The sequence below is a fragment of the Hylobates moloch genome, unplaced genomic scaffold (genome assembly GCF_009828535.3).
Source record: "Hylobates moloch isolate HMO894 unplaced genomic scaffold, HMol_V3 SCAFFOLD_5, whole genome shotgun sequence".
Lineage (NCBI taxonomy): Eukaryota > Metazoa > Chordata > Mammalia > Primates > Hylobatidae > Hylobates > Hylobates moloch.
In genome coordinates this window covers 136,829,604-136,967,532 of record NW_026652280.1, presented here as the reverse complement: position 1 = coordinate 136,967,532, position 137,929 = coordinate 136,829,604, and the positions used below count along the sequence as shown (strand labels likewise).

At 39.6% G+C, this 137,929-nt stretch overlaps 2 protein-coding genes across 10 annotated transcripts; one reads left to right on the top strand and one right to left on the bottom strand.

Annotated features, from left to right (window-relative positions):
- Positions 1 to 27,537: 27,537 nt before the first annotated feature.
- Positions 27,538 to 125,717, top strand: LRRC8C (leucine rich repeat containing 8 VRAC subunit C). Of its 9 annotated transcripts, XM_058439599.1 has the most exons (4): positions 37,372 to 37,515; positions 92,529 to 92,670; positions 118,885 to 119,111; positions 119,202 to 125,591. In XM_058439599.1, the coding sequence occupies exons 2-4, from the start codon at positions 92,533 to 92,535 to the stop codon at positions 121,156 to 121,158; spliced, it is 2,322 nt and encodes a 773-aa protein (XP_058295582.1). In that variant the 5' UTR covers positions 37,372 to 37,515; positions 92,529 to 92,532; the 3' UTR covers positions 121,159 to 125,591. The 9 variants fall into 9 exon arrangements, with proteins under 9 accessions (XP_058295580.1, XP_058295582.1, XP_032011310.1 ...); XM_058439597.1 differs by lacking the exon at positions 37,372 to 37,515 and adding an exon at positions 27,538 to 27,548 and having other exon boundaries at positions 118,885 to 125,591; XM_032155419.2 differs by having other exon boundaries at positions 118,885 to 125,717.
- Positions 67,951 to 68,199, bottom strand: LOC116469796 (cytochrome c oxidase subunit NDUFA4-like). The gene has a single exon (XM_032155421.2). The coding sequence runs from the start codon at positions 68,197 to 68,199 to the stop codon at positions 67,951 to 67,953; it is 249 nt and encodes an 82-aa protein (XP_032011312.1).
- Positions 125,718 to 137,929: the final 12,212 nt, after the last annotated feature.

Here is a 137,929-nt window from a genome sequence, read left to right as displayed (position 1 = left end):
CTTAATTTCTTTCCCCTGTATGTCACTGTATTTTATGTCACTCCACATTATGTTAAATAGGGTAAATAGAGATCCTCAGTATCTCAGTGCTGTGGCATAGCTCCAGTAGGTGTGCTGTGGTGCACTGCAGTGATGTATTTGCATAACATTGTTTGATAGTGAAAAATTTTTTTTCGGTTCAAGTGTTTTGTGATTAAAATTTTATGTTTAATTAAAATATTGCATAATATTGATGGGTTCAAAAACCATTAAAATAATCAAACAATTATTCTGTGGCCTTAATATTATTTTCTTGTGTTTTCAATAAAATTTTCTTTTCATCTTTCCATCTTCACATTCTCTTAGCATCATCCTATGCACATAAGATATGTTGTTTTTCTTCTCCACTCACCTACCGCACTAAATTTGATCAGCACTTGTACAGTAACAGAATATATTTGTGCCAGAAGATTTGCAATGATATTTGAGCATGTATTTATTTAGGAGGAAGCCAGTGCCTGTAATTATGTCTCATTGAGTAGTTTTACTTTGCCCATCCTGCAGTATTTAGAGCTGATCTCTACCCAAAGCAGGACAATGTAACTGTAGATCCACTTTGTTTTCAGTAACCATACATTGCATCAGAATCTGTTTATTTCTATCTGGAAACAGACAGAATGATGGGGGAGGGAAGGAGTTATTTTGCATCCTAGTTTGTATTATGAAGTCATCATATATATATTTGAAATAGTATAAACTAATTACTGTTGCAGAATTTCCTCGATATAATTATTTCTTTTCAGCTGGATGTGAAAAGCTGAAGCAGTGAAAACCTGCAGTCCTATTTCATTGGTTTCCTTCTGTTTCTTGTCCATCACTTCTGTATCCACAGGGAGCTATCTACTACATACCTTTGGTAACAGGCTACATTCTCTTCAGATTTTTTATATGAATAATTTCGTCAGCACTAAAGCATTAACATAGAATAATGAGCCAAAGTACTGAGTCGAGATGGCTTTCAGTTGAGTTTAATTTCATATTTAACTTTTGCATTTGACTTGTATGATACACTACTGCTGAGAAAAACAATTATGAATGCCTTCTGCATGTTGTACATTATCTCTAACAGAGATAGTGCAATTTTAAGAATACAAAGGGGTATAGAGTTAGAATGGATGTGTTCGTGCAAATATGTGTTGTGTTTAAAGATTAACGTTTACAAGAAGATTTTTTAAAAATTCTTCAAATACTTCACTTAGTGAAATAATGGGCCAATCTGGAATAGAGACATTTTCTTTGGTTAGTGCAAGAGTGAAAGCTAGCATTTGTTAACCTTCACATACTTATCTGTGTACAATTGTTTTTGCTTCTGGTAATGAATTATTAGAAAATGGAAGATTTTGTTCAATGTTTTTGTCCCTCAGGTTTACCGTGTAAATCTGCATTTTTGGTGGTAAATCCCTTTGCCACAGATTCAGTAGCTTTTGGTAAACTTCACTGTTTTTAAAGTACCTTTTGTGTAAAATAAAGATCCAATTTTTATAACAAATGGCAAATAAAAACAGTAAATGCTGGAAGAAGTTGACTGTACTAATTTTAACCAAGTTCCAAAAGTGATTCCCTCTCTCTTCTCATGCTTTCTTGTACCGTCGTACTGTTATTCACCAAATGATAGATTTCAGATTTACATGTGAATCTTACAACAGCGGTATGAGTTTTCAAAATATGCTACCATGGCCACAAAATAACAAGCACCTAAAAAGAGCTGCATGGATCCTAGAATACATGGGTTGGGGGGGTTAGTAGATCTCTCATGAGTGGGCCCGTCTTTCCTTGGAATTCATCAGGGACAGATGTTCATAGAACACCTCATCTCTCTCCTTTCTTCTTGGTGTCTGTTTCTCCATTTCCTGTTAGTTTAACATTAACACTGAATTGTGAACCAGATAAGCAAAAGCTAAAGAACTGCGAGATAGGCAATTCTGAGATGGTTTAGTCAAAGGTGAAAAAATTGAATTACTGGATAAAATATGTACATGATAGTTTGAACTTTTCGATAGAAAACAGCCTCTCTTGGTCTCTTACACGCGCACACACACACAGTTTCAGGACCACATTAGAAAGCTGATAGCCAGAATTTTGCTGGAATATATGTAGACTGAATCAGATTATGAAGGAAAGTAACTTAGTTGTTCCCTGGCCATATTCTCTGAAAATGCAGTAAGTCATTCAAGAAAGGCTTCCCCCATCTCTAAGTGGTTCAGGAATGGGAAGTCTATTGAAATGAAGTGAGTGCCTGCCTCCAGGCATTAGCAGCCTTTCGGGGACTGCTAGGTGCTTTGAGATGCTGACATATGCTAACAGTCTGCCCGGCAGTGACATGCCCCGCTAAACACAGCAATAATTATGGCTTCATGTACTTCAGTATTCCTTTCCACATTTCAAAATGTCCTTTTGAAAAAGTGGTAAAGGGCTCAACTGGAAGGGAGAGACTCCGGTGCTGTTGAGGGCAGGGTTCCATTCTCTGGAGCTGCAACTTTTGTTATGGTTTGTTTCCTTCTCCTCTGTTCCCACCTGGTGTTCTTTGTCACCCTCATTCCTGAGGTCTAGGGAAAAGCAGTTTATCCAAAATGCACAAAGCCAGACCTCAAACTCAAGTCCAGTATTTACATAAGATCCTACATTGACATGCTAAAGAAGGATCAGAAAAGGCCACTTTAATATGCGTAGTCTTTTTAAAATGCAAATCTCTTTCTTTATCCCATGTTATCTCATCTTCCCCTAGACTCGAGTTATGTCTTTCTGCCTCCTAAATAGCAGAGATTCTATAGAGCTGCCTGTTAGCTCGTGAGATTTTCAAATTATTTCCTTACGATAAATACCTTCCATTTTGGATCCCTTTGTATTCCTATAGGGCTGAATCCACATCATTTTTTTTACTCTCTACCTCCCTCTGCTGCTGAGAGGAGAAAATGTCAAATAGAAGCATGCCACCAGCACCCATCTGTAGGTTAATATAACTCTAGCTTCTTTCTTTTGGAAAAAGATTCATGCCTATCTTACTTACCTGCGAAGCCATCACAGATTCTCTCTGCTTTCCTTTAACACCAAACCTTCTGGTCAGCCCTATTTCCTCACTGAGTATTCACTTTTCAACCCACTTCTGTCCAGCTCTCTACATGTCCCAGTTTCTGCCCCTCCTGGTAATTTCTCTTACACAGATTACCAATCACTTATTTGCCAAGAGCAGTGACTTCTCAGTCCTAGCCTCTGTAGGTACAGTGGAAATGCTTTTTTAGGTTTATCAACATTTGTAAATCTTGGCCAACCTTCTTCCTCATGGAGTGTGAGCCTCACAATTGCAGGTGTAAAAGATTTACAAAGTTATGAATCAGCACTGACCCTGCAATTACTGTTTTGGAGCCTAGCCTCTCCTTCCTGATATGGTCCTTAAACCACAGCATCCAGTTTCTTGCTCCTATACTCAGTTTCTCCTTGCCTTGCCTTGCCTTGCCTCTATCAAATGCAGCCCCCAAGGTAAGACCTTGAGGATTCATTGGCCCTCACTTAATATCAGTAACTCTACCTCAAATGAGATGCACATAGCCCCATGCGGTTCCTGGCACCAAGATCAGACCATACTGTGTGGGCACCCTGGGCAGGTAAGTGTGTGGTGCCCCTTTAAAAGAACATGCTTAGAATGTTTATTCAACATGTTTTTGGTAGAAATGGGAAAACTGGCGTTCTGTTGGAAAAAATCGTGAACCTTTTAACTATCTTTGTATTCCTTTTTCCAAAACTGAAACTCTATCTAGCAAGAATGAGATAGAGTTTAAAGATAATTTAGCAGAAAGATAAGTGGGCCTAGGGGCTGTAGGGAATATGAGGTTTTGCAGCTCACAGCATTTCTGTCGAATATCCCCAATCGACAATCAGACTCCCAGGCTTTGTGAGCAGGCCTGTCAGCTGCTAAGTCTCCCTTCTTGTTCCCTTTCAAAGCATCCTACTCTCTTTGTCCCCCACCCTTATCCCTCCCAGATCTCACTCCCTCCAATCACTCTTATGGGCTCTCACTCTCTTTCGCTTGCTGTAGGATTGTGCTGCTCAGCATTGCCCCAACCACCATACTCCAAGCTTACGTATCCTCACCTATTACTAACTCCCATCTTCAAGAATATGAAATACCTATTATTCCAAGGATGATGCTTTAGCTTGTTCTCACCAAAATACATGTCTCCCAGTTATCAAGATTCTCTCTTTCTAGAAGGTAGTTTCTTGCCACAGTTTCAGATTTAAAATAAGAGACTTACTCCATATGTTGAATGGGCAAAGGGCCAAGTTTCATTTGTTAGGCTGCTAACATAAGGAATTACATGTGGAAACCTGAGTTAACTGGCACCAAATTTCCAATTACTCCAATGACGTGTGGTTACTTCTTGTAAATTAATATCCCAGGCACCTGTTTAAGTGCACTTAGTTCAGCACAGCCTAGCATGTGAGTACCTTGGATACGGCCATGACTATTTTCTTCTCAACAGGAATCAATGAGTTACCATTGTGGTGTGAAAAACTGTTTCTCCCTTGAAATGCTTCTCAGTCATTAAGAAGTAGGTGGGAAGGTTTCCCTTCTGGAGTTTCTGAAACTGCACCACTAGTGGGGACTAAACACCACCTGTGTGAAGGGAGTTTCCTTCTAGTCTTTCCCTGAGCTTGGGTTGGATTCACACCCTTGTCTATAGTAATGCATAGAGAAACTTTTCAGATCCTCAAGGGGAGAAAAGAACAGTTCTCTTTTTCAAGTGGATCAAACCACCCTTTTCATAATAGATTGAGCCTTTCTCTGGCAGTTGTTCTGTGAAAAGGGAAAGCCTAAAGAAGTAGCCACGTGAAGAATTGATGCAACGCGCATTAAGTGGCCTGAGGAAAATCTGCTTGGCTTGTGGTATCAGAGCAGCACAATGCACGTCAGGAACCTCACTGATGGCTTCAAATTGAGAAAAGAGAATAATCTAACTAGTTCCTGCTCCTTGAGTTTGGAGAGCATCACTGTAGGAAGAAGTATTGAGGTGGTATGTGACAATAACTTTATTTTGCAAGTCCTGTGTGCCAGGCCGTCTACTAGGTTTTCCATGTGTACTCTCTCAATCCAGCCAACAACCCTATTTGGTATGTTGTTCTGATTTTACAGGTGAGAAAGAAGACTTCCAAATTACTACCATCCCAAGGTCTCATGACTGTTGAGAAGAGGAACCATATTCAACCTACAGGTCTGCATAGCCTGTTTCTACAGAGATTTAGCTGAACATTAAACATCAACTTTATCCTCCCATAACCACCTTGGTGTTTTGAAAACTCTGGTTTTCAGAGCTCAGTGGTCTCGTCCAGTCTGCTTTGATCCTAGTGCTTCCTCCTGCTCCATATCTATCCTACTTTCTATCTCCTTCTCAGCCATAGTCACTTCCTATATGTTTTATTTTCCTCCTCATCCTCTAATGTAATTCTAGATTCAGAGAACTTCCCAATGAGAAGAAGCCCTGGAGAATTTGCTGAGAAGGAAGGGTTAAGTGGCTTGTTGGAGATCACAGCCCCAGTGATTCAGGAAGATGGTACCAAGATCTGTGCATGCCCCTGTTGAGTGCTCTTTTCACTCTGCTGGGCTGGCTCTGAAGAGCACAGATAATCTGCATTTCACCAAAGCCTAGTGGAAGAGCCAGATCAGCACCCATGTCTCCCACCTAACTCTGGAATCTGTGTATTCTCTAACAAGCTGCATTCCTTTTAGTTGCAGCTCACAACCCTACCACTTACTAGCCATATGACCATGGCAGTGCATAGTATATAAAAAGTAGAGTCTATGGTGCTATGGAGTCCCCAGTTTAAAACCTGACTCTTCCATGTGCTATGCTAGCTATATAATCTAGTATGTTAGTTGTAATCTGCATCTTAATGATAATCCCTTCCCATGCACAGCGCATCACTGTACCAGAGAACTTTAGGCCATTTTCCCCATTTCACATATAAACAAACTGGGCTCCGAAAGAGACACCTTCAGTAGTTACCATTATTGGGAACTACTAAAGCACCTGCCATGAGCTTTATAAATATCATTAATCCTTAAAGCATATCAAGTAGGCATTACCTCTATTTTACAGTGCATAGTTTATATTTTAATGTTTTAACCTAAATCTATGAGTATATTTGCTCTCATTAGAAGAATGGAGTGTCATGCTGGATTTCTGTCCCCATGGGTGATGTTGGATAATGACCCCAACCTCTTAAAAAGAGTTGTTAACATTTAGTGTTTTTTGTTTCAATTTGCAAATGAGGCTCACATCAGTTTGGGTTTTATTAGAGAATGGAAGTTCCAGTTTAACTCCCTGAGAGTGCTGATTTATTATAGGAAAATGCTGGCAAACATTTTAGACTTGCAAAATGACTTCTAATCACAGTTCAGGCTAAATTCGTTCTTCTGCTGATTTAGAATGTTGGAGAGTGAGAAGAGTGAGGAGGAGGGACAAGTTATGCTGTCCTTATTGAATTCATGCCGTGTTCCAGATAAGAAGCTGCCTTCTTTGCCTTGGAAGATGCTGTGACCCTGGCTTTGCCTTCTGGCTGAATGCACTATGAAGCAGGAAGAAAGCTTCAACCCCAGCTCTAACAATCCACTGCCATTTAGCACTGGTTCACTTGGCATTTCCCCTGAGGTTCTTCAAAACGCTAGCCCTTTGAAATGTTTGTCATGTCAGGTCCACGTGAGTCACCTGCTCAGGTGTCCCCAAGGCCCATTATACAGTGGGACTGTGGCTCTAAGGGGTCCCAGGCCCTCTCCACTGAGCTCTTCTATGAAAGGAAGATGACTTAGCAAACGACCTTACTGGGACTTTGCACTATTTTTAAATTTTCTTCTAGAAGATGAAAGAAATTAGCCCTTCTCCCTTTTTCTTTCTTTCTGTTGTGAGTATAATAATTTCTCCTGATGAACAGAGTGTCCACAGAGAATTTTCTCATGCTGGAAATAAGGCAGATGGCTTGGGTGTTGTCTCAGATCATCAGTAAAGGCCCCAGCTAAGTTAATGACTAGAAGGGCCTGGAAGAAATTAACATGCTTCTCAGGGTAAGCTGTGGCTTGGGGAAGTTGGCGATGGCGAGGATGCAGGAGGCTGTCTGATAGAGGGAGAGAAAATAGGGTTCTTGTGACTTCTGGGCTTCAGCACCAGCCCTCATGATCCTGCCATTTCCAGTGTGATCTGCCTTATGTCAGCATGCACAGGGTCCCAGCCTAACTGAGCCTTGTGAGTGGGTGGGCTTGGATGCTTGCTAGCCGGCCTTCCAACTCCAATATTCTGATCTACATAAAATGCTGAGTGAGTGGGAAGTGTTGATCATGTTTAATACTGAGTAATTTTCTTAAGAACTTGAGTATGTCATACATTTCTTTTTTCAGCTTTGGAAATGATTCACTTTTATGACACATGAATAAGACTTTTATTCACTAAAGAACCTCAAGCATAATAGCAAGTGAAGGAGGTTGGAATTATCTTAAAGGGCTGTTCTGCAGCGCCTCCCCATCAGGAGAGCCAAGTAGACAGTGAAGAGAAGCTATTTAGGGCAGGACAGATAGAAACATTCCCAGCAGGGCCTTCACAATGCTTAGGTTACAATTCCCAGTTAAGAGAAATGTCCTGAGGTTGCACAGGTATAAAGGTGACCTGTGAGGTACTTGGCTGTCTTGGGCTTTAATACCAAAATTTGAAAGCTGAGGCTGACCCTTTACCACTGGCTTTCCTCCCAGAGGCTGACCTGGGGCAAACAGATGCCTGACAGTTTTAAGTTCTCCAGTTTCTGTTCAACTGAGACCTGAGTGTCAGGTCAGCTAACAGGCTCCCCGTTGGAGAAACATGGCTCTAGGTTTCAGTGCACTCAGAGATGTTAACTTCTGCCTGGTCTTAGGGTACAGCCCCACCTGGGTGCCAGCTCCAAGGGCAGACTATGTGCTCACCAGGCTCATCTGATATGCAGTGGGCAGACATAGCTATGTGCTGTTCACCTGCTCTGTGCCCTCATGCCCAGTCTAAGACTGTCCAAGGCCCGGCCTAGTCTCTGCTTTATCTGGAAGAAGACAAGACCATTGTCCTGGACTGACAGCCCAGAAGGTACTCATCTCCAGCCTGGATCAGAGCCCTATTTTCACCAGTAACTCTTGAGTCATCTTGTATCTCTGAGCCTCAGCTTCCTCGTCTGTAAAATGTAAGCTTTATTCTATAAATATTGAGTGTCTGCTACTTACCCAGATGCTGCCTAAGGTATTGTGAATACAGTGGGGGACAGCAGGGACAAATAAGACCCGCTCCTCATAGAAACAAACCTCATAAGATCTTAAGAGGATTCCACGAGATAATGTGTGTAAAATGTTAGCATCTTGTCTGACCCTAGTGGGTGCTTTCTACGTTAGCTTTAATGAGTTTTCCTCCAAAGATGATAGAAAATATTTCAAAGCATGGCCTTTCCTGCCTTGGTCTGTGCACATGCATTTCTGCCAAAAAGGCTCTTCCTTAATTCCTATGCCTAGCTAACTTCTGTTCATCCAGTTCTCAGTATAAATGGTCACTTCTTCAAGGTGGCACTTTTCTGACCAGTCCATCCTTAGATCCCCCTGTTGTTTGTTCCCAGGGCAACTGGTACTATACTTTGAGGTATGCATCCTCTTGATAACTGTGACTTGTTTAGGGTCTGTTTCCCTGACTAGACTGTAAAGCTAGTGTAAACAGCATCCATGTTCACCAGAAATCTTGATGCCGAGCTTTGAGATTCTGCATAAACATCTGACCATCTTGCTGATATTTGAAGGGAATGTTCCCCTTCACATGAGAAAATTACATTGGACCAGAAAAGAAGAATCTGGCCCACCAGGAGCACATGGGTCCTTTCTTCCCTCTTTTCTCTCTCCTACCATGAAGAGGAGGGACAGCCAAGAAATGGCTGAAGAAAGGCCATTCCCAGGGCTGTACCCACATCTCCTAGAAGCAGCAGGTAGTCAGGGAACATAGGATGGAGAGTTGGGTTCCCCATTGTTCACAGGAACTTACCCAGCACCCATTCAAGGACCTACGGGGAATGGGGCAGTAAGGGTCTTCTTTGATACCATCTGCCACAGCCACACCCTTGTCCGTTCTCACCACAGCCAGGCAGCATGACTTAAAGGAGGTCTTGTTTCTTGTAACTATAGATAGTAGAAGCTTGATAAAATGAAATCTAAGGGCATAAGACTGGAATGGTGTCAGCCGCAGAAATGTCTCTGTCACCTTGTGTGAAAGATGCCCCCAGGCTCAGTACCTTTTGGAAGAGACCTTGGCAAAAATACAGCCATTTACATGTGACTCACCAGAAATGTGAATGTTCTTGCCCTTTTGTGCCCTGTGGGATTTAACAAAGCAGCAATGTGACCTGACCCCAGTGGTTTTCTTTTGACCAGAATCCAAGTCCTCCAGGCAGTGCTGGACTTCCCACATGCATTCCTGCCAGCCCACTATATGGAACTACAGGGCAGTCCTCTCTGCCAAGGCTTTCTAACCTCTATGCCTTTGTCCAGGCTGTTCCCTCAACCAGAAGTTCCTTTTTTCCATACATACACATATGAATAAATCTCAATTAATTCTTAAGACTAAGATGATATCACTCTATAACTCCTGTGACCACCCTCTTTCCCCAAATTGGAGTTAGTTATTCTGAACCCTTATACCAATGTAGTGAGGTTATTTATGGATTTCCCGCTCAGTCATCTGAAGGCAGAAACCATATCTTGTTCATATTTGTGTCCCCTTCCACTAATATAGTATCTGCACCTATAATTTGTTATAGTATTCTACACTGTAGGTGCATAATGAATAAATAGCTGAAAGCTGGGCATTTGCAAGGTGTGTGCTGGCCAGTGGGTCAGCCAGGATGCCTACGGGCAAAGGCACATGCCAGAAACCACTAGTGGAGACTTTTGTGGACAAATTGTTGAAACAGTGAGAAGTTGTTAAATCCTTGTGGGTAAGGAAATGGCATAAGGAAGTAGTACTTTGGATACACTCTTTGAGGGCATGGGTACAATGATGTTAAAGGAAGAAAACTTACATTTATTCTATAGGTGGAGGAACGGAGGCTTGGGGAAGTGATTTGCCAAAGGACACACAGCTATAAGCAAAGGAAACTGGTTTAGAATCTAGATCTGGTTTCAAAGTTTGTGTTCTTAAACAGTATGCGAAAACTCAACCACATCTGCGTACGCTACCTTGAACTAGTGTCCTTTAGGTCGTCAGGGTATTCCCCTCCCAACTGTGTGAAGTTTGATGCCAGCATATCACTAGCCCTCATGGGGCCTCAGTTTCCTCTTCAGTAAATGAGGAGAGTTGGGCTAAGTGACTCTAAGGCCACTTTTAGGCTCTGAGATGCTATGATTCTCTGTAGAATACAAATGTACTTTCTAACCTGGAAGTCAGCTTGGTCAAAACATAAGCGTACTTGTGTATTGGGCCTGAAAATCCTTCTCAGGTGTTGCAGTCATGATTCCAATACACACAAAAAGCTGTGAACCATTATCTTAGAGGTCTAATCATTCGTCCCAAATGAGTATTCAAAATACACTCAGGCATCTAAGTTTTCTGAACTCATAGAAAGTTCCTGTTTATCCGAAGTCTAATTAAGTCACAGCAAAGTTTCCACTCATTCTCCTGGCTTTCCATGTTATTCCAAATCACACTGAAATAAAGTTCAGTATTGCATTACCCACACCTGTGGCACCCAACCACCAGGCCCTCGCCACCTCACTCAATCACACAAGTCTCAATCAAGCATACATGCACTGCTCTGACATTAGGCTAAATTTTAGGGTGGAACACATCTGAAAATGTCTGTGTGGTTCAGAATGAACTCTGAAAAAATTTCCACCCATACCATTGAATAACATCCTGTTGTTTTGGCTTTTTTTTTTCTATCAAATCTGTGCAATAATGCCTTTGATTTGGCTTTCATTTGAAATGATCTGCCTGATACCATTTTTCTGAAACATTCAGAACCAGATACAATCTTATTGTAGCCAGCTACATAAAGTGGACCTTTCAGAGCATAAAGAAACATCTGTCCTCCATCTGTCTTGCCTGAAAAATAGGACTTTCAATAGAGCACTTTGTAGGACACTAGGGCTTTTAATGGGCAAGAAATCCATTTCTGACTAAAATCTCAATAAATATATCTAAAAGAATATTTTCATCTTACAAACTGTCTTTCAAAGAGCACTTCAAAGGCCACTCTAGCAAAGTGGCATATTAAGAACATCGCCTCTAGACTCAGCCAAACCTGGTTCAAATACTTGATCTGTGGATATACTGGTTGTGTGATCTTGGAAAGTTATTTAACCCTGATAATTTTAAGTTTTCTCGGGGATGTAAAATAGAATGCTAGCATCTACCCTGAGAGATAATATTTTTAAAGAGACTGGCACATGGTACAGCACCAAATAAACATCAGCTGCTGTTCCTGTTTTGTTATTGCTGCTGTTAATACTAGGAGCAGAATGGCCTGATTCCTGATGCAGCTGAATGAACATGGGATTTGGAATCAGAAAACCTGATTTTGCACTCTACCATTGCCACTGACTAGTCAGATGACCCTGGGGAAATCACTGAATGCTTCTCAACTTAGCTTCCTCATCTGTAAAACAGGGAAAATAAAAATAGCTATCTCACAGATAACAACTGTGAGGTTCAAATAAGGTGATTTATGTGAATTTCCTTTGCCAACTTCTAAACTCTGTACATGTGAGTTCTTTGGTGATTGTTAGTGTTATGGGCTGAATGTTTGTGTCTTCCCCCAGAAGTTATACATTGAATCTCTAACCCACAATGTGATGGTATTAGCAGGTGGGGTTTTGAGGGGTAGTTAGGTTTAGATGAGGTCACGAGGGTGGAGCCCCATGTTAGAATTAGTATCCTTACAAGAAGTGACTAACAGCTCGCTCTTTGTCTGTGTGTGTCATGTGAGGACACAGCAAAAAGTCAGCCGCCTACAAGCCAGGAAGAGGGCCCCCACCAAGAACTGAATCTGCCAACACCTTGATCTTGGACTTCCTAGCCTCTAGAACTGTGAGAAACAAAGTGTCTGTTACTTAAGGCACTCAGTCTAGGATACTTGTTATCACAGCTCGAACTGACTAAGACCATTAGTAACAACACCAGAACTGAAGAATGTATCAAATTTTCTTATTCAGAAATTTTTATTTACAAAAACCTTAGTGACGAGCTCAAGTAATTGTAGCTGCTTTCCACTTAGTCACGGAAGTGAGGACTCTGTATGGACTAAGCATCAGGTGAAGAACGTCTGGCTTTCCCAACAAAACTTTGTCATCACTGTGTACTCACCTTAGACCTGGTCTCTGTGAATGTTTAAAATGTGTCCTTTCTGTTGGTGATGGGTCAGGAAAAAATAAGAAATTAAGAGAAAAATTTTAAAAACGTGTCCTGGTCAATTGCCAATGGATCTGAAGAGGTAGTGTTACGGGATCTTTGGGGTGTCACTTTTCTGGCCGGAAACCTCTGTGGCTGGTGGTGCCTTTGTCTGAGTTTTGCTCGGCCCGCTAGTCTTGTTCCACCCACTCAGCCTGGCAGGCTGCACTCAGCTCGCAATACTGGTCTGGATCCCACGCCTCTAAGGGAGACTGCGAGTCAGGCGTGGAGTGGCAAGGGGTGTGTAAGCGAGCGTGGGGTCTGGCCACTGCGCACGCAGTCAGACATGCCGGCTGCTACCACAGGGCGGGTAGCTCCACGTGCCAGCACAGGCACTGGTTCTCTGTGAGGTTGCAGCTGGACCAGGCGCACCACAAGCAGCTTTCTCGGCTGGCACCAAGGAATGTAGCGGCACCCAGAAACTTGGAAACATCAGGAACCGCAGAGCCCCAAAGAGGGAGTCAAAGCCCTGGCTCTGGGAGCTCCCAGGTCTGGGCTTCCCGAAGGGCCACAGCTCTTCTCTCCTTTTCACCCACAACGTGGCAAGCAAGGGGCACGTTTCAGCCCTCTTTGGGTTATAGATCTTTGAGCTTCGCCATTTGGCAGGCCCTGAGTTCTTGACCTGCGACCAGGAAGAATGAGGTGCACAGACAAGTGGAGGGTGAGCAAGACAAAGAGGAGCTTTTTTGAGCGATAGAACAGCTCAGAGGAGACCTGCAGTGGGCATCTCAGCCAGTGCTCAGCTCCCATCAGAGAGGGTAGCTCCTCTCTGCTAGGCAGGTCATCCTGATGAGTATCTAGCTGTCAGCAGAGAGGGTAGTTCCTCTCTGCAGGTGGTCATCCCATCCTCTTCTCAGCTCTCAGCAGATGAGAGACCCTGAGGTGGGCAGCTCCTCTCTGTAGCAGGTCATCCCACCATTTCCCCGTCCTCTCTCTATCCTCTCTCTGTCCTCTGCTGGAGTCTAGCTGAATCCAGGGTATTTATGGGCCTCAGAGGGGAGGGAGTGTGTGCTGATTGGTCCATGGGTGGCCATGGGCGGGCCCAGGAAAAGCACTACAAGTCCTCCCTCTGGTCCTTGGGACTGGCAGCCCGATCCTCAGGCTTCGAGTCCTCCCTGGTTTGAGGGTGGGGCTTCACTAGGGACCAGTCCCCTTCCACCCAGGAGCCAGTCGGCCTCCTGCTACTGTTCATGACACCCAGGCTGTTCATGCCAAGGGACACCTGCAGGCCAGCACTGGGCTGTGCTCAGCACCCCCCTCGGCATCCCTCCCCACTGTGCTTGGCAGTGCCCAAAGTCCAGAGGGGGCTGAGGCGGCAGGGGCCTGGCACGTCAGCACTGCCCTGTGTGTGTACACCCAGCTGGGCTGTGACAGTGCCCACACTTGGCCTCAACTCCACTCTGTGATTGGAGCCAACAGCAGGGAGAGGCCAGGCAGTGGGAGCAGACACCTTCAAGCCTACGGGGGCTAACAGTGGGGATTCCCAGGTCCCCTGAGAGTGCAGAGATGCCCAGGTCTGCAGCTGCAACCTGGGCTGCGGTAGAGGCGCCTGGGAGGGTGGGGCTCCTGCCTGCTCCTTGCTCCTGCCGGCTCCGTGGAACACTGTACCACTCCTGGCCCAGCTCCACCTCGGGGCTCCTTTCTGCATGCCCTTCTGTGCCCAACCATGCTGCCCCCACACCAGGGGGCAATTCAGCCTGGCCCCATCGTGGAGGCTCCCAGGGCAGCAGGCTCCAGGGGACTCCCAGGGGCAGGCTCCTCCGGGAACAATCCACCTCCTCCCCACACCTCCCCACAGGGGCGGTAGGCAAGAGCTATGACACGGGGCCAGGGTACAAAGTGGCAGAGGCTCTGGGCCTGGGAGTGGGTCCCGCCTGGCTGCAGCCAGTGCAATGGCAGCGGCTGCTCTGGATGGCCCACCAGTGCCATCAGCGGTAAGATAGAAAAGGGCTGTCAACTTGCCTACTGGGTGTTGTTTTGATGTGGTAAATGTGAGTTTTTCAGATTGTATCTCCCTTCCCTTCCTAGTGCATTCAAAACAACTAGCAATTCAGCTACTTTCTGCCCTTCTGGGTACCTGATCTCTTTTGTCCATTTTGTAGTATACAAGTCACTGGGCTGGAGTTTTTTTTGTTTGTTTGTTTGTTTGTTTTTTGAGACGGAGTCTCACTCTGTCGCCCAGGCTGGAGTGCAGTGGTGCAATCTCGGCTCACTGCAAGCTCCGCCTCCCGGGTTCAAGCCATTCTCCTGCCTCAGCCTCTCCGAGTAGCTGGGACTACAGGCGCCCGCCACCATGCCTGGCTAATTTTTTGTATTTTTAGTAGAGACGGGGTTTCACTGTGTTAGCCAGGATGGTCTCGATCTCCTGACCTCGTGATCCGCCCGCCTCAGCCTCCCAAAGTGCTGGGATTACAGGCGTGAGCCACCGTGCCCGGCCTGGGCTGGAGTTTTTGATACCAGTCAGACCTGCCTCCTCAACTTCCCAGCTGTGTTATCTTAGACAAGTCAGGCAACCTTTCTACAGCTCAGTTTTCTCATCTGCAAAATGGGGAAGAATAATAACCATGTTTCAAGGTGATTAAGAAAATTGAAATAACATATATAAAATTCTTAGTCATATCTGACACCCAATAGGTACGTATCACCTTATCTTCCTTCCCTTGAACCTTCTTACCCACTTCTCACTCCCTATGCCTGATTATTGAGCCCTCTCTGGGGCCCTTGCTGAGATGATCACTAACAGAATCAATGGCTAATGGAGCCTGTAAGAAAGTGTCCCTGAGGAAACCATATTTCTAAACTAAAATTCTTGTTCCAGGTCTTATAAACACTTGGGGTTTTGGGGATATTTCAGTAAAAACAATAGACTCCTACTAGATATATTTGCTAATTTAATATCTTAAGGTGCGTGTATGTGAGCTTGGATAGTCACAGAAAGTCTCCAGTAGATGCACAAAAAAAAAAAAAAAAAAAAAAAAAAACACCTGGTAACAACGTGTATATTTTCTCTGCATATCTTTTTGTATTTTTTCGAATTCTGTACCATGTGCATGTATTCCTATTCAAAATTCAATTACTTTAAAAATGCTAGTGATGTTGGAGTACGTTTTTGCTAGGCACTGTAGTAGGAGCTCCCTAATGACCTGGAACCTGTTGATATAGGCTCCAAAACTTTCTAGTATACAGAGAAGAAAAGCTGTAGTTCTTCAAGCTAAAAACCACTGTCTGAGCTAGGAGAGGAGGTTCTTACATCGTGGCTTCCTTGCCATAGAATGTTTGTAACCTCATCCCTCAAGATTTGCTAAGTAAATCTTGTTATTTGTCATCAATAACAGTAGTAATCTATACTGAGAGCTTACTGTGTGTCAAGCACTGTTCTGTGTAGCTTCACAATTACCTCAAGTTAATTATCACACCAGCCTTGTGAGGTGAGTTGTATTTTTATTCTATATTTTATATTTTTAAACGTTGAGTCTCAGAGAGTCTCCTAACTGGCAGGTGACAGAGCTGAGATTAAGAGCTGTTACTGTATAGGTTTGTTATAACAGACATGGGCTGTTATTAAAGCTAAATAAATTCATATCTATGAAGTGCTTAGAAAAGCATTGGCTGTGGTGCCCTCCCTATTAAGGGCCAGTATTAACATTTCTGGAGTCAGGAAGGGACTTTGTAAATTAGAAACATAATTGAGTCAGTGAAAGTACCAAGAGGTAATTTTAATCAACTAAAATGTACATTAAGGTTCCATGTATTCTGTGATAAAGGCTAGACATTTTTCAAGACAGTTTTCTCCTTGTTTGTATTTTCTATGTGTGCTATTTCCTAGAAGACATCCTGCCACCAATTCCAAGTTGTCTGTGTCCTACTCTCAGCTTTTTTATGCTTTTTCATCACAGAGAGATTTTTAACACAAAAATCAGAGAAAGATAACATTTTTGGCCAGGCACGGTGGCTCACGGCCTGTAATCCTACCACTTTGGGAGGCCAAGACGGGTGGATCATGAGGTCAGGAGTTCAAAACCAGCCTGGCCAAGATGCTGAAACCCTGTCTCTACTAAAAATACAAAAATTAGCTGGGCGTGGTGGCACACCCCTGTAATCCCAGCTACTCAGGAGGCTGAGGCAGGAGAATCACTTGAACCCAGGCAGCAGAAGTTCCAATGAGCCAAGATCACACCACTGCAAGCCAGCCTGGGCAACAGAGCAAGACTCCATCTCAGAAAAAAATAATAAAATAAAATGACATTTTTTAAATGTAGCCATTTAATGACTACCCATTCAAGCAAACGTTTGTAAGTACAATATTGTTGGTATTATTAAATCTTTCGTTGGTGGTTTTTACTGCGTGATGTTTCTACCTGTGGGAGGTAAGAGCAAGTGAAGCTCGAAAAAACTTTTTGATCCTCTGTCTCCAACATGCTCAGGACTAGTAGCCACATAATGGCTCGCTATATAAAGCAAAAGAACAAGTGATATCTGAACCTGATTGACAGAAAACACACCATGTGTCAGCAGTCAAATATCAGACTCAAAAATATAAAGCAAGAAAGAAAAATACCCCCCAACTGCCTGTAGAACTGCCCTGTCCAATGTGATCACCGCTAGCCACATGTGGCTATTCAGGTCTTGGAATGTGGTTTGTTTGAATGAAGATGTTCTATAAGCAGAAAATACACACTAGACTTCAAAAATTGGTTAAAAACAAAATAAAATAGATCAATATTTTTATTTTGATTACATGTTAAAAGGATATTTTGGCTATATTAGGTTAAATAATATATATTATTAAAATTAATTTCATTGATTTCTTTTTACTTTTTAAAACATGGATAGTAGAAAATTTTAAATTACCTCTGTGGCTTGCATCTTATTTCTACCAGGCAGTACTGCTCTAGAAGAAGGTCTAAACTTTACCTTGACCTGACCCTTAAGTCTTCAGTACCTTAGAAATATTAAGACATAAAGTCACTAAATTCAAGTCTGGAAATAGGGACATTTATTATGTACCTACTAAGAGTATAAAGATTAATAATGCAGAGTTCTTGTCTTTAAGAAAAAGAAAGTGAACTGCGATTCATTGAACTCTACTTTGAGCCAGGATCTGAGCATCGCTGCAGGTTAATATTATAATTTCCATACAACTCACCTCTAGCCTTCAATGCCTCCTCCATTCAGGACCCAGCAATCTTCCTGAAACTGATATGAGCATAAGCATTCTCTTCCCCATTACCCCTTTTCCAACTCCAGCCTGTAACTACCGTAAAAAAAAAAAAAAAAAAAAAAAAAGTGGGACGAGGGGTGAGGGATGTGTACTTTCTATATTATTCATTCCAGTGCCAGGACTTTTTTTTATCTTTAAATTTAAATTTGTGAACCTTTGAAATTCCATTAGATCGACTGCAAGGAAATAATAGTGTCCATGCTAGAAAAGCACAGAAACTGAGTTATTTACTTCTCAATCAGCTCAGCTTCTCACCATAAAGCATCAGGAGAGATTACTTTTATTTTTCTCAAAGACAAAAGCAGAGTCTCACTCCTGTCACCCAGGCTGTAGTGGCATGATCACAGCTCACTCCAGCCTCAGCTTCCCAGGCTCAGGTGATTCTCCCACCTCAGCCCCTGGGACTACAGGCATGTGCCACCACACCTGGCTAATTTTTCGTATATTTAGGAAAGGCAGGGTTTTGCCATGTTGCCCCGCTGCTCTCCAACTCCTGAGCTCAAGCATTCCGCCTGCCTCGGCCTCCCAAAGTGTTGGGATCACAGGCATGAGCCATTGCACCCAGTCTGGATTTCTAATTGGCACCTCAAACTTAACATGTTCAAAGCAGAATTCCAGATTTTCCATCCCTTCCACCTGTCCCTCTTAAACTATTTTGCATCCTAGAAAATTAACATTCCTTTCTTCCCAGTAACCAGGCTAAAAGCTTTGGAGTTATTTCTGACTCCTCTCCCTCTCTTAACCCACATTCAATCTGTCACATATTCTTAAAGCTCTACTTTCAAAAGAATATGTTGACCAGAATTCGGCCACTTCTCACCACCTGACATCAATTACCCTGGTGCAAACCATTATGGAGTCTCCCTTTGATGACTTATAACATCCTAACTTTATCCCATGCAGTCTGCTCTCACCACAGCAGCCAGAGTAACCCTGACACAACTTAGATCACGTCACCTCTGCTCAAAACTTTCCAGCATGAGAGTGACAGTGACTACAGCCAAATTCTCTTTGGTGTTGCCCAAAGCTCTGCGCTCATTGACTCCAGCCATACCGGACTCCTTGCTGTTCCTCAAAAACACGAGGGAGTCTCCCAACCTTAGGGCCTCTCCCAAAATGTTCTTTCTCCAGTAGCCACAGGCCCACCCTCACACCTCCTTCAGGTCTTTCTTCGACTGCCTCTTCACAGCGAGGACACTTCCCTGCTCAGCCTTTTAAAAATTTGTCATTGCCTTGTCCAAATACTCCCTTTCTCTGCATTATTATTCTTTATAGCACTTATCACCAGCTGACATATTATGTCTTCTACTCATTTTTTATTATTTGTGTCCTCTGAAATAGAATATAAACCCCACAAAGGTGAGGATTTTATTTATTTATTGTTGTCTTTCTGGTTCCTAAAATAGTACCTGGCCCAAAATATATGCTCAATAAATATTTGTTAAATGAATGAATGAAATTTTCAGATGAGGAAAAATGGGCAGGGCCTGGTGGCTTATGCCTGTAATCCCAGCACTTTGGGAGACCAAGATGGGCAGATCACTTGAGATTAGGAGTTCGAGACCAGCCTGGCCAACACAGGAAAACCTTGTCTCTACTAAAAATACAAATATTAGCCAGGCATGATGGCATGCACCTGTAATCCCAGCTACTCAAGAGGCTGAGGCAGGAGAATCGTTTGAACCCGGGAGGCGGAGGTTGCAGTGAGCTGAGATCACGACACTGAACTCCAGCCTGGGTGACAGAGTGAGACCCTGTCTCAAAAAAAAAAAAAAAATGACATAGGGAAGTTCAGTTTTAACCCAACACCAATGGACTAGTAAGGTCAGATTGACTCCTGAGGATTAGAACTCAGGTCTGACTGACTCCTGAGCCTGTGCTCATTCCAACTCTCTGTCTGGTTCAGGAGATAATAGGGGGGCTCCAATATCCAACTACGAGAGCTGACAGGCTGTAAAGGGCCATGGGGGAAGCACACACCAAGGTTCAAGTGTAAATCCTGCTAGAAATACTGAGCTAAAACAGAACAACACTTTTGGCAGCATTGTTGACAGTCCCTGAGATGAAGGAAAGTAATTTGAGGGCATCTGCTGAAACTTTCCAGTTTTAAGACTGGCTTTCACTATTTTTCTTTCAGCTGTAGCTTTCTCAGATAATGAATGTACCATATGTCTCTATCTCCAGGTTCCCATACAAATTAGGAAACTAAAAATGCCAGATGATTAAAACAGATTTCTGCTTGTTTCCATGGGAAATCAACTGCTGGGAGCCCTCAGGAAATGAGAGGAAGAGTGTGTTCAGCTGAAGGTGTTTGCTAGCGAGAACATGCACTCTGCTTGCAACCCAGGTACCAGTCCACAGACTGTTCAAAATTTTGGCCCAGGTGAGACACCATCCTGAGCTGCCCGCCCTGCTGGTGGCCAAGTGAGACTGTGGAGATCATTGTGCCCTGTCCTACTCCCTTGTGCCTCCACCACCAGGGGGCTGGGCAATATACGCCAGGTCCTTCATGTTAGGTCCCAGCCAGTGGTGCCAGGAAGATTTACTAATGACAAATAGACAGTAATGCAGGGGCCCCAGCCTCAACAACCCAGTGTGAGTTCAGCATATTTTGAGCCCTCTAGCAGGTCTTCTGGAAGACAGGGGGGGATGTACTATCAAGGATTCTTGCTAGAAGGGTCACTTCTGGCCATCTACAACTACACAGAGTTAATTCAGGGGCATGGGAACAGCGTTCTGTAAAACACAGCCAAGTGTGCCCCAGGCAACTGTGCCAAGGATATCTCTAGGAGGCTTTGATGATTACTTGTTCCTGCTTGCCCCAGGATTAGCTCCAGTTTGCCTGAAAACATTGAGGGAGGAGGTTGCAAAGAGATTTCATTATTGTCTTGACAGTGAAAATCTCTGATTTGTCTGGGGAAAATTGGTTCAGGAGCTGACTCTAGTCTAACTTGAGTGTCGATAAATCTCATCCCACCTCTTGCAAATTTAGGGGGAAAAGACAACCTTTCTTGGCTTTATTAAACCAGAGTGTGACTTAGGCATGCCATAAGGAGGCTCAAAGATGGAAACTAGGCAGTAAAGGAGAGCATAAAGTTTAAATTTGGATTCAGACAACTCTGAATGCTAATGCTTGTTCTTTAACTTACTATGAGATCTCAGGGAATTCTGGGCCACTATGAGTGCCTACAAAGTGAGGATATGAATACCTACTCCTCAGGGAGGCTATGTCTTCATAACTTATGTTATATGTGTCTTCATAAGCTTATGTTAAATAAGCTAACATAAGTAAAAGCATTAGTTCTGAGCCTGCTAGGCAGTGGATACTCAATGCCTTGTGCCTTCTCTTTTCTTTCCCTCTGTTGCTATGTTTTACTGCCAAAATTGGAAACAGATAGCTTAGTGAGCAATAAATAGGCAGGGCCCTCCCTCTCCCATACACCACTATCACCAGTACCAGCAACTTGATTTTTCTCAGAATTACTATCTAGGATATAGACAGAGCAGAGAAATCCAAATCTTCACACATAACATACCCACTTACTTATAACTTATCATCTAGGCTTGGGTTTTTTTGGCTAGGTAGAATATTTTTCAGAGAAACTAAGTGATGAAGGACACTCATGTTGTCTTCTGCCTAAATAAACCATTAGCAGGACCCTGTGAAATTAAAAGCATGGTTCACAATTCAGTCCAAATGCCTTGCCCTAAGCTAGTCAAAAATATGTTGACTCTTCCTGTCTTCAGATGATTCATGGGCATGATTCCTTAGCATGAGGCTAACCTAACATGTTCTAGGTAAGCCAGATTACAGGAAGCAGTTTAATCATTCTGTGGTCCTGGGCAGGCCATTAGTAAATCAGTTTTTCCATTGCAGCTATGCTATAGAATCATGCTCCAGTGGCTTGATCTACTTCTATGGATTCCAGTAATAGCTATTTAATACTGTCTGTGTTCTGTTTCCACCTCAACTGAATTCTGACACTAACTACCAGAATTGGCACAGATTAAGGGGCAGTGTCCTTCATGAGACTGCCCTCACTTAGGATGCCAGTCATGAGTCTCAGGAGGTCCCAAAGCCACTCACACTTCTGCCCAACTGGATTCAAATTTAGTGACTCCTATGACCCTCTCAGCTTCAGTCACTCACTAGAACAACTCACAGAACTCAAGAAAGCACAGATTTGATTACAGACTTTTTATAAAGACTATATCTCAAGAGGAGCCAAATGAAGACATACATAGGCAAGGTCAGGGAGAGACCATACAGCTTCCACACTCTCACCCCATGGACTCAACACACACACTCTCTTGGTGTAACTATATGTTCACCAATCAGAAAGCTCCCCTGAGCCTTAGAGTCCACAGTTTTTATTGGGCTTTCATTATATATATTTGACTGATTAAATTATTGGTCAAATGATTAAACTCAGTCTCCAGCCCCCTTCCCCTCCTGACTAGTTGAGTTTTTAACTCAGGTTAGGCTGGCCCAAAGTTTGAGCACACTAATCCCATGGTTTGTCTTTCTGGTAACCAGCCTCCGTCCTGAAACTACATAGGAGGCTATGGTCAGCCACTTCATTTGCATAACAAACAGACCTCTATCACTTAGGGAATGCAGAGGGTTTTAAAAGCTCTGGAGTAGGAACCAGGGAAAAAGACCAGTATAATCTTTATTATACCACAGTCTCCTACTGAGATTTACAAACCATGCAGGATTCGAATTTAAGTTTTTCCCTTTGGACAGTGGGGAGTTATTTAAAGCAAGGGGAAATTGTTACTGAGCTGCTACTCTGGGCCAGCCATTCATTATATATGTGTTGAAAGCAGCACTTTGGGAAGATAAATCAGATGATTTCATGGAGATTGAGCTGGATAAAACTAAAATGGGAAGACTGGGAAGGAGACAGTGGCCACTAGGTAGGCATAAAGTGATGAAAGCAAAACTAGAGGAGAGACATGGAAATGCAAAGGGAGGAAAGGAAGGGTTTGAGAGGTATTTTGAAGTAAGATTTCATCTTATCTAAAGTTTTGTCACCATTACAAAATACTACACAATGGTTAGAGTAGTTAAAACTTCTTGAAGAGTTGAAACTACTTTCTAAAGATAGCCAAGTAATATAGATAAAATGGCTCCTCTGTGATTTACGAGACCTTAGTATTTTATCTCTTGAACAAACTTCAGGACCCGTGTTTTAATTTTTTGTGGCATACTCCCATTGGTTTCTGGACAGAAATATTGACACCTCTTGTTTTCAAATGGCTGAACTGTTTCTGTTTTAAAATTAATATTGCCCAATTTTACATTTCAAACAGCCTTTTGAAGTTTGTTTGCTTTAGAGTACGAGACCCTCCTCCCTACTCTGTAGATCACAAATTTATGAGGGATTTGAAGAGATCTTGAGATGTATCCCTGTATAGATCATGTGAAAAAGAACACATAACACTGGTGTGTTAAAACTAGCTATTTCTTCCTGCATGCGATTTCAGTAAACAATGGAAGTCTTTTTTCAAAATTATTGGTGTGTAGCCATTTTTCTATATCAGTAACTAGGACATTGACTCATTCATATCCACAGAAGTTCTACAATATGACAGATACTTTAGATAAGAATTTCTCAAAAACACAATTTCCTGTGTTTAAATTTGGGGTGGGGGAAAGAAATGATGATTTTAGTGTATCGTGGATGATATATTAATTTGAAATTAAAATGTAGAAACATTTTAAGTTATATTAGTTTTATATTTATATAAAATTTATCAATTTTATTTAATAAATAAAAATAACTATTTACATAAATGAATACAAATTTAAATAATCAAATAAACTTTTTATATAATAAATATATAATTATATGTATATTATATATAATATTAATTCAGGTAATAAGTATTCATTATGTTTACTTTTTAAACATTTTATTATAATTAAGCTGACATGAGAAAACTGTCAATTAGTAACTCTTTACAATATAATTAAAAATTTGAAGAAAGATTCCCTTTGGCATTATACTATACATAATTAAATCAAATCAACAAATTTTAACCTCTACCATGTGGAAAATAGAAAAAAATGGAAAACTTTAAAATAAGGATGCAATTAGCTGTTAAATATTAATAAAAATTAATGTTTGTCACATGCTTACAATGTGTCAGGCTCTGTTCTAATATTTTATATGTATTAAATAATCTAACCCTCACAACCAGACCATAAAGTAGACACTATAATTACCCCCATTTATTTCTCTAGAAACCAAGGCTCAGAGAAGTTAAGCAACTTATTTAAGTTCTCAAAGGTATGGAAGGTAAGAGTGATGATTAATGACTATAGACTGTTTTAGTCCCTTCGGACTGCTGTGAAAAAATATCTTAGACTGAATAATTTATAAACATTTATTGCTCATAGTTTTGGAGGCTGAGAAGTTTAGGTCAAGTCGCCAGCAGATTTGGTGGCTGGTAAGGGCTTATTCTCTGCTTCATAGATGGTACCTTTTTGCTGTCTCTTTGCTGCATCTTCATATGGCAAAAGGGATAAGCTCCCTAAAGCCTCTATCACGAGGGCATTAATCCCATTCATGACGCTGGAAATCTCATAGCCTAATCACTTCCCAAAGGCCCCACTTCTTAATACTATCACACTGGGAATTAGGTTTCAACATATGAATTTTGAGGGGACACAAACATTCAAACCATAGGAAAGCATTTACAGAAAAGAAAGTGCGAGAAAAACTTTATGAAGATAGAATTTGAAGTGAACATTTAAAGACCGATGGAATTTGGAGAGAAAGAGAGTATAGTGATAAGGAGAAAAAGGAAGTAAGAAATTAGAAGGTGGTATAAAGACACATGCAAAATCAGGGAGGCAGTAAAGAACTATAAACCCACCAGAGCCATGTGCAAATTTGATTAAAGAACTGCAAAGTTCAGGAAGATGATTTTTCAAAAAGAAAAAAATAGGCTATTTCTTACTGGGTCTACAGAAATTCAGTCATCATATATGTTATAAAAAATGCCAATGCAGGTTTAAATCCAGGTAAATTTAAATACTTCCAGTTAAAAAATGTCAATACTTCCTTTTACCTACTTGAGATTTCACAAGATCAGGAGATTCATACTTGCTTCTCTTAAACTTCTTAATTCGCTCTAGATAACAGAAATAGAAAGTAATTTCCACTCAACTCTGTTCTTCAGGGTCTTAACAGAAAGACAGAAAAATATCCACCAATCTTCACAAAAGTTTTTCAGCAAAGACCATGACAACTCCTCATTTTCTTGTGAAAATGGTAGCATGGCATGCTAGAAGTGAAACTTGCTTTTGCATCTGAAATGTGTATCATACTATTTGTCTTCAGTAGCCAGGACACTGAGTAGATCTAACGTTGCAGAGAATTTTGCATGAAGCCTTTTTATTGCTATTTTTTAGAAATCATTTTGGAGTTTGAGAGGCTAGGCAGCAATCTATAAAGGTTGCATATTAAATCAGTTCCTCATCATCCTAAGGAATAATCATACAAGAGTTTAAAAATTCCTTTCAGCCAGGAACAGTGGCTCACGCCTGTAATCCCAGCACTTTGGGGAGGCCAAGGAAGGCAGATCACGAGGTCGGGAGATCGAGACCATCCTGGCTAACACAGTGAAACCCCGTCTCTACTTAAAAAAAAAAAAAAAATTAGCCAGGTGTGGTGGCGGGCACCTGTAGTCCCAGCTACTCAGGAGGCTGAGGCAGGAGAATGGTGTGAACCCAGGAGGCGGAGCTGGAAGTGAGCTGAGATCACGCCACTGCACTCCAGCCTGGGCAACAGAGCAAGACTCTGTCTCAAAAAAAAAAAAAAAAAAAAGCAAAACAAAAAAAATTCCTTTCCCCTTAAAGCACTCAGAAGTCTTGCACCACTCCCCACCTCACCCTTCTTGGGAAACTGGAGAGGCTGAGCTGCCAGTCTGATCTGAGGAAAAGTATTGTGATGTGACTTATAGCCTAGGCAGCATCACAATGTGCCCATCTGGGGAACCTGGAAATTGGGCAATTTGGGGCTGGCAGTAATAGCCTTTATAATCATGAAAAATGGAAACATCTCCAGGTGGAGAATTAGTAACTTTTAAAATATTGTTGCTCTTTCCTCCCTCTTTGGATATAGACTTAAAGACACTCAGCATCTCTTGGTATTTGTTTTAGGTTACTAAATGATTTTACAAATGCATCTACGTTAGGAGTCTGGGATACACCAAAACCTTATGTGAAACATTTCCAAGTGGCATAACTAGAATGTCTCCCTACTCAAAATGTGCTATACAGTATCTTTTTTTCTCAGTCAACATGGGCTGATGCATACCAATTCACCCTTAATGATCCTGAAATATATTCACTGTAGAGAAATGAAGATCAAAAACATTGTATATGTGAAGACAATTAGGTATGAAACTCCAGATAAGCAAGATTGTTTATTTTTGTTTAGCACTCTAGGGGGAAAAATGACATTTTCCAGCAGTTTAAAATACTGTGATGTTTTAAGATTAAGAGTGTGGGCTTTCAAGTCAAGCTGTTTGGATTATACTCCTGGCTGTGCCACTTACTAGCAGCATGAGGCTGGGCAAGTGACATTACCTGTATGTGCCTCAGACTCCCTATCTGTGAAATGGGAATAGTCAGATTACCTCTGTTATCCTGTTGTTACATGGATGAAATGAAATCATACATGTAAAACCTTTTTTTTTTTTGAGACGGAGTCTCGCTCTGTCGCCCAGGCTGGAGTGCAGTGGTGCTATCTCGGCTTGCTGCAAGCTCCGCCTCCTGGGTTCACGCCATTCTCCTGCCTCAGCCTCCCCAGTAGCTGGGACTACAGGCGTCCACCACCACGCCCGGCTAATTTTTTGTATTTTTAGTAGAGATGGGGTTTCACCGTGTTAGCCAGGATAGTCTTGATCTCCTGACCTTGCGATCCGCCAGCCTCAGCCTCCCAAAGTGCTGGGATTACAGGCGTGAGCCCCCGTGCCTGGCCTACATGTAAAATCTTTAACATCATGCCTGACATAGAGTAAATCCTCAACAAATGTTAATCAGCTACCTTGTCTGTATCATTCAAATCACTGCAGCAAGTTGTCAGCCTACCTCTTATAAATGTGCGGACCTGGTTGCTCTCAAATCAATACTGTTATACTTTAAAGTCTCTGACAATTTTTCAATCAGAAAGTGTTTGTTTCAAAGCAAATGATCAGATATATTATAGAAGGTATAATTTTGAATTTTGGTTAAGCCAATAAAATGAACAATTAATATAAAATGATATCAGATCAGATGTAAATAGCTATTATCTGGAGCATTTTACAAGCTAAAGAATATTTGAGACACTTAAGAGATAAGAGATGTTTTCAGTCTCCTAAATGAGACCATAAGCTGTTTTCACGTTGTGGTTAAATGCTCCTCCTTTTGGTCACTGGAAGCAGTTCATCTTATCTGAACCCTAGTGTTTTCGTCTATTTTTCTTTTGGAAGCTATCAATGCAACTAACTCAGACACACACACACACACACACACACGCACACACACACACACACATATTCTTTAATGTAACATGGTAATTCCTTTTCACTGAGAAATTGATTTTTAAATAATTTTTCAAAATAAAATAGAATATAAAATATTGTCTCATCATTGTAATGAAATGTTATCATGCTGGACTTTAAATTAATGGTGCCTTTTCTTTGAAATTCCTTAATCAGAGTATATCACTTCTAATAGCTCTCTATTGAATCTTCCTCAGAAACAAGGATAGAAGGCTATCACAAATGCCACAAGAGAGGCCGGGCACAGTGGCTCATGCCTGTAATCCCAGCACTTTGGGAGGCTGAAGCGGGCAGATCACAAGGTCAGGAGATCGAGACCATCCTGGCTAACACGGTGAAACCCCACCTCTACTAAAAATACAAAAAATTAGCCGGGCATGGTGGCATGTGCCTGTAGTCCCAGCTACCAGGAAGGCTGAGGCAAGAGAATTGCTTGAACCTAGGAGGCAGAGGTTACAGTGAGCCGAGATCGTGCCACTGCACTCCTGCCTGGGCAACAGAGCTAGACTCCATCTCGAAAAAAAAAAAAATGCCACAATAGGCCTAGAAAAGCATTCATAGGAGAGAATATTCATTAGGCCAGGAATGATTCAGAGAGGGAGGGCAGATAAGTAAATCAAGTTATCCCATCAATTTCCACCTGGTAGAGAGGAACAAGCTAGTTGTTGTAAAGAAATGTGGAGGGTCTGAAATTTTCTTATCCTTGGAAACTAAAATATTAGCTTGCTACACTTTCTTGGATGGTGGCATAAGACATGAAAAGTCCTGGGTCAGAGACAAAAGAAAGTTTACTACTCACTTCAATAGCAGTATCCAAAGTATCAGCATTTTTATATCAGTTCCTGGAGACCCCCTTCCCACAGGGAGATGCAAAAGGAGTGAGAAAGCACCTAACTCCACAGTGGATTGTGTTATAGAAGAGAAATCCTGAGCTTAGGGAATATCAACCTTTTATGAGCAGTAAGTATGCTTCCCATTTGCTTTGGAGAAAAACATTATCTTTATTATACTGGACAGTAAACATGTCTGGCTTTTGCTCCAGAGAAGGACATTATCTCTATCTTTCAAGGCCGTTCACTGTACAAATATCCTTGAACATTTATTTTGGAAGAAAGAGTACAAAAACACTAGAGACCCATAGAGAACTGTCTTCCAACAGTCACCAATAATAGACTATTCTGTGTCATGTTTTTTGTGCTCGGAATATGTGCATGTTCTATATCAGTTTCAGCTATCTCTGAAAGGATGTCATGGAACCCAGAGGCTAACAAGAGTATGTAACAGCCACAGAACTATTCCTCAGTGTAAAGGAACAAAGCTGCACTATTACCAATGAGAATGGATACTCTTTGTCCTATTAAAGATGACAGGCACTCTATTATGGCTGATGTTTGTAAGGAAAATAGCTGAAGAAAACATCTACCAAGAGGGCTTATCTTGACAGATATTCATTAAATGAGTTATAGAGCCCACAATTCTCTTCTCTTTCCAACAAGAAAAGTCTTATGAAGGCTCTGCAGTCTTTAACTCAAAAATAACAAAATATTCTATTCTAAGGAATTTTATTCTTTTGGAATGTTGATAGGTGTAATAAAGGAAATAGCTCCATGGCCAAGTGAAGTTAAAGAAATGCTAGGTTCAGCAAAGTTTAACAAGAATTTTTAATACAGGACTTCTCAGAGCCCTAAGCATATTAATATGCATTGTGAATCTTCAAGGAGGATATACTACTTTCCAAACAAATTTGACCGTAGATTCCTATTTCTCAGGATATCTCAAGGGGTAGAGTTCAATGGACAGCTGCTTAGAAATGCCTCACTAGAGGAACGGCTCTCTCAGTGGGAATGGATGGTGGAAGACCAAGGTACTTTGGGAAGATACTAACTGACTGGTCTGCCCTGCCTGTAGACAGAATTCCTGTAGATAGCAGCTAGCAGTGATGGATCACTTCTGGCTTCCTTGATTAAACGCTGGTGGTAATATCCATTACTGACTGAAATCTAAGGAGGATAAACATGTATAATTTTAATATCTATGTATAAAATTCTCACACCAAACAAGCCCTAAGAAGACATCTTTCCTAATCCTCTCATTTTCAGATGAGGACTGAGGATGCAAAGATATTAAGAGATTTGTCCCAAGTCACAAAGTTAGTCAATGACAGAAATATGACTGGAATCCAGGTCTCATCAATTCCAGCTTATGTTCTTTTCACTAACAGCAAAAGTGCCATTAATACTATCACTGACACTGAGAAGGGAAATCAGGCTTTGTTGTTGCTGATGTTGTTTCATAAAGAGACAAAAATATGAGTGGATTCAGGAAACTAAGAAATAAGCTCCAAAAACGCTCAAAAAAAAAATGCATCATACCTCAGGATGGGTGGTGGCTTTCACGGAGAGAGCATGTGGGCATGGCTACGGCATTTCCTAAACATACATAGCACCGTCTACAATAATTTTCCAAAGAGAGAATCATGTTTATGTGAGTAACAAGAGCATCTTCAATTTCACTACCGTGATAATGTTTCCTGAGCCATGGATCTTCATGCCTCAAAGAGAGGACAGCTTCTCATTCAAAACAAAGCAACAATTGCTTAGGCTTAAAATTAGATGCTTTGTCAGGGCTGATGCCACTGAAATTTGAGGCAATTCAATGTTAAGTTGTGATCTGACAGGCTCTGTGGCATATTGTGTATGCATAATAAAATATGGTGTTATGAAAAGACTGAAAAATTAAGCCCTGGAAAAAAAATCAGTCACATTCTTTAGGAGATATTATTAATGTATTTTTAATCAAAAAATTTCTAAGCCATTTAAATGATCCATTGTCTTTAGAATAACTCACTTCATGGGTACAGCCAGTCATTTGTAGATTTAATTAGTAGGTTAACACATGCAAACTTTTTAGAACAGTAGCTGCAGGTGCCGAATACATAAAAGCAAGCAACTATTCCTTAGTAACATAGTTATAGCAGTGATATTTACGTGCAAAGAAGTCACTCCTGACAATACAAAACTTTCTACTTTAAACTTACACTACATACGTATATAGGAAAAAACTCCTATATGCTACTACTCACATCAATACTTTTAGCCGCCAAATGTGTGGGGTTTTCCTCACAATAATTCAGTTCTCCAGTGGACACTGACTGACTGGTATCCTATAATTTAACTCAGTTCTGATATTACCTGAAGATAGCATTAGACCCCACAGGCTAAGGGCTCAGTCCCACAAGACTGCTTCCCCATCCCCCAATTTCACACACCAATCATAAGTGGCAGGTTCCCATGTTATATTAGGATATATACCACTTCTGTCCAACTTGTCTACAAATCAAAGGTTCCCATAACTCCTCCTCAAGTTTAATCATTTACTAGAATGGCCTACAGAGCTCAGGAAAAGTTTACTTTCTAGATTACTAGTCTCTGTCTAGTTTTCTCCTGCCCTCTTGTCTCTCACTCTCTTATTCTCCCTTGAAGCAAGCCATAGAAACTGGAATCCTTCTTCCCCGAGGTGGGTCATGTAAACCAGAACCTTTTCCCCAAAACCAGCCTTAAAGTCTAAAAATTTCACTCTAATCTTCTCCTTCCCTTCCCTTTCTCTTTCTTGCTAACTGCTGGCAATAAAGAAATTAAGACTCTCATTCCAGTGGGGTCCTACCCCATACCTGGAAGGAAGGAATGTCATCCCGAAAGGCCAAGAAGAAATGTGAACAGACAGGCCTTGCTGGGTTTCCCCATTCAGCCTATTAGCACTGGATCATACCCCTTTTGTCCAATCATATTTCTATACAGCTTTCCATACTTCATTGAATCCAAGCATAAAAATGGGCCAAGAGCAGGTGGCTCATACCTATAACCTCAGCATTTTGGGAGGCCAAGGTGGAACATCACTTGAGCCCAGAAGTTACAGGTTACAGTGAGTCATGATCAGGACATTGCACTCCAGCCTGAGCTACAGAGTGAGACCCTAAATCAAAAATAAAAATAATAATAAAGGAATAGTTGCCCCATATCTTGGGGTCTTCATTCTGAAGTCTCCTGTGTCACATAAAACTATGATCAAATAAATTTGTTATGCTTTTCTCTTGTTAATTTGCCTTTGTTAGAGAGGTGTCAGCTGTTACTCTTATGATAGGAACGAAAGGAATCACCCCTTTTTGCTCCCTACAGCACCAAGGACCTAAAAATAGGATTCTATAAAACTTTGAATCAGATTCTTCTAAAACCAACCTTATTTATTTTACCATCCCAAGACAGAATTGTTTGCTCCCACTAACTTGTGAAACTTTCTTTGGAAATAGTAAAGAATAAACACTTATGAGGTACACACTATGTGCTAAATGCAGGTTGAATATCGGTTATCGAAAATGCTTGGGACCAGAAGTGTTCTGGATTTCAGATTTTGAATATTTGCACTACACTTACTTACCAGTTGAGCATACCAAATTCAAAAGTCTAAAATGCTCCAATGAGAATTTCCTATAAGCCTCATGTCAGTGTTCAGAAAATTTGGAGCACCTCAGATTTGGGATACTCAATATGTAATAGCTTTATATGCATGGTCTCATTTATTCACCATAGCTATCCATTACATAGGCAGTATTATTTTCTCATATTGACAGATGAGAAAACAGAGGCCCATTGTAATCCAGTAGCTAGCCAAAGGTCACATAATCAGTGAGTAGAAGAGTTGGGATTTGGGCCTAGGCAAGTCTATTTCAGGGTTGTCATGCTTACTCACTACTTAATCCTATAGGAAAGGAGTATTTATTTTTAAATGGAACCCATCAGTTATTTCAGTAAGGTTAATAATGTACTTTTTCAGTATTTCAAAATTGCATTCATTTGTGCTTTTTCCACTAGTGTACTCATATCCCATATGTGCCTTCATAAGCTGGTTTTACAGCTTACTCTTTAATTGAAAAGCACTTTATGACTGAAAGCAAGCTTCTTAATGAAAGATCATAATGTGTCCGTGGCTCCGAGTTAACGCAACATGAATTATAACCAGACAGAGAGTCTCATTCTTAGAATTATTGTTCAGATGGGTCAAGGATAGATAAGTAACTTTGACATGAGAAATATTATTATATTGTGATATAATAAGAAATATATATATTGGTCATTATCTATGGTTCCTGGCTTACAGCTTCTAAAACTCTTGTAATTTCCTCAGTGATTAGAGCTATAGGATCATTTCTGATTATATTTGGGTTTTGTCCTTAGTTCCTGAAATAGCTCCAGATAAAAGTGAAAAAAGTGTCTTTTGTTACTCATAAGATGTCTCCTTCAACCACACCTGGGTTTATGTTAATGAAGCAATTTTTGGAAAGCCCCTAGATAACTGCAGGATGGGAGCTGGTTGCTATGGAAACTTAAACGTGTGTGTGTGTGTGTGTGTGTGTGTGTGTGTGTGTGTGTGTGTGTATGTGTGTCTAGACTAGAGGGTTGGAAGTTTCAGCCCCACCTGAACCTTTGACCTTTTGGGAGTGGAGAGGAACTGGAAACTGACTTAATTACCAATGCTGATGATTTAATCAATCAGGCCTATGTAATGATGCCTTTATAGAAACCCAAAAGGATGGAGTTCAGAGACCTTCCAGGTTGATGAACAAGAACACATTCACCTGCTGTAGGGGTGGGTGTACCCCAAAACTCCACTGATACGGAAGCTTCTATACTCAAGACCCTTCTGGATCTTACCCTATGTATCTCTTCATCTGGCTATTTATTTGCATCTTTTAATATGTCCTTTGTAATAAACTAGTAATCTAGAAAGTAAACTTTTCCTGAGCTCTGTAGGCCATTCTAGTAAATGATTAAACTTGAGGAGGAGTTATGGGAACCTTTGATTTGTAGACAAGTTGGACAGAAGTGGTATATATCCTAATATAACATGGGAACCTGCCACTTATGATTGGTGTGTGAAATTGGGGGATGGGGAAGCAGTCTTGTGGGACTGAGCCCTTAGCCTGTGGGGTCTAATGCTATCTTCAGGTAATATCAGAACTGAGTTAAATTATAGGATACCAGTCAGTCAGTGTCCACTGGAGAACTGAATTATTGTGAGGAAAACCCCACACATTTGGCGGCTAAAAGTATTGATGTGAGTAGTAGCATATAGGAGTTTTTTCCTATATACGTATGTAGTGTAAGTTTAAAGTAGAAAGTTTTGTATTGTCAGGAGTGACTTCTTTGCACGTAAATATCACTGCTATAACTATGTTACTAAGGAATAGTTGCTTGCTTTTATGTATTCGGCACCTGCAGCTACTGTTCTAAAAAGTTTGCATGTGTTAACCTACTAATTAAATCCTGCTGATGATTTTGGTTTAGAATGTAGATTTTACCTGCACTCTTACCAGGCAAGATCAACTGAAATCAAATGTAAAACAAAACAAGAATAGCAGGTTGGTCTGAAAGAACAATCCCAGCATTGACATCATCAAGGTTTAAGCAGATACATATACATAATACATAAATTTAGTACGAATTATTTATGAGCTAAAGGGTTCAGGTTTTAGAGCCTGTAGTATAATGAGTTATACTGAAAGTCAGAACCAATACAAGAAATTGAAACATTTAAAAACTCATTATTTCAATATTTAGTATCAGGTCCTGTGCAGGGTGTTGATAATGGGACATAAGAGTGAATCAAGATACAGCCCTGCCCTGGAGAGGCTCCCAGCTGTAGTGAAGAGGCATGTAAAGAGACAAATGAGAGCACACCATGGTAAGTGCTGTGGTCACACAAGGAAGGAAGAGTTACACTTGCCTAGAACCTATGGAGGCTTCATAGAGAAGGTGACTTTTAAATTATGCCTTCAGGCCAGGCATGGCGGCTCATGCCTATAATCCAGCACCTGAGGTCAGGAGTTTGACACCAGCCTGGCCAACATGGTGAAAACCCATCTCTACTAAAAAAATAATAATAATACAAAAATTAGCTGGGCATAGTGGCGGGCGCCTATAATCCCAGCTAGTCAGGAGGATGAGGCAAGGAGAATTGCTTGAACCTGGAAGGCGGAGGTTGTAGTCAGCGGAGATCACACAGAGTGAGACTCCGTCTCAGAAACAATTAATTAATTAATTAATTATGCCTTCAAGGAACAACTTAGCCCAGCCTGAGTTTTCTGACAGCTAACAACAAAACAACAATGTAACATAATTGCTGTTACCATACAACCCACTAGAGGGGTTACAGATATTCTAAGTCTCACCATAACCCTAAAAGGTAGCTATATTCCAATAGACGGATGAGGAAACTGAAGTTCATAGCTAGAGATAGAAGATTTAAGCCCAGACCTATTTCATTCCAAATCCCTTACCACAGCCCTGCACAGCCCAGAAATATCTACTTTTGCTTCTATCACCAACCTGTACATGGCTAACTTGTAATTACGTAGTCTTTAGTGTGGGAACTACTAACTCTGGAAGTCCAATTAGAATGTCAAAATTTAGCCTAAGGAATTTGGTATAAAGTGGAAGGTCAAGATGGAGACTGTGCACCCAGTTCATCTAGCTCACAGTACCGTCTCCTTTCTGGAGATGTGCTGAACTTCAAGCACATTTGCTTCAAAATGGTTTATTCTGGTTTGTGTGTATGCATGACTCCCTCTCCCATGAACTATGAACACCCTGAAGTCGGAAAATAAGCCTTGTACTTCTTTAAGACCCTCACTCAAGCTGACTGATTGCTAATTCTACCAGTCCTTTACAGAGAGCTTGCTAAGTGTGGATGTTAATGTGAATTAGGTGGACTGAGGAGAGATCACTAGATTTAAGGTTTACATGCTACAAAATAAGAAAAGGTGAACTAAGCAGTGTAGCATAGTTTTTAGACTAGTGGCTTTCAAGCATTAATGTGCATGTGAATCACCTGCCTATACGTGAAGAACTACCCAGTTGATCCAGTTAGAAGGCAGACACAGAGGAGCCAAAAGTATTGCAATAAAGCAACTTGGGGTGGACTCAACTTGCAGGGGATTCGGATCCCAGGTTTCCAAACCTTTTTGCTATTCCTGGTTCTTTTGCTTTCAATGGAGAGTAGTTAAGTACAATAGTAGCTCTCATTTACTGACTACTTACAAAGTGATTGGCACTGTTCTTGGTGCTTTGAGCATATTAGCTAATTCTCACAGCATCCTGTAGTGCTATACCTATAGGGATGATAAGGGGATGTGGGTGGTGGGGGAGGGGGCAGATTAAAAAGAACAGCAAATTTCCTAAGTTTACACTGGAAGAGTAGGGATTTAATCCTGGTTCACCTGAGTACAAAGTCTAAGGTCCAATGGTTCCTTGACACTGGGTAGCAAGGGAGCATTTCAGGGATGCCTAAGCTTGTGGTCAGGTGCCAACGGTACAAAGATAGAAGAGTATCAGAGAGCCCGTGCAAAATAAGATCCTCCACAGGAGGGCTGTGACCTTGGTACTTGCCTCACTGTGTTTAAATTCAGGTGAGGTAAGAGAATTGAAGAGGTAAAAGCTACCTTAGAGAGTATTGCTGCATCTACCCTGTGGTGACTTACAAGGTACTTGAATTTTTTTTTTTCTTTAGCAAACTGCTAAAGTTAGCCTTTGCCTTTTTCCCAGAGACTCTCTAGGAATTTTTCCCATCTGCTGACTAGGAGGTAAGCCCCGACCTAAATTTTTGTCTTCTTGTAGGTTAAGACTGGTGTTAGATTCAGCTCCTAAGGCCTAAGAGAATTTAAGGTTGTCTTCTGGGAAGGACACCCAACAGCAGCACTGGAATTGGAAAAAAGTGTAGGATTTTGCTGAGTGAGCAGGGGAAAAGCAATGTAAAGCCCAAGAGAATATCTTTTGAACAAACGTCCTTTTCATTTTGGTTTAGAAATAGAAACGTGGTAAAAGGAGGCGACTGCTTTCTGAAGGCTTGTAGTATGAAAACAGGCCAACTGGCCAGCGACTAGTTGTCTATCAGTTTCTCTACTCACATATATCTGTCTTTTCCAGACTGCCAGCGCGGAGCACTAGTTTGACTTTGGGTGCTCTTCAAATAGCTGGCATTGATAAGGCATTCCCAGAAGACTGTGTTACTTAGTAATCTTGTCGGTACATTTTTAAACTGGGCAGAGATTTCCCATACAGAGAGCTGCCAGCTTTCAAGGCGTCAGAGTTTGCTTTTTCATCCTGAAATTGGGTGGGAAAACGGGGAGAAGAAAAGCCCGGTTCAGATCAGTCAATGAGGGAGAACCCCTCCCCCCATACTCGTTAAACAACAGGTGGTTTTACTGTGCACCGTCAACTCCTTTATGCGGGAGCTGTAGGCGGGGCATTCCAACCGAGTCTCCCTGGAATCTGCCGCTTAGCCCGTCTTGCAGGGGCGGTGTAGTTGGGGATTCCGGCCCGAAAGGAGACTTGGTTGTCAAGGGGCTCAAGGGCTTCATGATCCAAGGATATTGGGTTTTGCTTTTCTCCTTCTCCATCGTCCTTATTGTATCCCGCCGTCCCCTCCCCACCCTTCTCTTAGGACGCCTTCGCTTCTCCTGTGGAGGGGTTATCTTCATCCTGACCCCGGCCTTCGGAGGAGTTCCCAGAAGGGCTATTTTTAGTGGTGGCTGCTCCCCTCTAACTTACCCAGGGGAGGAGCTGCGGTGGCTGAGCCGACGCTGCGCGCACAGCCGCCTGGGGTTTTCCGCGCATTGTGAGGGATGAGGGGTGGAGGTGGTATTAGACGCAGCCGAATCTCCCCCGCAGAGCCCGCCAGGTGGGCGTCTCAGGGGTGGGAGTGGCCGCGTCGTGAAGCGGAGAGAGGATTTCTCTCCTGGTCCTGGAGAAAGTCCCCGGCGGCCGGCGGCATCCCTCGTTGGCGAGTCTCGGGAGCGAGGTGGTCTCTGCAGGGGAGGAAGTTCCCGGGCAGCGCGGCCTGCGTCACAGCGGGGCTGGCATCGCGGAGCCGACTCGGCGGGCGGTGGCGACCCCGGGGCCGGGCGCTGGGCGGCGCTGGCTGCCGCTGGCCGGGCTGCGCGCGGGGCGGCGCTGGAGGCGGCTCCGTCCGCGGCCGAGGAGGCGGAGGGGAGGAGGGCTTGCGGGGCTGGGGCGTTAGCTGCGTCCCGGCTGGAAGCCCGCGAAGAGAACGAGGAGGAGGGCGCCGCCGTGGCCGCGGCCGCAGTGCTCGGGCGCGACAAGCCATGAGCAGCGACCTCGCGGGCGACCCCGCCGTCCCTGGCAGCCGCTGAGCCCGACCCCCAGGCAGCTCGCCGCTCCCTAGCACCTTCTCCGGTCGACACCCTCGCGCCCGGAGGTAAGGGCGGGGGGTCCGCGGAGGGATGGAGAGGGGCAGCCCGAAGAGGGCCACCCGCTCGGTCCGCTGGGCGCGCCGGACCGGGACTCGCCCCGCCTCACTCGCGTCCCTGCCTCCCCCAGGCTCTCACACAGGCAGAATGTGGTTGCCCGCCCGGCGTGTGGTGCCGGGAACCTTCCGCTACTGCAGCTCAGGAGCCCGCCAACCCCTACCCCACCCAATCCACGCTAGCCCCGGCGGCCGCGCGAGGACCTCAGCCTGGCGCCCAACGCCGCGCGGCCGCGGCAGGTCCTGCGGACTGGGCGCGGGGGTGGGGGGGCCGGTCCGCGAGGGAAAATGCGTCCGTGGCTGGGGCGATCGTTGTTCTTTCCTACCTCGAAAATCCCTGAGACCCCGGGGCCTGTCCTTTCCGGTCTATCACCCCTCTGCCACCTCCGAACCCTTGAAGTTAGCACTTTTGGGGCGGGAGAGGAATTGGAAGGTTTCTCGAAGAAACGTGAGAGCACCGTGTGCTCACCTGCAGGACCGGAGGGGAGGGGGTTCAGCTTGATCGGGCGGGTGCCAGAAGCCAGGTGTGTAGGCCAGCGGCTGAGGCCAAAACCGCTGCCTTCATCCCACGCCGAGGCTCGCTGATCTTTCCATTTCCAGCTGGTTCCCAACAACGAGGTGATTAGGGATGGAGTTAGCAATTCAGGAGCCTTAGGATGTGTTCTGTGGACACGAATGCCTTTCTTTTCTTCCTCAGCTCGTTCTTCCCTCCCCAACCCCCACGCCTGCCCGGTATACAGCAAAGTCCAAACAGTTTCTTCCAAACCTCGCATCCTCCGTAGTTTTGCAATAGCCGAACACCTAGCCCGCATCCTAATGCGGATATTTCAGTGTTACGGCCAAACTTCCCTTGGTTTCAAATTCCTTAAGCATGTTAAAGCTTCAGCAAACGTTAGGAAACATTTTCAGGTTCCCATCCTCCTTAAAGTAAAAAATAAGAACCAATCCATCTTTGTGGGAATGCCGGCGTTTGGCACGGGGAGGCTTGAATTACCTCCATTTAAAGCAGCCTTTGAGGGAAGGAATAGGTAAAGGAAATCGCAGCCCTGTTTAAGTCACATACTTCTTTCGCGGTAGTGTGAGAAATGTAGCCTTAACCAACAGTCACATTTCCCGACAGGTATGTGATGGTTTCCCAAAGCATGGATCAGGCTTCAGCGTAGGCAGGTCATTAAGATGCCATTTAGATGAAAAAGGAGTAAAAGTGGAGTAGTCCTCTTGGTTAGCACAACGCTGCAAAATCGCCAGAGCCAATCATTTTTATACATTTATACATTCTGTTTATTTTTAAATAATGTGTTGAAAACCCAAAACGTAATCTGAGCTGCACTAAACTCGCTCAATTCATAAACAATGTGTCGAGTGTGTAAACAAACATTAAATGTATACAGCTCTAGTCTAGGATATTTGTATTTCTTGTGACTTGCTTTAATAGGGAAGGCCAAGGCTATAATTGGTTTGCTTTACTATGGAGTGATTAACTTAAATTCTCTCTTGGGGTCAGTTTGTTTCCTTTGAGGGGGATGTAGGGCAGTTTTGCAAAGATGGGTATTTGCCGTGGTTCACATAATAGACTGGCCACAGACGGGACCCATCAACCCAACAATTGTATCAGAGATACCAAGCATATTTAACAATTTTCTTATTAATAAAATCAAGACTTTATTAATAGTACTAATCTATTATTTCTCAGATTAAGCACTTTAATGAAATGTGTTTTTAAAAGGGAATGCTTTTAGTGAAAATAATGCATTAGGAGCTGTAAGATAAATGAATGAAAATGTTGCACTTTATTTCCTTGAAGTTTATCTTTTAAAAAACAATACAACCTTAGAAATAAATATGTTTAATTCCCAAGTGTTCAGTTTTTACCAAATTGTTATGATTTTTTAATACTCACTATAGTATTATTAAGTTATAGTCACCTATGACATTATAATAGAGCGAGCCTAAGTTTAAAATGAAATGAGGTGGAAACTATATTTATTTTGCCAAGAATTGTGTTAGTGATCTAATATGGTACATTTCTATAACATAATCTAGCTGCATGCTAGATACCTAATACACATTATCTCAGGTTCTTACAATGAACCTCTAAGGTAGATGGTGCCATCCACATTTTACGTAAGAAGGAAGATCAGAGTTTCTGACTTGGCCAAAGACTATACAGCTAAGTTAGTGCCTGAATGAAGCCAAGCCTCCTTAGTCTTAATGATATACTTTTTTTAATTATCCAAAGCTGCTTATTTATTTTTTCTATATAAATTTGTTGTTAACTCACCATAATGACTATATGAGGAAACAGAGATTATAAAGTTTTCTGCCCAGCGTTTTCCATATAACAGAATTCCAACTTTGAATCAAGGCCATCTGTTTCTAAAACCCATGTTCTTGCCACTGATTTCTCTTAAACGACGGATCCAGAGCTTAACCTTATGGACAATTTACTCCTGCCCATCAGTTATTATCACTGACATGACAATGATGGTCTCATGGGCTGTAACACACTCCCAAGATTTTATACTTCATTTCTGGAGTGTTGGCTGTATCTCCAGTTCCAGATCACTCATGAAAGCATATTACAACTGATGAGGGTTACATAACCATGGAGGTATCCTTGAATCTACTTGATTCCTTTTGAACTATAAATCATTCTGGTTTGGCATGGGGTAAAGAGAATGGCCTCCAGAAAAAGCTGCTGTCAAATTCGGACTCTACTGCACAGTAGGAGTGCAAATGAGCTCAGATTATTCAACTTCTTTGAACCCTGGTTTCCTCTTGTATAATGGGGTTAATAAAGCCTCCCTAGCTGGATCACTGTGCAGATTACTTGTAATAGTACGTGTAAAGGACAGCTCTTGTCACCTAGTAGGTGCTCAGTAAGGATTAACACCAGTGTATCCTAGCACTGGTAGAAATTTCTGCTGTATTTCACTTTATGGATATTTTACATGCAAGTAGTGATTAGTCATTGCTATCAGTGATTCACTCTTTATGTAATTATACAAAGGTCTAATCTGATTCTTAGCATCTTTAACTTTTGAATCACATCCTTTTTTGTTGTCTTGAGTCAGAAACATGTACTCACATTCTATAGTTTTTCCTTTGCTCTTACTCTTTTATTTTATTTTATTTTTACTTTACTAACAATATGTCGATGGATCAGAATTTGTATTTTTTCGCAAACATACTTTCCTGTTTTCTGCCTCTTGATCTCTTAGCCTTGTGTATCACTCAGGGTACCATGACAATGCCAGTCTCTCCCCACCACACACCTCACCCTTGACCAAGCCTCCACCAGCTGAAATTCTGCATCTCCTACAAGGCTCAGCATAAAAGCTACCTCCTTCATGAGCCTGCCTGTTTCCCTCCAGATCTTTGTCAGTTCACTTATAATTCAGACAATACGTACCCCTCCAAAAGTGCTGGGATTACAGGCGTGAGCCATAGCACCCGGCCCACTCCTAATGCTATTTTAAAATTTTTAAAAAAATTGTTATTTTTCCAGGTAATATATTTGAAAGACTATAAACTCTTTGACGTCAGGGATTTTTTAAAAATTTCTTTATATTTTTGCTTGGGATAATACACAGATGGTTTCTATTTCCTGAATGAGAGACAAATCGGATATTCTGAGATCCTTACAATAATTAGGAAAGACACCCAAATTGTTGGTGGCACCTTCTTTGTTATCTTGAGACTTGTTCAACCCAGGCTTCTCCACTAGTTTAACTGGTATTGCCTTTGCTGGAAAGCTATCATTCTTAAACAAAGCCTTGGACATTAGGTACCATGTAAGATAGCTATGTTTCATTAATAAATTGCTTCCATGGTGATATAATAACCTCATTAGGTTGCAAATATACCGAGCATGTCAACTGTATTTGAGTAGTTTGGTAGTTTAGATGGGTAATGGTCCAAATGTATTTCTTTAAGAATAGAATTTACTTGAGAGGAAGGAGCATCTACCTCAGAGAAGAGGTCGAGATAATGAGCAAGGAGGATTTCAGACCACTTTCATTGAAAATGAAACTCATCATGGCACATTGTGGAGGCTACAACCAGAAGTGGCCTTCAGAGAGAGAATTACCACAAGCAGAAGACCCACTACAAATATGACTCACTACAAATGTAAGGGGTAGAAAAATAAAGTGGAAGAGGTAAAATAAAGGAAGCATAACTGTAATACTTTATGACTGAGGCCTGCTAGATATTGGTCATTCTTGGACTGTAAAAGTAGGAAAGAGACTCTGGGGTCAATATAGGCAAGAAAGAGAAACTAATGTCGCCTTGGACATCTAGCACAGCAGTAGACTCCCACTTGCTCCAGGGTCAGCACAGAGCGACAAGAGTGTAATCTCAGGACTTTGTTTGAAATACATAGTTTGGCAGGAATATATTGAAAATTTCTTAATGATTACAAGACAGAGAATGTCTAAGCTCTTTTCCAATATCAGGTATAAAACAAACAAAACCTTAGACTATCTACTTAGGAGTGTAACATACCATCACAAATTTGAGGAGTGAATTTAGGATCATTTTCTGGTATTGGATGGGTGTTCTTTTAAAATATGGTTCTAAGTCTAAGTCTAACATTCGGTGTATCTAACCGAATGTTAATTGATAGAGACAAGGTGATATGGGTTCAGAAAATAGAATTCAGAAAAGAAAAGGAAGAATTGGCAAAATTCAAAAATCAATTTTAAGAAAAATATGTTAAAGCTTAGGGAAGTAACTGAAAATGTTCCAGATGACCAAAGTATTTTGAGTCAAAGAAATCCAGGAGAGCTATATGTTCTTTAAAGAACCTTTCTAAGGACTCAGAAGAATAAATCTCTTTCCACACCAGAAGAGGTTGTGAAGGTAAAACAAGAAGGAAATTAGTTTGTGTAAAACAAAAATCCATCCAAAGGCTGGAAACACTAGAGAGAACATAGTGGAGCTAATTTCATTTCTCAGCCTTTTTTTGATTATTAACGTCAGTCTGTGAACCTTTTTTCCATAAGTTGTAATAACACGGATACACTGTGTATCTGTTTATGTACTGTGACTCTTCAGTGGATCACAAACCATTATTTAAGGTTTTGTTACCCTGCCTTCACCTCAATCAATTTTTCCTAGGGGCAAGATTGTCCCCTGCATTGAGAACACATGGTGTAGCATGATTCTATATCATGTTTAAAATCACGAAAGAGCCATATAAAACTTAAAGACATGAAAAATAGTCAACATATCTATATATTTTTGTATGAATATATACAATACCTTAATTTACACATCCTCTGGAATTAGATTACTTTTTTTGCAAATAAAGCATACTTTATTGACCCTTCAACTGCAATTTATATGTAAAAATGTAAGGTTTCTAGTCCCAATTTTACGTTGACAAAATTATTAAATTCATAAAGTTGTCTCTCAAAGCCTCCCCTACCTGCATCCTTTTATTTCCTGGAAGTGAAGCCCTCCCCAGACTTCAGACATTCAACATGCTTTATATATTTCTGTTATGCTGGAATGCTGTGGTATTATTCATTCTTTTCACTAATCAATTGTATGAGTATAAATTGGTTTGTCTCTATTAGAGAATTTATGTTTTAAACTATAATTTTTTTATTTTACTTATTATTATTTATTTATTTATTTATTTATTTATTTATTTATTTATTTTTTGAGACAGAGTCTTACTCTTTCTCTGTCTCCAGGCTGGACTCTAGTGACGCGATCTTGGCTCACTGCAACCTCTGCCTCCTGGGTCCAAGTGATTCTCCTGTCTCAGCCTCCAGAGTAGTTGGGACTACAGGCACGCGCCACCACGTCTGGTTAATTATTTTGTCTTTTTAGTAGAGATAGGGTTTCACCATGTTGGCCAGGATGGTCTCGATCTCTTGACATCATGATCCGCCTGCCTCAGCCTCCCAAAGTGCTGGGATTACAGGCGTGAGCCACCGCGCCTGGCCTACTTATTTATAATTATGAAACACTGTGTTCCGTAACTAAGATTTCAGTTCACAACAAGTAGATCTGGGGGGAGGAGAGGGCCTCTGAAGAAATTCTTGGCTTTCTCATGTTTAGTGCCTTGCTCAGGTTCTTTAGGTAGCATGAGCCTATCATCATGGCGGCTGTGAGGACTAGAGGAGCTTGTCTCCTTTATATATTGGCTGCTTTCAGCATCTGGAGCCTGGCATGCTCCCTTCCCCCAAAACAATTCATCCCTCATCTCCTCCAGCTTTTATTTAAACCATATTCTTTTCCTTTACCCTCAAACCTCCAGAAATATATTTGTTTTTCCACATATTTTCTCTGTTTGATTTTTGGAGCTACACTGAAACTGCCACAAGGGCAGAGGCCGTATCTGTCTTGTTCACTGCCGTATCTACAGCACTTGCAAAGTGTCTGGGGCATAGCTGCTCAATAAATAATCATGTTATAAATATTTAATGACATAATTTACAGTAACATTTCTTACCTATTTGGAGTATATCCATTGTCTTTTCTACTATTTTAGATTCTGATGATGAAATTTGAAAGTATACTTAGAAGTCATACTTCTTAATAGGAACATTAAGAGACATGTAAATATTTCTGTCTGTGATTGAAAAGCAGGAGAAAGTATATAAATAATTATAAATTAGGAGTAAGCATATAAAACATGAGTTAAGACATCAAAGTAAATCCTAGGTAACAGTCACTAAATAAACTAAAAATATGAAAACTCATGCATCTTGTCAGTTCTCCTTATGTTTTTGTTTTTTTTTTGCGATGGAATCTTGCTCTGTTTCCCAGGCTAAAGTGCAGTGGCGCAATCTTAGCTCACTGCAACCTCTACCTCCTGGGTTCAAGTGATTCTCCTGCCTCAGCCTCCTGAGTAGCTGGGATTACAGGTGCTTGCCACCGCACCCAGCCAATTTTTGTATTTTTAGTAGAGACACGGTTTCACCATCTTGGCCAGGCTGATCTTGAACTCCTGACCCCGTGATCCACCCACCTCAGCTTCCCAAAGTGCTGAGATTACAGGCATGAGCCACCGCACCCAGCCTCTCCTTATGTATTTTAAAAACTTATCAAAATCAACAAAAATTACTAACTAGTCCTTTTCAGATATCTTAGAGATTTATGAAAACTAGAAACTGGCTCAAATATCTTTTTAATATGAAGGATATACCCTATAAATCTAACTTCTGGGAAAATACTGTAGAGAAATTACTATGAGAATGGTTTCATTAGCAAAACATTGTCAGGCTAATTTATGTTATCTCTTGATATTAGCAAGGTTCAGTATAATATACTTATCAGTAAAGTTAGGAGATACTGTCCAGCACACATGACTTTCTAGTTAGTGCACTGCTATGTGGATAACTGTGACCAGAAAGTGATTATCAACTGAGGAAGTAGCAGCTGGAGGTATGTCCAGGGTTTGGATCTGAGTTGGGTGTTTTCGAATTTTATTTGAGGATCTGGATGGCATAATAGAAAACATGCAGGTGACATTTATATAAGTGACTTTGTGGTGTATAGAGTGCCTTGATTTTGAAGCAAGAATTTGAAATGAGTTTGGCAAAATAAAATATATAAAATTAAAGTGAAAGGAAATAATCGAAGATAAGCAACTAAATTCATTTAAGGAAAGTACAGGGTGGTACATTGAATAAAACCAAGCAAATGACGTAAATATACTACATTTGTATTTGTTTTGTTAAATTTGTTACTGTAGTTTCCAGTATTTAGAATAGTGTATGACATGAAGCAAACGTTTTATAAATATTTGCTGAATAAATATATGAATAAAATATAAGATGGAGGAAGACAATGTGCGATTAGAGCAAAATTAAGATTATTCCTAAGGGGATGGAAATGCGTAACTACTAAACTGTTAGGAAAACTTTTTGGACAAATAATTTCTGAGCATGGGTTAAAATTTTATTTGTCTTATATGTAAAATGTTTCTGGTAGATGGATTCAAAAATTCATTCTTAGGGACATTTGATAAGAAAAGTGAATGGTCAGATATAGCTAACCTAGATTAAAAAAATGTGGGTTCAAGGTCACTAGACTTTTCACTGACACCTAACAATTTAACTGGATGGCTAGGTAGCTGGTTTCTAAGAACAAGTGTTTCCCTATTAAACTTAATCAGAAAATTGCTTAATTATTAGGAATATGTGTTTCTTCATAGAAGGAGATTGTGAATTCTATTTCACAAATAGGTTCTGTTCCTGATCAAGTTAGAAACTTTTTTTTTAATAGTCTCTCAATTTAGACAGTCTTTGCAGATCTGTCTTAGTCAAGGAAAAGTCTATCCATCTCATTGCATTTTTGCATTAGGGTCATTGAATTTGTTACCTACTCATTAACTTTTAGGTTTCTTTATTTACACTTTACATCCAGAGTCACAGTTACAAGCACTATTTATATAAACACTGATAATACTTTGAACTGGTTTTCTATACCAGGGAAGATTTTCGAAGCATAATCTAAACTAACGTAGTTTCAGTGTTATCTACTTTATATAATTTATGGTCCTGGGCTTCTATATTTCTGTGTTCTGTTCTACTTAGCATGCTTTGTTTTAAAAGGTACCACAAGAGGAGCTTATTAATCCCTTTAAACGATCTTTTTGTGTGATCAAGGCATTCGCTGCCATATGATATTACACAGCCAGTAAGGCCAATAAGTTAACATCTTTGTGGAAGCTTTGTGAAATCCTTGAAGCTATGTTTTTTATTGCTTCTTTCACACTAGAAGTAATTTTTATAGTACTTTCCTCTCAGCTTGTCTACTCCAAGGCCAGAACTCAGAGAGTATCTAATTTATCTCCATCAGATTTTGCCTCTAGTACTTGTAACTGTGGTAACCCTATTTTCTTGAGGATGCTTTTTTCCCTCCTCAGATTCTTATCCTGCTAGATAGTTATATTCCGTACTGCCTAAAAAGTTGAGATTCTTTTGACCATAGAGTAGATACCAGACTAGTATCCAGGGAGGATGTTCTGTGCATTGCTACAATTTATGTAGTGTAGCATTAGTACCTTAATAGGATTTTCATGTCAAACTAAATTTATCTCTAAATGTGACACTTTGGGCACAGCATGTTAGAAATTAGGTTTATTGATGGCTGGGTGCAGTGGCTCCTGCCTGTAATCCCAGCACTTTGGGAGGCCTAGGCAAGCGGATCACCTGAGGTCAGGAGTTCGAGACCAGCCTGGCCAACATGGTGAAATCCCACCTCTACTAAAAATACAAAAATTGGCCCGGCACAGTGGCTCACACCTGTAATCCCAGCACTTTGAGAGGCTGAGGTGGGTGGATCACGAGGTCAGGAGTTCAAGACCAGCCTGGCCAAGATAGTGAAACCCCATCTCTACTAAAAATACAAAAATTAGCCAGGCATAGTGGCACACACCTGTAATCCCAGCTACGCAGGAGGCTGAGGCAGAGAACTGCTTAAACCCGGGAGGTGGAGGTTGCAGTGAGCTGAGATCGCGCCACTGCACTCCAGCCTGGACGACAGAGCAAGACTCCATCTCTGATTGTTGGTGTACCCTGTAACCACTACTCAAAAGTCTCAATAATCGAAGGAAATTGATTTTTTTTTTTTTTTTTTTTTGCAAGACCTAGCTGGGAGCACAGGCACACACCACCACACCTAGCTATTTTTTGTGGAGACAGGGTTTCTTCATGTTGCCCAAGCTGTTCTCAAACTCCAGAGCTCAAGTGATCCACCTGCCCTGCCTCACAAAGTGCTGGATTTATAGGCATAAGCCACCATGTCCAGCTGGGAGGACATATTCTTAATGAACCTATACAAATAGCTACATTACCAGGAGCAGTAAAGTGTCCCAATGTGTATAGTAATGACTGCTGTTCTGCATAGTTTTGTGGACTAGGCAAACCTGTTTATGTCCCATTTTATAGAGAATTGTAGATTCCATGATAGTGGAGTTATATACAAAAAGTTGTGTTGCTTTTAAGTATGGTAAGAATAAGTAAGGTTTATGTAAATGATCATTAACAAAAATGAGTTGTGTTTTTATAAGTTTACCTCTTTAAAATTCAATTTTGAAAGGATTTTTAGGTTCTCCTGGGTATTCACTAGTTTATTGTCACAGCTTTTCCTGTTATTTCATACAGGATGTTTTCCTTCATAGTGATAGAATACTAGAAATTTTGTGAGTTCCGGAATTCTAAAGCATGTGCTCATGCTGCGTAGTATTCTAAGGAATATAGTCCCTCACCCTCTAAAACTGGGCTTCTGACATATACGGTACTATTTGATAACATACCAATCAAACATTTGAATTTTGATATAGCTGTAGGCATAATCAATAATCAGAGATGTTTAAGTTATAATTTTTTTGTTTCAAGTTTTTAAAAAAGATAACCTACAAATGCACTGAAATAACCTACTAAATTAAGGGTTAGAGATCATAATCTAAGAAGAAAAATGGGCTTATCAAATACCTTTCAAAAAATAAAACATCAATGGTAGGATAGCTTTGTATCAATTAACTCTTGAGTTTATAACAATTATAAACTGACCAAAATATAAAACCCCACTATTTTTTATTTAGTTTATTTATTTTGTTGAGACAGGGTCTCGCTCTATTGCCCAGGCTGGAGTGCAGGGGCATGATCTCGGCCCACTGCAACCTTCACCTCCCAGGCTCAGGCAGTTCTCCCACCTCAGCTTCCTGAGCAGCTGGGACTACAGGCACGTGCCACCGCACCTGGCTAATGTTTGTATATTTAGTAGAGACAGGGTTTTACCATGTTGCCTACACCTGCTGCCTGCTGTGGCCTCCCAAAGTGCTGAGATTACAGGCATCAGCCACAGTGCCCAGACAAAACCCCACTATTTAAAGGCATGGGAATGCAACCAAATCAAGTAGAAATGGAGGGGAACTGATTCCTTGACAGAAAGAGACTCCACTGGGTGAGATTTGAGTTCTGACTTTTCTCCTGAAACCAGTACCCAGTCCATATGGTCTACAGCTACTAACTGTCATACCTGACACTGCAGTCATACTGACTTGAAAATTCCGAAGGTGGAGTTTGAGCCTTGCTCTGTGGTTGGAAAGTGAAGGGGAAATCCTAGGGGGAAAAAGTCACATAAAAGAGATTGCCCCCAAATCTGCATATAAACTCTTACCAAATCTTTACCTGACCCCAGAAGTGCTCAAGAGGAGTTAGGCTCCATGTAAGTCTAAACCCCTGAGCAGCAGGAAGCCTAAAATGCTTGAGCAGACATTTTAGCTGCTGCCCACCTTAGAGAAGACAGTTTAGTTTCAGTATAACCGAGTCAATGGCCTGCTACCGCTAAAAATCAGTACTTTTCAAAGGGAAATAATAGACTACAGAGCTTCCATACTGTGTCATCCAGAATATCCAGGATAAAATCAGACTAGTAGGCATGAAAATGCACAGGAAATATAACTCATTATCAAGACAAAATACAGTCAATAGAAATTAACTTCAAGATGATCCAAATGTTAAAGTTAGCAAATAATAAATTTTAAAACTATTATAGTATTGTGAAAAGAAAATACAGTCATAACGAATTAACAGATGAGAACTCTCAGCAAAGAAATGGAAATTATAAAAAACAGTAAAATAGAAATTCCAGAATGAAAAATCCACTGGATGAGCTTAACAGCAATTGGAGGTAGCGAAGTAAGGAGTAGAGAATTTAAACATGTATCGATAGAAATAATATAATCTGAACAATAGAGAGAAAAATGATTGAAAAAATTGCACAGAGCCATAATGGCATGTGGGGAAAATGTCAAGATAAGAATGTCCTGGAAAGAGAAGAGAGGAAAAAATGGAGGAAAAAAAGAGAGAAAAAAAAGGAAGAAAGAATGGCCTTACACTTCGCAATTGTGGTGAAAACACATCAACTTACCAATCCGAAAAGCACATTATACCACAAGCAGGTTAAGTACAACAATACCATTCCTGGGTATATTACCACAGTCTAACTACTGAAAACCAAAGATAAGGAGAAAACTATAGAAGCACCTAGAGAAAATTAAAATACATGTCATACAGTATAACAATATGGATGATGAGTGAGTTTTTTTCTCAAAAAAGGACAAAACATTATTATTGAAATGTTAGAGTGTTTTCTCTGAACCCAATAGAATTAAATTAGGAAATAGGAACAATAAGATGTTTAGAAGAGCCTCAAATATTTGTAAATAAAATAAGAAACTTCTACATATCTTATGGGCCAAAGAAAAATTCAGAAAGGTTAAAAATATTTCAAACTGAATGATAAAAATATAACATTGAAATTAATGGGAAAAATAATGAGACATAGCTAAAGCAGGGCATAGGTAGTTTGGTAGGAAGATGATTAGATAGATAGATAGATAGATAGATAGATAGATAGATAGATAGATAGATAGATAGATATGGTTCCTTAGAACTTGATATTCTGTATTATGAAACATTTAATATCAATCATCTTAATTTCCACCACAAGAAGCTGGATTAAATTCCCAAAAACATAGAAAGAAATACTAGATTTAAGAACAGAATAAATGAAATCGAAATCAGATGAGTGACAGAAAAATATTAAATAAGACAAATGTTAGTACTTTGAAAAAGATTAATGAATCTAGCCAAACCATTAAAGAGGTGAGGGGGGAGTGGGAGATGGAGAACCCAGATTACCAATATCAGGAATGAAAGAGGGGTATCACTACAGACCCTACTGACATTAAAAGGATAGCAAGGAAATGTGAAAACTATATGCCAGTACATTTGACAACTTAAGTGGGAAAGTTTCTTGAAAAGCACAATTACAAAGCCTGACAGAAATTTTATTTATAACCAAAAACTTTCCCATAAGGAAAACTTCAAAGGGGATTTAATCCCAAGAATGCAAGGTTGGTTTAACATTCACAAATCAATCACTATAATTCATCATATTAAATGATCATATGGTTTTTCTCCTTTATTATTTCAGTAGTTGCATTCAATATTTTCAGCATCTATTAATGATAAAGATTTTCAAAGATTTTCTATCAATCTCATACACATTTTATTTTAAAATAACCTGTAGCTAGCATCACACTTAATGGTGAAGTTTTGAATGCCTTCCCCTTGAGATCAGAACTAAGCAATTATATCTTCTCTCATCACTTCCGTTCATCATTATACAGGAGGCTGGCCAGTGCGATAAGGATGAAAAAAATTAAAGATTAAAAGAAAAAAGTAAAACTACCTTTCTTTATAAGCTTTGTGGTTAGAAATTGGGATTCCAGATTCTAAGGAATCTACAAAGCAACAACTAAAAATAGTAAGTGCCACACTAACTTGTAATCGACATGCAGATATGTAAAATTTACCAAAAAATCTTACCAGTAAATCTGTTGACAATCACCATATCAGTCAGCCCTTGTATGTGAACATGAATATGATTTTACTTACTCTGAAAGGATATTTAATAACATGATAACATTAATAATATTTTACCTGTTAATTTATCTTTACCTGACAGCTTTCCCCATAATGTGAGTGCAATAAACAGAACTGCCTACTGTTGACCTAATTAAGGATTAAGGAACAAATCAATTAAAACTGATTATTTCTAGCCTCTCTTTCTTGTAAGTACCATATGCTGGATTATAGGAGACAAAGCAAATCTTTGGTGCTACCTAGATGCTATTATGTATCAAACATGGATTGGGGTATCAAAGCGTCTCCTCCTTTTTATATAGTTCCAAATTAGGAACATGATCTTAAAGGAAGGCAGCATTTTAAAATGTTGTCAGATAAGAATGCAGATGCCCAGGGAATTGAGAAGGTCATGGTGTTGCCTAACTTATTTACTAATAACTATATCAGAAAGTACATAAGAAATGTTAGAATTTTAATTTCTCTAGAGGTCAGGAATCTTTATTATTCTTGTTTCATTTCGGTATTTTGAAATACTAAAAAGCAGCACAAAAGCATGAAATCGACTTGCCACTTCTGAAAGAACACATTTGGGTTGGGTGAGAAAAAATATATAACTTTTACTCTCTGGGTACAATATACGGTAAGTAAATAACTTCACAGATTTATTTCTAGAAAAGGTCATCTCGAAAATAATTTTTCTTTTTGAGTTATCAGTTATCTATCCTACTTAGCTACTTCAAAAAAATTAATTTTATCTCAAGATGTGTTATTTTTCATACAAATCACACAGGCCAAACAATGGTGTGTGACGATTTTTAGTGTTAAACGTCAGTTTTTAAAATAAAATTACTAAAGTGGGAGGATCACTTGAGCCCAGGAGTTCAAAACCAGCCTGGGCAACATGGTGAGACCCATCTCTACAAAAAATAAAAATTAAAAAAATTAGCCGGGCATGGTGGCTCATGCCTGTGGTTCCAGCTACTCTGGAAGTTGAGGCAGGAGGATGGCTTGAGCCCAGGAGACTGAGGCTGCGGTGAACTATGTTTGCAACACTGCACTCCAATCTGGGTGACAGAGCAAGACCCTGTCTCAAAAATAAATAAAATTAATTTTATAAAGCATGTTATGAAATAAGATTATAGTCTTATTTGAATATTATGAACAAAATATGTTTATAGATCTAACACATAGGTTAAAACTATTGTATAAGTATTTTGCCAAAGATTATTCATTGAATTCCTAATTTTAATGTTAGCCCCTGTCTTAAAATTATCTTAAATTATAATTTAAATTACCATTTAAAATAATACAATTACTGTTCGTATTCAAAGCCTGTAAGAGAAATACAACATCCCATGATTTAACATTACTGCCACATTGCCTAAAATTTACAACCATTAAAGAACAGACACTAGTTATAATTCATTGTTGTTGGGTACATCTACAGTCTTAAATTTTTAGTATAAATAATAACCAACCATCTGACCTATGAGACAAATATAGGGAAGTTAATATCTTGTAGTTTAATACACATTGTATCAGAGAACAGACAGGTGAACCAAAATACATGAATGAATTGCACAAACTAAAATACATTTTTGACAGCTTTATTGAGATATAATATACAAACCACATATTTGTTTACAGTATACAATTCAATAGCTTTTAGCATAATTATAGAATTGTGTAACTATCACCATAATCTAATTTTAAAACATTTTTATCACGCCGAAAAGTAACATCTATGCATTAGCTATTACCCCTGCTCCCCATCCTCTACTTCTCCCAACCTCTAAACAGCCATTACTGTGTTTTTGTCACAATAGATTTGCCTGTTCTGGACAGCTCACGTAAGGATATCAAAAATACGTGTTTTTTGTGACTAGCTTCTTTCACTTAGCATACATTTAAGGTTCATTAATGTTGTGGCATATATCAATGCCCCACTGCTTTGTCAAATAATATTTCATAGTCTCAACATACCACATTTTGTTTATCCATCCATCAGTTAATGGGCATTTTGGTTGTTTTCACCTTTTAGCTTTTGTAAATCATTCTTTTATGAACGTTCATGTATATATATTTGAGTACCTGTTTTAAATTCCTGGGGTATTCCCCTAGGAATAGAATTTCTGGGTAATATGATAAGTCTGTGTTTGACATTGTGATGTAAATGAGGTATAATTTTTGCCTCCTATCCCTAACTAAAATAAAATCGATGCTAAGGCATTTAACTGTCTTTTTAATGACGTTTAACAAACTAATTTGTCTAAGCATTAATCACTACTGGAATATCAATTGAACTTCAAATTTTATATAATTCATAGTTGTTTGCAAAGTACTATTAAAGCACTAGTAAATCTCTTTACATTTTGGATTAAAAGTTCTAGTTAAATATAGAAAGAGCTGCTGAAAGCTGACAGGGTAGCTAGTTGCATTTTTGTTGTTCTTGTTCCTTATCCTTAGTGACCTGTACACCATCCATTAACTCCAAACATTCCTTCTGTGCATTTTTCCCCTCTTTTTGTTGTGTGTCCAGGAAAATATTTTTTTAAGTTTTTCTTATTCTAGATATAAATAACTGCTATTAGTTTCTGTCTAGAAAATGTGAACTCCATCTATTTGAAAAACTTCACAGTCATGCTAATTTCTCTCTGAAAGGAAGTAAAGTTATTTTACCTCCTGGAGGTAAATAAAACACCTTTCCTTGAAACATTCTTTCAGGCACTACTATTTTTTTTATTATTATTATACTTTAAGTTTTAGGGTACATGTGCACAATGTGCAGGTTTGTTACATATGTATCCATGTGCCATGTTGGTGTGCTGCCCCCATTAACTCGTCATTTAGCATTAGGTGTATCTCCTAATGCTGTCCCTCCCCCCTCCCCCCACCCCACAACAGTCCCCGGAGTGTGATGTTCCCCTTCCTGTGTCCATGAGTTCTCATTGTTCAATTCCCACCTATCAGTGAGAACATGCAGTGTTTGGTTTTTTGTCCTTGCGATAGTTTACTGAGAATGATGTTTTCCAGTTTCATCCATGTCCCTACAAAGGACACGAACTCATCATTTTTTATGGCTGCATAGTATTCCATGGTGTATATGTGCCACATTTTCTTAATCCAGTCTATCGTTGTTGGACATTTGGGTTGGTTCCAAGCCTTTGCTATTGTGAATAGTGCCGCAATAAACATACGTGTGCACGTGTCTTTATAGCAGCATGATTTATAGTCCTTTGGGTATATACCCAGTAATAGGATGGCTGGGTCAAATGGTATTTCTAGTTCTAGGTCCTTGAGGAATCGCCACACTGACTTCCACAATGGTTGAACTAGTTTACAGTCCCACCAACAGTGTAAAAGTGTTCCTATTTCTCCACATCCTCTCCAGCACCTGTTGTTTCCTGACTTTTTAATGATCGCCATTCTAACTGGTGTGAGATGGTATCTCATTGTGGTTTTGATTTGCATTTCTCTGATGGCCAGTGATGATGAGCATTTTTTCATGTGTTTTTTGGCTGCATAAATGTCTTCTTTTGAGAAGTGTCTGTTCATGTCCTCTGCCCACTTTTTGATGGGGTTGTTTGTTTTTTTCTTGTAAATTTGTTTGAGTTCATTGTAGATTCTGGATATTAGCCCTTTGTCAGATGAGTAGGTTGCGAAAATTTTCTCCCATTTTGTAGGTTGCCTGTTCACTCTGATGGTAGTTTCTTTTGCTGTGCAGAAGCTCTTTAATTTAATTAGATTCCATTTGTCAATTTTGGCTTTTGTTACCATTGCTTTTGGTGTTTTAGACATGAAGTCCTTGCCCATGCCTATGTCCTGAATGGTATTGCCTACGTTTTCTTCTAGGGTTTTTATGGTTTTAGGTCTAACATGTAAGTCTTTAATCCATCTTGAATTAATTTTTGTATAAGGTGTAAGGAAGGGATCCAGTTTCAGCTGTCTACATATGGCTAGCCAGTTTTCCCAGCACCATTTATTAAATACAGAATCCTTTTCCCATTTCTTGTTTTTGTCAGGTTTGTCAAAGATCAGATAGTTGTAGATATGCGGCATTATTTCTGAGGGCTCTGTTCTGATCCATTGATCTATGTCTCTGTTGTGGTACCAGTACCATGCTGTTTTGGTTACTGTAGCCTTGTAGTATAGTTTGAAGTCAGGTAGCGTGATGCCTCCAGCTTTGTTCTTTTGGCTTAGGATTGACTTGGTGATGTGGGCTCTTTTTTGGTTCCATGTGAACTTTCAAGTAGTTTTTTCCAATTCTGTGAAGAAAGTCATTGGTAGCTTGATGGGGATGGCATTGAATCTATAAATTACCTTGGGCAGTATGGCCATTTTCACGATATTGATTCTTCCAACCCATGAGCATGGAATGTTCTTCCATTTGTTTGTATCCTCTTTTATTTCATTGAGCAGTGGTTTGTAGTTCTCCTTGAAGAGGTCCTTCACATCCCTTGTAAGTTGGATTCCTAGGTATTTTATTCTCTTTGAAGGAATTGTGAATGGGAATTCACTCATGATTTGGCTCTCTGTTTGTCTGTGATTGGTGTACAAGAATGCTTGTGATTTTTGTACATTGATTTTGTATCCTGAGACTTTGCTGAAGTTGCTTCTCTGAATAGACCAATAACAGGCTCTGGAATTGTGGCAATAATCAATAGCTTACCAACCAAAAAGAGTCCAGGACCTGATGGATTCACAGCCGAATTCTACCAGAGGTACAAGGAGGAACTGGTACCATTCCTTCTGAAACTATTCCAATCGATAGAAAAAGAGGGAATCCTCCCTAACACATTTTATGAGGCCAGCATCATCCTGATACCAAAGCCCGGCAGAGACACAACCAAAAAAGAGAATTTCAGACCAATATCCTTGATGAACATTGATGCAAAAATCCTCAATAAAATACTGGCAAACCGAATCCAGCAGCACATCAAAAAGCTTATCCACCATGATCAAGTGGGCTTCATCCCTGGGATGCAAGGCTGGTTCAACATACGCAAATCAATAAATGTAATCCAGCATATAAACAGAACCAAAGACAAAAACCACATGATTATCTCAATAGATGCAGAAAAGGCCTTTGACAAAATTCAACAATGCTTCATGCTAAAAACTCTCAATAAATTAGGTATTGATGGGATGTATCTCAAAATCATAAGAGCTATCTATGACAAGCCCACAGCCAATATCATACTGAATGGGCAAAAACTGGAACCATTCCCTTTGAAAACTGGCACAAGACAGGGATGCCCTCTCTCACCACTCCTATTCAACATAGTTCTGGAAGTTCTGGCCAGGGCAATCAGGCAGGAGAAGGAAATAAAGGGTATTCAATTAGGAAAAGAGGAAGTCAAATTGTCCCTGTTTGCAGATGACATGATTGTATATCTAGAAAACCCCATTGTCTCAGCCCAAAATCTCCTTAAGCTGATAAGCAACTTCAGGCACTACTCTTTTGCCCAGGATGGTGGAGGAACTATCTTGACAGGCTGTAGATTCTATCTGTTTTGGTCTATTTAGAGATGTTCTTTTAATTCACTGTCACCCAGACTTGGCAGAAATTTCCTTTAACTCTTTCTTGTCACACACCTGTGAAATCCCCCAGGCAGATTTCCCCTCCTCTCTTTGTTTCAAAGTGAATTCATTTGTTTAATGAGATGTTCTTCAAAACACAGGACAAACTTTTGTGACCCCTTTAACTTTCATTCTTAAAGGCATTCTAAGCAAATGAGAAGCTCGCATTCTAGTAGTTGAGTCCTAGGTACTCAAAGGACTCACTGACCAAAAATACAGAACACTATAAATAACTGTTTTCAGACACAGAGAATTGTGCAGGAAACCTCTGAACCCATTCCTATAGGATATAATTTTAACTGTTCAACAAATGTAAATACTGATACAATATATACAAAAACCCACTGCAGGCAAAACACAAAATAACTTAAGATTTCTGTGAATGTTGTCATAGGATAATTTTCAAAAAGTTAAACATGACTCTTAAATATAGAATGAACAGTCAAAGATTTATTTAACTCATAAATGAGGGAGCCAGCAGGATGGCAAAACTGGTACAAAGAGTGTTCAAGGAATTATTTTTGAAAGGAATGTTAGAATAACATTGCTAGATATAAAACTAGTAATGTCCTTCAGGGAAATAAAACCCATAATGTTTGGAGTTTTCTTTTCTACCAGCCAAAAATCTGTAAGACTGGAATTTAATCAGTAGAAATTAGCAAGTAAAAAAAAAAAAAAAAGGTATATTTCCCCAAGTAATCCATGGGTGGGCCAATTAAATAATTATTCAGTATTACATTGAAAGGATATATTGCTTTACCTTTCCCTCATTTCCAAGTTTTGAATACTTTTTGAAACAATGTACACTTGCTCATCCTAAATGTTCTTTTTAAGGGCTTTGGTTGTTTCTTAGTAATATAATAACATTAAGCCGTAGAATGTGTCAAATACAAAACACTGGTGGTGGAAATCTTCAAACTTAGAACATGGGTTCTAGGAACAGAAGTTTTGGGTTCTACAGTTCCACACTTACATCCCTCCAATATCAAATACTGCTCTGATTTCACCCTGGGGAAGGAGTCCTGTTTTAACTCCAACCCCAAGTTCAACCACTTCTTAGACCTCAAACAGCTCTCCAAGCTCTCAGCTTAGATGGCAAGTCATTTTAAGCCCAGTAGAATGGGAGTGCTTTCAGATGGCCGTTAGACATTGACATTCAAGTGCTCAAATTGCCATATAAAAAAAAAAATCCAGCGATCAAGAAGCATAACACAATGGGTAACAATAGCATATATGCCATGAAGTACCTTGATCCAGAGGCTGACAATAACTCTGTTTCTCTTGAGGTGAGCAGGTCTCCAAGGGACTTCTGAGAACCATTGCAACAGGAATTGACAAGCTGTGGCCCATGCAGTTTGAGTTAGTGCAACCTGTTTTGGTATGGCCCACTCGCTGAGATTGCTTTTCTATTTTTAAAGGATTGTTTAAATTTTTTAAAAAGAATATGCAACATAGGCCAGGCGTAGTGGCTCATGCCTGTAATCCCAACACTTTGGGAGGCCGAGGTGGGCAGATCATGAGGTCAGGAGATCGAGACCATCCTGGCTAAAACGGTGAAACCCTGTCTCTGCTGAAAGTACAAAAAATTAGCCGGGCATGGTGGCGGGCGCCTCTAGTCCCAGCTACTAGGGAGGCTGAGGCAGGAGAATGGCATGAACCCGGGAGGTGGAGCTTGCAGTGAGCTGAGATCGCGCCACTGCACTCCAGTCTGGGTGACAGAGTGAGACTCTGTCTCAAAAAAAAAAAAAAGCAACGTAGACCACATATGATTTATAAACCCTAAGTATTTGCTTTCCCTCCCTTTATAGGAAAAAGTTTATGGATCCTTGCATTTTAAAAAAGATTGACAATTTACTTGTTAGTGTGTGTTAAAGCTTTATAATAAACTTGCTGTAAGGGAAGAGTTTGTTAGTAGGCTAATTCAGAGATTTGCTCTTGATAGGGACATTTTGTAGCAAAAGAGAATGGTTAGAAAAATTACTAGATTTGACATCAAAATAAAACAATATTTTGTTAAAGGTCACTAAATTCTTGGTTGACAGCTGGTCAACTGCATGGGTCATATCTAATTTCCTAAAATAAGTCCTAGTGTCATTAAAGTTCATGAGAATCAATTACAGAAGCATTTTGTCAGGAACACTCATTTCTTTCTGAGAGGAGGTTGTAAGCAATATCACACAAACAGGTTTGGGACTATTTTTCTTTTTCAAGGCAATGTAGTATATTTTTAAAAGCATACACTGGAGTGCTGGGGTGCAGTAAAAGAAAAGTAAAACTGTAGGAATCTTTTGATGCCACACTAACTCATACCTTGTTGGAATTTAGATACACAATAAAATATGAAGATAAAACACTGGGAGAAGAATCAGAAGACCATCACAGAGTGGGTTATAGCATTGAAAACAGGATCTATGTGGGAAAGATGAAAGGAATTGAGATACTGCTGCTAAGATGGGGTCCAGGAAAAAGTTAGTAATTATTTCCAGGGGTATGAAAAGGTCTCTGAATCTGAGGAGAAATTTTGCATCTCTTCTGAAAAGAGATAAGAGTTTAACCTGCTGCACAAAGATTTTGGTGGTTAAGAATAATAATTTTCAAGCTTCAAGTAATCAACCTTTTCACAAATTTTCATAGTGGCTGGGTCTCTGGGATATCTTAAAAATAGAACAGAGTTGGGGCTCTCTGTCATGGGTTTAGCGTGGTCTTGCCTGAAGGTTTAGTCAGATAACCCCTTATGATCAGTCTTGCATTATCATTTAAGACCACACTAGGTACAAGGCTCTCAGCGGTGGATCAAAGGGAAAATAAAAGAGGACCACACTGGGTGCAGATTACCAGATCCACTGGCTTTCTAGGGGATTAAAAAGAAAGCCACTGTCCCAGAGGACTTACTGTATGACAGAAGGATAGGGTAAACAAATATATAAGTGGCAAGTTATGGGGTCGCAGTATCACAGGAGAAGGGGGAAGTCGTTGCAATATATAAACATCTGAAAAGGGACACAATTAAAAATACAGCTCATAAGGCAAAGATCTGGAGGAGGTGGGGAGACACAGATATCTGCGGAGGAGAGGTCTGAGAAGAGGGGACAGCAAATATAAATATATTCCCCTGGCATGATGGAGGAACAGCAAAAAGGCCAGCGTGGGTGCACAGCTCTGAGCAATGGGGAGAGTGTTCATTAAGAGAGGGTGCTGTAGGCTTATGAAGCGTCTTGTCCACCTCTACTCTGAATGAGATGAGGAACCATTAGAGAGTTCTTAATCTGACTTGAGTTTTCAAAGGATCACTCTGGCTGTGGTATAGAGCAATCATTAGCCAACCTTTTGGTCTCAGGGCATTTGTACTCAAATTCCAAAGAGCTCTAACCCCTCAGAGCTCAGAAATGTAAATCTGATTATTTATTTATTTATTTTAAAATAACAATAATGCCACTGAATGTTAACACAAGTAACATATGTTTTGAAATTATATTTTCCAAAACAAAAGAACAAAAAGATGTCAGTGTTTAAGTTTTTGCAAATGTCTTTAATGTCTGGCATTCAGTCTGTTCACTGTCGTGTATCATGTAGCCTCTAGAAAGCTTCACTGTGCATTCACCAGACAATGAATTTAAAAGGCCAATAATGTTTAGTATTCTTGTGAAAATAGTTTTGACCTCACTGATTCCCCAAAAAGGCACACTGTGAGAAACAATGGTAAAGAGTGGACTAACTGTAAGAGACAAGGATGGAACCTATTGTAATAAACCAAATGAGACATGCTGGTGCCTTGGATTATAGCACGAGAGGTAGGGAGAACTGGTTAGATTCTAGATAGATTTTAAAGATTGAGCCTACAGGTTTTGCTAACAGAATAGACCTGAATGTAAGAGAAAAAAATTAAAAATTGACTCCAAGGTTTTGACCCAGAGGAACTGCAAAGATGGATTTCCTATGTACTGAAATATGGATGGTTGTGGAAATAGCAGATTTGGGGTGAAATGAAGAATTATTTTGGGCTTGTTAATTTCAATCCAGCAGTATCACTACTAGGTATCTACCCAAAGGAAAATAAATCATTATATCAAAAAGCTACCTGCACTTGTATGTTTATCGCAGCATCATTCATAACAGCAAAGATATGGAATCAATCTAAGTGTCCATCAATGGATGACTGGATAAAGAAAATGTGGTATATATACACAATGGAATATTATTCAGCCGTAGAAAAGGATGAAATCATGTCTTTTGATGGATAGACATGATAGAACATGGATAAAACTGGAGGCCATTTTCTTAAGTGAAACAACTCAGAAACAAATAGTGCATGTTTTCATTGAGAAGTAGGAGCTAAATAATGTGAACACATGGACGTAGAGTGGAATAATAGACATTGGAGACTTGGAAGGATAGAAATGAGGAGGCAGGTAAGGGATGAGAAATTACTTAATCAGCACAATGAACATTATTCAGGTGATGGTTATGCTAAAATCCCAGACTTCACCACTACCCAGTATAGCCATGTAGCAAAATTGCACTTGTACCTTTAAATTCATACAAAAAAAGAGAAATGTCTACTAAACATCCAGTTGGAAATGTCAAGTCAGCAGCTGGATATTTAAGTCTCAATTCGGGAGATGGATGTCTTACTCCCTTTATATTCCTCAATACTTTTTAAGGAGAGAATACATAAAAATAAATGTTCTGTGTCCTTCTATGTCTGAAATACACTATTTATTCTACTCTCAAATTTGAAAGTTAGTTTGGTTGGGTACTAAACTCTACATTGACAACCACTTTCACTAAGAATTTGAAGGCTTTTTACAACTATTTTCTGGCATACAATATTGTTGGTGAAAAGTGTAATACTGATCTGATTTTTGTTTCTTTGTATGCACGCTTTTACCCTCTATTTGCTGCCTCCTCCAAGCTTTTAGCATCTTCTCATTATCCCCAATGTTCATGACAGTATGGGTCTTTATTAATTCATTGTGTGCTAGCACTTTAGTAAGCCTTTTTTTTTTTTTTTTTTTTTTTTGAGACAAGGTCTTGCTATGTTGCCCAGACTGGATTTGAACTCCTAGGCCCAAGTGATCCTCCTTCCTCAGCCTTTCGAGTAGCTGGGATTACAGGCATGAGCCACCATGCCCAGCTAGTCAGCCTTTTTAATATGAAGTCTCATGTCCTACAGTTTGGGAAAATTTCCTTGCACTCTCTTCTTGATACCTCTGTGTCATTTTCTCCTTTCACTCTTTAGTTAATTTCCATTATTCAAACATTGAATCTGATGTCTGTATATTATTTTTCCCCATCTGTTTTTTCTACTTTAAGATGAATTTCATCAACATTATCTAACCTTATGCTGATTTTTTCATTATCTTATTTTTAATTTCCAAGTTTTTTCAGTGTGTTTATAAATACAATATCTCCTGCTAGCTCTCTGAGAATATCAATTATAGTTAGGGAGTTTTTAAATGTGAACTCCTGCTCTCTGCTTTACTTTTGGTTTTAATGTGTCTTTATTTGTTCCTTTGATTGTGTATTTGTCTTATTTATATCTGTCTTTCAGTTGGAGGCATTCCTCAAATGACTGATGATCTGTATCTGTATCTTCAAATGTCTTAGTTTGTTTTGTGCTGCTATAACAGAATACCAAGACTGGATAATTTATAATGAATATAAAATTTTGGGCTTACAGTTCTGAAGGCTGGAATCCCAGTATCAAGGTGCAGGCATCTGGTGAGGGCCTTCTTGTAGCATTATCATATGGCAGAAGGCATCACATGGTGGAATGGCAAAGAGCTAAAGAGAGCAAGAGCCAGAGGGGGCAAATCCACTCCCAAGATAACACTAATGCATGCATGAGGGCAGAGCCCTCATGACCTAAACAACTCTTAAAGATCTCCTTACTACCCTTGCTAACATGTATCCCTTACTTGTTTGTTGAAGATGATCAGTACTAAGCCTGCATCCCATCTCAGAGGTGGGGAGGAAGGTATATGGAGGGCTCCTTTAAGGACACAACTCCAAGTTGAGTTCATCTTTTCTGTTTATATGCCATTGGCTAGGACTAAGTCCCACACCATACCTGCCTTCAAGGGGGCTGGAACATGTACTTTATTATTACGTAAAAAGGAGAGGCTAAATACTGGAAAACAAGCAGCTGTGTCTCTGACTGTGATGCTGCCATCTTACAGCTAGAGGTACAAAGAGCACAGGGACATTGTAGTAGCTCACAACAAAGATTCAACATGAGGGCTTTTTCAGTGACCTTTCCTGAATATTGTATGACTCACCTTCCAAGAACTCTCCCTTGAGGGGACATGTTGATCCCACAGATTGCAGCTAGTTTCCTCAGCCTCAGCTGCTCACCATCCTGTAGACCCTATAAAGGCAGCTGTGTTTCTGGATGGCAGCGGTCAAAGGAACAGCCCTTCCATAAGCTGGCGATCTCCACATCATCGGGTCTAACTGCCTGTCAGGTGTGGGGTGGGGACGGGCCCTTGCTCTTAAACACCTGTTCATTAACTTTATCATTATTGGTCTTAGCTATAGAGGCTTTCTTAAAACTTCGGGTCATGCTCCAGAGATGCTAGATACTGAGTAAGCTCAAAGAGTCACATAGTCAGTGGAGAATCTAGTAGAAATGCACATTTGAGACCTCTGGGTTTCCAGGCATGTAATTCAAGCATTGGGGCAGGTTGGCATTTCACAGAGTTTGGTTTCTATATATCCATGCAACAAGCATAGGTAACACATGGAGTTAGAGATAATTGATTGGGAGGAATTGGCCTGTCTTGAGGCAATGGAAAAAATAGCAAATGTTTTCAAGAGGACACCACAATTTGGGGGTCCTGTTCAGCACTTTCCGTGAACAGCAGATATAGTGGAACATACAGTAAATTGGATTTTTTAGAATCCAGAAGATTCCCAAGAGAAAAGCCTAGCTAATTTTTTATTCAAAGTTTATTAAACAATACAACATTGTTCTAAAAAGCAAGAAGTCAGGAAATATTTTCTTTGAGTTTGTTATCACCAGGTGAGTGCAGTGGCCTGATCTGGTCATGCAAGTCGGCCTCCTGATCCAGCCTTCTCCTTAGCGTGAGCCACCGCGCCCGGCCAATATTTTCTTAATTAAATAATGTAGTTGACAGTTTTCACATTTACTGCCAGCTACTTATCCAAGTGTGCATGATTCAAAGGGGTTAAATAACCTGCCCAAAGTCACTAGCTAATAGCCATAGAGCTAGATTTCCAACCCAGGTCTTTCTGGCTATAAAACATACATTGTAACTGTTTCATTATATTATACTAAATGGTGAGTAGAGATGGCTTCCTTTTATTTTTATTTTTTAGATTAATGTGGCCGCTTATGACTAAACTCAGAATTCTGAAAATGCAGATGTCCAATGAGGTAATATTATATACATCTAAGGCAATAACAGTAGTCTTTTTTGTTTGTTTTACTGTTGACATATATTGCCTTGGACTAAGGATCTCATATCATCCTAAGTGTACAAAACTGTAATCAGTTCACAGGAAAAGAATTTGTACAAAATTAAAATTTTGTATTAAAGTGCTATTACTATATTGTTGGTATCCTAAACAGGAACATATCCTGTCTTTATGAATGGTTTGCCTAACGTGGTAGTGAGCCCAGGAAGTAGTGACCATTGTGGTTTAGAAGATGCTTAGTATGGCTGGACATGGTGTCTCACACCTGTATACCCAACACTTTGGGCGGCTGAAGCAGGCGGATCACAAGGTCAGGAGTTCGAGACCAGCCTGGCCAGTATGGTGAAACCCCGTCTCTACTAAAAATACAAAAATTATCTGGGCGTGGTAGCACACGCCTGTAGTCCCAGCTACTTGGGAGACTGAGGCAAGGGGATCGCTTGAACCCGGGAGGCAGAGGTTGCAGTGAGCTCAGATCGCGCCACTTACTCCAGCCTGGGTGACAGAGTGAGACTCCGTGTCAAAAAAAAAAAAAAGATGATGCTTAGTATAATGAAAAATTACTAAGAATTTCTGAAAAATTTTCAGGGGACCTATTCTTCAAAGGAAGGGAAAAAATTTTAAACCTGAACTGGAGTCGTGTACATATTAGAATATTTTGTAAACAAAAACATAGTTGATCAGATGTGTCATTAATGTTAAGCAGCAGATTGACTTCCAGAGGATCTCAGGAATGAAGTGTATGACTGTGTGTAACTTTACATTTACTCAGCTGGACTAAGATTTTTTTTTTAATTGAAATATACCATGCTTTCAAAAAGCCCCCTTGTGTCACATCCAAGAGCAGAATAGGTTCCTTATGTAAGGAAACCACAAATCTTGAAAACAGCAGTTTTCCTTGATGTTCTTTGGCCACACTACTGTTTGGTTTAACTAGCGTTTCTGGTATTGGAGTTATTTGAGTCTCAGAATGACTTTGCTTAGAATTTTTATATTTCTGCCCGACCTCTTCCTGTTGACATATTTGAACTGAATCAAAATTATTTGAGTGATCATCATAAGCATTGTTAAATATAGCATTTGAAAACAGTCTAAGGGTCTGAAATATTAACCTGTTCGGGTGTGTTTGCTTGGAAACCTGGAATGAAGACTGTTTGAAAATATATTTGTTTTTAGAATATAATCTGAAAAAGGCTTTAAAAATTCTGAGGCTCAGTAAAGTTTTAAAATAGTAATTATTCATATCTCAACATCTCAGATGCCAAGGCATTTTATGTAGTGGAAATGGGTGAGGTGGTAGAATCACTACATTTTAAAAATATGCAGCTATGTCCTCATTTTAAGGAAGATTATACCTAAATACTATTTCTATTTTTATATCAGGATCACCTATGAACAGGATTAAGGAAATCCTCATTATCTTTCCAAAACTATACAATTGATATAAAACTTAACATTTGTGTCATTATTTTTCATTCTGAGTGATAAACTATAAAGTGTTTCTTGAAAATATGTATGTACCATATGCTGAAAACGGGCACATTTCTGACAGGGAAATGAACTACCTGTACTCTCATTTAGCTATTGGGTGAAGTGTAGATTCCACTGTTTAAATTCTTTAAAGTTTATAAGTGCCTGACCAAGAGGCTATAGAGCTAAAAGATTTATAGCCAAAGAATTAGGAGCCACTGCTAATGGAAAAGCAAACAAATTTAAAAGAAAACGTATCTGAGTATGTGCATATTACACTCTAAGTATGATAGATATTTAAAAGTGTCTCTGATGTTATAATGAGAGTTAATAGGAAATTTTAGGTTGTGTCTTCTCCAGTTTGTGTGTGTGTGTGTGTGTGTGTGTGTGTGTGTGTCTGTGATGAAGTCTTACTATGTTGCCCAGGCTGGTCTCAAACTCTGGGGCTCAAGCAGTCCTCCCGCCTTAGCCTCCCAAGTAGCTAGACTGTGTCAGCCCAGCTATCCCAGTTTTTATGAAACACTTCTGTAAAGGAAAATACCCTTTCCTGTTAACTAATTCCTATATTCACTCAAGAAGGAATTCAACTCAGTTTTCAATTGTTTTGTTCTGTTGTCTACAGAATCTTAGGTTTAGTGACTTAGATTGACCAACTCTAAAAACAGATTACCTGGGTTGTACGCAGGCCCCTCTGCTTACTGCTCTGTAACCCCAGGCAAGATATTGACCTTCCTAAGCCTCCATTTCTTGAGTGAGAGTAGGCTTATAGTACCTGGAGCCCAGAGATAATTTGGGTGTTAAGTAATGTAATATGTATGATGTGCCTGACACTTCTAAGTACACAGTAAACCTTAGCTCGTGTTATGATGGAGGTGGGCTTTTCCTTTATACATAAAGAGAACTTCATTTTACAGTAACAGTAATTAACTTACTGTTAATAAAACTGTCAATAAAATGGTAATGAACTGTTACTATAAAATAAAACACTTATAAACATGGACCCCATCAGAACTACAGTTTTAATGTTCAAAGCATCATCTACATTGAGAAACTGTTTTGAGAGGTAAATCATTGCTGTACATGTGGACTAGCTCTGTGTCATGCAAAAGTGTTACTGCCCAGACAACTAGGTCAGGGGCTGGGCATGCCAAAATGAGCAACCTGGTCTCTGCCCTTACAGAATTTACAGTGTGGGAGTGGAGATAGTTGAGAATATAAATAACCCAGGGGAGTGAATGGGTGAACAGAGCAAGTAGGAAAGTGTTGATCTTGGACTGCTTATGAAAATACTCAGCCACGGGCTTCCAAAATAGGACACTGCAGCTGTGGTCTGAGACCCCTTCAAATATTATCCAAGCAGCGTGCTCTTCTTGAGAGAGGGTGGACTATGTAGGGAAGCCTGACAGTCCTGATGTAGTGATCTGGGAATGGGTGGTGTCCAGGTAAGTATTAACCAAAGATGTGATATTAAAATATAAATTCATGGAGTACTGAAATCATTTTAAGTGAGTAAACCCTGCCTTTGGTAGGCCCAGATAAAGCTCTGGTTTTTCCCTAAGACCTCACTTAGTGTGTAGCTGTACTTTTTATCACAAACAGAAGAAACAGATGTTTTGGGGAGAATAGTTCTCAACCTCACCTACATGTTGGACTCACTTGAGGACCTTTAAAACAAAACAAAACAAAAACCTCATGCCTGGGCCCCACCCCAGGGGTTCTGATTTAACTGCACCCAGGCATCAGTGTTTTTAAAACTCTCCAGATGATTCCAACGTGCAGCCAACGTTGCGAGCCACTCTTCCTCCCTGTCCTAGGTTTTATTTCCCACCAGATGTTCCCTAATAAATTTCAGGAGACTAGCTCAGCCAAATTCTGTCAACAGGTTTTCCAATCAGAAGTTGTTAATTTAATCCCAGTCCATGTGTTTTCCCTTTGAAAACGTGCACTTTCTGCATTTCAGTAAGTAATGTTGGCTCCTGGAGAAATACTCATCTTAAGCTCCTAGTGGAGCAAAAGAACCTTCCTCACCCAGCACCCTGCCTCCAGACAGCAAGCTCACCATCAAAACATGATTCACTGTCCTATTTTTCACATCTCCTTGGCATGACCAACCCTCAGATTTCGTCCTGTAACTGTTTATTTGGTCATTTAACAATGGGTTGTTTCTTCCTAAATCTCTCATGCAGCAGTTTAAAGCCTGTAATGTGCAACGTTGAAGCATTTTGTATTTGGCACTGAAGTCTACCCATGGACATCCAGGCTCTGGAATCCTCTGGTAGCCTTTTGTATTCCTTTGCTTGTCTCAATTTACATAGTGTTTCTTTTTCTTTTGTTTTGTTTTCCAAGTTTCAGTTATTTACTAATCAGTGTAATCGCCAATAGATTACATCAACATGATTTCATGCCTTTAGAGGAGAAGTATTTCCTGGTTAAGCGGAAAATTGTGTGGATGGCTTCTGGAAGACCTTCATTCTAAAGCAGCTTTATAGTGAAACATTTGTTAGAAATCTAGACCTTCTTTCTTCAGTTTGCTGTAATCCACATTTACTGAGTAGAACTTGTATTGATTATTGGGAGCCAGTTTGTTCCAGGGCTCTGGAATATTCTTTCTGTCCCAACTAACATCTGGATTGAACAATGCCAGACACAAGAGATACAGTGCTGCTCCAGTACCTCCAGCTCCAATGAATACAAAGAGGGAGATCAAGCTTAGGTGCTTCTTGGACCGAGTGATGATCTGGTGGAGCATGTTTGCTGAAGAGGCCTCCGATTGGAAAGGAGAGAACCAGCCTAGCCACCAGGCTCTGGGCTAAGTAGTATCTCCCTAGTGTTTCTTTATAGGTTCTGTTTCTACCACTTCACTATTTTAATTAACAGATATCTAGTGAATGACAAATATGGGCTAGACACTCTTCTGGGCGTTAGGGACAAAACATTTTGCAAATTGGGCAAAAATTTCTGCCCTCCTGGGACTTGCATTCAAGTGGGAAGAGAGAGAAAAGGAAATGCATAATTAGCTAAAATATATATAGTATGTTCAAAGGTGTTAAGTGCTATGGAGAAAAATAAGGCAGGGCAGGAGGAAAGGGAGTGTTATGGCTGAGATATGGTGTGATATTAAATCGGCTTTGCAGTATTATCTAAACAAGAGGAGGGTAAAGGCTTGGACCAGAGGCGTAGTAATAGAAATGGTGAAAAGTGGTTGCAATCTGGGTAAGTTTCAGCAAGACCTAAAGAAGGTGAAGGATTGAGCCCTGCAGATACCAGGAAGATGAGAATTCCAGACAGAGCTGTTGCAAATGCAAAAGCAGGAGTGAACCTGGGGTGCCAAGAAACCACTATAACAGGGGCATCCGATCTTTTGGCCTCCTTGGGACACATTGGAAGAAGAAGAATTGTCTTGGGCCACACATAAAATACACTAATGATAGCTGATGAGCTAAAAGAAAAAAAAATCACAAAATCTCATAATGTTTTAGGAAAGCTTGCAAATTTCTGTTGGGTCATATTCAAAGCCATCCTGGACCACAAGTGGTCTGCAGGCCACAGATTGGACAAGCTTGTGCTAGAAGGCCCAGTGTGGCCAGAGCAAAGCGGATGTGCAGGAGAGGGCTGTGAGACTGGTGTGGGGTGGGAGTGAGATTGCAGAGGGCCTTTTAAGACTTTTGTAAAGATTTTGGCTTTTTCACTGAGTGAGATGGAGAATTATTAGAGGATTTTGAATGGAGAAGAAACCCAGGATCATTCTGGTTTCTCACTTGAGACAACTCTCTAGGGGTCATTGGTAGAAGTGGAGAGACTAATCAGGAAGATATTGCAAGAATCTAATTGAGAGATAATGGTGGCTTGGATCGGAGTAGTAGCTAAGATGGGTCAGAAATCGTTGGAATCTGAATATATTTTTGTAGGTAAAATTTTTTGCCCTCATGTCTATGTAATATTTTTCAATATTCTTCTTAAAATAGAGCCCTAAACTCCAGTAAGGGACCTGAATAATGCTAGTTATAGTAAAAGGTTAACTGTCTGACTCTTGAATGCCACAAATTTAGTATTGTGTTTTCTGCCCCTGTCATGGGGTAGATATTATTTTCCTATGTTTCTTTTTTTTATTATTATACTTTAAGTTCTGGGATACGTGTGCAGAACCTGCAGGTTTGTTACATAGGTATACACGTGCCATGGTGGTTTGCTGTGCCCATCAACCCGTTGTCTACATTAGGTATTTCTCCTAATGCTATCCCTCCCCCAGCCTCTCACCCCCCGACAGGCCCCAGTGTGTGATGTTCCCCTCCCTGTGTCCATGTGTTCTCATTGTTCAACTCCCACTTATGAGTGAGAACATGCAGTGTTTGGTTTTCTGTTCTTGTGTTAGTTTGCTGAGAATTATGGTTTCTAGCTTCATCCATGTCCCTGCAAAGGACATGAACTCATCCTTTTTTATGGCTACATAGTATTCCATGGTGTATATGTGCCACATTTTCTTTATCCAGTCTATCATTGATGGGCATTTGGGTTGGTTCTAAGTCTTTGCTATTGTGAAGAGTGCTGCAATAAACATACATGTGCATGTGTCTTTATAGGAGAATGATTTATAATCCTTTGGGCATAGACCCAGTAATGGGATTGCTGGGTCTAATGGTGTTTCCGGTTCTAGATCCCTGAGGAATTGCCACACTGTCTTCCACAATGGTTGAACTAATTTACACTCCCACCAACAGTGTAAAAGCGTTCCTATTTCTCCACATCCTCTCCAGCATCTGTTGTTTCCTGACTTTTTAATGATTGCCATTCTAGCTGGTGTGAGATGGTATCTCATTGTGGTTTTTATTTGCATTTCTCTGATGACCAGTGATGATGAGCTTTTTTTCATGTTTGTTGGCTGCATAAATGTCTTCTTTTGAGAAGTGTCTGTTCATATCCTTCGCCCACTTTTTGATGGTGTTGATTTTTTTCTTGTAAACTTGTTTAAGTTCTTTGTAGATTCTGGATATTAGCCCTTTGTCAGATGAATAGATTGCAAAAAATTTCTCCCATTCTGTAGGTTGCCTGTTCACCCTGATAACGGTTTTTTGTTTGTTTGTTTGTTTGTTTGTTTTTTGCTGTGCAAGAGCTCTTTAGTTTAATTAGGTCCCATTTGTCAATTTTGGCTTTTGTTGCCATTGCTTTTGGTGTTTTAATCATGAAGTCTTTGCCCATGCTTATGTCCTGAATGGTATTGTCTAGATTTTCTTCTAGGGTTTTTATGGTTTTAGGTCTCACATTTAAGTCTTTAATCCATCTTGAGTTAATTTTTGTATAAGGTTTAAGGAAGGGGTGCAGTTTCAGTTTTCTACATATGGCTAGCCAGTTTTCCCAACACCATCTACTAAATAGGGAACCCTTTCCCCATTTCTTGTTTTTGTCAGGTTTGTCAAAGATCAGATGGTTGTAGAGGTGTGGTGGTATTTCTGAGGCCTCTGTTCTGTTCCATTGGTCTATATATCTGTTTTGGTACCAGTACCATGCTGTTTTGATTACTGTAGCCTTGTATTATAGTTTGAAGTCAGGTAGCGTGATGCCTCCAGCTTTGTTCTTTTTGCTTAGGATTGTCTTGGCTATGTGAGCTCTTTTTTGGTTCCATATGAAATTTAAAGTAGTTTTTTCTAATTATGTGAAGAGAGTCAATGGTAGCTTGACGGTGATAGCATTGAATCTATAAATTACTTTGGGCAGTATGGCCATTTTCACGATATTGATTCTTTCTATTCATGAGCATGGAATGTTTTTCCATTTGTTTGTGTTCTGTCTTATTTCCTTGAGCAGTGGTTTGTAGTTCTCCTTGAAGAGGTCCTTCACATCCCTTGCAAGTTGTGTTCCTAGGTATTTTATTCTCTTTGTAGTAATTGTGAATGGGAGTTCACTCATGATTTGGCTGTTTGTCTATTATTGCTGTATAGGAATGCTTGTGATTTTTACACATTGATTTTGTATTCTGAGACTTTGCCGAAGTTGCTTATCAGCTTAAGGAGATGACGATGGGGTTTTCTAAATATACAATCATGTCATCTGCAAACAGAGACAATTTGACTTCCTTTCTTCCTATTTGAATATCCTTTATTTCTTTCTCTTGCCTGATTGCCCTGGCCAGAACTTCCAATACCACGTTGAATAGGAGTGGTGAGAGAGGGCATCCTTGTCTTGTGCCGGTTTTCAAAGGGAATGCGTCCAGCTTTTGCCCATTCATTATGATATTGGCTGTGGGTTTGTCATAAATAGCTCTTATTATTTTGAGATACATTCCATTAATACCTCGTTTATTGAGAGTTTTTCGCATGAAAGGGTGTTGAATTTTGTTGAAGGCCTTTTCTGCATCTATTGAGATAATCGTGGTTTTTGTCATTGGTTCTGTTTATGTGATGGATTATGTTTATTGATTTGTGTATGTGTAGGCCTAGGTTAATATACATGTTGGTGTCTTCGTTTTTAGTTAAAAAGTTTAAAAAGCAAAATATAATAATTTAATAGCAAACAACTTATTGAATAAGGAATAAAATATATTTTTGCGCAGCTATAAAATGTGTTTGTGTTTTAAGCCAAATGTTATGAAAGTGTCAAAAAGTTAAAAAGAATATTTAAAGTTTAAAAAGTAAAAGAGTTGCAGTAACCTACAGCTTATTGTTGAAGAAAGAAAAATTTTTTTTATAAATTTAGTGTAGCCTAGGTGTACAGTGTTCATTATAAAGTCTACGGCAGTGCAAAGTAACATCCTAGACCCTCACATTCACTCACCACTCACTTGCTGACCCATCCAGAGCAACTTCCAGTCCTGCAAACTCCATTCACGGTAAGTACCCTATACAGGTGTACTATTTTTAATCTTTTATACATTTTTTATTGTACCTTTCCTATGTTTCGATACACAAATACTTACTATTGTGTTACAGTTACCTACAGGATTCAGTACAGGAAAATGCTGTACAGATTTATAGCCTAGGAGCAAGAGGCCAAACCCTATAGCCAAAGTGTGTAGTAGGCTATACCGTCTAGAATTGTATAAGTACACTCTATGACATCCACACGACAGAATTGCCTAATGATGCGTTTCTCAGAACGTATCCCTATTGTTAAGCAACATATGACTGCATTTTGACCCAAATGATCAATGATTGCTGTTGCACTGCTGTTGCTTAATAAACATGTACATTCCCTTCTTGCAGTCTTTACTTTATTCCGTGGTAGTTCCCTGGAAGTTGACAGAGGCCGGCAATGTGAGTAGAGGAAAAAACATGATACTGTTAATAATATAAAGGAGATGAGTTAACGGGTGCAGCACACCAACATGGCACACGTATACATATGGAACAAACCTGCACGTTGTGCACATGTACCCTAGAACTTTAAGTATAACAAAAATATATATATATAAAGAAGCCCATGATTCAAAACAAATGAGGCCCAGGACAGTTACTGTCTCACTCCTCTCCTTTGTTCCTTCTCCCAACTCTCTAAATAAGATAGAATTGTCCTTTTCCAGCTCCATGCAGATCTCTCAGGTGGCCTCTTAGGACTTCTTTGCTTCCTCTTTGCCCCTAAACAGGGTGCAGGTATCATGAGAAAATGCAGAGTAGTACAAAAGAAATCTGGTGTTCTCTTCCCCAAAACCAAGTGCACCTTACTCTAATTTCTGGTAGTCACATAAACATTTCTGTTATTCATTTTAATAACAGGAAGAATTTCAGATTAAGTAGATGCCCATTTCTCATTTCATTGGTTCAGCAATTACTTATTGAGTACTTTTTATGTGCCAGATACTGTTCTATGCTCTGGGAGACAGGAGTGAACAAAACAAAGTCCCCATTTCTTAGGGAGCTTACCTTATGATGCAACAGAGAGACAGAAGTACAACTAAATGAGTAATACCTGTATAGTACATCTGATAAAGATAATGCTATTGAGGAAAGCAACTTAGGGAATGAAAAAGGGAGTGCTGGGATGGCATGCCCTTGCTTTTGGTGAGTTGGTATTAATCTTTTCAATAGGGTAGCCCGAAAAGGTGTCTCCAATAATGATGTGTGTGCAGAGACCCTAAGGAAGTGAGAAAACAACATTCATGCCAATATCTGGTGGCAGAACGCTCCTTGCTGCAGGAAGTCCTTAGATAGTTTTCCCCTCTCCATATGCTCCTAGGTGGTTTCATCCTATCACCTTTTATAACCCTAATGACTCCCAAACTTCTGTCTCTATCCCAGATCTTTCCTATCTCTAGTCCAGTGTATCCAGCTGTTTGTGGAGCCCCTCCACTAGGGTGTCTAGTAGACATCTCAGATTTCAGATGTCTCTATCCAAACTCCTTATTCACCACTCCCTACACCTACTTTCTGTAGCCTCTCACTCCCTTTATAAAATGGCAACTCCATTATTTCAGCTTCTCAACTTAAAAATATTGGACTCATAATGATTCTTCTCTCTCAAACCTCACACCCAATCCATCAGCGAGAGCATGAGTTACTTATATTGGGAAAAACTAAAAAAGGAGTAAACCTGGGGCAGTGGGAGGAAGAAATTAAGGTAAAATACAAAGCAGAGCAGTAATAGAGCTACTTGCTGGGCAGTGTTTGATGGGATGAGGAAAATCTAAGCTGAGGGCATTTGAGCCTTGGAACTCAGGTTGCTGGGAAATCACATCCTAAGCCACATTCCCTAAAAGAGCTAAAACTTTAAAGTGGTTTGCTATGTTTTGATATGTCTTAACATCAAGAGTGAGTTAGTTGGCAAAACTCAAGCTGTCAACCCATGGGTTAGAAAGAGACTTTAGGTACCCATGAGAATATTCTACATAAAGTTTACCTAAAGTGTTTTCCATTTCCTGCTTCTGGAAACATTGTGGGACCTGAATGGAGAAGCCAGAAGTGCAAAGTCATAATAATAATTTTAAAAAACAGTGAGCATTTGAACCAGTCGTAGAAAAATGAATGTTCTTTGTTGGCATATCTACAATAAAGCAAAACACTTAGCTGAAACATCAGGGAAGGGAAATGATAAATTTCATGGGGTAAAAGTTGGTTAAATACTTAAGTATCTTGATTATATTAATTTGAACAATGAAAAGGAAGTAAGTAGTCACTGTCCTTCTGTTTTGATTTGGTATACATTTCCCAGTATTCAAATTCTCCGCACAGAAAGTTCTTGCTGTTTTGCTGCACGAAGTTCTTGGAAATCACATACAGATCCCCCTAAAGGAGATCGGAACAATGCAATATTTGGGGACTGCATTCTCCACCCAAGGATTTAGCATCAAATGAAAAACAGATATAACCAAGAGCATAACACAAAAGAGCTTCAGTGGCTCTGGTAAAATTTTATTTTTTTAGCTATTTATTATAGAAGGGTAAGTTTCACCCTAGTGACCCCTTCATGGACAGAAGCGGAATCCTTTATAACTTCTAAAAAGATCATTCCTCAGACTGGATTGCTCTCAGTGTCAGATTTTAGGTTACAGTGTTCAAGTCACAAATATGACTGCCCTGAATGCAATCCTAAAAGAGATGAATTCCCAAATAGGTCCTTTTGCCAATGGATATCAAGTCTGAATTTCCCGTAAAGGAGATTGTTAGAGACTAAAATAATTTCCCTCTTTAAATGAAATGAGCTTGGACATTGGAATCTGAAAGCCCTGAGTTGGAATTTTTGCTATGCCCTTCACATGCTTTCCAATCTTGGAGAAATTATTTAATCTCTCTTTGTATGTTTCCTCTTCTGTACAGCAAAGATAATACCTACCTTGTGGATTTAATATGGAGGTTCAACAGATAACATTTTTAATGTCTGGCAATTAGTAAGCATGACAACATTATATGTCAATTATATACCTTTTGTTTCCTATTTAACCAACACAAATTTTCAAGTTTGTTTCTTCTGTTTTTATAAATAATTCTATTTTAGTGTGGTACCTCAAATTAGGACAGAAGTCTCCAAACACCGATAAATTCTTATTCTCAGAAGTAAACTTCATCATTCACAATAACCAAGATGTAAAAATAACCAAAATGTCCATTGGCAGATGAATAGAAAAAGAAAATGTAGTATATACCCACAATGGACTACTACTCAGCCTTTAAAAAACAGGAAATTCTGCAATATGTGACAACATGGATGAATGAGGACGTTCTGATAAGTGAAATAAGCCAGCCACAGAAAGATATGATTCCATATATGAAGTATCTAAAATAGTCAAATTAATAAAATCAAAGAGAACACAGGTGGTTGCCAGGGGCTGGGGGGAGGGGGAAATGGGGAGCTATTAATACTAATCAATGGGCATAAAGTTTCTGTTTGCAACATGAGTAAGCTTTAAAGATCTGCTGTACAACATTGTACCTATAGTTACCCAAACTGTATGGTATGCTTAAAATTTTAAGCGGGTAGATCTTATGTTGTGCTCTTACCAAAATAACATGTTTAAAAATCATGAAGTCATTATCATAATTATCAAATTTGATTGTCATCTCTATTGCTAATATTAGTAGCTGTCATCTATTGAGTGCTAATTCCTGCCCAGTACCATGATTAGTGTTTGCCACTCTTACATGCTTCCCCAGCAATCCTGTGAAGCAAGATACTATTCTTTTCCCCATTCTCAAGATAAGAAAACAGAAGGATTAAGTAAGTTTCTTGTGGTCACCCAGCTTACAAGTGACAGAGCCAGGATACAGACTCAGGCACCCTGACTTCAGTGCCATGCTCCCAACCACTATGATTCTAAAGTATTATTTTTATATTCTAGTACTATATTAATATGATTGTCTGCCCTTGAGCGGAGTCGTTTATTGCCTTAATAACCAATGACAAATCTCTTCCAAAAAAGTAGAGATTGGACATGGAAAATGTAACCTAGGAGGATGTTTCTATTTCTTATGTTTGTTTCTTTTTTCTTTTCCCTTTTCCTATAATAAAACCAGATCTTTGAGGGGAGATTCTATGTCATTTGCAGAAAAGTGAGTGGGTGGAAATAATCCATAATGTTTAACTTTTTTAATTATTTAAGATTATATATCACTGAAGAAAATCTCATTTGATCCCTGCAAACCCTTTCCCATTCCCCTTATTTAATTCTGTGAGTCAAAGAAAAGAAAGGTCCAGAATAGTTATTAGATCAGCTTAGTTCTTATTATTAATACCATGCTTTCACTCTCTTGGATATTTTCTGTATTTAATCCGTTTACATGTTTTTTGCATGTTGCCATGGTAAAGCTCATTCCATGATGTGAGGGACCCTAGTGCTGAAGAAGGTTTTCTTAGCGTTAAACCTCACATTTTCATTTCTGCATTTTATCTTGGTGTTACCAGGGCAACCCAAATAATTTCATTTTCTCTTCGAAGTTGATGCCCTTAGCCTGTTATACCCTCATGCTGACTCATTCGTGTTCTTGCCGTTTTTTTTCTAGTGTAATTCTGGTAACTACTTTCTTTACAACATATGTTTTCTGCTTTTCTTTCTATAATCATAACAGCTAATGCATTGTTGGTGTAGTGGTTAAATATTTGGAGGGATTACAAATCCCACTGAAGATTGGAAAAGAGCTGTGGACTTTCTCTTCAGAAAAATGTCAGTTTAAAAAATAATGAATGAAAATATTGAATATATAGAAGTTTATTCAAGTGTCTCTTTACAAATCTATTTGGTTCTTAGCTTTTGAATAGCAAGTTGCAAGAGTTTATACAGCAAGGAATTTATCAAAAAATTCTATCTGAATCTATTCCATCTTTAAATTTAGATTGTGAAAGTAAAGGTACCTGTTTATTTCTGTTTTCGTATCTTCATTCCAGGGCAGTCCCATACTTGGTTTTATACCCTGTTTGGCATGTATCTTGGCAAACCACCTGCAGGAGTTAAAAAGCTAGTTGGTATGCATCTTTTCCAGTGCTGGCCTGGCTTATGCAAGCCCCTTGGGTTTGAATCATTATAAAGAGCTGAGGAGCAAAGAAAGAGGATAATACATTTTTTGGTTTCCTTGTTTATAGATCTGTTACTCACATATGCTTTTTTTTTTCTTTCTTTTTATTTTTTTGAGATGGGATCTGGCTGTGTCACCCAGGCTGGAGTGCAGTGGCTATTGAAGGGTACCATCATAGCTCACCGCATCCTTAAACTCCTGGTCTCAAATGATTCTCCTACCTCAGCCACCCCAGTAGTCACATATTCTACTATAGCTTTTTATTTATCTTCTATCCCCAGTGCTTGGCACTTAGTAGTTAGGTAAAATGTGTTGAAAAAGTTTAGGGAGGGAAGAAGGTTAGAGAGGAGGAAGGGAGAAAAGGAAAGAGGAAGGGTATACTCAAGGAAGGGAAGAAAAAGAGAAAAGTAAAAAACAGATCAAAGGAGACTATCCTCTGAGCAAAGACAATCTCTGTATATAGCTCAGAAATCAGCTCCTAAGGAGAAATTCTAGGTAGATTTCGAGTGAGGGGCCTTCATGGCAGGCTGGCACACATTTGGATAAATGCAGGAGAGTAAAGACATGGTTGACCCACATGTTGCTGCGTGTGTTCAGTCTCAGGAGATTGTTGAGCAGCCCATGACTCATGATGACCAGTCCACTGAGATTCTAACGGCCTTCAGTGCCTGTCATGAGAATTTTGTGAACTTGGTACAAACATAGGCTACTGAGCCAGATTTTAACATGGAATTGATGTTTACACTGAATTAATGTTGACGCATTGTGTGGAGGATGACCAAATATAGGTCAGAGTCAGTTTGCATGTTCTGGAAGGCAGTTTTCTCCATTTAACAGCCAGATGCAAGGTGAAGCTGTGAAGCTTTACATGAATCTACAGAAAGCATGGGTAGATTTTCACACATACCATACAAAATAACTTTTGGTAAATGAGTCTTGTGACTTTTTGCCAGTTCCATCTAAGAGCATGTCATGTGTTGCCCTTCTTGTCTCAGATCATCTGGACTGGCTCAGGCTACCCCTATCCTTATGTCTCTACAGATAGAAAATGACAGGGTCCAACCTTATTCAAAATAAACAGAAACAAAACATTTATGAATAACGGATAGCAAAATGAAACATTTTAAGAGGGGGAAAACAAACAACAAAAAAAGCCATTACATTGCAGGCCCTTCACTCTGTCTGGAATGTTCTCCTGGCCCTGGCCTCCAATTTTACCTAGCTAACTGTTACTACTTATACTATACTTCATACTTCCATGCAAGCATCACTTCCTAAACCCCCAGTAGTTCAGGTCCTAATGTATACTGTCAGAGTGTCCTACACTTCTACTTCATCATGCTTGTCACAATTGTGATTAAATGGTTGTATGTCATTGTTTACTGTCTGTCTTTCCACCATAATGCATGGTTCATGAAGACAGGGATTGTGTCTGCCTTACTCATCACTTTATTCACATTAATGAGCTCAATACCTTGCAGATAGAGCTATTCTAATACTTATAGAAAGAATAAATAAAGTTCCAGGCATTGTGGTAAGTGCTAGGAATACAAAGCTTTCAAAGACACTGCATCTGTCCTTTGGAAGCTTTGTACTCCAGTAGCTATCTCCATTGATAATCTATTCAGCCTCTAGAAACAGACCAAGGATACATTAAGATCCTAGAACTTTCTCCACCCCCATTCCCCAACATCCCATGTCTTTCTCACAATAATCCCAAGACTGGCCGTGCTTGTATCCAAGGATGTTGAATAGAAATGAACCAACTTATCTTTCCACCAATTTCCATTTCTCTGTTGACTGGATATTTATTTATTTATTTATTTATTTTTGTAGAAACAATTTTAATTTACATCTCTGTTACCTAACGTTTTAGGTTTCTAAAACATTAGGCTGTGTTAAGTTTTTAAGATGGGTCATTGGAAAAGAAGATCAAACATTGCAAGAGCAAGTAAAAACAAACATCCCCACAGTTGTTTCATAAACCCTGTCCTTTCCCTTGGCCCTAAGCCTACTTTCCACTGCCCAAAACATCATCTACTTCATTCCTAAGTCCTTCTTCAGAACTTCCAAAGATCTCTCTTCTTTGAAGTGTTGAACTTTTAAAAGTAAGTTTCTTCTTCTTTCTTCCATACTTTTTTCCACTTGTCCTAAAGTTTTAATTGAATTCCTATGACCTTTCTATGCTATTTTTTTATTTTTTAGCATTTGTGATTAATATATTTAAACCTCCCAACTTAACAACTTTTGAGCCAGTTTTGCTCTTTTCAAGCACCCGCAATCCGCCTTTTTAATCCTCCTAATGAAGTTGCTGAGCAAAATCAGTTCTGAAATCAGCTTTAGATGTCACCTTGCAAGTTGATATATTACTAGACTTCCATACCTTGTCTTCTAGGTTTTCAACCGTTTAAAAAAACTTATTTGCAAGGTTCTAGATATGTTTGAGATGGTTTTCTCAGGAAGACCTCATCTGGCTCCAAGCCAACTTTCTTACTAATAATAGCAACTCCAAGTGATTTCAAAATCCTGTACTGTTTGTCAATGAAGATGGCACTGCTTTTGGTCTTGTTCCAAGTTAGCTGATGAGCTTTATATTTCTTCCTCTACTTTTTTTTCTGACATAGGATGCAAATTAATAAATCCAAGATATTACACTTAGACCATTCTTGTAACTTTCTTTTTAATTACTCATCTATTTACCCAATAAATATATATTGAGCACCTACTATATGCCAAATACTGTGAAGTGTTGGGAAAACAGTGGTGGACAAAACAAATTATTTCTGCCTTCATGGACCTTATAGCCTAGGGAAGACCAATGTAAATCCAAGAGCACAAATGAATGGAAAGTACTCTCTGACAGGGATCATCAAGGGGTATCCACAATGAGAGCCTGAAACTCTGGACGTGACAGAGTCAGAGAGATTGGGTACAGCTTCCCTGAGCAAGTGGTGCTAGAACCTGGGTCTGCAGTATGCATAGTAGGTAACAAAGCAAGGTGGGTGGATATTGAAAGAACATTCCAGATTAGTACCAAAAGGCCCCTGCCACTATTATTTATGTCTTCTTTGTAATGACTTTTCAGGATCTACATAGACTGTTGGCCTTTGCTATCATGCAATGTGTGTTACCTAGTTTCACTATTTCTTTTTGAGGGAGGATAGGTTTTTTATATTTTTAAATTAAAGAACATATCTATCTTCAGAAACAATGTATTTTAATTAAATGATTCATATTTTCTGAGAATATTTTTCATATAGATGTTTGGCACAATGTAGATTTGAGAGACCAGTAACATTTGGCTATATCCACCTAGAGCCTTCCTGTAAAGAAACATTTCATGCCCTTTCTCAGCTTCTAGAATGTGTGACTCTATAAGCATCAAATGTGTTTGCATTAGATATTTAGCTCTGCTGTGAATAAAGAAAACTTAGAAGAGGGAACTCATAAAATATCTAACTTGGAAAAGGTGGCCATTAAATCAATATGTTAAATATAGAGCCAAACCCAACAATTATTTCTACTTTAGATACAAAGCCTTGCATTAAATATTCATTAGCTGGACAGACAAAAACCTAACATTCTGATTTTTAGGTATATTCTTATCAGTTTTAATGCTCCTGAAGAGCCATTTTTCCTGGAGGCTGGAGGACCTGAAATTTTTCCTTCCATCACGAACTTCACTGAGCTCATCCAACAGGGAAGACCAATCAACAGCTGGCATGAGATGGAGGGCAGCCTTCTTGAAAAGCTCCAAAGATAATTAGTCAACCGTTAGTGTTTTTCTGCAATTATCAAACCTTTCATGGTCCCTGATTCTAGACGGTACATTTTAAAGGTAGATTCATGTAAAGATTAGCTTAATTGAAAAGGAAGATAAAAATGATCATACTGTAAACCCATTAGTCTTTCAGTCTCTCACTTTAAACATCAGTCTCTTGGTTTCTGTGCAGTGTTACTTTGTTTCCTAGTTTTTTACATTTAACCTAGCTGGACATTTTTAAATTTTACCCCTATTTAACAAAAACAACAAGTGGAAAAGTGTTTGACAAAAAGTTGCTTTAGCTTCCCTGTCACACTTTTTGGTTGACAGTTTGTATAAGTACCAGTCTGCCATCTATTTTTATGGAAAGATATTTGAAAAACAAGCTACATTTCTTGTCAGAACAGAAAAGACAACTTTCTCCCTATGAAATCATTAAAAGTTCAACTCAAAAAAAAAAAAAAAAAGCACCTTTTTTTGAGTATTCTAGGCCCCAGAGCAAGGAATATAAAATAAAAGGTGACCCCTTGCCTTTTCAGAGAACTGTAAATTCCAGAAGTTACAAAATAAACAAGAAACTTTAGTTTTAATGCTCTTGGGGCAGGAGTCTTCTTGCCTTCCGAACCCTCCTCTCCTTGCTGCCCTTCATCAGAAAGAAAGCAGCATTCCCCGCACGTGGCTTCGCCAGCACCTGTCATGCCTGGGTTTTCTGGGCTGTGCTGTGTGTTCGTGGTGTGCCTGCTGCTTAGAACTCTGTGCCCTCTTTGTTCAAGGGGTAAAACTGGATTGGAGGTAAACCTCAGTCTCTTTCTATACATTGAAGGAAGAGATCAATGATCTTCAAACCAATCATTACAGATTTCCCCAGTTGAATTTGACTTAGCTTTTGGATGTTGAGACTGATAAGGTGATTGAAAACCTGGCCTTAACCACAGCCAATGATATTGAGAGTTCAAGGAGAAACACACAGCCTTTTCAAGGGCTTGGAATCTGATCGGGATTGGGAAGGGGTGTGTATCCATGCTACCTCATGGAAGAGTGTTCTAGTTTAAAGGAGACAAAAGAAAAAAAAGAAACTGGAATGAAGAGGTGACTAAGAAGGCCAGTAAGATGCAGAGAGCTGAGCCATTTCTGAGAGAGACTGTAGGTATACTCAGAATAATAGAGATATGGAAAGAAATGACTGACATTTGAGGATAATCGTTTATGAACAGTTTTTGAAGGACTATTAGATCTCAGCTTAGCCTCATTTCAGAAAGGATTTCTGAATTTAAATGTACTTGAATTGTGTGGAATAGGCATTAAATAATTATTAGTATCATATACATATAGCTGAAACTATTTGACAAAAGTCCCAAAGAAATTAAAGCTTTCTTTTAAGATCTCAGTGAGATTTAGAAATGCAAACCATTATTTTGTTAATAATACTTTAATGTTTAGATTTGTTTTCTATCACCGGTTTCTTAATAAGTTCATGTTCTGACAAGGGAGTCACATTTGGCCATTTTCTTGGGTACAAGCTAAGACCTCAGAAGACATTACTGATCAGCACATCCTATTTAGCACTAGTGACAGAACATTGTGCATTAAAAATTCAATGATATTTAACTTTGAAATTGTAAATTATTCCTGACTTCTTTCCTCATCTCAAACATTCTCTTCGGTAGTGGATGTTCTTTGAATAATTATTATTTACATGGAGCTATTTGGTAACAGTCTCTCTCTTATTTATTGCAATGTCAGGGTCTATCTAAGGGGATAATAACATAATGAAAGAGTTGGTCCTTACTACAAAATGCTCGATTGGGTGTGTCTTTGTGTGGATGATAAGCGTGGATAAGTCGATTTCAGTATAACCAATTTGTATTGAGGGCTGCTTCTAAGAGACTGTGGTGCTTTCTTGAAGATACAGAGATGAGATATAAATTCTTGGTGAAATAAAAATACTGTAACAACCTCTTTAAATGCACCACTGGCACAGGAAACAATAATCAACCCCATTTACAAAGGAGTTTCAGTTCATGTTTTTATAGGAATTTCTTCAATGAATATTCTCCCATGAGTGTATATGTGGGTGAGGGATTCTCTCAGCACCTAGCACAGAGCCTGACATATAATTTCCTCTCATAATTTATAGCAAGCACATGAGTGAATGAAAGTGAATTATGCTTGTGAGAGGGAAAAAGCAGCTGCTGATCATAGATTTTTAGTGGATTCAAAGGCCTATGACTACAATAATATAGGTAACTGGAAACTATCGTGTAAAGCAAAAGCCTTGAAATGTACAGCCTGAAGCACACACAATTAAAAGGATTTTTCTTTAAATATGTGAAGAGCATAATCAGAAAGGAATAATATCATCATTGTTTGAGAGAACAAAAATTGCTAGGTAGAAGTACTTTTGCCACCCCCACCAACACCTTTAGAAAAATAGGTTAAGCTCAACTTGAAGACTTTCCAAATAATGTAATTGGTCCATTAATAACGTACAATATCATGGAGATATCCAAGGAAAAGATAGAAGTATTCATTGGATTGCAAGTTCTGCTTACCTCTTAATATTCCTTTGAGTCAAAAGTTCTATCATTTTATGATGCTATGAGGACAGTATAGCTTAAGAATCATTTAAATGTGTTAATGTTCATTTATTTTTTCTTTTATATTGTCAAATAAGAAACATGAAAAGAGAAATTTGAGTACAGGAAAAATTCTATTTAAACTATTTGTTTCTTAGTACAGTTTAACTTCGTTCAGTTCCAGTCAGCATCATTTGGTGTTAGCAAAGAGCTCTAGATGGAAATAAAAAGATTTGGCTAAAAGTTATAGTTCACCATTAGCTGTGTTCCTTGGGCAAGTCACCTAATCTCTCTTGGCTTAGGATTTTCACCCATAAAGTAAGGGGTCTGGACTGGATGATCTCTTTGACCTTTTTCAGGTTCTAAAATTTTATAACCCATTTATGCTTTTCTCATTTAATTAAATACATTTCTACAGAACCATATAATTATGTTCTGCTTCAGTGGATTTTTCCAGAAATATTTTGTCATGAATGCCAAAACTGTACAATAAAACACAATCTACAATCATGCTCTCCCAAGGGAGAAAGGTATAATTTTTATGTAATTGGGAAATTTTGCCTTTTTTCTCCTGCTTTTTATTTCCATCCTTGCACTGCCAAAAGAAAAGCAATTTGTTTTACGACTGATGTTTTCAGCATATTCTGATGACTTTATTTTGATTTGTGGAGCCTTTGGGTACAACTGAAAAGAACTCATAAATTTAAAATCATGGCATTTCTGTTCGTTACCTCTTTTGCCCTTGTTCACACTGGCTTTAGCTATGCTAATGTCCTGGCCCTGTGTGTGGGATCTTCCTACCATGACAGTGTCAGACATATACTTTGCTTTAGCTTCAGTAATAAAAATTGCAAAAGCAATTATATCCCACTTTCTTAACTAAAATTACTATGTATTCACCCATTTATTCATCAAACATTAGTTGAGTATCTAATACATGCCAGGCATTATTTTCTAGGTACTTGTAACACATTGATGAACACAATAGAACTGAAAAGTGAAGTTCTGCCATCATGAAACTTGCATTCTTGTGGAAGTAGAGATGCAATACATCAAGAAACACAAGGCCGGGCATGGTGGCTCATGCCTCTAATCCCAGCACTTTGGGAGGCCGAGGCAGGTGGATCAGCTGAGGTCAGGAGTTCAAGACCAGCCTGACCATCATGGAGAAACCCCGTCTCTACTAAAAATACAAAATTAGCTGGGCGTGGTGGCACATGCCTGTAATCCCAGCTACTTGGGAGACAGAGGCAGGAGAATCGCGTGAACCTGGGAGGCAGATGTTGCAGTGAGCCAAGATTGCGCCATTGCACTCCAGCCTGGGCAACAAGGGAGAAAGTCTGTCTAAAAAAAAAAAGAAAGAAAGGAAGAAACACAATAAATGAGGGTTTTTTGACAGACTGCACGTGATTTTATGAGACAGAGAGGAGTTAAGGATGACTCCAAGATTTGTGGCCTAAGCAACTGGAAAGATAGAGTTGCTATTTACTGAATAGGAAAGCTGTAAGTGGAGAAGGGTTTGCTGTGGGGTTGGGGAATAGGGGACTGGGACAGGGGTAGGTTTTGGACAGGCTGAGTTTGATGTTTCTAATGGATATCCAAGAGGAGATGTCAAGTAGGTAGTGGGATCTGTGAGTCTGGATGGAGATATGAATTTGTGAAGTGTTAAGTATAGTTGGTATTGAAACATTGAGGCCAGATGCAATCACAAGGGGAGTGAATGCATTAGGGAAGACAAGAGGACCTAAGAGTAGCATTGGGATGCTCCAAACAAGGAGGTCAGGGAGAAGAGGAGGAAACAACAAAGGAATAGCCAGAGAAGTAGAAGGAAAACCAAAAGGCTGTGGTGTCCTTTAAAAGCCAAGGGAGAAATGGTCAAATTACATGAAATGCTGCTCATAAATAAGATGAGGAGTGAAAGGCCAGGCGCAGTGGCACAAGCCTGTAATCCCAGCAGTTTGGGAGGCCGAGGTGGGTGGATCACTTGAGACTAGGAGTTTGAGACCAGCCTGGCCAACATGGTGAAACCCCATCTCTGCTTAAAATACAAAAATTAGCTGGGCGTGGTGGTACATACCTGTAGTCCCAGCTACCTAGGAGGCTGAGACATGAGAACCACTTGAACTTGGGAGGTGGAGATTACAGTGAGCCAAGATCACGCCACTGCACTCCAGCCTGGGTCACAGAGCCAGACCCTGTCTCCAAAAAAAACAACTAAAGAAAAGGTAAGGAATGAGAACTGACCATTGGATTTAACAACATAGATGAGCAATACACATGGGTTTCTTTTCTGTTGAATTCCTATTTCATGTGCTCAGGAACTATTAAATTGCTTTGTATTTATTTTGATTAGGGCCATTCACTGGGTTACTGACAGGCTACCTACCATCATTTGGAATTGGTTCTTGTTTCCTTGAATGATGTATGATTGTGCTAAAGGTGATACTATTTACCCACTGTCAGAAAAATGTGGAACAAAACAAATGTTAACTCTACCCACCTCATAGCCATAAAACAGTGTTAGCAATCATGTTGGAATCACACTAGAATAAGTTTCATATTCTTTAGGTCATGGATTGATAAATAGAGCAGAATACATTCTCGATATTAATTCTAGACAAGAAATACAAAAATTATCCTGGGGAGGAAGATGGTAACATATTATTTTAGGAAGAGCCATATAAATAAAATAAACTTTATGTTTGTACCTAACTTTACCAATATTCTTTTTTTTTTTTTTTTTTGAGACGGAGTCTCTGTCACCCAGGCTGGATGGCACAATCTCGGCTCACTGCAGGCTCCACCTCCCGGGTTCACGCCATTCTCCTGCCTCAGCCTCCCGAGTAGCCGGAACTACAGGCACTCGCCACCACGCCCGGCTAATTTTTTGTATTTTTAGTAGAGATGGGGTTTCACTGTGTTAGCCAGGATGGTCTCCATCTCCTGACCTTGTGATCCGCCTACCTCGGCCTCCCAAAGTGCTGGGATTACAGGCATGAGCCACCACGCCTGGCCAACTTTACCAATATTCTTTACCAAAATATGTATCTTTGAGAAGTAAAGTTATGGGGAATATGGATCTACTAAAATAGTTATTTGTAATAGTTCTTTTTTTTTCTGGTCTGGAGATGGCCACAGGACATTTGACTTGGTAGTTAATAAGTGCCAGGTGTTTCATGCTTTCATCCTTTTTTTTTTTTTTTTTCTGTTTTTGAGATGGAGCCTCGCTCTGTCTCCCAGGCTGGAGTGCAGTAGTATGATCCCAGCTCACTGCAACCTCTGACTCCTGGGTTCAAGCAATTGTCCTGCCTCAGCCACATGAGTAGCTGGGATTATAGGTACACACAACCACATCTGGCTAAGTTTTGTATTTTTAGTAGAGATGGGGTTTTACCATGCTGGCCAGGCTGGTTGTAAACCTCTGATCTCAAGTGATCCACCCACCTCGGCCTCCCAAAATGCTGGGATTACAGGCATGAGCCACTGCACCCAGCTTACAATAAGTATTTTAAATAAGGAAATGAATCTGAATGTCTGCAAAAGGTTACAGAAGCAGAGATGTAATATTTTTCGTTTTTAAAATTAGGATACCAGAATCTCTTGATTTAATTAAAAATATTATACTTCCAAAGATATTACTAATAAGATAAATTAAAATCCTTTGTAGCAAGTTGAAAATCAAGGTTGGAGGAAATATAAAATAGAAAAATGTTTAATTAGAAATAAAATTATGCTTATCAATCTTTAGCTCCCTATTTAAACCCAGTAGTTTATTCAGAAGTGGCTCCCTTAGCTTGAAATGATAACTCTTGAAATTGTCGCAAATCACTTGGAAATGACAGCGGGAATGAAAGAGAAATTAATCAAGTGTGGCTGTCACTGGAATGCATAAATTTTCAGAGGAACTGACAGTTGTGAAAGAGAAGTACAAAAAAAGGTTTCATTAGCAAGCAAAGGGTCTATCTACCCTCTCTTTAGATTTGTAGTTTTTTATTCAAGTCTTCCCTTACTCACCTTTTTGCATCAAAAACATTAAGGATTAATGCTGTGTTAGATATTGGTTTGGGGCCTTGTAATATGTTAATTCAATAAAATCTGATACGTCTGTGTATTAGTCTGTCCTCACGCTGCTAATAAAGACATGCCTGAGACCGGATCATTTATAAAGAAAAAGAGGTTTAATGGACTCACAGTTCCACATGGCCTCACAATCATGGTGGAAGGTGAAGGAGGGGCAAAGGCATGGCTTACATGGTGGCAGGCAAGAGAGTGTGTGCAGGGGAACTGCCCTTTATAAAACCATCAGATCTCATGAGACATTCACTTTCATGAGAACAGCATGAGAAAAACCCGCCCCCATGATTTAATTACCTCCCACCAGGTCCCTCCGATGACACATGGGGATTATGCGAGCTACAGTTCAAATTAGATTTGTGTGGGGACACAGCCAAACCATATCAATCTGTATATATATTTATATGTAGGATACTTGTGCATATGTGGACATGTAGACATACATGCACGTATGGATTTACTCAGAAGAATTTAAATGCGGCTGGACACGCCTGTAATCCCAGCACTTTGGGAGGCCGAGGTGGGCAGATCACGAGGTCAGGAGATCGAGACCATCCTGGCTAACACGGTAAAACCCCATTTCTACTAAAAATACAAAAAATTAACTGGGCGTGGTGACGGGCGCCTGCAGTCCCAGCTACTCAGGAGGCTGAGGCAGGAGAATGGCGTGAACCTGGGAGGCAGAGCTTGCAGTGAGCCAAGATTGTGCCACTGCACTCCAGCCTGGGCGACAGAGCGAGACTCCGTCTCAAAAAAAGAGTTTAAATGCAATAATAGTTGTGTTGTAGCACTAAACTTTGCCATCTTGACCAGCTGATTCCCTATCAAGTCTTATATTCCATCTTATCTAGACTGTGCCAATATTAAGAAGCAGTAGATAATACTTACATTTCTTAGATGCCTTAGTTTGACTTTATTTCCCATATTAAAAGCATGAGGTCTATGAGGCAACTCAGACAAGGACTCAGAGAACCTCACCTGTTGTGAGTATTCAGGTCTTTGTTTTTTCAAAGCAAGACTTAGATGAAGGAACAGTGACCCTCTGCCTCAGTGGTTCTCAAAGTGTGGTTCATGGAAGCCTGGCAACCTAGACCTTTTTAAGGGACCCCATGAAGTCAAAACTGTTTTGTAATGCTAAGATGTTTTTTGCCTATTTCACTGATGGTGCAAAAGCCATGGTTAGTAAGGCACCTTCACATTACTCAAGATAGAGGCACCAGACTGTGCTGAAGGGATTGTGTTCTTCACTGGTACACACTTGCAATTAAAAAACCAGGTTCACTTACTGTGCTTACTGAGGCAGTAAAAATTATTGTTTTAATAACTTTCAACCTTTGACTGCATGTTTTATTAATACACTATGTGATGAAATGGGAAGAATACCCAAAGCACTTCTGCTGCATTCCAAAGTACGATGGTTGTCTCAAGAGAAAGTTCTTGTGTAATGGAGTTGAAAGTAGAATGAGCTACTTTATCACATCATACTACTTTTACTTGAATAAAACAACTGATTATTGAGACTTGAGTATGTGGCATATATATCCTCAAAATGAATGAAGTGATCCTGACACTTCAAGGAGAACAACTAAAGTATTTGTTGACAGCAATAAAATTCAAACTTTCAAGTGATAATTAGAATTTTGGAAAACGTGATCACCACCATGAGCTTGACAGCTTCCCAATTCTTCAACATTTTTCTGATGATAGCAGTGGTGATATTAATGAATGTGATTTTTAAATATTATTACTAAAATGTGTCTTAATATTTTATTATGATGAAATGTGTCAACATTTGGAAGGTCTGGATAACTCAGTGATCCAATGTTTTCCAAATTATCAATGCATGATGTTACAAAATCATGCATGTGTTACAAAATCATGCATGTGTAAAAAGATCCATTCAAAGTACAAGATAGACTAATTAATTTTTTTTTTTTAAGATGGAGTCTCGCTCTCCATCAGGCTGGAGTGCAGTGGTGCAATCTCGGCTCACTGCAACCTCTGCCTCCCGAGTTCAAGCGATTCTCCTGCCTCAGCCTCCCAAGTAGCTGGGATTACAAGCGCATGCCACCACGCCCAGCTAATTTTTGTATTTTTGGTAGAGTTGGGGTTTCACCATGTTGGCCAGGATGATCTTGATCTCCTGACCTCATGATCCACCAACCTTGGCCTCCCAAAGTGCTGGGATTACAGGTGAGCCACTGAGCCTGGCCACTAATTAATTTTAATATAATGAAGTTTAAAAAGTTGTTTGATAGAGTTTCCAGTTTCCATATCGCAACCAAGTCAAGGTTTAGAATAGTATCAAAAATAAATATCTACAATGATATAAAAAGGATACTCCTCCCTTTTCCAACCACATGTCTTTGTGAGGCCATGTTTGGTCCATACATTTCAGACAAAACAACATATCATATCACAATGGATTGAAATTTCAGGCAAAACAACATATTATATCACAATAGATTGCAGAAGCAGATATATCTTCTATTCAGCTGTCTTTTATATTAAGCCAGGCATTAAAGGGATTTGCAAAAATTTAGAACAATTTCATTGTTCTACTAATTTTGTTTTGGAAAATATGGTTATTTTTCATAATGATGTATGTTGATGGATGAGTTTACTTTTTAATAAATTACATATATATTAAATTTATTGGTTTTTCACTTGTAGTGTAGTAAATATGTATAGGTGTAACCCATGTAAACATTTCAGGGTTCTCCTCATTGTTTTAGAGCATGAGGGGTTCCTGAGACCAAAAAGTTAGAGAGCCACTGCTCTATATTGCTGCATTTTATTTCTGAAATTGTTGCTCACTTTTATAAATGAGTCCAATTTCCTCTACGATGTAAAGAAACTTATGGAGGAGACAACAACCAAATCTATCAAGGAACAATAGACTATAACACAGGTGGTTTGCTAATTATCCCTGCCACTGCAGCTGATTAGGGTCACCCCAAATCTGAGTTGGATGAGCATGGCTTCACGAATAAGCATCAGAATTTATTCAACAGACAGTTGTTCAGAGCTTCTTGGTTTTCAGGCAGTATGGCAAGTAATGGGGATGCAAAATAGAGTAAGACAGTAGCTTCTGAAGTGGAACTTGGAAGTCGAGGTGAATTTATGCCATCTGTTACTGCCACTGAGACAACTGTGACTATCAAACATTTGGGGCAGTGGGACTGTAATAATTTACTGAGAAAAAAAGAGGCCATAACGTGTCAGGAAAATCAAAGTTTGGACTAGTCTGAAATTTTAATCACTCTAGAAATATACAAAGTAATGTATTGAGCTTTTGTGCAGTTTGCCTGCAACACATGTTTTAAGGAGACACATAGGCAGAACATGTAGATTCTACCCTCAAGAAACTTGTAGCCTAGTGGTGGTAACAGAAAAGAGTTAAGAAAAGTTGTGTTTCAGTAAAATGAGGAAATTGTATGCTGCATAGATGTCAAGTAGGTAGGTCAGAGAAGAGAACACCGCCAGGCCGTTGAAATTTTCAACACTGTGTTAACAGATTCAAAAAGAAGACAAATTATTGTATAAGAAAGTCACAATGTAGCAAGACAGAATAGATAACATTGTAATTGTTGCCAACGCTGTAATCAAAGAAGAGGCTTTGCTTTTATCTGGGATGTTTATTGTCTATCTAGTTCTTAATTCAGTATTAGGGAAGGAAGGTGAAATGTTTTTGGCCCTCCTTGGCCACCCTTATTCCTTGCCATAAGATAAAGAAAGGATATTTCTTCTCACAGTAGGAGGATGATTGCCATAAGATACAGAAAGAATATTTCTCCTCACAGTAGCAGGATGTTTGCCATAAGATAAAGAAAGATTATTTCTCCTCACAGTAGCAGGATGATTAACCTCAAGTCCTGGGTCACACTAAAGACAGTGAGTAAGAAAGGAGGAGGCAGATCAAGAAAATAATGTACCTCTTTTTCCCTTTTCCCAGAGCCGTGGGTGCACCCTATTCATTTATCTTCTGTCATTTGGTTAAGATAGGAGTTTCCAGAGTAAACTGTTGTCTCAGCGGAGAAAATTAGGATAAGTTTGGGGTTCACAGTGAAATGTGAGAAGTACAGGAAACAGAGAAAAAAATCAAGATACAAGCATGGAGACAAAAAGGAAACAAGGAAGAAAAATTGAGGCCTCCTCAATCCACCACCATCAATAAGACCTTTCTTCTTAAAAGACAAGGACCACGTGGAAACACGGTTTTCCTTTCCCATGGAACAAGCAAAATGCTTTATAAACAGGGCTCAGTAAAGAATTAACACGAAAGAATGCTAAAATTACACTTAAAAATAGTTTAAAGCAAAAAAAAATAGCTTAAAGCAATAACCCAAGATGGTAAGATAAACAGCAAAAACATTGCAAAGGATGAGCGCTAGTCTTTCTGGCATCTTCATGTTCTGTTTAAGAGAAATGAGGGTCCAGGACAAAAACTGGGACTTGCAAGTGTCTGGCCGTGTTCTTTCTGTCCCACCTGGAGCACAAAGGGAACCTTGTTATTGGACAAGAAAAGGCAAGTACTTGCCTTTTTCATGTGGGTCTCCTTATTTCCTCAACTGGTGTTTTTATTCAGTGGCTCATCAAAACATTGATGTGTCTTGACAGCTCTTGAACTAATTCAGACCTCTGCTGTGAGGAGTTGGAGCCACATTTGGTAACAATGCAGTATGTTGTACTGGAAGATAAATCGATTTACAAGTAATCTCTCCTTCCTCAGAAACATGATTCCCGTGACAGAATTCCGGCAGTTCTCTGAGCAGCAGCCTGCCTTCCGAGTGCTGAAGCCATGGTGGGATGTGTTTACCGATTACCTCTCAGTAGCCATGCTCATGATCGGCGTGTTTGGATGTACTTTACAGGTAGGTGCCTAGATCCCTGGCAAAATGGGGGCCAGAGCAAAGCGCAAGTCAGTGAAACCTCTTTAGGGAGCCGGCTGTGTGATTTTTAATGATGTAAGTATTAGTCACTGTTCTCTGTGGATGTATTTGTAATCATAGCAGAGAGCCTGAAACACCTATTTACTGAGATTTCCTAATAAGGTAAATATGGTACTTGAAAGATTTCAATGAGCCCAAAGAGCAATTGACTGTAGTCAAGTAATGTCTGATGTCACTAACATCAAAGGGGGCCTCTTATCTTTCCAAACTGGCTTCACAGTGAAATGTAGCATATATGCAGCACCACTGATACTGCCAAAATGGAACTTTTTGCTTTTCTTCATCCTTTACCCTTACCCCTAATAAGATTTTCTGGAAGAACTAACATTTTGATGAGATGTTATTTTACTGAATGTTTAGTTCTGAATTTGAAAAGAACCCAATAAAAATTTATATACATGCCATGTATTTATGTATTGAATCCAGGTATTTTTTACATGGCTGCTGTGTTCCAGGTACCATACTTTGAGGACATGGATACATATAAGTAGTTCATTTCTAGGGGAGAAATAAATAAACTAGCAATCAAAATAACTTGTGTTATACTTTGATAGAGGTGTCCATAAGGCACTAAGGGAATGCTGAAGAGAAACCCTCATTTTGTTTTGGGAATAAGAGAAAAGGTGATGGTTGAATTAAAACTTGGAGAACCAGCTGAAGTTAGTCAAGAACCTCTCCTTAGCTGAAAGTAAGAGGACACCAAGAGGCGAAAAGAAAGCTCTGAGTCATGGATGTGAGAGAGAACATGATATCTTTGGGAAACTGTCAGTAGGACTGGCACATATGGGGTGTTGATATAAGAGCTGAAGCCATGCTTGCAAACGGACTCACCCAGGGAGAATGTGATGAGGAAGACAGTGTCAGTAATAACATTAAAGAGTAAATGGAGAAGGAAGTGGGGCCCTTGAAGAAGACTGAGAAGAGGCAGCCATAAGGACAGATGAAAACCAGGAGAGAGGCATAGGTTAGAAGCCAAAGGAAGCCATGGTCAATGATGGCAGCCAACACAACTAACTCATGGACTAAGAAGAGGAAAGTAGCAACTACGTCATTAGAAATCTTAGGTCAGTGGTTGGAAAAGTGAATGGAAATCAGCATATTATAGAAGCTATGGGGTAGATGTGATTTTTCGGGCAGATCAGCTGGGAAAGAAGGTATAGGGAGAGAGAGAAATCACTAGAAGTGGTACAGAGCGAAAATAAAGTACTTTAAAAGTTGGCCTTAAAAATAGTGAACACATACTGCTTCCTGTGTGTCAGGAACTCTTTTGAACACTTTACATGTATTTTAACAAATGTCATCCTCATGACAACTCTAATATATAGGTTCTATTACTAGCCTCACTTACAAATGAGACACCTGAGGCATAGAGAGGTTAAGGATCCTCCCAAGGTGAGTATTGAAGCCTTTATTCAATCCAGGTGATTTGGTTCCAAAGTTCCTGCTCTTAGTCCCTCACACCATGCTGTCTTTTATTTGGTCACTGAAAATATCTTGCCCCCTCCCCTCCAACAAAGGGTGCCAGTGAGAAGTTATTGTCTAAAAAAAAGGGCATAAATTCATTCACAAATGAAATAGTTGTTGAAGAACCTACTGTGTATCAGGCACTGTTCTACTAAGAATTATCAATGAAGGAGAAAAAAGACAAAAATCCCAGCTTTATGGACTTTAAATTCTATGGGGAAAATAAGCAAAATAAGCAAAATCAATTAGTAAATATGTTAGAAGATAAAGGCAATGGGAAAAAATAAAGCATGCCAAGATGGTAGAAGGTTCCTGCAGGTAAGATAGAAGCTGCAATCTTCAAATAGGATGGCCTGGGAAGGCCTCATTGGAAAGGTGACTTTTGGCCAAGGAATTAAAAGAGGTCCAGGAGCAGGCCAGGCAGATGTCCTGGAAGGAGGCTTCCAAGCAGAGGGAACAGCAAGAGCAAGAGGCACATAGTGAAAGGAAGGCACAGGTCCCTTCCTTTAGTGCAGAAGAATTGGATTTTATGACTTTCTCAGTTTTCTAGTTCGGTTTCCCTGGAGACCCGATAACTGTCAAATGTTAACTGTGTTACTAGGCAACATTATGGCTTAAATGACTGCTGATTGGTCAACTGTTTCTGGGCTGGAAGAGTGATAAATGCCTGGTAGGAAGCTGTGTCATTGGACTTCTGTGACTGTAGTGAAACTTGTGATTCAGCATGTCCTTGACACATCAAAGATTGATCTATTGAGTTACAGGAGATATTGGTTCCTTTGAGGCACAAGGCTTTTAAGCCAGGGTAAGTGCTGAACCTACCTAAAGTGGATCTCTTTTCCTTGCACTGGAGATGATATGGGGAGGAGAGGCTCAGGAGGACAGCAGTGTGGACGGCTACATGGACAGTTGTGAAGATTTTCCTAAAGGGGGAAAGGCTGATGTTGCCTTGCTGGTGACTCTAATCTGTGTATTTCTAAAGTGATTCTGGTGCCAAATGAAGTTTATGATAATCTTATAAGTCTGAATGTTCAGGTTATAAGGTCCTAGAAAGTCCCCTGGACATGTTACAGGCCTGAAGCAGAATTACCTCTATAATGTTGAAGAAAAGCCATGAGGCCAGTGTGCCAGAGAAATGTGAGTGAGGGGAAGAGCAGTAAAAGGTGAGGCCCGAGACACAATAAGTGCCAGATCACGTAGGGCCTTCTAGGCCACTGGAGGGCTTGGCTTTGTTCTGAGTGAGTTAGAACATGTTTGAAGGATTTATGAACAGAAGATTAGCATAATTTATGTTTTAACAAGACCACTACAGCTGTTGAGAATATACTGTAGGGGGTGAGGATAGAAGTGAGGGTGGTATTTGGAAGGCTAGTGCAATAATCCAGGCAAGAAGTGAATTAAATGGTTTGAGTAGGGTGAAAGCAGTTGTTCTGCATGTATTTTGAAGGAAAACCCACCAAGATTTGCTGAAAGATTAAATGTGAAATACAAGAGAAAAAGAGAAATCGGCCCGGGCATGGTGGCTCACACCTATAATCCCAACACTTTGGGAGACCAAGGTGGGTGGATCACCTGGGGTCAGGAGTTCGAGACCAGCCTGGCCAACATGGTGAAACCCCATCTCTACTAACAATACAAAAATTAGCCGGTCATGTTGGCACACACCTGTAATCCCAGCTACTCAGGAGGCTGGGGCAGGAGAATCGCCTGAACCCGGGAGGCAAAAGTTTCAGTGAGCCAAGATCGCACCATTGCACTGCAGCCTGGGTGACAAAGCAAGACTCCATCTCAAAAAAAAAAAAGAGAGAAATCAAGGATGACTAAGATTTTTAGACCTCAGCAACTAGAAAAGTTTGTTTTTAAACATGTTAGGTTTGTGATATATGTTAAACATCAACGTGGAGATATTAAGTAATCAGTTGGATGTAAAACCCAGGAGTTTGGGGTTAATGATGGTCATTTTCAGGAGGAAGGAGGTGAAGATCCAGGATCTATGTGGAAGGATTATCCCTGATTTTGGTGGAGGAGGTATCATCCACCAGAATGGGAATGATAGCTACAGATGCATTTTTATTTGGTAGGGAGACAGAAAGACAGGAGTCTGTGCCTTATGGCTTGTTGTTTCTCTGTGATGGAGAAAACAACATTTACTGAGAGATTGTGAGGGTGAGGAATGTAGCAGAAATTGGCAACAAGGAAGGTAGTAGAGCAGGGGTCTCAAGGAGAAGGTTAGATTTGGGGTGGCTAGCTTGGGAAATAGTAGAGGAAGGTGACATAGATTAGCAGGAGCACTATCAACCTGTCTTTATTACGGTGCCATGGCTCACAGTGCTGCTGCAGGATCTGCTTAACAAGCACAGGGAATTATTTCTCTTGTTTACATATTCCATGGCAGGATGAAGTGCAGAAAAGAGAAAGAACACAGAAAATCTTTTAGAATAAATAGTTAACTTGCAATGAAATGAATGAAAATAAGAGTGTACCTATGAAAATGTCTATAATGAGCATCATTTAGGAGATGTGCGTGCGGTAAGTTAAGGAGGGGATTCAAGCACAAGCTATATCTCTTTTCCTGTGTGCTGGTCAGAATCGTCTTGCTGCAGCACAGCCCCACAGTGTCTCTCTACAGTCCAGAAACCTTTTGGGCTCCCCACTGATCAGCCTTCTCAGCACCACCACTGTTACCTTGCACAATCAATGGCTCCTGCTCAGACACGTTAACTAACCTGGGCCCTTCCCACATAGGCCTCTTTCATCTCTTCAGCCGTTAAAAAGAAATCTGATGCCAGTTGACTGGGTACAAGAAGTGTTGTCTGAGATGACAAGGTTCTGAGGAAAAATGAGATGTCAAAAGAAATATTGCTTCAGAATATGAAGGCTGCAGGGCACAGAATTCATACGGGGTGGACTACTCAATTCAACAAACAATCCTGTGCATCAGCAATGTATCAGACACTGTGCGGGCTGTTAGATGCTAAAAGAAAGACAGCACAGCCCATGCCTTCAGATTGCTAATAGTCTGAAGACCATAGAAACACATAAGCAATGTCTTCCAATGTGTAAATGCCTTAATGGTGCCCCAAGAGCATCAAATATGATGTTGTCATCTCAGTTACTGGAAGTTAGGGACTCAAGATTATTGAGTGAAGTCTCAAAGAATGAGTATACAAAACCGAAATATATATTTTAATAAGAGGAATGAAGGGGAAAACTCAGCATTAACAGAATATTTAGTGTGATCATTTTACAAAGCCCTCATGGATTGGCACAGTGACCGGAGGGCCCAGATGGCATTTTTCAGAGAGGGTGGGGTCAGGGATATTAAACATCCTGCAATCGGTGGGACATTCCCACACAACAGAATTATTTTATCCAGAATGCTAATAGCACATCCGTGGAGTAACGCTGGCAAGAGAACCTGTGCTAGAATCTGTATGTACTTTATTTAGTTCCCAGAACAAACCTGTGAAAGTAGATTAGTCCCATTTTTCAGATGAGAATTCCAAAGTGTAGAGGGTTGGATAACTTGCCCCAAAGCCAAGAGGGATGCAGCTGAGATTCCAATCTTAGGCTGATTCTCCATGAGGCGTCTGTCAACCCTGTGCACACTGCTATCAAATATTATGGAACCATCACAATTGCACGGATTGTGAGGGCAAGGTTTGGCTTATAAAACAGGATTTTCAGTGTAAAAGCAAGTACAAAATGATAAAAAGAGAAAATAGTTACAAAAAGTATCAATTTTATGAATTACAAATTAAAATTTTAAGGGGCATTCACTATATACCTGCTATTTAAAAAGAAAAATTTGCACTCTATAGTAAGCATTAACAAAACAAGAAAGAATGCATGGTACAAATTATTAAAGTAAAACTACCTAGGATCCATATAACAAATTAATGTTCCATAGGGGAAGAATTTAAGCTCTTATTTTAGCTCTGCTATGATAATCCACTAAAAATGGCTTAATGACTGATAACTTTATAAACAAAGGATTCTCTGTGAAGCTCAAGTTCCTTTCTCATTCCCAAGGTGATGTTAAAATTGTTAAAATATATTTTTATGTCTTGATTTTCCCCTTGTAAAATGAAAGTGTATCATTCTTTCTGATCTTATTTACAAAGCAAGTTAACTCCTAGATTGGAATATATGACAAGGCAAAATCTAAGGTGGAGTTAGAAGAACACTCTTTGATGATAAAATAGTAATCCAACAGCTTTTAGAGTAACTATTTTGTAAGTTGCTTTTTTCATGTCAACAGTTGATATCTGTTTACTCCTAAAAGATTGTATTCATATAGGTTTAACACTACTCAGCCTGGAAAATACTGGGGGATTAAGGAGATTATTATCTATCAAGGGGATGTTGATTCTTTCTTGCACTTATGTAAAAGGATTAGAACCAGCACTTTTGCCTTACTTGTCTGACAAATATTTATTCATTTCTGAGCAAGTAGCTCTTTTCAAGGCTGCCATGAAATAAGAACATGTGTAAAGAGCATTCCTTAGATTACATCAATCCACATAAGAACAAATATAAACTCACTGTAAGCCAGGAGAGTGTAGGAGTATACGTGTCTGTCCTATTCCTGTACAGTCATACACCCTCAAGGACCAATAGTGTAAACACCCAACTTTGTGCTATAAACAACACTATTCAAAAACTCAACACATTCAACAAAATAGACCAAATCCTGAAAGGTCAACACGTTGCTTCCTGGAAAAATAAGATTGCTTTAGATCTCTGCTCAGTGACTCCAGGTTATCTTATTATGACCAAATCCAAAACAGCCCATGGGCAGACCGTTACCAAATATAGAATTAGCAGTTAGAAACCAGAAACAGGAACTGGAAGATGCAAGCCCCCTGGAAGTCCTAGGGGACCTGCCTTGTGATTGTTACATAGAAAAGACATTTCCTGCTTTCTGAATTTGGAGGGGAAAAAAAGAATTATTTCAATGACAAAGCCACCTACAAAAAAATCCTGGAAGATTTAACCCAATCACTAGGAGCGAAGTGGCCAGCAGGGTCACGCTATCAAAAAGGTTAGGACATGTGAGTTTGTTGGTTAGAGCTGATCCCCGCTTTGATTTTTAGGGCATACTGAAATTAATTTCAGCTTCTCTGATTTAGAGCCATCGATGTCAGCTCCATGACAAATGACCTTCAGGTGAAAATGCTCACAGGCAGTTCACTGGAAAGTACAGGCAATCAGAATTATAGATTCCAGAATGATTTCAGAAGACTTCATTTTGATAATGTGCCCTGAATTCTTGCTTCTGCTCCCCTCATGCAGTCATCTGCTGTATACTGTCTGAGATTTCTAGTAGATGTTTTTCTTTGGCCAAATTTGAATTTTATAGATAGAAGCCCAGAAATTCTTACTTAGAATCAGTGATACTGATTACATCAGAATACTGATGAAATCACAGATAGAAGTGAAGGCTTAAAATCAAGACCTCATCTCAGATATGTTCCTTTTCTTTTATCTTTTCTTCTTTTTTTTTGAGACAGAGTCTTACTCTGTCACCCAAGCTGGAGTGCAGTGGCACGGTCTCAGCTCACTGCAACCTCTGCCTCCCAGGTTTAAGCAATTCTTACACCTCAGCCACCTGAGTAGCTGGGTTTATAGGCATGCACCACCACACCCAGCTGATTTTTGTATTTTTAGTGGAGACAAGAGTTTCACCATGTTGGCCAGGCTGGTCTCGAACTCCTGGCCTAGAGTGATCCACCCACCTCAGCCTTCCAAAGTGCTGGGATTACAGGTGTGAGCTACTGCACCAGCCCAGTTGTATAAAGTTTCCATGTACCCACCTTACATCTCCGTTCTGCTAGGGTCTTTGGGGAATATAAAACAAAAATTATTTAGATGGTGAAAATAATTGTAAAGAGCAACCTGTGTCATCTCTGTGGGGATGGTGGTGAATGCTGTGAAAGAAACACTATTTCAAAACCTCTGTTATATCTAGTATCAAAAATATGCCTTAGTTGGGACCTTTTTATGGTGGTTTATTTGAACTGACACTTTTGATCTTCCCTAGAATTTTACTTCTTGTCATCTATCACCTTGACAATTTTATGTGGACTGAATTCCAATTTTATGTGGACTGTATACAGGGTGGTTATAGGAATACAGGAATAAATTATATTCCAGGGAGAAAAAAGTGATATGGGGTATTACAAAACATAAGACTTGTGGGGCATGGTAACATTCTACAAATGTCCACTTGGGGGTTTCTAGCAAATAAGGACTTTCAGCTCTGCTTCGTTTTGTTTTGTTTGTTTTGTTATTTTGGAGACGAGTTCTCACTCTGTTGCGCAGGCTGCTTTGAAACTCCTGGGCTCTAGTGATCTTCCGGCCTCAGCCTCCTGAGTAGCTGGGATTACAGGTGCGTGCCACCATGCCCAGCTTCTTTTTTCTTTTTTTTTCTTTGAGATGGAGTCTCACTCTGTCACCCAGGCTGGAATGTGTGCATTGGCATGATCTCACTGCAACTCCACTTCCTGGGTTCAAGTGGTTCTCCTGCCTCAGCTTCCCTAGTAGTTGGGATTACATCCGTGCACCACCACACCCAGCTAATTTTTGTATTTTTAGTAAAGACGGGCTTTCACCATGTTGGCCAGAATGGTCTCGAACTTCTGACCTCAAGTTACCCACCCGCCTCAGCCTCCCAAAGTGCTGGGAGCCCGGCCCATGCCCAGCTTTTTTGTTATAATAGCACTTCCTGTTTCTAATAAAAGTATAAAGGCTTTTTTTTTTTTTTTTTTATACAGAATCTGACTCTGTCACCCAGGCTGGAGTGCAGTGGCTCAATCTCAGCTCACTGCAACCTCCACCTCCCAGGTTCAAGCAATTCTCCTGCCTCAGCCTCCCGAGTAACTGGGACTACAGACGTGAGCCACCACGCCCGGCTAATTTTTGTGTTTTTGGTAGAGACGGGGTTTCACCATGTTGGCCAGGCTGGTCTCAAACTCCTGACCTCAGATGATCTGCCTCCCTCGGGCTCCCAAAGTGCTGGGATTACAGGCATGAACCACCGCGCCTGGTCCTATATAAAGGCTTTTAAACATACATAGTGACATTTTTCATCACGTAATGACAAGTTCAAAATGTCAACTTTCCTAAGAAGTGTTTGAACTATTAGCAGTAATAGGGTCAGCTATCTTAAAATAGAATTGGCATCTCCCTACTCAAGTTATTTTAGTTCTTAAAAGCTGGTGAGATTCTTTGCACTGATATCCAAAGCTGGGGCTATGTGACCTCAAGTTCTATATGTTAACTTATTGTTTAGGATGTTGATGTTAAGTGTTATAGGTGATAGATATTGGACTCAGAAAATGCTTAATGCAAGCTGAGACAGTGTTATAGTGATATTCACTTGTAGAACACTTGTATGCATGATTATATCAGTTAGTCACTTAATTTTATATTTTTAGAATTCTGCAAAGATCTTTTGTCTAATAGGTCATCAACTATCTCATCATTTTACCTTGTAAGAAACCTTATATGCTCACTGGAAATAGAAAACCTGGATTTAAAAAAATAATAATTTCAGCTAGATCAAGTTAATTTAAAGAGAAAAAACTTAATCTTTCCCCAAAACTTCAAGCAGAAAACATGAGCTCTCTCATATGCTCTTAGTATGAGTTTAGGTGAAACACATGGCTTTTCTGAGGCCCAGTTTTATAAAATGAGCAGGATAGGCACCACTTCCATTTTACAGATTTATTGTGAAAAAAATGGTGATAAAATAGAAATGTATTTTAGTCTCTTTAGAAACTATGACCTCAAAATGTCTTCTCTTGGGCAATTACTCTGATCCTCCCCAATTGAAAAACAAAACAAAAAACTGCCTTCTCTTCATCTGGGGCATCTTCATGTAGTCGTAAGTGTGATTAGTTGAGCCTTGACAAACAGAGATTGAGAGAGGTCTAGAATCCAGGAGCAAATGCCCTAATTCTGATAGCTGCCTATACCCGTCTCCCGGAAGACTTTGCAGGAGCTATACAGACATAGAGGACAAGATCAGGCAGAAGAACATTTAATTAAAACTAAGGCTCTGGCCCTAAACCACATTATCAGTTTCCTGGTGAGCTAGGCCACACTTCAGATAAGTCTCAAGCACTTTCTTTGCCTAAGCTCTGAAAAATCTACGTACCTGGAAAAAAAGTGGGGGTGTGGCAGGGAGTTCTGAAAAAAACTCCTTAGCTTCTTTTTCTACACCTTAATCTCTGCTGTGCTCAGGTCAAAAAAAGGTATTCTGGGTAAAGAACAGACAAGGGGGAGAGGGGAAGGGGAAGAGAGAAGAGGGAGGAAGAGAGAGGGGAGAGAGATATAGATTTATTATTGATTCTTCCTAAAGCTCATCTGAACAATCCTCCTCAGGCCCTCCTAGGCTACCTTCAACTTCCCAGAGACAGGCAGCTGCAGACCCTATTGTGTCACATCAGTTTTAAGGAAAAAGGGAGACTTCCAAACGATGACTCCCTTTAGAAGCTCTAAAGAGAGAGTCAAACCAGACTGGTCCCAAGGTAGAAACAACCCCTTGTGACACCAAGGTTTAGTACTTTTCCTTAAAGGTCACCATCTCTATCAAGCCCTCTTTCACCTAGAAAGAAGTAAGGAGAAACAAAGAAGAGTCTTTTTCTCCCCAGAGATCAGCCATTATCTGGATGATTCAGAAAAATGGAAAAGTGCATAGATGAAATTCTCCCTCTATAGGTAAAAGACCTATTTGTCTGAAATGTGTGGAGCCTGTCATATCCAAATTAATATTTATGGAATCCAAATAATCTTAACTTCTAAAAATTATAATAATGATTGAAAAAAAATCACTTGCCATCCAGCACACATAAGTGACTAACAAGTGCCATGACTCTTGCCTTAACTGCAAGCCTTCTATGATGCCATAACAAATTATGGATATTATCTTTTAAGGATGACACTATCTATTCCTTCATGTAGATTGGACCACAACCTGGCAGCTGATATCATCTCACTTGGGGAGATATTTTTATTTGCTAAAACTAAATAGCAAATTATTTTTCAATTATTATAGTAAATTTCGAAAATAATCATTTAAAAATATCCTTTTAGAACAGTTTTATTTGCATGCTTTCCATATTTAGAATTCTGTATCTTTGTCCTGTTCATACATTGAAGATAATCTGGATGATTTATGTTTCTCTTTGAACTCTCCCAATTTCTTTTATTCTACTCCTGCTCACAGATTTATCAGTAAACTGCAGGGTTTCTAGAGCTAAGTCAGCTGAGTACAGAACTGAGGTTTCAGTCCCTGGGCATTGCTTCAAAAAGAGTTTTTCCTGTATTATTTTAAGAGCATAATTAGAGATAAATATTTCAAATTCTTCAAACAACTGAAACAAATAGTCTGTTATAAATCAAAACATGTTCTGTGTTTTTATGTATCTATTGAATTTTCTCACATGGTTGTTACTTTGAAATGGATGCTTTTGACATAGATCTTAAATTGCCATGGATCAAATAATTCACTGGTCTTTATGGCTTATGGAAAAATGCCATGAAGCAGAATGAGAAGAAGCTGCTTCAAATCTTTCCCACCCCCGTCATTTCTGAAAATTTTTTTTTGTAATTCCTTGTTTGGCCTAGAGAAGCTTTCTTCAAAAGAAGAGGGGAAAAAAACAATGTGGATACAACCCAGATAGAGGTAATAAAAGCATCCTTGATGGCTGGAAACCTTCAGTTTAATGAAGGGTTAAAAAAATGAACATTAATAGTATGTATTGTCATTCCCACTCTCAGAAAGGTTAGTATGTCAGTATTTACAGTGATAGGAGAATTGTATTTACTAAGCAAAATTTCAAAATGTAGACATGATTCTAATGTGGGTATGATGGTTTCTTTTTTACTTAGAAATAAACAGACCATGTGTCCCAAATCTGGTACTCTCTTTGTGTCTCTTAAATGAGTTAGCACTTAACTCTGGCTTTAGGAATCACTAGACTGATATCACTTGGCAGTTAGGAGAGTGTGCAAAATGAATTGTTTCATGTCAGAGGAAGGTAGCTAGAGGTCAAATATTTCCAGATGTTCTCTGGCATCTGAATATATGAATGCATATGCTTGCCTTAGCTGTGGTTTGTTCCTCCTTAGGGATATGGGGGACAGTGTTTATTTTATTTGTTCACTTCATGTTTATTGCATACCTATTTTGTGCCAGGCAATGAAAACTAAGCATGGTGTCTATCTTTAAAGAGCTTACTGGTGCTTATACTGTTATTTGTTCTGTATAATGATTTAAGATATGCTGTAGCTTTTTTAGTGCTTAATCTTTCTATCAGTGACATTTAATGTTCCTCAGGCATTTCTCATGGTGCATAACTCAAGGAGTTTCACTTGATACTAGCTTTTAATTATGTATTAATAAAACCTGTATAAAAGTACCATTATACTTTACCACTGAGAAAATCCATAAGTTCAGAAATCTAAGTTTTAATGAACTTATCTCTTCAATCCCTTGGATTTTTTTCCCCAAGCACTCCATGCGTCAAATGTGCCAAGGTATGATTTTTTTTTATTTTCCTTTTCCTATTGCTATTGGAGAAATAGGCAACTAATAAAAAAAGACCTTTTACTCTGCTCTTGTAAATACCTTAGACTTTGGCAGTTTGCCTTAGACTGGTTTTTCTCTCACTTTACTATATGGGTGTAAACTTCCTCCCTGTACAGTGTGTTATTTCCTGGCCATGATATAAATGTTAAGCATCATCATCATTAAAAATAAGGGAGATTCAGACAAGTCCCGAAGGTGGAAAAAAAAAGAAATTAAAAAGAGAGAGAGAGAGAGAGAGAGATGATCCAAATAATGGAATGCTATATAGTGCTAAAAAAAAAAAACAGTCAAGGCATGAAAAGACATGGAGGAACATTCAATGTACATTGCTAAGTGAAAGAAGCTAATCTTAAAAGGATACGTGCTGTATGATTCCAACTGTATTATATTCTGGAAAAGGCAAAACTACAGACAGTAAAAATATCAATTGTTCCTTAGAAAGGACAAAGGAGGGGAGGGATAAGTAGGTATAGCTCAGAAGACTTTTAGGGCAGTGAAATGACTCTGTAGGATATTACAATGGATACATATTGTTATACATTTGTCCAAATCTTTATCCAGCACCAAGAGGGAACCCCAAGGTAACTGTAGACTTTGGATGATAGTGATGTGTCAATGTAGGTTCATCGATTGTAACAAATGTACCACTGTGGTTGAGCTTGGTGATAATGGGGAGGGCTATACATGGGTGGAGGTAGGGAGCATATGGGAAATCTCTGTACCTTCCTTTCAATTTTGCTGTGAACCTAAAACTGCTCTAAGAAAATTTAAAAGTCTTTTTAAAAAGTAGAAGAAAAGAAGAGAGCATGTGTACAGCAAACAGGAAATGATGCCACATACTTGCAGTTTTGCTTTTCCATTTCTGTTGGAGACAAGGACGGTGTTTGTCCTGATGATAGTGATGCAGCATGTGTGGTTCTCACAGATGTCTATTTCTGTGCTCTTGTGGCGATTGCCCCCAAATATGCGTATAGTCAACATAATGCACAGCAAGAGTTGTGAATAAGACATTTGCTAAGAATGAAAGCATTTAAATGTTCACTCTTCAGAGCCATCTACTCTGCCTTTTCAGTTCCTTTTCATTCTCATTCTCACCAACATTTTTTGTACTTAAAATATTTTCAATAGTTCAGCCTTGAAACACAGTCTACATTTTCAGAGTTAATTCTATCACTGATGAGGGGAATCAATCTCATGCCTTTGGACAATGAGTGCTTTCTTTGTCCTCTAGCATCTTGTATCTTGGGGAAAGTGCTTAGTCAAGTTTGTACATTAACTGATAACTTAGTGACATGAAAGTTAATTCTTTTCCCTTCTATTTCTATCCCTTTGCCCAGGAGAAATAGGTCTACCTCAGAAAAGAAGAGTGACACTCCATCTTTTCAATCTTTCTCCCTCTCTCTCCCCAAGTGCATCCTTTTGCTCCTGCCTCTGGAACCACAGGCTCCAACCTAGCAGCTTCAAGTCCCAAATGAAGTTACTTCTACTCCACCAAGTCTACCCTGCTTACTCCAAGCCTGAGCTCTTACTGTACATATTGCCATATTTGCGCTGTCGTTTGATTTTTCATGTGGCTGGTTATGTCCCTCTAGCAAGATTGCAAGTGCTTTTAGAACAGCAAATACTGGCTACGCCTCTTTGGTTTTCCTATGACGCTTAGCATGTATTACCTTGGCACAAAACTAATTGTGTTTTTTGCCATTACTTTCTTTTTTTATTATTATTATACTTTAAGTTTTGGGGTACATGTGCACAATGTGCAGGTTTATTACATATATATCCATGTGCCATGTTGGTGTGCTGAACCCATTAACTCGTCATTTAGCATTAGGTATATCTCCTAATGCTGTCCCTCCCCACTCCCCCCACCCCACAACAGTCCTCGGATTGTGATGTTCCCCTTCCTGTGTCCACGAGTTCTCATTGTTCAATTCCCACCTATGAGTGAGAACATGCGGTGTTTGGTTTTTTGTCCTTGCGATAGTTTACTGAGAATGATGGTTTCCAGTTTCATCCATGTCCCTACAAAGGACATGAACTCATCATTTTTTATGCCTGCATAGTATTCCATGGTGTATATGTGCCACATTTTCTTAATCCAGTCTATCGTTGTTGGACATTTGGGTTGGTTCCAAGCCTTTGCTATTGTGAATAGTGCCGCAATAAACATACGTGTGCATGTGTCTTTATAGCAGCATGATTTATAGTCCTTTGGGTATATACCCAGTAATGGGATGGCTGGGTCAAATGGTATTTCTAGTTCTAGGTCCCTGAGGAATCGCCACACTGACTTCCACAATGGTTGAACTAGTTTACAGTCCCACCAACAGTGTAAAAGTGTTCCTATTTCTCCACATCCTCTCCAGCACCTGTTGTTTCCTGACTTTTTAATGATCTCCATTCTAACTGGTGTGAGATGGTATCTCATTGTGGTTTTGATTTGCATTTCTCTGATGGCCAGTGATGATGAGCACTTTTTCTTGTGTTTTTTGGCTGCATAAATGTCTTCTTTTGAGAAGTGTCTGTTCAAGTCCTTCACCCACTTTTTGATGGGGTTGTTTGTTTTTTTTCTTGTAAATTTGTTTGAGTTCATTGTAGATTCTGGATATTAGCCCTTTGTCAGATGAGTAGGTTGCAAAAATTTTCTCCCATTCTGTAGGTTGCCTGTTCACTCTGATGGTAGTTTCTTTTGCTGTGCAGAAGCTCTTTAGTTTAATTAGATCCCATTTGTCAATTTTTTTTGCCGTTACTTTCAACAGCAAAAACCACAATTACTTTTACGCCAACCTAATAGTAGATAGTAGGTATTCAATATGTTTCTGTTGGTAAAGGATAGCCTGCTCTTATCTCTGAACAATCCCTGGAGAATAGATCTTTGGGATGTGATTTTGCTATATCCTTCTTAGGTCAACAGGGATAACTTGGTTTGTTCCGTCAGACTGGGGGCAAGTCTAGATGATCAACTTCAGGGTAGAAATCTTTGGTACTACCTATATTTGAATCAATGAGGTAGAGGGAGGATGAAGCATAAACTTAACTGTCTTATATTGTCCACTTGCCTTTTTTTGGCTCCACTCTACCTGTTTGGATCAAATCTGTCATAACCAAGTTAAAGTACTATCTTTTAAAGAATAAGACACAATCTAAAGACTACATCTGGATCACAAGTTAACATATTGGAATGGTACCACCTATTTTATCATACACTGCAAATTTTCTTACTTCCTCTTCCTATAACAATATAATCATAACTGTGTTTTAAAGTCCAAGCTGGTAGCTCATGCCTGTAATCCCAGCATTTTGGGGGTCCAAGGCGGGAGGATCACTTGAGCCCAGGAGTTCAAGGCTAGCCTAGGCAATACAGTGAGAACCCATCTCTATAAAAAATAAAAATAGAAAACTGGTTCAAGCTGGAGAAATAATTTGGGGATTATAGTTCATAGAAAAAGAACAATGGGGCCAGGCACGGTGGCTCATGCCTGTAATCCCAGCACTTTGGGAGGCTGAGGCGGGCGGATCACGAGGTCAGGAGATCAAGATCATCCTGGCTAATACAGTGAAACCCTGTCTCTACTAATACTACAAAAAATTAGCCAGGCGTGGTGGTGGGCGCCTGTAGTCCCAGCTACTTGGAAGACTGAGGCAGGAGAATGGCGTGAACCTGGGAGGCGGAGCTTACAGTGAGCCGAGATCGCATCACTCCACTCCACTCCAGCCTGGGCGGCAGAGCGAGACTCCATCTCAAAAAAAAAAAAAGAAAAAGAACAATGGACTTTATTGTCGAGGATATAGGAAAGTAAGTATTTTCATATGCTGTTGGTGGAACATGTGTAAAGAAATTCGGCCTTTTTGGGGGGGAGGGAATTTGACGTATAAGTTTACCTTGTGTGGCACTACCCAAGCAACACAATTTTTCATAATGTTAATTTGTCTCGACTAATTTTTGTATTAAGATATACACATCTGCGAAAGATGGTAAAACAGGTGTTACAATTCAAAACATTCCTGTGTTCAATGTGTATAGTCATGATAGATATAAAAATATAACAAAAATGCATACACAGACCCCAAAGCAAGATGAGCATTTCTGTGGAGCACAAATGGAACGCTGAATGGGTCTGAATCAATTGCTGGGCTCTTATCCAAAACTAAGCAGTAGCAGCCAGGAGCTCAGCTCCTGCTAGTAAAGGGAACCATAAATGCACCAAGCAAGATAAGAGACTGAAGCCTGGTCACTGTTTCAAGCCAAAAGTCCTCACTCCCAAAAAGAAGCTGAAAAAATATAGTGATTAACTGGATGCTGGAGACGGTACTTCAGAGGAAAGTGTGCATCTGAGGTGCCTGCCAACCAGAAACTGAGTCAGCCTGTCCACTATCTCGCAGACTGACTCTGTGAGGTCCTGACATCACAGTGGAACATCAAAACACCATGATAAGACCTATTGGTGGACTCGGAGGGGCTAGGGGCTGGGTGCAGAAAACCACAAAAGTACACTCAAGAGAAGCAGTGGAAAACATACACCTACTCAGGATGCGTCTACCACCCAGAACACATGAAAAAAACTATGTTAAGAAAGACTATTAACAAAATTAACAATTGGAACACAGATTCATGCAAGATGAAATTAAGTTTTAACCAGATGACAAATAAATATACAAAGAATGGTTAAAAAGATCAAGACATAACATTTAAAAAGTAGGGGCCGGGTACAGTGGTGAATGCCTGTAATCCCTGCACTTTGGGAGGCCAAGGCAGGCGGATCACTTGAGCCCAGGAGTTCAAAACCAGCCTGGGCAACATGGCAAGGACCCTATCTCTAAAACAAAAAAAAACAAAAAAAAAATATGTTTTAACTAGCCAGGCATGGTGGCACACACCTGTAGTCCCAGCTACATGGCAGGCTGAGGTGGAAGGATCACTTCATCCCAGGATTTTTGAAGCTGCTGTGAGTCATGATCATGCTACTACACTCCAGCCTGGGCAACAGAGCAAGACCCTATCTCAATCAATCAATAAAGTAGGTAGATATGACTTAAGAGCTGATATAACAAATTTAGAAATCTTGGAAATAAAGTCAATGAATTATAAAATATCAACAGATAGAATAACTGGACTGTACTCAGTAGCATAAAGAAGTAATGAATTAAATAAGAGTTCTGAGTTTACCCAGAGCCCGGCACAGAGAGAGACAGGAATCAAAACACACATTCATAAAAGACAGACTGAGAGACACTGACATACATCTCAGAGGCATTGTAGAAGAAAATGGAAGAAAGGATGGAGCAATATTTGAAGAAATATTTCTTTAATTTCCCAAAATTAAAGAAAGTCAAGTCCTTAGCTCCGGATATGGAGTAGGATTAACCCACATACATTCAAAATTAAAGTGAACTTGCAGAAAATCCTGAGACTAAAGGTAAAATCTCAAAAGCTACCTTAAAGATAGATTGCACACTAAAGAACACAAACTGACAGCAAGCTTCTCATCAGAAAAAATATAGGCCAGGGAAAATCGAGTAATATTTTTAAATGCTGAGAGGAAATTACTATCAAAACAGAATTGTATAACTTACCAAATAATTACTGAAGAATGAAAGCAATATAGGAATTGTCAGTCTTACAGGATATATGAGTTTCCCATCCACAGACTTTTATTAAGAATTATTAAGGTGTATACTTCAACCAAAAGGAAAATGAACCCAGGAAGAAGTTATAGGATCTAAGAAAACTAATGACTCATAATTTAATAAATATATAAATGAACACGATCAAGTACAGATTGTAAAAAAAAAAACTGTTTCAAAAGAAAGCAAAAACAAACTCTGAGAACAACAAATCGGTATAGTACAGTGGGTAGTTACAACATATTCTTGGAAGTGGTGTGGAGATACTAAAAATTTTAAATGTACATTTTAAGAAATTATAGATAACCTCTAGAAGAACAGAAATACAGTCGCTATCTTCCTAACCAGCTGAGAAGGGGTTGGGTGGGAAATAGGAGATAGAGAAAAAATGAGCAGTGCAGCAGAAGGCAGGAAGGAGAAGGGAAAAGTATAAATGAAAACTAAAAATCTAGAAATAAGTCCAAATATCCAAATATGAGTGAGGGAAATAATGGATTAAGTTCACTTATAAAAAGAAAGGGGTGATTAGTTTGGATTTTTAAAAATTCAAAAGGCAGAAACCTAGAAAAATTGTCAGAGTAAAAATAGAGATTAAAAGATAATATAACACAAATACCCAAAAAAGCCGGTAATGTTAATATTAGATAGCATTTAGCCTTCCCATCTTCAAGAATACACCCTTTATCTAAACAAGGTATATATTTGAGTTTTCTAATATGCACAGGTTCTTGTAACCACCACCACAAACAGGATACAGAAGAATCTCAACACTCCAAAGAATTCCTGGTGCTGACCTTTGCAGTGAACCCCCCAACCTCAGCCTTTAACCTCTGATCTGTTCTATGTCCTCATCCCTCTGTCCTGTTTTTCAGAATGCCATGTAAAATCAGATAGTATGTAACCTTTTGAGACCAACACACTTTTTAGTAGCAAAACTCCCTACATGCATGTCATCATGGGAATGAATGTCTTCAGTGAATTATAGCACATCCACAATATGTAATTCCATGGCACTTAGAATGAAGTAGATCTCCAGGTGCCAATCTATTAACATCTCCAAGACATACCACGAAAGATAAAAACTCAAGGTGCAGGAACAACATATATAGTAAGATCTTATTTGTTTATATATTATATACATGTAAATGCACAGATACAGATCTGGAATGGTATACACCAAACTTATCAGGGCTCACGAAGGAATGGCAATGGGGATAGGAAAAGGGAAAGGGAGGACTCTACCTTCTGTGTTAAAAATAAATGTTTTGGCCGGGTGCAGTGGCTCACGCCTGTAATCCTAGCACTTTGGGAGACTGAGGTGGGCGGATCATTTTGAGCACAGGAGTTCGAGACCAGCCTGGGCAACATGGTAAAACCCCATCTCTACAAAAAAATACAAAAATTAGCCAGGAGTGGTGGTGCAGGCCCGTGGTCCTAGCCACTCAGGAGGCTGAGGCTGGAAAATTCTTCAACCCGGGAGGTGGAGGTTGCAGTGAGCCAAGATCACACCACTGCGCCCCAGCCTGGCAACAGAGCAAGACCCTGTCTCAAAAATAAATAAATGGTTTTTTTTAAAGACAGATTTATGGTAGCAAAAAAAAAATACATAGACATAACTTAATAATGTACAAAATCTCTGTGAGAAAACTATAAAACACTCTTGAAAGGCACAAAATTAGATGCAAACAAGTGAAAACACACACCATAAGGAGGAAGAATCAACATCATGTCAGTTCTTCACTTATAAAGGTAAAGTGATCCCAATAAAAATACTACTAGGGGTTTTTTTTTTCCTGTATCTACATAATCTGATGATAAAGTTTATTGTGAAAGACAAGCACAAATCTGAGCACTTATCACTAATTACTGATTTAGATGTCTCACTCCTGTGCTTGACTTCGAAGGGCTTTTTGTTCTTGTTGGTATCCCAAACATAACAACTGACATATAGTAGATACTACTCCAGAATGATTGACTTTTCCTGAGGCACACTCAGAATTCAGCATTTATGTTCTACATGTCCGACATGTAATAGATAAGCTGCCTTTGTTTGTATGTTCTTTGTTATTTCAGGCAGTTTCTCTGAAGCTAAGTGGTTTTATTTTGTTTTAACCTCAGCCCCTTGGTGTCTCATTCATGCAAATGTGGTACCTTTTCAACTGGTTATCACAGGTGGGTTCTGCTTTTCACTTCCATACCTTTCTGGCAACTGCCTAAATAAGTGTCATCCTGATGTGTCTTAATGATTCTAACAAAGGACTAAGACTCAAATAATATACATCATACAAAAATGTAGCCATAAATATTATGACTTAAAATAGTGAAAATTTCTATTAAAAGGCCCGAATTTCACATTGACCATTCAAGGTATTTCAGTATGCAATAAAGCATGCACATACTCCACTTACAGTGCATCTCTAAATCTGATTGTTACAATTTAAAATATTTGATTTCTCTTCCTAGATTCGAACAACATTTTCAGGCAGGTTTGGATGGGTTGTTTCTTTTTTTAGGAAGCTTGAATTTTGGCCTATGCTTCCCTTGAAACCCTTCCCTTCCCCCATAGAAAGCAAAAGCAAGAAATTCAGCTTATTTCATTGACCTTAGAATTGAGGAAGGATCTTCAAGATCCTCTTTTATCTTTTCAAAAATAGCTGTTGTGTTTTCTCAACATGATGATTTGCAGATCAGAATTGAAGAATCCAAATTTTAGTGAATCCATTTAACCAATTATTGCAACCCTTGGGTTTCTTTTCCATAAGTAGTGCATAGATATTATCACAGTCATGGAACAAGTTTATGTGTACATTTTTTTCTCCAAGGACTTTAATTGGGAAGTCTTGAGAAGTATTTTATACTCCTGGATGTCAGTCGTTCCTAAAGATCCAGAGGATAGGCCGGGCGCCATGGCTCATGCCTGTAATCCCAGCACTTTGGGAGGCCAAGGCGGGCAGATCATGAGGTCAGGAGTTCGAGACCAGCCTGGCCAATATAGTGAAACCCCATCTCTACTAAAAATACAAAAATTAGTCGGGTGTGGTGGCACGCACCTGTAGTCCCAGCTACTTGGGAGGCTGAGGCAGAAGAATCACTTGAACTCAGGAAGCGGAGGTTGCAGTGAGCTGAGATTGCGCCACTGCACTCCAGCCTAGGCCACAGAGCAAGACTCCATCTAAAAAAAAAAAAAAAAAAAAAAAGATCCAGAGGATATTGGGTCAAACCCCAGTCTAATGCCCCCAGGCAGGTTCCTGGAAGGATTAGGTTCCCATGGTCCCAGTTTCTGCTTCCATGGAAATCTTTAGATTACAGATTTTTACCTATCCCAGGTAAACTCTGTACAACTTTGATCCCAGCATGAAATTTGCTGTGATTTCTACAAAATGCATTCATAAAAGGTGCGGCTGGGGTGTGTGTGTGTGAGTGTGTGTGTGTGTAGCAGATTTTACTAAAGATTTGAGAAAGATTGAAAGGCATTTGTATCTCAAAATAGAAATAATGAGCACATACTCCAGCCACCTGCTGTGTGGCTTGACCTAATTTTCTTCTTCCCTTCTAACCTGTCCCTGCTCTCCTGATTCACCTCCTCCTACTTCCAAGCCCGTTCACTCCAGTGTAAAGTAGGCAGTTTAGCTGTCTCTTTGTACCTTGGCTTAATCTGACCCCTTGCTCTCAGTGTCTCATTCTTCTGTTTCCCTCTCCTCCTCCTTCACTTAGACATTTTCCTTACCATAAATAATTTCATTCTAAGAATTCTCAGAATTCTCATAGCAGCTTTTAGAATATTAACTTTTCTCACTTTTATGCATTTTGGATCAGGTTCTCTTGTTTATTTTGATATTTTTTCTTCACTTCCCCCCACCAGTTTCTTCCCCCTTTTTCTCTCCCTCTTCCTACATAAAGACACCACGTAACTCCATTCTCAAGACTTTTTCCTCCAAAGGCAGCTGAGAGTTGTCCTTGAAAGAAAATGGTGGAATTGCTCCATGTGGTGATGTGTGTGGATGAGCTGCTGGTGATGCACTGAGCCTCAGGGCTTTGTAGAAGGGGATGTGGTTGGGCACTTTCTCCCTGCCTCTACTCCAAGCACTCTTTCTTAGTCCTGTACCAACAGCCTGGAACTCTACAACTATTCTTTTGAGATTTGTTTTGCAGCCTTTCTTTAAGGCTTGTTTTGCACCCTGATCTTTAAATTACTGGGTAAAGAAAAAGAAACGTGAAGTATAGGTCTGATTAGGCAGACTTCTCAAAAGGATAGGAAAGATAAAACAAAAATTTCCTAATTCTCACAGGCTGCTCTTACAAAGATATGGCAAAAACACTATTTAAGCTTTTGAAGAAGAAAAGATGATGAAGAAGAAGACGACGACGAAGAAGAAGTCAAAGAAGAAGAAGCTGCCTGCCTTATTTTTTTTTTCTTATTTTTCTCTTTGAAAATACTGATCCTTTTCCCAGTTCTTCCCCACGTTGCATTGTTCAGAAATACAGTTTCTATTTAACATGGAGGGTAACTTCCTCTCTCTTATAGCTATTGCACTGTTTAAATCTTCATACTGTTTACTGTTGGACCTCCTAACCTGGCTATTTGTTTTTGTAGTCTTGGATTTGACAGCCAGCCCTCACATTCTTTTGGAATTCTACTCAGAGCTGCCTCTCTGCATGAGTCTTCTTGTGATGTGTTCCCTCAGCAACATGAGATGCTACTGTTCTTAGTGACTAAATTCCAGGTTTTTTTTTTTTCTACTCAGGGCTCATTTCTGGGTGATTAACAGCTTTTGGAAAATAGATTACTGTCTTCATTCTCCTGATATTTGAGTAGGCACGCTTCAAAAAATATCTTCATGAAGGAATGAAAGGGAAATATGAAGTCAAAAGAGTGAACAGAACTTCTGGAGATTGCCTGTGGTATAAGCCTCCTATGCTGGGCTGTTCTCTACAAAGCCATCCTAGCAGAAGCTAGGTGAAATGAGAAGAATGTGGGGAGTGGTGGAAGAACACTAGGCTGGAAAGAAAAGACAGGTTTAAATTCCTGTTCTGCCATTTCCTAGCTGTGTGAATTTATGCAAGTCACTGAAGTTTTCTGAACTTTGGTCAGTTTCTTCTTCTGTAGAATGGAGAGAATGTGACCTACTTCTCCAGCATGGCAGATTCTAGCTAATTAGACATTTTTATGAAAAATATAAAAACGCAGTTGCACTGTGTGGACATAACCCCAAGTGCACACAGCTGAGTGAGAGGTACATAAGCTAGATTTCAGCCGACACTTGCCCTTCACCTGGGCACCCTGGTACAGTGCATAACCTAAAATCCTATACAGCAGCTAAGTTCCTTAAGTCCACCATCTTCTTTCATTAGGAGTAAGCCTGGGGGAGGGGTCAGGCAGGGGTACAGAAATGGGGCCCACTTGGTTGCTTAGCAGGGACTTAGCACCTTAAGAAGATGCCTCCCTTTTTACCTTCTATTTAATCTTGCTTTTACCTGATTCCTCTGTATTTTTTTTTTTTTTTTTTTTGAGACAGAGTCTCGCTCTGTTGCCCAGGCTGGAGTTCAGTGGCATGATCTCGGCTCACTGCAAGCTCCGCCTTCTGGGTTCACGCCATTCTCCTGCCTCAGCCTCCCCAGTAGCTGGGACTACAGGCGCCCACCACCGCGCCCGGCTAATTTTTTGTATTTTTAGTAGAGACGGGGTTTCACTGTGTTAGCCAAGATGGTCTCGATCTCCTGACCTCGTGATCCTCCCGCCTCAGCCTCCCAAAATGCTGGGATTACAGGCGTGAGTCACCGCGCCCGGCCTGTATTTTCATCATATCATTAACAATGTCATATTAACAATAGTTCAAGAATGTCACTCTTGAAGAATGTGCGCAAGGAAGCACATTCCTTTTCCCTGCTGATCTCTGGCCCCCTCCCTCTGCCTACTTCCCAAGTTGTTGGAGCATTAAATGAGACCATGAACAGGAAAGCATGTGGAACATGATCCCAAACCCTTCTCTTTCATGTTTCTTCAAGATAGTCTAGTATTTGTCTAGGCTTTCTCCTGGTGGTTTTGTTTGTTTGTTTTTTATTCCAGGGGTTTCCAAAGTATGGTGCTTGAAACCCAAGAAATACGATGAATGCTCCACTGAGATGTGAAATAAAAGTGAAAACTTTTCTTTATATTTATTTTAAACTTGAAATAAGTTAGCTTTTTGATTATTTGACATATTGATTGATGTGGATGTGCAGTACCTACAGGAAGACATAAATATAGTAGGTAGACATACTCAACATTTTCTTCTAAGTAATAGAAATGTTTGAAGACCACTGCTGAATTCTCACATCTCAGTAGCCACCGAATCCTCTAAATGCAATCACATTTGTTGTTCTTACCTGCATTCTTTTGATTTAAATAGTAAATAGTTGCCCCCTGCTGTATCTTCCAAGACAGAACTTTATAAATCTTGTGGTGAAACCTCCTCTCTTCCTGCAGCCTCATTTCTTGTTATCTGCATAGGACATGGCAAGCAGTAAGCCTCTTCTGTAAAATGTGACTTGTTTATGCAAAATAATTTGTTAAGATAAAGTCAAATTGGGATCCTTCTGGCTTAATCCTAGACATTCAGGAAAATACGAATATGGGCTCTGGGTCTAGGTGATTCTGAGCTAGATGACATTAGGCAAGTTACTTAACCTGAGTCCATGCCTCAGTCTCCTCATCTATAAAATGGAAATAATAAGAGTACTTGCTGTCATCCGATTAAGATGGCAATTAACAGAATTAATGCCCATGACTTTATGAAAAGACAGTCAGTTGCATATTAAGCACAACAGAGGTTTGCTGCTGTCATCACTATAATCACCATCTTCATCTTCATCCCTAGAAGAGGTGTCCTGCACACTCAGACTGATACAACCCTGAACTGGAAGGACTATTGGCAATTTTGGATTCATTCCCTTTCTCATAAAATATACACTGGTGGTCTTCCATGTACCAGACATTTTACTAAGTGTTGGGTGCTTCACTCTGTCATCAGCCTCATGCTTCTATATGGTAGGCTGCTGGTTCCCTTGTCACCAGCTTGTGGTCACCTTACTATGCTCTAGCAGACCACTTTACAACGGGTTCAGTTTCTATGCCTATAATCAAGGTAAAGGACTTTGATGTTGCAAAATCACTAACCACTGCTGGTGCAGAATCATTAAACATTGTGGATTTCCAGCCATTTGACATTTTAAGGTACAAATAGACTTTCCCTGCGTTATTAATTCCACATGTCATTGCTGAATACTCTTTGGTTATTCTTCCTTTGAAATGTCAACTTTTTGTTCATAGGCCTCCTCCTGAAGATGATTCCTCTAGGTTGATTCAATGTGTATTCTGTCATATCCTACCTTATCTTCAAAAAGGGTGCATTCATTCTCTCTTTCCCGAATTGCAATTTTTTGAGTCTGCTGGACATTCTTACAGCTTAATATTCTTTTCAACAAACTGAAACATTGGTAGAAGGATGGTGGTTCTCAATGTAATATTTTGTGTTTAACGCTAGCAAATCTAAACAATTATTTTACTGTTGAACACTTCTGTGATTTTTTTATCTCTCTCTGAAGGAATAGTTTTTATAAAAGCTTAGCAAAATTTCCATTAAATTCATTCATATTAATCTATACATACAGTCTAGAATATGTGTAGAAAAAGAAGGGGAAAACAAGACAGGAATTCCTTTCATAGTTCCTCCTTCTTATGTTTCTGCTTCTTCTACACAGACTGATACAATCTTTGAGGACATGTAACTCAAGATCGAGTCTGAGAAGATGATATACTTCCCAGACCAGTGGCTGATTCTCCCAGAATCCAGTGAGAGAATTGCTAATTTTTTTTTTTTTTTGAGACAAAGTTTTGCTCTTGTCGCCCATGTTGGAATGCAATGGCACGATCTCGGCTCAGTGCAACCTCCACCTCCTGGGTTCAAGCGATTCTCCTGCCTCAGCCTCCCAAGTACCTGGAATTACAGGCGCCTACCACCATGCCCAGCTAATTTTTGTATTTTTAGTAGAGACAGCGTTTTGCGATGTTGGCCAGACTGGTTTCAAACTCCTGACCTCAGGTGATCCACCCGCCTCGGCCTCCCAAAGTGCTTGGATTACAGTTGTGAGCCACTGCGCCTGGCTGCTAATTTTTTAAAAATACATGAATGTTCCCTAAATATTTATTTTCTTGTGAGTTGTTCTATGACCTGAAAAACCTGAAAAATCACTGTTTTATGTCATAACTTAGACATGATGAACAAAGTCAGGTATTTCATTTTTCCAATGTATGAGCTAAGAATAAAATCTTGATGCTGGAATTGAACGTTGTATTCTCCAGGCAGAGGAAATGGACATTTATTGGATGTTACTGCTGCTTTCTTTGCAGTAATAACATTATGAAAGCTCTTTGAGTAATATAATTTGAAAATATTATTTCTGTGTTTCAGGTCATGCAAGACAAGATAATCTGCCTTCCGAAAAGAGTGCAGCCTGCTCAGAACCACTCTTCCCTTTCAAATGTCTCTCAAGCAGTTGCCAGTACCACTCCACTGCCTCCACCTAAACCATCTCCTGCTAACCCCATCACTGTGGAAATGAAAGGCCTGAAGACAGATCTGGACCTTCAGCAGTACAGCTTTATAAACCAGATGTGTTATGAGCGAGCCCTCCACTGGTATGCCAAGTATTTCCCTTACCTTGTCCTCATCCATACCCTGGTCTTTATGCTCTGCAGTAACTTTTGGTTCAAATTCCCTGGCTCCAGCTCCAAAATAGAACATTTCATCTCCATTCTGGGGAAGTGTTTTGACTCTCCTTGGACCACACGGGCTTTATCTGAAGTGTCTGGGGAGGACTCGGAAGAAAAGGACAACAGGAAGAACAACATGAACAGGTCCAACACCATCCAATCTGGTCCAGAAGGCAGCCTGGTCAACTCTCAGTCTTTAAAGTCCATTCCTGAGAAGTTTGTAGTTGATAAATCCACTGCAGGGGCTCTAGATAAAAAGGAAGGTGAGCAGGCTAAGGCCTTATTTGAGAAGGTGAAGAAGTTCAGGCTGCATGTGGAAGAAGGTGATATTCTATATGCCATGTATGTTCGCCAGACTGTTCTTAAAGTTATCAAATTCCTAATCATCATTGCATATAATAGTGCTCTGGTTTCCAAGGTCCAGTTTACAGTGGACTGTAATGTGGACATTCAGGACATGACTGGATATAAAAACTTTTCTTGCAATCATACCATGGCACACTTGTTCTCAAAACTGTCCTTTTGCTATCTGTGCTTTGTTAGTATCTATGGATTGACATGCCTTTATACCTTATACTGGCTGTTCTACCGTTCTCTACGGGAATATTCCTTTGAGTATGTCCGTCAGGAGACTGGAATTGATGATATTCCAGATGTGAAAAATGACTTTGCTTTTATGCTTCATATGATAGATCAGTATGACCCTCTCTATTCCAAGAGATTTGCAGTGTTCCTGTCTGAAGTCAGTGAAAACAAATTAAAGCAGCTGAACTTAAATAATGAATGGACTCCCGATAAACTGAGGCAGAAGCTACAGACAAATGCCCATAATCGACTGGAATTGCCTCTTATCATGCTCTCTGGCCTTCCAGACACTGTTTTTGAAATCACAGAGTTGCAATCTCTAAAACTTGAAATCATTAAGAACGTAATGATACCAGCCACCATTGCACAGTTAGACAATCTTCAGGAGCTCTCTCTGCACCAGTGTTCTGTCAAAATCCACAGTGCGGCGCTCTCTTTCCTGAAGGAGAACCTCAAGGTCTTGAGCGTCAAGTTTGATGACATGAGGGAACTCCCCCCCTGGATGTATGGGCTCCGAAATCTGGAAGAGCTGTACCTAGTTGGCTCTCTAAGTCATGATATTTCCAGAAATGTCACCCTTGAGTCTCTGCGGGATCTCAAAAGCCTTAAAATTCTCTCTATTAAAAGCAACGTTTCCAAAATCCCTCAGGCAGTGGTTGATGTTTCCAGCCATCTCCAGAAGATGTGCATACATAATGATGGCACCAAGCTGGTGATGCTCAACAACTTAAAGAAGATGACCAATCTGACAGAGCTGGAGCTGGTCCACTGTGACCTGGAACGTATTCCTCATGCTGTGTTCAGCCTACTCAGCCTCCAGGAATTGGACCTGAAGGAAAACAATCTGAAATCTATAGAAGAAATCGTCAGCTTTCAGCACTTAAGAAAGTTGACAGTGCTAAAACTGTGGCATAACAGCATCACCTACATCCCAGAGCATATAAAGAAACTCACCAGCCTGGAACGCCTGTCCTTTAGTCACAATAAAATAGAGGTGCTGCCTTCCCACCTCTTCCTATGCAACAAGATCCGATACTTGGACTTATCGTACAATGACATTCGATTTATCCCACCTGAAATCGGAGTTCTACAAAGTTTACAGTATTTTTCCATCACGTGTAACAAAGTGGAAAGCCTTCCAGATGAACTGTACTTCTGCAAGAAACTTAAAACTCTGAAGATTGGGAAAAACAGCCTATCAGTACTTTCACCGAAAATTGGAAATTTGCTATTTCTTTCCTACTTAGATGTAAAAGGTAATCACTTTGAAATCCTCCCTCCTGAACTGGGTGACTGTCGGGCTCTGAAGCGAGCTGGTTTAGTTGTAGAAGATGCTCTGTTTGAAACTCTGCCTTCTGACGTCCGGGAGCAAATGAAAACAGAATAACTTATTTTTCGTTAAAGTTTGACTGAAACACGCTTCTACCAAATACAGTATGAATAATTAGGTAGTCTTAATGCCTTTCCTATTTTTTTTCCTTTTCACACAAAACAAAATGTACACAAAGATTGCGTAAGGAGTATGTATTTTTAATAAAAATTTAATTGTATTTTTCAATATTAATATTTTAAAGTTTTATTTGTCTTCAAACACAGTATATCTATTATCTACTGACAGAAAGAGATAGTTCCATTTGGTTTTTTGTTTTTGTTTTTTAGTTCATTCTTGTGGAAAGGAGGGAATTATAAGTTGCATGCTTTTTGGCATTTTTTAAATAGAGGAAGATATTTTGCCAAGGCCATTTTTAACTTGTTTACACCTGTACAGGGTTCTTATTTTTGTTTTCATTGTGTGTCTATCAAGGAATCTGTGCTAGTTATTTTAATACCAGCTGCCTTCTCCATTGGCCAAGACCTTCATTCAGTGGAGCTTCACATAAGTGCATTGTCATAGAGTATTTTAAATGTTCCCCTGCCTCCAACAAAACCCTAAATTGTATTATTTCATGTACCTGACAGTTATTGTTATCCTTAGGCAAGGTTTTTGTGAGTGAAGAAAATAATCTTTAGTGGCTGGTATGTTTGAATTAGGCCTTTATCATTTAACTTATTTGCATTTTACCAACATTTTAAAAATATTTAATACCTAAATACAGAGGCTCCTCCCACCTTAATCTCAATACTGCTATGTAGTACTGGTGAACAACTTTGGAGAACCTAGATTTATTTTAATATTCTAATAGGTAATTAAATTTAGAAATCATAGAATTAGAAGCCTGGTTTTTGAGTAATTTAATCATCTTTCATATCTTGATATGTGGCTGCATCAGATGGAAAAAAATTTACTAAAGCACCCTGTTAAAGAGCTGGTGTGCTCCAGTGAGGCCCTATCGTTTTCTCAGCACAGTGTGGCAGTGGTAATCTATTCAAATTTTGCCTGTTGCACAAAATAATCCACTTACATATACAGTCAGCCTTCCGTACTTGTGGGTTCTGCATCTGTGGATTCCGCCAACTGTAGATGGAAAATATTCAAAAAGAAAGTTTTGTCTGTACTGAATACGTATAGACTTTTTCCTTGTCATTATTCCCTAAACAATACAGCGTAACAACTGTTTGAATAGGATTTACATTGTTTTAGGTATTATAAATTACCTAGAGATGATTTAAAGTATATGGGAGGATGTGCATAGGTTATATGCAATTTCTGCACCGTTTTATGTCAAGGATTTGAACATCGTCAGATTTTGGTGTTTGAGGGCATCCTGGAATCAATTCCCCATGATACCAAGGGATGACTAGATATTAATCGATTTCCCTCAAGCCTGCCCTTGCTGTGAACTAGTGCTACAAGCCCGGGAACTCCATCTGCTCTCTGGCTTAAAGTACGTATCTCATCTAAAATTGTTCATTAAAGTGTGAATAAATTGCTAAGTGGTTGTTGCTTAGCAATAATTTTTGCCTGACCATCAGCAGAGCTTTTATTTACCTTTGTACTTAAAATCCAACATAGCATGGGCTCTTGGGCAAAATATTTCACTGACTATTAAGCATGTAGAACAGGAAAATGAAATACACTATTTGTGCCCTTGACCTAGAACCAGAACCACTGATTATGAGAACTTTGTTTCATGTACCAAATTCACATTGACCATTTTCTGAGCTCTAGACTGATCTTAGTAAGTTTTGTGACTTAACAATGAAAGAAAGTAGAAAGATGCTTTGGGTTTTCAAAATGTTGTTTTTTAAAATTGCTCCTTGGGTGAATTTACTCAGCGCTGCTTTGAGTTGTATACAGAAACCAATGATGGGAATTGCTCCTCAGAAATGTTTGCCTAAATTGTGTTTTCCACGTTGCGATACATCATGGAGTGAGGCATTAGGGAAAGAGATTCTTTTGATTTGTTTAATAATCTAATTATACAGACCAAAGTGCTTTAAGTTTCTGCTCTATGTTAATGTTTTAGAATGGTGATTTTGCTGATTAATTTAGACCTGCAATTGAAATAATGTGCTGAGAATAATAACATGGTTATAGTTCTTGTATGATAAAGTATTCAATTTCAGAATATTGTTGGAATCCTGAGTTTGAATAATGTGTTGTATCTAGAAACATAGCCCTATCTGTTTTAAACAAATAATTTGTTGGCCAATTGTCCATGGTTGAGCATGACAAAAATACCTTGTCAAAAGGCAAGCTTAGGTAACTGCTGGCAAAACACTGGGTGCACTATTTTTCTGGATAAAATTTACAGTTCTTTTCTATATTACCCTTCAAAAGGGATCTCTTCAGGTTAAAAATCATACTTATGCTGAAGTCTTTATCTGGTGTTAACTAAAAATCTCATATGGGTTCATAACTGAGGTCACTCATAATTCCTTTTTATCACTTGTAGAAATTTGCTCAAAATTCCAAAAAAATATTGTTTTTTAATGATTTTGCAGGCTGACCCCCCAACCTAAGTTTTGATAACATCTAGTAAGTCAGTATAGCTCTGTGACTTCATGTTTTAACTAAGAAGGAAAATTCATAGATATTCCTATTAGATTTTATAAACCTTCAAAAGTCTCAAACTTAATTTTGAGTCTAAATTTTCTGACACTGGCCCTTTTTAATATTGTAAGTTTTTGTTCACTTTCTTAAGTAAAAAAACATTTAATTACTATTTAGCCCTTAAATGGGAAACTCAGGTAATGAACTGCTGACTTTTCTAAAGTTCTTTAACTGATCAATTCAGTATAGAGGGATATTTATCTAATCACTTTCTGTATTTTACAAGTGCTCTTTCTAAAAAGGAATAACTATTATAGCTGTATTTCCCCAATCTCTATAGGACTCATGAGAAATTGCTTGTGTAAATATAAAAGCACCATATGTGTTCTTAATTCCTATGGCTGCTTGAAGCTCATGATGAAAAAGTCTTTTTGTCAGTTTTAATTGTTAAGTACAGAACAAACAATTGTTTGGTGATGGCCTGGTTGAAAGAGAGCATATAAGTATATCCCAGTGGAACTCACCAAAGAAGACCACACCTCAGAAACTATTGCATTTTCTCGTTATGTGTTGGGTTTGATTTGCTTTTGTTTTTAATGCAGCTCTTTTAATATAAAGATTCTTGATACAGTGAAATCTCTTATTTCAAGTGTAAGATTTTCTTATTCTTCACCCACCCCTTCCCTGCCATTGTATTTCCCATCTATTTCAAGGAGTTTCAACAATTTACATTGCATCGTATGCAGTAGGTACTGCTTTTTCAGAAAGACCTGGAAAACATACCTGCTATGAGTATTTTGTTCAGATGTAGCCATTTACCTGGCTCTCATGTCGTCTTTGTGGAGAGGGTCTTAGACAAAAATCTTCCTTGTATTTACTTGGGTTAAGTGAAGTCCAAATTCTTACAGTATGCTATTTCAGGATTTCTGATATTAAAAAAGAAAAAACAAAATCTTTATATCCCTTATTAACATTTCTCCCAAGAAGGGTTGTGCTGTTATTTTCTATTATAAGAAAAGTTCATTCTTTAAGTAGTTTCTTTTACCTCTAATCTAATTTCATACCAAATACCTGATCAATAGAAATGATATATTTAAGCAGCAAAGATTCCTAATCCATCATTATGAAAAGTGTCAGCAGTACTTAGTAGTGAACAGATAAGATCAATTTCAGTATAATTCCACTTTGTTTTTAGAGACTAAATTAAGATTCAATTAACATTCTCCTATGAATTCTGAATGTGATAATGTGATTCAGTCAAATTTTATTAAGCTCTTAGTAACTCAGGATAGCATTCCATACTAACCTCAAGTTAGCAAAACAAATTAGTTAAACAGCTTAGTTCTTAGGAGACTGCCTAAAAGATCAAGACAATTTTCTCATCTTTGGTTTCTACTTAGAAACATTGCAAGAAACCTTGGATAGTCTTCACCAGACCTGCCATGATTTTATAAGATTTAGGCCTCAGTGACATGCTTCTGAACGTTTCCTGCCAGCCATCCAAACTAAGCATCCGCTCATTCCATCTTCCCAAAGTCACTCACCGATAAAGGTAGCATCCTTAAGTTCATTTTTGAAAGGTGGAGGAGGATCTCCCCCTGCCCAAAGGAATTTTTTTTATCAGAATACCTTGAAGGGGGGGGTATATAAATTTGGAAAACTTAATTTCTTGGCTGTGTTTGATAACAGTTCCTATGCATGGTTTTTAATGTGATGTAAATTTGTTTCTTTCTTCGGAATACCTCTCTCCACCCCCCATCTTATTCTTCCTCTTTAATGAATATTTTTATTGGAGCTCAAACTCCATGCCTTATGTGCTCACTAAGTTTTCTTTTTGCCCCTTGTTTACTCTGTCTGTATGTATGTCAAAAGCTGGCAAAACCTCTAAAACTGTCAAGAAAATGCTTGAAAGTTGATTTGTCATAGTGCAAATTCATGATAAAATGTCTTAATGTTATTTGGATATGTAGTACATAGAAACAGAAAAATAAAGTCATTTTTGTAACTTAAAATAGATATTTGTCCCTCTCCTACTCATTTTTAGAAATCATGTTTATCGTTTGCATTTCTTAAACTATTACTAAAGCTCCCTTTTCTCTGCGGGAAATAAGTTGCATGCATTCTTTCACTTTGTGTTGAGCTAGTTTCTGTAATTGTGACTAATTATTTCCTTCCTTAATTCACTCTACTGTATCTACCTAAGGTGCCCCTGGAGTTTCATTTGGGTAATTAGTGCCTTATATGTAATCTGGAGTGCAATTTCTGTACATTTGCCAGATCAGATTGTACAATGGCTGTCCAGCTCAGCTTTCAGTAAACGGTCTTATAGTAATGACTGTGGTTACTTAAAGGAATCAGCATGATCCTGCACAGCTAGGAGGCCTCCTCTAATTAACCACAGGCTTAGGGAAGCCCTCTACCAGGAAACTTTATGACCACTTATGCATAAGAAATGATGGGTAATTTTCAAAGTTAAATAGTCCCTTTACACATTTTTATTAATCATAGTGTTTATTTTACTGATCATCAGCCCTCTGGAGAAGGATTGTTGAGATAAGGAAGGGTGGTGAGCGTGATGCGAGAGGCTATGTAAGTGTGAGTAGCAGAAATTAGAAGGGATCATGTGAGAGCTCTGGAGAAATTCTGGAGACAAGAGCTAGGGAATGCAACAGATTAGAGACGTGGTGATTTCAGTGCAATCTGCACGTACAGAAAAAACTACCCACTGCCATTCTCCACTGTCCCATCTGCTAGTCCTTTCACTTACACAGAGTATTCAGATAAACTGAAAAATTTTAAATTGGTTTAGTTATTAGTTATTATTGGCTAGCAACATAAGCTTTTCATTTGGGTGAAGAAGTAAATGCATAAAAAGGAAGCTATTGAAGTTCATTTGAGACTCAGTGGAGTATTTACACTGTCAGAGCACAAGGCCCACATCCTTCTGAATGTAAGTTTGAATGTCATCCTAAATTTGCAAGTAGGAAAAAAGTGAAAGCTGTTCATTAGCTACATAATTTTGTGTGAGCATAGATATTTGAATGCAGACTATACTGCAGGTTTCACATTTAAACATATTTGAACATGTTTAGGGACAAATTATTAAAATAGTTATATGATCAGGCATATCATAAGTGATAGAATATTCCCAGAGTTTGAATATTTTGCATAAAAGATACAAGGTAGGCAATGATATCAAACATCTAAACCAAATTGGCCATTCTGATTATTTTAATCCAGGGATTTTTCTGTTATAAAGTTTGAGAAGTAGAAAATGGGCTTTCTCGTTATTTTTTAATCCTTTAAAGAATTAATTTTATTTCAACTCAAGTTACATCTAGACTTTTGCCATTAAAAAAATACTGTTTGATTCAATCCTTGTTAGTCTCAGGTAAAAGACATCTCAGGAAAAGTGACACAAAAGAGGCAACCTCTAAGTGTTACATTTTTTATCTCCTCCACAGTTCTTCTAATTAAAAAAAAAAAATCAGCTCCCCAGAAGTGATGCTGATATGGCAAAAAATATATATATATAGCACTTCTTCACTTTGAATTGGGAAGGTTCTTGGGATTTCATTGTAATTTAACATAGACTGTGTGTGACAATTTTGTTAAAATCATACTCTAATATTCAGACAGCTTAAAAATCTTTCTTAGGATGATTTAGTCCAAGAATAATGAAAACCAATGCAAAAATGTAAAGATGTACTCCTTATGCATTTGAGCAATAAATGTCCACAAGCTTATGGAATGAGTTCTGTTCATGTCTATTGAGCTGTAATGGATAAATTGCATCTTAGTAATTTAAATTTCTTTATGAAAACTAGGTTGTCAAAGTTGCCACTCTTAACAAAATTCTAAAAGGCCATGTACAACAATGATCTCAAAATGAAAACCAAGTTTTATTCAATGGGTGCAGGGCATTTCTGTGAGTCTTACCAACAGGAAGTCAATTTGTTCAAAATTAGAAGACTATTTTTTCTGAACTCTCCCCCAGGTTCTAGCCTCTGGTGGTGTGACTCATAGACTTTCCTGGTAATCACACTTTGAGCCTTAACAATATCAGCATGCTAACAGATTTAGTAGTTTTATGCATCTAGAAACAAAGACAGGATGTTGACAACCTTAAGTGATGAAGTATTTAAAATAAATTCATACTCGTAAAACTAAAAACTAGAGATTCCAATCTAAACATTTAGCTACGTAAATATTTTCTTAAGTCCAGGTAACCTCTCAAAGATACTGATTTCATGTCAAATGGGAAATACAAAGAATGTCAGATTAAACACCTGGTTTATATTAAATAAGGCTGTCATTTGTTGGAGGCTAAGGGGAGAATGGAGCTTAGAAAGCAGACTCCTGATAAGGGGTGCTTAACACACTTTCTAAAATTCAGAATGATTTATTGCCCTTCAAATTCTACCAACTTTAAAATAATCAAATCTCAAGTACAGCAAACCAGCTAGGTAATTATTTTCAGGTAACTTTCCCTAACTCAGAAACTGCCAGTGACTATTAAGTGCTTTAGTTATAAATCTGATCAAGAACTTGCATCAAAAATGCCAGAAAGTTAACTTCAAAATCTTATGGGAAAAACTTATAATGACATACTCCATCCCCCTCCCCATCTCCCCACCTGCTGAACCATATCCTGCATGGATATTCTTAATGGCACTGCACTACACTATGGTAAACAACTGTAAGACAAAAGTTGCATTCTGGGTTGTTTCAAATGTTTAGAATCTTTTTTTTTCTTATATATACAGAGAGGAAAAAAATTATACAAAAATTTATCCAGGATTCTACAAATGCTTTAAATAGGCTCAATAATAAAGGAGTTATACTTACTCTATTTATGTACTTTGATCAGACAGGGGCACACAGAGTACTGGATATTCATAGAAATGCCCTTTCTATTGTCAGTCCGTCCATCCAAATCCAATCTAGGGCCCTGCATGTATTAAAATCCGTGAGACTTTTTAAAGAGTTTCCAAGACTTATTTAGACTTTCTCTTAACACTTTCTACCTGCCTCGTTATTTAGGGCACTTACCACTTGGATTATGGTTGTTTTAGGACTTATCATATCTTTCTTTCCAAAGTTGGAGGCCCAGTGAGTGCAGAAACCAAGACTTCTTTATCTGTGTATTTCTCTGTGGTGCTTACCCTTGTGACTTGTACCTAGTTGGCTCTAAAAAAAAAAAATACTGAATCAATCAGAAGGCCTAACTCTATTAACTGAGGGACTTAGAACATAAGGGACCATCATCTCTGTTCAAATTCACTCCTAGGTGCATGAGTTTCTTAGGACTACCATGACAAAGTACCACAAACTGGGTGGCTTAAACAGAAATTTATTGTCTCAGTTCTAAAGCACGATGTTTGCAGCAGGGTTGGTTCCTTCCAAGGACTGTAAGGGAGAGTTTGTTCCGTCCCTCTCTCCTCATTTTTGGTGGTTTGCTGGCAATCATCGATGATCCTTGACTTGTAGATGCATTACCTCCATCTCTGCCTTTATCTTCATGTGGCATTCTCCCCATATGTATCTATCTCTATGTCAAAATGTCCCTTTTTTATAAGAACATAGTCATACACCCTAATGGCTTCATCTTAACTTGATAATCTGCAAAGACCATGTTTCCAAATAAGGTCATATTCACAGGTCCTGAGAAGTAGGGCTTCAACATCTTTTAGGGGGACAGAATTCAATCCATAACACTAGGTGAGATTCTTCTTTTTCTTGACGAAGCTCTTAAATTCTAGTTTTATTACAAACAGAGATTTTGGAGCCATTGAAGAGTAGTTAGTCCAGAGGTTTTCAAATAGTGTTCCAAGAATCTCTAACTCTCCAACAAAGTATCTTGGAAGGACTCAGGGAGTGAACAGGGCTCCTGGTTTTATATCTGTTCCAATTAATATTTCCATGTAACAAACCAGCCCAAAACTTAGCAGTGTAAAGCAACTACATTATGACACTCAGATTCTGTAGGTAAGGAATCTGGCACAGCAAAGACCCCTTATTTATGCTCCATGATGTGTGGAACCTCAGCTGGCAAGACTTAATGGCTGGGAGCTACAGTCATCTGCAGGCGTCTTCACTCCCATGTCTGGTGTTTGATTCTAGCTGTTGCCAGGAACCTCAGCTGGGGCTATCAGCCAGAGCAAACCTTTCCATGCAGCCTGGGCTTCCTCCCAGCATGACACCTGCAGGGTAGTCAGGCATCTTACATGATAGCTTAGGGTCCAAAACAAGTATTCCAAAAGACAAAAAGGATGCTGCATCATCTTTCATGGCCTGTCCTCGAAAGTCACATTCCTCACTTCTGCCATACTCTTATTAGTTAAAACAGTCATAAATCTTGCCCCATTTTGGAGCAGAGGCAGAGAAGACATAGAACCTACCTTTCAATGGGAGAAGTGCCAGTGTCACATCTTAAGAATATGTGGAACAGGAGACATCGTTGTAGCCATCTATGAAAAATACAATCTGTCACACAATCTCACACCAAATTCTTCAACCATGGAGCAGCACTTTTAAATGTTTTACATGTAAGGACCTCTAACTCTTTAATGTTTGCTAACATTTATAGATAAGAAATATAGGATGCATAGAGGCCAAGAAACACTCATGAATTTAATACAATCTTTCAGCATATCCAGTAATTATTGTAGAAAAGCAGAAAATTGACAAACCTAGTGTTTTCCTTTCTCCTTTTCTTTGGGCAAGCAGAGAGAGCCTGGCAGAATGCATATTACGGAATAGCTGCAAGAAAGCCATCATTTCATTTTACTGCCTCTTTAAAATCATTATCTTTTTGACAGGATTTCAATGAGGCACTTTTACAAATTTTGGTTAACACTCTTACTTCTCCTAGTGTAAGCCAAAATTTCCTAAATGCTCAGAGATGGGTGTGTACACACACCCCTTGTCTATGACTTACACAAATGAATAAGAGGAAATGTCTCATCAGTCTCTGTGGTGAAAATGTGGAGAGACCAGGGGTGGGGCCTTAGCCAAGCCCCTGAGCTTCCATTTTTATCCCAGCACAGAAGTGTGCTCAGGGCTCTAGCTTCCTGCCCTCCCCAGCCTGACCCTAGTGAAGGTTACAAACCCTCCCAGTGACTGCAGGACAGGCAGTGAGGGCAGGTCTCCAGGCTTCTGCCTCCTTGCTTTGTGGCAGCCTTCTCAGTTGGGTCACATCATTCTTCTAGATCAGGAGGAACATTTGGGGTTGGAAAAAGTTTTCTAGGAAATAATTACTCACGAGCAAAGGGACCAGAAAAGTCCCAGAGATGTTCTTCAGCAGGCAATTTAAACTAATGACTCGCGGCTGGGCAGCCTGCCCTATAATGGCTGATGTAAACTGTGTCTATGTAATGCTGTATTAAGATCTGCATTCTCCCTCCAGCCTACTAAATCTCCAGACCAAATAATTGAGGGCTTGCATCACTCATGTTTAATCTTGTAAAATCCACCAACACATTTTGCCTATTCAGAAAGAATATTCAATAGTTACGATCATCCATGATAAGGTTGTAGTGCAGATGTCGAACTGGAGTCTGTATGTCCCTTAAGATTTAGATGCAATTGGCTGTACCCCCAAGTCCACTGCCCTCCCTTGGGTTTCATAAGTTTCCAATATGTTTATATTTTCAGGCCACTGACTCTGAGCCTCTGTCTCTATGAAACATCTTCCATTCATCAGCTCACCATGGCTTAGGTTAGATCTCCATTCTAGAGTTTGATCCCTGTTCTTGAGTAAACCACTGCCCTCTTCCTGGATTTCCCCCAGCACTCACACTAGGTTTTTGTGCATTTTAGAAACTTTATTGAAGGTTTGGAGAGACAGCAGAGCATTCATGAGAGCAGTGCAAGCTACTCTAAAACCCCGTGTTTGTGAAAGCCATCCCCATCTTCCCCCTCCCAGCCCTTCCATCTTTTTCTCTGCTTCACAACACCCGTCTCAGGTTCCTCACTTCTGGCAGTGCTCCCTCTCACTTTCTCTCTTGTTTCCTGGTCTCCCACCCTCCACCTCCTCACTCTCACCCTTGGCCTCCTAGCGGCTTACCCATGTGTTTCTCTACACACTTCCATACTGTAGGAGGGATTCTGGTGTCTGCTGTCCAGTTGTTTGATCAGCCTAATACAAGTCGCTGCTTGACTTCTATCTCTTTCCTGTGTTTCACAATCCTCCTCTTCTGCCCTCTGGATAAGCCAAATATTCAAGCTTATCCGTCAGCCTTTTGTACCCCTTTGTCCTTACCCCAGCACTTGGTGGCCTCATTTACCTTCAGGGCTATGTCGGCAGCTTTTCTTTGGCAACTCCCAGATTTCTAGTTCTGGTTAGCATTTCTTTTCCACCTCCCGCCTCCAACTGCCTTATGGACATTTCCTTCTGCCTGTCATCTCAAGCTTCATGTGTTTAGAAGCAAACCTCTTCTAGGCACAACTCTCGTATTTGCAACTGCCTCCTAAATAATCTTGTCATCAGCCGCTCCCGCTTCCACACTAGACTCTCTCCTCCTCTCCACCATGAGACTAGTGTTCCCAATTGTAACTCTGACCTTATTGCTCCTCTGCTCAAAAACCTTCCCAGTGTCTTCTTGTCTGTGGGCCTTACCCTGACTTTCGAGGTGGACCACAAGATAGGCTTGACCTGCATTTCCAGCACAAGCTCTGGAGCCCAAAAGGAGTTCCAATTCTTACTATCCATTTGCCTGATGCATGACTTTGAGCAAGTTCATTTAAACTCTCCAGCCTCTGTTTATATTAAAGATATCCATATATTGACCCTTCCCAGAAAGTACTAAAATGTCTTGATGCTGGTCCCACCCTCAGCCAAGTGCCTAATTAGCTATATCACGGAGCAGTTAGGTGGGCTAGGAGAAGAACTGAGTGGAGTTGGGGAAGATGGTTTGTTCCCCTTTCTCCGAAGTTCAGATGTTGACAGGTAGCTGGCATTATAGGCACTAAGGGCTACAGCCAAAACTTTGGCTGCATCAGAGAATCTGAGCCTGGGAGGCCCTGATGTAATGCATGGCCACTTACACATTCGGTCCAGAGTTTACATCCCATCTCTGCCACTTTCTGCATGTGTGTTTTGTAGCAAATCACTTAGCTCCTTGAGCTACATCCTCCTCATCTGTAAAATGGAAACCCACTTTAAAAGTGCCTGTGAGGATCAGTGGCCTGAGGTATGCGATGTGCCTAGCTCAATGTTTGTACTCAGAAAACTTGCTAGTCTCATGATGACTATAGACTGAACTCTGGCTCTGGATTATATAAAAATTATCTACAATACTGCACATTTTCCTAAAGTCAACATTTTTTAACATCCAGAATGTGCTAGACATTGTCGTAAGGGCAGCAAGTTTGTATCTTTGTCCTCAAGAAGCTAGAGCATCATGGAGGAGTCACAGCTAAACAGCTACCACCGGGCAGCAGGATGAGCGATGCAATGAGTGTGTAAGTGAAGTCCTCTGGCAACACAACTGCTTTCTCAACCGAACAGCATTTTCTGGGCACCTTCCAGGTAGCAGATACTGTTCTAGATACTTAAGGACCAAAAATCAATACTATGATCCTTGTTCTCAAAAAGTCCATAATCTAACAGGAAAAGGCATTCATGCATTCAGATAGCTACAATGTGTTGTAAGAGCGAACCCAGAAGTCTGTTCACACTAGGAGCAGTGGGGAAAGTGGGCCAGAGTCACCTGGCCATGGGAAAGGTTTCAGGAGATGAACCTAAACTGAGTCTTGATACAGGTGATCCCCAGAAGAGAAATGAGAGGACGTCAGGGAAAGCTTTAGGGTGGGTACAGAGGCCTGAGAGATCATGTGGTGTCATTTGGAGGGCTTGATGCCAAGGAAGGGTCACGGCCATTGGAATGGATGGGAGGTAAAGATGGAAAGATGTGAGGATCAGCTTGAGGGTGCCCTGTGTATGCCACCCATGCCAGAGAGCTCTTTATTTTGTCCTCCAGCAGTGGGAAACTGGGGAAGGTATTTAAGCCCATCCTTAGTTAAATTCAAAGGCAGGATAATCTTACAGTCTGTCTGAGCCTCCTCCCTGTGTTCAAATTCTTGTAAAAAGAAAGAAACTACCATCTCGTTTTTTAGAAAACCAGAGGCTGCAGAGAGAAGCCAAGAGTCGGCAGATTAACAATGCCCCAGTCAAATTTCACGGTGCATGAGACTCAGAAACATTAATGTGTTACTTCAGCTTGTTTTTGGCATCACTAGACCTCAGGAAAACTACCCTGCAGACTCATTGCCCTTTGTCCCTGCCTCTTCCTCCTTATTTCACACCTCGGTTTCTTCCTTCGCTTTGCTGCTGTTTTCCAGCTGGTTACAGGGAATTTGCCCTGTTTCATGTCTAGAAAGTGAAAAGGAAACCACCCAGTTTACCCGAACTCTGAGCGCCATTCTCAGTGCAAAGCTCTCTTCCTCCCTCTGCCCCTTATTGTGCTGGTGTGCTCATTTGTGAGGTGCCATTCTCAGGGTATATGAGGATGTGCAAAGGTTTGTATCTGCCCATCATCCTTCAAGCCTGCTCCCTGGGTAAGTCCAGTCTGCATGCTTGGAGCCCTGTGGGCTGGATAACCCAGGGTGAGAGACACAGTGGAAGACGTAGCTTGGTTAGCCAAGTGTCCCCATCAGACCTCTTGCTCTTTTTCTGTCCTCAGAGGAAAGGTGGAGCTTTCCTGCCCACAGAACTTAGTTTCATTTTCCCGTTCTTTCTAATGCTGTGTTCCTGCCCTACCCTCCTGGGTAGCACGGGCCTTAGTGTTTCTTCTGGACAGCACTCTGCAGAATGCCTTGGTTCTCCCAACCGAGGGCTTTGATACTAATGGGAAGACCACAGTTTGAAACGCTAGAGAGCACACTTCTCCTCTGATGGTGCCATTGCTTAGTTATTTTGCAACCCCTGCCTCAGCCTCTGGCAGGACCCTCTCTGCCATACCAGGGAGCCAGAGCATCTCTGGCACCCATGCTCCCCTGACCACACCCTGGGATACTCTGACTCTTCCTACCACTTTCCATTACAGAGGAAGCGCCGCAATTTGGAATATGAGACTGGCCCCTACAGTGGCTCTTCAGAGGGACCAGGTGATACAACCTGAAAGTGAGAGGCAGTTTATGCCCATAGGGTGAAATTTGACCAAATAGAGAAAAAAAAAACAAAACCCTGAGGGGGCTGCCAATAAATTCTATGCCCTCCCTTCCTCCTGTGGGTGATTCCTAGGCTCAGTGGTTTGGTTTGTCCTGCCAGGGATGTCTCATACCACCAAGCAACTGGCTGTTTTGTCATGAAGCTGTGACCAGCTCATTAATGAATATTCACTTTCCTTCCTCCAAGCCTGGATTTTCCTTTTCTCTTATTTTTGCAACCCAGCCATGGCGCCTCCCAAAAAAGCATTAGCAGGTAAGCTTTTCTGGAGAATCCACTAACCCTTGCCCACTGAACTCAGAATAACACTCTGAGCCCATTAATTTGGCTGGTTTGTTCCTGGGTTGGTCTAAGCAGGCTTATAATCACTTTTCCCTGACACCCGCTAAGGCCCCAAAAGGAGGTCATTTCTTGTTTCTCCCTTGGAAGAGAATACGATCAGATTGGCAGATCCCTGGAAAACACTTAGGCAGAGGGAGAACCATCACATCACCAACACGACGGGGGCGAGAAATGAAAACAATCTAAGCTTCCAAAAATGAGAATGATACATTTTTACAATAAAGCACTAGGTAGACATTTAAAATAATATTACAAATATATTTATTGACATGTAATTCATTATGTGTTAATTGAAAAAAGTAAATTTTAAAAATTAAGCACAGTGTGATCTCACTTATGCAAGAAAGAATATATATATATATATATATATATATTTAAAAATTGGGGCCAGGAACTGTGGCTCACGCCTGTAATTCCAGCCCTCTGGGAGGCTGAGGCAGGCGGGTCACCTGAGGTCAAGAGATCGAGACCATCCTGGCCAACATGATGAAACCCCATCTCTACTAAAAATACAAAAAGTAGCTGGGCGTGATGGTGCACGCCTGTTCTCCCAGCTACTCAGGAGGCTGAGGCAGGAGAATCACGAACCCGGGAGGCAGAGATTGCAGTGGGCCAAGATCATGCCACTGCACTCCAGCCTGGGCAACACAGTGAGACTCCATCTCAAAAAAAAAAAAAAAAAGGAAGAAGATACACATCCAAATGCAAACAGAGATTGTCATTCAGTGGTGGGATTATAAGTGGGCTCTCTATTATTCATTATATGTATCAGTATTTTAGAATTTTTCCTCTAAGAATTATATATTAATTGTGATTTATTTATTTAAGAGAGAAAAGTATCTAGGCTTGGCACTCGCAAATGCACATTCTGCCAGCAATATGCTGCAACATTAGAAGGGAAATTAGATGAAGGCCCAGAAAGACTCTGGAGGACTAAAGATAAAAGATATGCTTTCACATAGGCTTTTATTTAGGGTGAGAATAATTAGAATGATATTGTTTAGAATTGTTCCACTAATATATACTTGTTCAAGCATAAAGGTAATACATGTGTGTATATATGTATATAAACAAGAGCAATGTTATAGTGTTGTTGTGATCACTGTACTTTGTGAGGCAGCTCATAAAATATACCTGTGTATTTCATTATTATTCTTAATAATTGAATTGTCCCTAATACAAATATGTTGCTCCTTGAATTTCTTTTGTTATGTTTGTAGTTCTTGAGAATTTTTAAGGATAAACCATTGCCTCTGCACAGGGTGGGGCAAATGGTGAGCAGTCTATTCATTCAGCATACACCAAGTTCTGTCTATTTTTCAGAACTTAGCTGGGAACTAGAGAATCAGAATGTAAAGGCACATACAATTCCCTCAGTGAGCTGGTAGGGGACAAGAACCAGTGAACAAACATCCAAGATGGACTACAATGAGCACTCTATGCCCAGGCCTCTAATGGGCCCAAGGAGGGCATGCAATTCAGGTAGGGAAACATGTAGTCAGGAAAGGCTTCCCCAGAGTAGGTGATATATGAGCTGTATGTTGAAGGACAAGTGGTATAGGAAAACAGCCTATTGCACGGCAAGAGTGATGCCATCTTGAAGTGAAATCGCCGTGATGGCTAATATTTGACTCCTCCATAGCAAGGTTTTAGGCAGCAAGGTCTTTAAACAACGTTGTAGTGTAGATAGCCTGGAAAACATGCTTCCCTAACCTTCCCAATAGTCACAAGTTTCACAAGAAAATCTGAAACATGACCAACTGCACATGTTTTACTCTAAAATCTTGCTACAAGTGTAGGAATCCACTGTCTCGTGGCCACCAGAGACCTTGCTTCTGTTCCTAAGTCCCTAAAAAAAATTTTTTTTTCCGAGAAACTGGATTTGTCAACCTCTTTCTTTGGCCTGTCAGCTCCCTTGGCCTTCGGGGTTAGGTTTGCATAGACCTGTTCACCACATTGAATAAGCGAGAATTAGCCAGAGAAAGGGAGAAGGGTATTCTAAGAAGAGGCGAGCACATGTGGAAGGGAGCAGGTCCAGGGATGGGAACAGTTAAAAATGTTGATCAGTGCTGTCCAGAACTATCTATGAAAGTCCTACATCTGTGATGTCCAAATGGTAGCTACTAGTCACATGCGGCTGTTGAGCAAGTGAGGAAGTGAAATTGTAATTATTTTATTTTTAAAATTTAAATGGAAATAGCCACATGTAGCCAGTGGCTACTGTCTTGAACAGTGTGGCTCTACCTAGTTTTTTCAAAGTAGGTTTTGTTTTCATTTGAAAAGTGAAAAAGAGTCAGTACAAAATTTCAAAATGGAGTAATTACATGAGTAGATTAGGAAGAAAGATTACTTGCAAATTTGAAAGCAGAGTAATTTGGACAGTTTTTAAGATGCATTCACTTTCCATGACCTTCTTAGAGAAGATTTTTTAAAAAATAAAGCATATATAAAACAAACATTGCCATAAAATTCATTTTTGGGGCAAAAGTGAACAAACAGGACCTAATTAAACTAAAGAGCTTCTGCACAGCAAGATAAACTATCAAGGAAGTAAAAAGACAACCTAAAGAACGGGAGAAAATATTCACAAACTATGCATCCAACAAAGGTCTAATATCCAGAATCAAGAATGAACTAAAACAAATCAACAAGCAAAACACAAATAACCCCATTAAAAAGGGGCAAGGGGGATGAACAGATACTTCTCAAAAG

What these genes read in the sequence shown, in the direction of transcription:
- LOC116469796 (XM_032155421.2), bottom strand. Translation starts at nt 68,199, where the DNA reads ATGCTCCACCAGATCATCACTCGGTCCAAGAAGCACCTAAGCTTGATC.
- LRRC8C (XM_032155419.2), top strand. Translation starts at nt 92,533, where the DNA reads ATGATTCCCGTGACAGAATTCCGGCAGTTCTCTGAGCAGCAGCCTGCC. An exon ending in TGTTTGGATGTACTTTACAG is followed by an intron (nt 92,671 to 118,884) that starts GTAGGTGCCTAG and finishes TCTGTGTTTCAG; the next exon opens with GTCATGCAAGACAAGATAAT.